The 141,382-nt window shown below is 40.6% G+C and overlaps 13 protein-coding genes across 15 annotated transcripts in view; 8 read left to right on the top strand and 5 right to left on the bottom strand.

The window, feature by feature from the left end:
* Positions 1-2,385, top strand: part of stoml1 (stomatin (EPB72)-like 1) — a 3,177-nt gene extending 792 nt beyond the window's left edge. The window contains exons 2-7 of the mRNA XM_070907779.1: positions 38-144; positions 234-383; positions 1,192-1,395; positions 1,475-1,685; positions 1,776-1,976; positions 2,102-2,385. Coding sequence (XP_070763880.1) covers positions 38-144; positions 234-383; positions 1,192-1,395; positions 1,475-1,685; positions 1,776-1,976; positions 2,102-2,298 — 1,070 coding nt within the window. The 3' untranslated portion in view covers positions 2,299-2,385. The remainder of the gene's footprint in view (positions 1-37; positions 145-233; positions 384-1,191; positions 1,396-1,474; positions 1,686-1,775; positions 1,977-2,101) is intronic.
* A 379-nt stretch (positions 2,386-2,764) lies between these two features.
* cyp11a1.2 (cytochrome P450 family 11 subfamily A member 1, tandem duplicate 2) lies at positions 2,765-5,847 on the top strand. Its single transcript, XM_070906818.1, has 9 exons — positions 2,765-3,051; positions 3,328-3,483; positions 3,622-3,821; positions 3,905-4,108; positions 4,237-4,397; positions 4,486-4,652; positions 4,928-5,006; positions 5,126-5,317; positions 5,412-5,847. Exons 1-9 carry the CDS (start codon positions 2,780-2,782, stop codon positions 5,532-5,534), a joined length of 1,554 nt encoding a protein of 517 aa, XP_070762919.1. The 5' UTR covers positions 2,765-2,779; the 3' UTR covers positions 5,535-5,847.
* Positions 5,848-6,222: 375 nt separating this feature from the next.
* ccdc33 (coiled-coil domain containing 33) lies at positions 6,223-16,875 on the bottom strand. The gene is made up of 10 exons (XM_070907005.1): positions 16,795-16,875; positions 10,587-10,792; positions 10,397-10,460; positions 8,227-8,422; positions 7,392-7,480; positions 7,159-7,290; positions 6,942-7,035; positions 6,697-6,854; positions 6,454-6,519; positions 6,223-6,348 (listed from the first exon to the last, which is right to left on the bottom strand). The coding sequence occupies exons 1-10, from the start codon at positions 16,873-16,875 to the stop codon at positions 6,223-6,225; spliced, it is 1,212 nt and encodes a 403-aa protein (XP_070763106.1).
* A 36,657-nt stretch (positions 16,876-53,532) lies between these two features.
* stra6 (signaling receptor and transporter of retinol STRA6) lies at positions 53,533-66,362 on the top strand. Its single transcript, XM_070907901.1, has 17 exons — positions 53,533-53,603; positions 54,981-55,047; positions 56,087-56,169; positions 57,032-57,165; positions 57,732-57,898; positions 58,828-58,953; positions 59,716-59,786; positions 60,957-61,036; positions 61,127-61,188; positions 61,677-61,839; positions 62,018-62,093; positions 62,499-62,632; positions 63,206-63,323; positions 63,653-63,754; positions 63,863-64,026; positions 64,672-64,809; positions 66,124-66,362. Exons 1-17 carry the CDS (start codon positions 53,533-53,535, stop codon positions 66,360-66,362), a joined length of 1,995 nt encoding a protein of 664 aa, XP_070764002.1.
* A 2,410-nt stretch (positions 66,363-68,772) lies between these two features.
* Positions 68,773-70,911, bottom strand: islr2 (immunoglobulin superfamily containing leucine-rich repeat 2). Its single transcript, XM_070908072.1, has one exon. The coding sequence runs from the start codon at positions 70,909-70,911 to the stop codon at positions 68,773-68,775; it is 2,139 nt and encodes a 712-aa protein (XP_070764173.1).
* A 4,722-nt stretch (positions 70,912-75,633) lies between these two features.
* On the bottom strand, positions 75,634-84,647 carry sema7a (semaphorin 7A (JohnMiltonHagen blood group)). The gene is made up of 14 exons (XM_070907480.1): positions 84,400-84,647; positions 83,930-84,069; positions 83,198-83,239; positions 82,988-83,083; positions 82,603-82,705; positions 82,291-82,401; positions 81,955-82,097; positions 80,406-80,584; positions 79,695-79,803; positions 78,935-79,130; positions 78,617-78,729; positions 78,070-78,215; positions 77,742-77,800; positions 75,634-77,654 (listed from the first exon to the last, which is right to left on the bottom strand). Exons 1-14 carry the CDS (start codon positions 84,518-84,520, stop codon positions 77,224-77,226), a joined length of 1,989 nt encoding a protein of 662 aa, XP_070763581.1. The 5' UTR covers positions 84,521-84,647; the 3' UTR covers positions 75,634-77,223.
* A 2,240-nt stretch (positions 84,648-86,887) lies between these two features.
* Positions 86,888-89,925, top strand: commd4 (COMM domain containing 4). Its single transcript, XM_070907564.1, has 8 exons — positions 86,888-86,945; positions 87,214-87,285; positions 87,389-87,454; positions 87,547-87,586; positions 88,257-88,376; positions 89,089-89,169; positions 89,306-89,482; positions 89,581-89,925. Exons 1-8 carry the CDS (start codon positions 86,943-86,945, stop codon positions 89,619-89,621), a joined length of 600 nt encoding a protein of 199 aa, XP_070763665.1. The 5' UTR covers positions 86,888-86,942; the 3' UTR covers positions 89,622-89,925.
* Positions 89,926-90,273: 348 nt separating this feature from the next.
* Positions 90,274-94,324, top strand: neil1 (nei-like DNA glycosylase 1). Its single transcript, XM_070907247.1, has 10 exons — positions 90,274-90,402; positions 91,173-91,656; positions 91,737-91,856; positions 92,997-93,105; positions 93,200-93,293; positions 93,406-93,527; positions 93,610-93,637; positions 93,744-93,814; positions 93,901-94,108; positions 94,196-94,324. Exons 2-10 carry the CDS (start codon positions 91,202-91,204, stop codon positions 94,240-94,242), a joined length of 1,254 nt encoding a protein of 417 aa, XP_070763348.1. The 5' UTR covers positions 90,274-90,402; positions 91,173-91,201; the 3' UTR covers positions 94,243-94,324.
* man2c1 (mannosidase, alpha, class 2C, member 1) lies at positions 94,322-101,346 on the bottom strand. Its single transcript, XM_070907246.1, has 26 exons — positions 101,219-101,346; positions 100,627-100,752; positions 100,417-100,540; positions 100,243-100,313; positions 99,967-100,144; positions 99,669-99,858; positions 99,144-99,250; positions 98,939-99,049; positions 98,740-98,832; positions 98,499-98,615; positions 98,317-98,412; positions 98,060-98,205; positions 97,631-97,754; positions 97,129-97,250; positions 96,947-97,032; positions 96,712-96,858; positions 96,542-96,621; positions 96,361-96,455; positions 96,169-96,273; positions 95,909-96,065; positions 95,670-95,813; positions 95,389-95,498; positions 95,177-95,256; positions 94,953-95,095; positions 94,763-94,866; positions 94,322-94,666 (listed from the first exon to the last, which is right to left on the bottom strand). The coding sequence occupies exons 1-26, from the start codon at positions 101,317-101,319 to the stop codon at positions 94,555-94,557; spliced, it is 3,069 nt and encodes a 1,022-aa protein (XP_070763347.1). The 5' UTR covers positions 101,320-101,346; the 3' UTR covers positions 94,322-94,554.
* Positions 101,347-103,132: 1,786 nt separating this feature from the next.
* ca12 (carbonic anhydrase XII) lies at positions 103,133-116,234 on the bottom strand. The gene is made up of 11 exons (XM_070907950.1): positions 116,171-116,234; positions 115,768-115,788; positions 112,899-113,078; positions 111,556-111,698; positions 109,089-109,184; positions 108,942-109,005; positions 108,608-108,765; positions 108,300-108,426; positions 105,182-105,205; positions 104,609-104,693; positions 103,133-103,211 (listed from the first exon to the last, which is right to left on the bottom strand). Exons 1-11 carry the CDS (start codon positions 116,232-116,234, stop codon positions 103,133-103,135), a joined length of 1,041 nt encoding a protein of 346 aa, XP_070764051.1.
* A 1,877-nt stretch (positions 116,235-118,111) lies between these two features.
* On the top strand, positions 118,112-120,960 carry LOC139286016 (inter-alpha-trypsin inhibitor). The gene is made up of 6 exons (XM_070906667.1): positions 118,112-118,178; positions 119,258-119,449; positions 120,153-120,329; positions 120,497-120,541; positions 120,691-120,769; positions 120,870-120,960. The coding sequence occupies exons 1-6, from the start codon at positions 118,112-118,114 to the stop codon at positions 120,958-120,960; spliced, it is 651 nt and encodes a 216-aa protein (XP_070762768.1).
* A 2,504-nt stretch (positions 120,961-123,464) lies between these two features.
* On the top strand, positions 123,465-131,709 carry usp3 (ubiquitin specific peptidase 3). Of its 3 annotated transcripts, XM_070907387.1 has the most exons (16): positions 123,465-123,555; positions 123,864-123,924; positions 124,628-124,765; positions 125,087-125,170; positions 125,381-125,466; positions 125,520-125,534; positions 125,786-125,849; positions 127,071-127,184; positions 127,493-127,606; positions 127,821-127,970; positions 128,415-128,521; positions 128,742-128,822; positions 128,925-129,043; positions 129,154-129,267; positions 130,507-130,574; positions 131,229-131,709. In XM_070907387.1, the coding sequence occupies exons 1-16, from the start codon at positions 123,465-123,467 to the stop codon at positions 131,680-131,682; spliced, it is 1,860 nt and encodes a 619-aa protein (XP_070763488.1). In that variant the 3' UTR covers positions 131,683-131,709. The 3 variants fall into 3 exon arrangements, with proteins under 3 accessions (XP_070763488.1, XP_070763489.1, XP_070763487.1); XM_070907388.1 differs by lacking the exon at positions 124,628-124,765; XM_070907386.1 differs by lacking the exon at positions 125,520-125,534 and having other exon boundaries at positions 125,381-125,462; positions 125,770-125,849.
* A 3,574-nt stretch (positions 131,710-135,283) lies between these two features.
* fbxl22 (F-box and leucine-rich repeat protein 22) lies at positions 135,284-140,075 on the top strand. The gene is given in 3 exon segments (XM_070907390.1): positions 135,284-135,367; positions 135,370-135,731; positions 139,727-140,075. Coding segments are annotated over 3 exon segments (795 nt in total).
* Positions 140,076-141,382: the final 1,307 nt, after the last annotated feature.

The raw sequence follows: 141,382 nt of genomic DNA, 5'->3' as shown, positions 1-141,382 counted from the left end.
CATCCCTAGTTCTAGACTTTTGTTTCTTTTCTTTAAGATACCTCCCAAGGATGGGTGTCCTGGATTTGCCACCTGATTGTGATCTTCCTCGTCTACATCTGCACCTTAATAACATTTCCTATAACAGGATGGTTTGTACTGAAAGTAAGCTGCAATTATCTCTCACAAGTTACTCCCTCAGCATGTCTACTCACTTGTTGAGAATAAAAACAACCAAATTATTTTGTCCACAGACGGTGCCTAACTATCAGAGGATAGTAGTCTTTCGTCTGGGTCGAGTTTCTCCCTCAAAGGGCCCTGGTATTGTTCTTGTGCTGCCCCTCATTGACCAGTGGCAGAGAGTGGACCTGCGCACCCGTGCTTTCAACATCCCTCCTTGCCAGGTAAACCACTAGACTCTTCATTAGTTAGCTGTTGGGATGGACAACTTGTTCAAGTCCTGAAACACTGAAAATGGCACCATCACCATCTAAGTCATTTTCAACTTCATCACAAGCACAGAGGCAAGCAGTGTCTTATATCACCTTAAGAAATGTTAACATGTGATTCTTACACTACAAAACGTGAGCTAAAGAATCGTAGTTGCTCATGAAACAAGCTGAGTTCAATCAACATTTCTGTTAGTTGTGTGTGTGATTCACTTTGTCCTGCAGGTGGCACTCTTGGTGCACTATTGCACTAGTGCTATCAGTGTGAAACTAGAGAAACTAAACTGACACTGGGAGAACGCTGAATAGCGTGTGACAGCACGTGTTCATACCTAAAGTTGTAACCTCATGCTACCTGCAATATATTTGAAAATGTTTTCATGCCAACACCAAATGTTTTTTTGTGTGCTGAATGATTTTAGTCTTGTATCATCCCTTTCATATTTACATTGCTTAACCTTTCAGTTTTTGCCCCCATACAATTCATAATTAAATGCAAATGCATATCCGATGGCAAAATGTTGATCTTTAAGCTTAAACATTTATCACAGTTAAGGTGTCAAGCTCAGGTCACTTGTTTCTTAACGGTGCCTAGACTCTCCTTATGAACGGTCAGCAACTGTACATTCAGCCTTACACAGTGAATATTGCTTATTCAATACCAGCTTTAAGAATGAAGAGGAGATGTCTCTAACTTGTGACCAATATTAAATGACCAGTGTGTGATCCAGCACTCATATAATATGTAAATTTGCTACTGTAGGTGAATACTCGGGATGGTGGTGTGTTGTCAGTGGGAGCAGACATCCAGTTCAGGATCTGGAACCCCATCATCTCAGTAGTATCAGTCCAGGACCTGAACGCCTCAACCAGGATGACGGCACAAAATGCTTTGACCCATAGCCTGGCAAAAAAGACTGTCAGGGAGATCCAAACTGAGAGAGTCAAACTGGGAGAATATCTCGGGGTGAGAATACACTGGAGCTACTCTCTGCTGGCTTTTCATTGCATCATTTCAAACTTACATCCTTTCTTGCACTGTACAGATGGACATAAATGAGTTGACACGGCACTGGGGGCTGGAGGTGGACAGGGTAGAGCTTACCCTTGGCTCTCTACTAAAAGCACCAGATGAAGGCCCCTCTGGACCCCTCATCATGCCTCCATCTGTGCCTGGACTGGAAGGCCTCACGGGCCCCATTCAGCAGTTGGCCATGCACTTTCTGGGCCACAGTGGCAGTTCAAAGCCTCAACAAGGTATGGCCCCACACATACACAATTGATTTTGTACGACATGTACCCATTATGATAACGTTATGTAATACATCTGTGGCTTTTACTCCTCAGGGGACAGCATAACTTTTACAGATGAGCTCACCAGTGCCCCTCAGGCGGTCGTGACCACACCAGGGTCTGTTGAAGAGCTGCTCAGTGGAGTCAAGCTCCTGCTCTCTGAAACTTTGGTCCACCAGGTTGGGGCCAGCTTCCAGTTTGACATAAGCTCGGAAGATGGACAACATCACAATTACTATGTGGATTTGAGCCAAGGTGATGGTTCATATATTGCTGTAAATATGACACAATTATAAGAGCATTTTCATTGAGACAAATCCAGCCACTGAATGCAAGTAGTGCTATCTAATCTTTTTTGTGGCTCTTTGTGTGTTCTGTAGGTAGTGGTGCAGCTGGAGCAGGGTCCTTGTGCAGAGAGCCAGATGTGATACTGAGTATGAGTGACAGCGACCTTCTGGCCATGTTCCAGGGCGGGCTATGGCCATTTGCAGCATATACCAGTGGCAGACTTAAAATCCAGGGAGACATTAAGACTGCCATGAAGCTGGAAGAACTCATAAAGCTACTTAAGAAATAGTGTCCATAGTAACGTTTGTATATGTCATTTATTAAATCCTTAATTTTAACTGTAAAGTACATGTTTATCATGTATTCACTGATTACATTTGCCATAAACTGATTTATGTCATGGCCTTGTCTTTCTTCACAAATCAAATCACAAAGCAAATGCTTGTTTACAAAAACAACAAACTGTCTGAAGGTCTTTCGGCCTAATTTTAGTTGGCATAGTCTTAAAAGTTTCTGTCACACTTTGTACAGAAAGATGATAGCAGGGTGCTTGGATACAAGATTAAATATTGAGTAGGTAACGCAGCTCAACATACACGGACATATTGTTCTTTGGTGTATTCTATTAGGCTCTGAACTGGAGAGCCTTGATCAGCACAGCAAGGGGGGGCCGACTATTTAGACCAGCCTCCTTCTTTTGCACCCGATGTCCCTGGGAGAGTCAGAGTAGCTGCTGAAGGTAGAGCAGAGTGAGCATTTTTGTTGTCAGGATGGCCAGGTGGAGTGTGTGGCGCAGCCCTATGATGCTGCCCCTGTCCTGGATAGAAGAGCTGACAACAACAGGTGTGCGCTGCAGCAGCCGTATGTCGGTGGTCAGACAGGCGTACTCGGAGAGCAGCAGCATTGTCAGGCCTTTCAGTGAGATCCCTGGACTGTGGAAGAATGGGGTGGCCAACTTGTACAATTTTTGGAAACTGGACGGCTTCAGAAACCTTCACCACATCATGTTGCAGAACTTCAACACTTTTGGACCCATTTTCAGGTACGTAAGGCAAGGTAGTTTGCATAAATCTTCAATAAAATTATAAGTTAACGCTGCATAACACTGATCGTCTCCTGCTTATCTTAAGTAAATAACAAATAGACCAAACAAATGATGTAGAGTTATGTCACTAGTTTGAAACTATTTTCTGGTCCAAATATTTTTGTTCTTGGAAAAATATCTGTGACTGACAAATCGACAAGGTCATGTTTTCTAAAAACAAGCAGCTGATATGCCTTTTTTACCCCCTTTTTCCTCTGACTTTCTGTATGTCAGAGAAAAAATAGGTTATTATGAAAGTGTAAATATCATCAATCCTGAAGACGCTGCTATCCTGTTCAAAGCAGAGGGCCATTATCCAAAAAGGCTGAAAGTTGAAGCATGGACGTCATACAGAGACTACAGGAATCGCAAATATGGAGTTTTACTAAAGTATGTGCTATTATTATCCCCTTCTACCTGTGTACATTCTGTTTTACCAACATTTTTTACACTTTGATGGAACCATACATTTGATTTATTAAGTGCGATAAGATGAAGTTACCTTGCTTACATCCAATCTTCCCACAGGAATGGAGAAGACTGGAGATCAAACCGTGTGATTCTCAACAAGGAGGTGATTTCCCCGAAGGTACTGGAAAACTTTGTGCCTTTGCTGGATGAAGTTGGCGAAGATTTTGTGGCCAGAGTTCACAAAAAGATAAAGCGAAGTGGCCAGAACAAATGGACCACTGACCTTTCTCAAGAACTCTTTAAATATGCACTAGAGTGTAAGCCTGACTTTTATTTCTATTATATTCAAGTATAAGTAAGTCTTTGTCAGTCTGTCTCATGTTTACTCTGTCCTACACAGCGGTGAGCTCAGTGCTGTACGGGGAGCGTCTGGGTTTGATGCTGGACTACATAGACCCTGAAGCTCAACATTTCATTGACTGCATCACCCTCATGTTCAAGACTACCTCACCCATGCTGTACATACCTCCTGCTCTGTTGAGGCAGACTGGAGCGAAGGTGTGGCGGGACCATGTGGAGGCTTGGGATGGGATCTTCAACCAAGGTAGGTTGGCTTTGATTGGCTTCATGAGGTTGTCAGTGCTGTTATTTGAAAATCACATGTTCTATTTTTATGTTTGTACTGTATGTGGGCTAGTTTCTTATTTCATTTATATTCTTTTGGGGCTTCAGCCGACCGCTGCATCCAGAACATCTACAGGCAGTTACGTCAGGAGACTGGAACTCAAAAGAAATACCCAGGAGTGCTGGCGAGCCTGCTCATGCTGGACAAGCTGTCCATTGAAGACATCAAGGCCAGCATCACTGAGCTAATGGCTGGAGGAGTAGATACGGTAAGAAATAAAATTACAAAACAAATTTATTTTCCAGACTACTTTTCGTCTTTCCTAAGACTCTTCTAATTCTGTTTGTGTGTTTCAGACATCTATAACGCTGCTGTGGACATTGTATGAACTAGCTAGGCACCCCAACCTCCAGGAGGAACTGAGGGCGGAGGTGGCTGCAGCTCGGGCTGAAAGCCAGGGAGACATGCTGGAGATGCTGAAGCGGATTCCATTGGTCAAAGGGGCTTTGAAGGAAACACTGAGGTGAAACCCCCCCCCCCCCAGCTATATAATGCTATTAATGATACTATGGAGATTATACATGGAGATTACACATGCCTTAACTCCTACTGTTTTTTTCTTTCTTCCGACCCATCCTACAAGATGTGTGAAATAAGACAGCTGCCATTTATTATACTCTAATTTATTCATCAGCAAGGCAAATTCCTAATTGTTTAGGAAATAGTTTTCAGATTTGTAGTAAGGCCTACTAGCACTAAGTTAGTCTTTAATATAGACTTTTCATTTTGATCCCTCAGGTTACACCCGGTTGCAGTGAGCTTGCAAAGATACATAGCCGAAGATATCATTATTCAAAACTACCACATCCCAGCTGGGGTAAGTTAAAAATATAAATCGAATCATGTTTTTTTTCTATTTGAGCATTGTTGTAGAAGCTGAGTAGGTGTTTGGCAGTGTCGGAGCACTACTCACCTTTTTTCTGTTTTTGTGTTTAGACTCTGGTCCAGTTAGGACTGTATGCAATGGGCAGAGACCCCAAAGTGTTTTTTCGTCCAGAGCAGTATCAGCCCTCCCGCTGGCTGAGGACAGAGACGCACTACTTCAGGAGCCTGGGCTTTGGCTTCGGCCCCCGTCAGTGTTTAGGACGCAGAATAGCTGAGGCGGAGATGCAAATCTTCCTCATACATGTGAGATATACAGAGAATAAAGAAGAGTTTCACCGTATTATGTGGCTCATTTTCACAGCATATTAACTGCGTGCATTATCTTCTGTCTTTGCAGATGCTTGAGAACTTCAGAGTGGAGAAACAGCGTCATGTGGAAGTGCAGAGTACCTTTGAGCTCATTCTCTTACCAGAAAAGCCTATAATATTGACTTTGAAGCCTTTAAACACTAGTCGGTAACACCAACGTTTGAGAGAGAACTGTGCTGCATGATAAGTCAGGCTCATTTCTACAGCCCTTTATCACAGTTAATTGTAAAGGGCTTCACAAAGCACCACAATGTAAACACCAAATATAATCTACCCATCTTGGATACTGATGGAGAGCAAGAAAAAAACATTAGGAAAGAAAAAAAAGCTAAAAATGTGCATGAACAAATTACCTCAGTATTAACTAGTGAACAGAGTAACTATATATACTGTATATTACTTAGTGAGCAATTTGAGTATTAATGGAAATGTGTAGTCTGTGTGTGTGTACAATATATTGAAAATCCTGGAATGTACAGAACGTTTATTCCATGTGCACAAAATACCTATGTACATAAATCAGTGATGAATAAAACAATACAATTGATTCAAAATGTCTTGAAATATTTAACATATTTTAATATCTAAATAGATTTATTATGGAACATTAAAACAAAGAAAACTGTGTGTGTGTGTTTAGTCTGGGTCAACAGTTCAGTAGTTAGTTTGCAGGTAATTTTACAGGCTTCTGCTTCCTCCGTCTACTTTTCTGATACAATGATTCCGATACAGACCTCTGTAAGAAGCAGAAATCGTTCCATGTCAAATACTACTACTTCTACTATAAAATAATTACACACAGCACAGTATGTGTTATGTTAAATGAAGGCTAACTGCACTCAACTGACCGAAGGAACATTATGAAGGATTGTGGTGGATGTCCGGACAAAGCCATGCTGGTGCTCACTCAGTTTGGTCAACAATTCTCGTTTCTGTCTCCCCCATAATTTAGAGTTCTCCTCCAGCTGCAATACATGCAAACACAGGGAAAGCATCCACTTAACCATGGATGAAAAACGGATCAGTGACCCAATAAGTCTATGAAACATATATATTTTTTGTATTTTCACCTGAGCCTCGAGCGTTTGGATTCTTGCCTCAGCCTTCTCCAGTTTGCTCAGTAAACTCAGTCTCTCCTTGAGTGGCAGTGCGTCTTTTGTCTGAGGGGGACAGGACACACGTAAGTTTGAGATTTCATTAACTGAAAGACAACATTTGGGTGTACAATAATATTCCTCAAGACATATGTAATCTTGACTCTGGGCTGTAGTTTATCCTCAGCCCTTTAATCTGATGAGAGTTTAACATCACACTGTTTGAATCCTGGCTTGAATGTGTAGGAGTACCTGTGCTGACTGCTGTATAGTGACTGGGGCAGGCAGCTGGCGAATCCTGTCCAGCTCTCCTCTGAGACGAGTGTTTTCTGCTGCCAGGGCCGACTCGATCTCTGCTTTTCTCTGGCCAGTCTCACCTGCACCGCATGACGACATGTTCTGGCTACTGCATATGTTTTTGTGAAAATATATTATTGCTCCCCCACCTCAATGAGTCCACCTACCTCTGTCCTTTTTTGCCACCAGCTTTTTGTCACCCCTCTGTTTATTTGTCTCTCTGAGTTTGCTATCTAATGCTTTCTCCATCTTCTCAATGACCTGAAAAATTGGGATGGCACAGATACATTTCGAGCTGTTATTCATAGAAAGAAGTATTCCACATTGTGAAATTAGACATGTCTACCAGTAAGTGTAGAGGGGGCATTTTAGCTGACTGATCACCTTTTCCTGCTGTTTTACTGTGGCCTCCAAAGTTGGCATCTTTGCCAAGCGAGGCTGGTGGCGCTGCAGATCGTCCTGCTGCTGCTGGTGGACTTTCCGAAGTTTTAGTAGCTCCTTCTCACTGTCATTCTTCTGCACAACACACACGAAAGGAAACAGTATAAATATAGAGTAAACAGTAAACTATATATACTGACAGTAATTATTTAAGTTTCATTTGTGTATCTTCTAACCTTGATCAAGTCATTCTGCAGTTGTTGGATCCTGTCCCTTTGCGAGACAGCCTTACTGGTCTCACTGGCCAGTTTGAATTTCAGAGAGGCTTCAAAGAACAGGAGGACAAATCGTACACATCAGCATAAATCTGGGTAATGATACTCAAGTGTCTGTTATTTGTGCAGATTCTTATAGACATAGGAATGTGCTGTTTCTCCAAGATGAGAATTATCGTTTGATCTGTAAAGTATTAAATTTCAACTATAGTTTCAATGACTTGTCAAATTTAGAATGATTAACATGTCAGCTCTGAGGCTTGGATATATGAACAATAATGAACACCCATCAATAAAGCTTTTGAAATGGAATGGATTTTGTGTTAGACGGGACTTAAATCTAGTCCCTTTGCTTAGATGCCAGCAGAGAGACCTTGAGGAGCATCCTGTCACTGAGGGTCACAAACTGCCCTTCTGGAGATAAGGGATGTTCTACCCACTGAGCTTATCAGGGTCCGTGGCCTAAATGAGCTGCCTTATCACAAAACAGCACAGTCTGCTTGGGAATAGACACTCACAAGGATTAGAAAACACACAGGGAGCCACCTTCCACATCACTACTTCATCTGCCAATGAAATGCCCTTAAATTCATAACAACATGGACTGAAGGTTCAACAACTGCTGGCTGGGGAGTAAACTTTCTGACATTTATGAATCCAAACTTTATTCTACATTTGGTCTCAACCTTTGGTGAGCAGAGGAAATGTTTTGGTTGAGGCTCGTTTCAAGAGAGGATGCTAATGAATGGATAATATATGGATGAGTAATTAACCATAGTGCTCTGCTGTGGTTTACCTATACGGTCAGAAATCTCCGCCTTGGTCATGACGTCGATATCTGTGTCGCCCAGCAGATCTCGGCCAAGGTCCTGGTGCAGAGACAGATCAATGCGGAGCTGGCTGTTTTCTGCCTCCAACGTCACCACCTGTGTCCTCAGCGCTATGATGTCTTCTGCCATCTTACTCATGGCTGAACGATAGTTTTCCACCTCCTGATGGAGAGATGTGGACGGTACGTTTCACGGCAGTAGCTTGAAGAGGGATATTTGTTATAGTTTGAGTAATTGAATCCCTTGTATCCCCTTTTAATGCTAAGTTTTATGAGTGCCATCGAGGTTGTTGTAAAGTGCAAAGATGACTAAAAAATATCCCCCCAAATGGAATACCTCAAGGTCACTTGTAATCAAATAGCCAGAAACAGTGACTGCTGTTTTTGAAGAACTAAATATTCCCAGATAACATGGTGGGACAAATTTGATGCCGAGTGGTTCTATGTGATCACCACCACTAGATGTCGCTTCAACCCCATCTCTTAGTAGTCCTTAGGAGTCCTCCAGGATGTAGTCAACAAGACATTTCTGTATACTAAGACAATTTAAAAACATCGCATCAGCAAATACATATTGCATGTATAGTTCGAACAAGGCTCAGTGTCTCAATGAATAATTGATTTCTCTTGGTTTCAGATGAGCACATAACATGAGAAATGGGACATAACTGGAAGCCAAAAGAGAATATTATGCCATAAAGTGTAATGTTCCTGTAATTGATTGTCTAAGGTTTGGGCACACCGATTTCATGACTCCGGCTCCTCAAATCCAAAGGGGAAATAACACCCTATCCTGTGAAGGTCTTTTGTCATGGGAGCTTTAACCGGGGATTTTGGATAAATCCAAGTCATTCATTCACCGAGCAGCCATCCTGTGAAAGCCCATTTGCTGAACCGTAGAGGTAAAACTCATGCCAAATTCATGAGAGTATTTCAGCAAGAGAGAATAAAAAAACAACATTGAATTTTTCAAAATTCTTTAAAAATGATTTCTTGTACATTTTCTCCTTTCTTTTCACATTCGTGTTGCCCTTCTTTCCCTTTGAAAATACACAAAATTCCTCCCTGACTTTAGCTTCCTGGAAAGCAATCAGAGCTGCTCTCCAGGAATCACATTGCTGCAGAGCTCTGTTATCAAGACATGTCTCTGTAAGGCGTGTGTGTGTTGTCTAGCAGCTTGTATATGCTCATTGTTCTCTGCTCTGTCACATTCTCCTCTATCACATAGAACAGACAGAACTGAATGGAGACTGAGAGCAGGGTCCAGCTGCATGTATGAGGGGGGGCGACGATTAGGGGATTCCAATCTCGGATGGTGTGGTTGTGACTCCCGTGGGACACGAGGGTGAAATTGAGCACCTAATTGAAAGGGCAGGGACGAGGTGACAATCATGACTGTAGATGAGATGGTGTCTCTGCTGGGGGGCCCACAGGCATGATGGGAAGGACGGCTCCCCATGATGAGTCTGGAAAGTCCTATCATGTGTCAAAAACAAAAGGGGAGTCCGTCTCTGCCTGTGAATCCTGCAGGTTCCCTCCCCTCTCTATGATCTGAAGACATTAAAGTGGCCTTGCTGTCAGACATACTGTCACTTCAGGACAATTGTATCACATACAGAAGGCAGCTGGATTGAATTGTGTGGATGTGATATTTAATTAGGTTTTTCCAAGCCATAACGTATGCACTGTCACTATGAAATTGTGCAATTAACGCCCAGATCTCTACCTTTCTATCATAGAATTGGTCCAAATCTACATGAATTAGGACGAAATCTACATGGATGAATATGAGTAATTTCTGCCCGTCCGCAGATCTAAGCGGTGAATTAAAATAAATAAATCAAATTATGAAGAAAACCTCACAGCTACGGGAGAAAAATGTCAAGATATGCATAAATAACACTTTGGGACCCTAGAACAAGTTTCAACCTCATCAACTCGATCCTCCTTGAGTGCAATCAGTCTGAGAAATGTTAATCTGTTCTGCTTTCTGCTATTTTGTCACCCAACTGTGTGTGACTGCTTCAGCATTACTGTCCCATCTCACCAGCCTTCCCATGTCACTGTTCACTAACTCATCGTGACAGTGGGGATTGCTTCACTGAGAAGAGTTTAGGTATTGATCATGTCTAATCACCTTAGTTTGGAGGTCGCTGATCTCTGTCATGTGGGGATCACCCTCAAAGTCATGCAGAGGGGGTCTAAGGCATATACAAAAAAAGAACTAGTAATAATTAGTGAAATGTATCCATAAATTACTAAAATATTATTCATTCAATGATCGCCACAATAAATCCATTCTCCTCGCACGTAATTGTCTGTTTTACCGTTTATGTGGATGATGTACTTGATAGGTATGGTTTATGTTGGGTTTGTTGGCCTGTGTAGCCTCTGGCCTCTCAGCTGGTCTCTCCTGCTCTTGTTGGGCTGCTCTGTGGAGCTCAGTCTTCGCTCCCTTGAAAAGGTAGCGGCCATGTGGTAGGATCTGTGCCAGGGCATTATGGGATGGAAGGTCATATCCATCCTTCTGAAGCTGAAGAGGAAATAATCCCAAATCAGTCTATTGGATTTATTTTACTGGAGTTTTTTTAACAGCTTCTTCATAAGGGATCTAACAGGGAGATCAACCAATGTGTATCTAATTAACCCCAAGCATAACTAACATCATATCATCAAATCTGCAGTTCCAGTTTGTGACAAAGGGAAGGGTTATCAACCTCCTACATATTCCACTTTTCAATTATTGTTATTATTATCATCACACATACAGCACTGGGGTCTGTGGGGCCTCAAACCACAAGGACGTGAAGCCAATTTCAACAACACACAAGGCTTAAATACACAACAGAAACCACAAGCAAGAAGCATTAACTTAGCAAATGTTGGCTAGACGTAAAATGCTGAACAGCCTTCAATAACAATGTGGGAGGACTAAATGACATCTGCAATGGGAACCTTAAATTTACCGGTCGTGTTTTTACAGAAGACGAAAGCTTTTAAACATTGCAGCTATGACCCCTCAATGCTCACTGTACTTGTGTGTGGCCTGTTCTACCTCTTCATCTCTTGAATATAAAGGCTGTTACATCACTATGCATACAGTACCCACTCTGTGACAGGAGAGCTCTTAGTCAATAGCCCTAAAGTCCTTCAGGTATGAGCCTTGCATATACAATGTACACTGTGAATGATCCTGGTTGCCAGGTAGCACAAATTCAAAGAAATTACATGAAATAGAGTCATTATCTATTATCTTCCCACAGGCTCTCCCTCCGACACAAATACCTCCACACTGTCAGAGCCTACCTTTATAGCTGCAGGGTTGCTGAGTGATTTTGTCTTTTTCGAGGCCTTCATCCAAAAGAAAATGTCCTAAACAGAGGAGTGAACACGTAACTGAAGGTGGATGTGAGAGTTGAAGCTCTGTCATCAAGTCAGAACAATCAACCTGTAACCACAACACAAACCTCAGCAACTCTCTGGCCTGAGAGGGGGTGCTGTTATGTACAAAATACTTTAGCATCACGTTTCAACTCCAACAGAGCTCAAAGCAAAACAATGGTACACAATCTATTTGCATCTGTCATTTCTAAATCCTTCTTTTGCAGTAGTGGAAAGAACCTTACTACATTTGCTCAATTACTGTACTTCAGTACAATTTTGAGGTACTTGCACTTACAGCAATTCCATTTTATGCTACTTAGTACTTCTACTCTACTACATTTTGGAGGCAAATATTTTTACAGCTTTAGTCACTAGGTACTTTGCACATTCAAATGCATGTAATATATGAAAGTACAGTTCTTGTCTTTCACTTTAACAATATAAGTCAGTCTCTCCAAAGAAAAACAGGCTGCAAGTTCCTTTGTCCACATTGCTATGGAAGGTATGTAAATATTTTACAAATTAGCAACAATTGCTCCAAAGTAACAACTAATAGTAAAAATACAAATAATCTTCTGGGTAAGTTTCCAGCTTTTTGGGGGCCATATGCAAATTGTTGTTAGGGGCCCCTATTTTGTGAACTATTTTGCTCACAAGACTTATTTCCCCCATCCATTGCAGCATCTTAATAACATTACACAACAATAATAACGTTTATAGATAGGGGGCCGTATGCAACCACATATAGCAAGAAACGGCCCTGATTCCAAGTACACAAAGAGAGAGAGAGAAATTGCTTAACCGATTATACATTCAACAGTCCCCATGAACAATATATTAAGCTACCAATCAGTATATGAAGTAGCTGTTAGCCTCACCTTTACCAGCTACCAAATCTTAAGCATGGAAGGAAGCTATGAGCCGGGGAGTAGGGACCAACTTTGAATGTTGTGTTTACAAACCACAACCAACAAATCCTACTCATTCTGCCTTTAAATAAAAGATCTGAATACTTCTCCCAGTATTGCGCTGTTTATATTAGCATCATGATAACAAAATCAAACCTTGTGTTTAAGCCTGGAAGCAGCATGTACCAATCAATGGAATCAAAGGGAGGTTCCTGCTCAGTAAATACCAGCCCCCATGTGAATTCTGTCTTAACCTGGATAAGCAGATTGATGGGGACTGACTAATGATTTCTAAGTGACGTGCTGTGCAGCACCTGTGGCTCCCTCTGAGCATTTATTCCCAGCTTCACTCAACTCACTGAGAGTCTGATGTCAAATCCCTAACACTTTCCAAAAGAAATATTTCATTTTAGCAAAACAAGTTGAATTTAAACTGTAAAATGATTAAAAACAAAACAATTAGGGTGGGTTTTTAGGAAAAACAAAACGAAATACAAACAAACAAACAAACAAAAAACTCATGTATCTCCACATTTTCAGAAAAAGTGAAAGATTACGTGTAAACACATTACCTGAAATATGCATCGTCACAAAGAGCCACTATGAATGACACATGTAACTGGATCGTTGTGTGTGTGCACTTCTATTGTGCATGAAAAATAAAAGTTTAACTTGCCTAAAGTGTGTATGTGCACATGCTTATATGCAAATGTAGGTGGAACCTTCAATACAATGGATCAATAACTCTCCTGCTTGGGTAGCTCATTAGCAGTGAAGGCTGGGATAGACAATCATTGATGGCACAAGATCTGATTGAGACTAAATGATAAAAGTGGGGGAGGAAGAGTCATCAATGATCTAAAAGACTGTCTGACACTCACTTTACAATCTCCATATATATTTGATCTGCATCTTGTGGAAACAATGTGAAAAGATGTTCTGTTGAATACAGAGGTAAACAGTGAACTTCTTCAACTTGACAGTAATACCATGCATTAAGCAAACTGCCTTTTAAATCTGTTTTTAGCAGGCAATGAATTGTGTTGGACATGAATGATTGTAGCAGCTGGGTGCAATGAAACGACTCTGAGAAAAATAATAATATGCTAAGCGACTATTTTGTTTGGACACATTTATGTTCAAACGTGGACAAATTTCTATTTAATTTAATACTACAGTAACAACCATGTGCATGAAAATCTCAGTTACAGCTTCCCATATTAAAATCCTACTCTGTTCAGCTTTTAGATAAATATTTTCATAACAGACTTTAATTCATGATAAATAATTCACTGGATGCTTGCAGCTATGTGCTCTGCTAGAAGACATAATCTCTTCTAATCCAACAAGGGACAACCTGTACAAGTGAAAACACTTCCCGCAGAGTCTAATATCACATTATCATGTACAAGATGGCCCAACAAATTTACAAAATCCTCAGAACAAAATCATTCATATTCACATGTTGTGCTTTGCAGTCGCTGCTCGTGTTCAGAATGCCTCTGACCCTATTACATATCATCTGTGGAGAGCTGGGGAGGGGAATGGGATGTGTGCTGTGAGTCCCTATGGGGGGGGGGGGGGGGGGTGACACAGTGTCGATCTGTGGTCTGGGCTTTCTGTAACATCAGAATTCAGCACACAGCCTGCAAAATGCAGCAAATGGGCTCCTCATTTGAGTGACAGCTCTGAGTCTGCTGCCACACAGAGCTTCAATTAGCCTGCCAGAGCAAGGCAGCTCCCAGGAGCTTTCTCTACATCCACATATTCTACCTTTTCCTGTCCACCACCTTTTTATTTTTTCTCTTAAATCCTTCATCTGACCCAGACTTCACTCTTTTTTTCCCCACTTTTCCCACATTTGACCTCAGCATCCTTCCCGTCCTTCTTTCCCATAAGAGCACCATCCTGCTCAACCCTCCCATGCCGCCATCCACATGTGACAAGCCGAGCGGAAATACCTGTAGTGTGCTAATGGACACAGAGGTAAAAGGGGTGTTGAAGGACTGAAGGCAATCGAAGCAGAAAGGAAGGGGAAAGCTGAGAAAAGAGGATGTAGTGGTTTACACAGCTGGACTCTCGTCACCGCAGGAATTCAGGGCTGTTCAGTTCCTCTGTTACGCTTGTGCTGCTGCAGTGGAGATCTTAATCAAGAAATAATGGGATTAGAAGAAAAAAGCAATAGTTACATTGTTCTACTGATGCATTTCTCATTTCATCTCACTTTGTAGTACTACAAGTATTCTACAGTTTTGATCACTGGAGATGTGAATAGATGGTTTTAACATGATATGCTGGGAACATTTCTAAAAGCCTGCTCATTAATATTGATATGTAGTAGAGGTAATGGACATGTTACAGTTTTGTGTTTTTTAATGTATGTACCTATTGTGGAGTTTGTGTTTTGTACAGTCTCCTGTGTATTTGTTGTTGAGTTTAATGTATTTTAAAGCCCATCTGGGGATGGGCATTGCAAATTTGCTCAGGCTATAAATGCTGCGGTGTGTGGCATGTTACATACTTGTCCCTATACAAATAAGCCAATACATAAGATAATAACTATAACTTGTACATATTTCATAGTTATTAAGATATATAAAGAATTGTCATACTAACCTGACCAGCTGATTCAGCCACAAAGCCGCAATAACTTATCTGCATTTAGGCTCTACATTCAGTACCATTAAATCATGCATAATTGAATTTCAAGTAATTGTTGTTTCAACCAGCTGTGACTAAAGTGTGTTTTGTGGCACCAAAAAATGTAATTACAGGGCTCCCCTGAGAAAATGACATTTTGCCCTGTCAGCAAAATAAAATCACATCTGCAGTGAGCCGATATGTGGGTATAAAGGTTTTTTAAAAATGGCAATAGAGAGAGAGAGCGACACAGAGGAGGAGAGGAGGGATGGAGGCAGAGAGGTGTGTGTCAAGGGCAACATGCAGCTTTGACTCAAGGACGTGTGAGGCTGACAGCCAATGCCACTCCTTATGAGGTCCAATGTGAGACCAAAGCCAAGGATTATCAGTAAATCAACGTCTGTCAATTACGGTTATGCTGCCATGAAACCACAGTGCTCCATAAACAAACAGGGCACACAAGTAAACGCAGGCTTGGCCTCAGGGATAATGAATAGTGTGGGTGAATGAGTGCACACAGCTCAGTAACAACAGTGGGGTGGTGGACATAAAGCTAAAATATGACCTCCAGATTTTAACACACCACACACACATGACAATAGTAGTTTTGAGTGTTACTGAATTGTTTGAACTAGATCATGTTTTTGACACCAACTGGTAATTTTTACTTCTTAATTTGCATGATGAAGAGCTTCCCTTAATTCTAACCACAAGCAAACAGGAGCTCAGGTAACACCTGATACAATATGTGAATTCAACTGACGTCTGCTCCTGGCTGGTAGCAGCCCGAAGGATTTCAAGAGACTTAATATAAAGGCAATAAGTATAATACACGGCCTACTGTAACCTCAGTCAGTCAAAGAATTATCACTCCTGGAGGCTTCAGAGTGAAATAAAGAGCAGGGGTCTCTTATCTATAACTTTCCAATGAAAGCCATAATTGCAGCATGTTATAATCTTGGATTCCTAAAAGAAGAAGACGAAAGGCTTCTTAGAGGCTTTAAGGAGTAGGATTCAAAATCCTACTTGAGTAAAAGTACATAAGCTAAATTTACATCAAATGATTGTTAATACTGATGCATCAACATTTCACTGTTGTATCTGGTTGAGGTGGAGTTAGTTTGAACTATTCTATTACTATGTTGTTAGGTACTTTAGTCTTATGGTTCCCAACCTCAGGGTCGGGCCCCTCCAAAATGTCACAAGATAAATCTGAGAGTTCGTGAGATGATTAATGGAGGAGTAAAGAAAAAAAAAGATTTGATACACAAATTTGGATTAATTTTTTTAACTTTTTTATGAAATATTTAATACCTTTACTTCTTTGGGGCTCAAACAGTTAAAAGGTTGTGAACCAGTGTTGTAATGTTAAACAATTCATTGTATTTTATAATGATATTTATGTGAATATATATATATAATATATATTTATATGAATATTTATGGGTTTTTTTAATGTAAAATTTTCATCTGGAAAGTAACTAGTTAAGGCAGCTGTCAAATAAATGTAGTGGATTTCCCTGATCCTAATCAAACATGTAGAGGAAGTATGACTGAGCCTCCAGGGACACTAAAGCAATCTAAACCCACCCTACAGCCTTGCCAACAGCAGGGTGGTATCCATGTCGCAGTCAGCCGCAGCACAGCGAGTATCAGCGTCTGCTTTTCCCCGCTGGCTAGACATGACCTTTCCAAAATGCTATACAACTGAAGTATAATGACTTACACACCAGTTGACATTTACAGAAGCCAGCTTGCTGTTGAATAGTTCAGAGAAACATCAAAACGCTGTTGTTTGTACCCAAAGGGACCCCCGAGAGTGAAAGTATGGAGATATGTATGAAACTTAACATAGTGTAACAACAGTTTCTGAAACAAACTATCACAACAAACATTTCAGTAGGTTTTGCAAAAAATTATTCACTGGAAAACTCTGGCATCTAGTTGCCAGGTAAAAACAAACACATTCAAATGAATTAAACATCTTATCTTAAAATTAAAAGCATGCCACATCGTGTCTGAGGCTGTGAAAAGGGCATGAAGATTGATGAGGGAGTCGAAGGCGTGCCTGTTGTATAATACATCATTCCTATTTTGGCAGGACTGTCAGTTGGATTGAATTTACATCAGGGGGCAGACAAGTGACGCAATAATGTCAACACCCAGCACACACCTTTTCCCGAAAACATGGGTCTGAGGTCACACAAGTCAAATGATGTGATTACGAAGCTTAGAGAGACCACCCCACATCCCGTCAGGAGACGGATATCACTTTGTGTCTGAAAGCCAATGGCCTGCATCTTGATTATCCCAGTATGGGGGGACAGGTCAGTAGAAAAACTGCCAGTAAAGAAAGGGTCAATGGACCCAAATGATGACCACATAAATTGTTCCCATTCCAGTGTGTACATTACTGTGGAGAAGGTGGCCATTTAGAGTGCTGTTTGGTAAGCATGCATCAGTCATAGCTTCTTTGCAACCTTGGAAAAGACCATTTATCATGTGTAGAAAGGAATTAATGGCATTAGCCAGGGGTCCATCAGAGGGTTAAAGACTTACATTAGCTTCATATTGACTGAGGCGAGCAAAGGTTTGGGGGGCTGACGGGACATTGTGCATTCTAGGCACATCATTTATATTTTTAAAATCAGATAAGAACTCAGAATAGAGAAGTTAACCCTTCAGTCCTCTTTTTGTGCAGGACAATGCTCTGCTATTTAATGACCGGGCTGGGCTATTCAGCAGGGTTTCACGATGGCCAGCCTTGTAAAGATGAACAGATGATGGGCCATTAGCTGGAGCTGAGCTGATACAAGACACGCTAGACAATAGCCGACACTGCTGGAGCACAGCTTCATTGTGAAGCAGCAGCAGCAGAACACATGTATTCAGAGGTGATTGTGAGGCTACACATTTAGCTGAGGTGGGAATAACAGAATTTGTTCTACACGGTCTGCTCAATCTGCGGAGTACAGATACAGGCCCCTGCATGGCACTTCAAACAGAGCAGCCCAGCTCAACCTGCACACCAGACAGGAGCCAAGGAGCTCCCTGCATCCCCACTCCGTCCTTATCAGAGAAAAACAGGAGAACGATTTAAACAACTGAGGAATTAGCAGTAAATAAGCCAGCTAAGAGCTGTCTTAATGACTCCGCTGTCTGTTAACTGTAGGATCATGGAGTGCTTGACGCAGGGTTTGGTCAACACAGTTCCTGGGAAACGCCTGTGAGGTAAGTCAAACTGGAAATGTATGTACTCTTTCTTATATTTTGGTTCCACATTAGAAACACAAATGTTTCAATAGGGTGTTCACTCCATGTGGTAATAATAAACATGTGCTTGGGGCTCTTCCATATAACAGCCGTCACAACCTTGGCTTATGATGACCCTCAGTTCTCAAGGTCTCTAAAGCTCTCAGCTCTTGTATTTAGGCTCAGACTGAACCGCCCACATTTATGACCCCCCCCTCCCACACATGCCCGGTTTGCTCCATAGCCTTTCTTTCTGCTTTTGTCTATCAAGGCCAGCTTGTATCACAGCTGACTTACGTATACCGGGCAGCGCCCATTGCCTGTTGGCCTTGTTGATTACATTATCTACAGAATGTCTTCAATTTCTGGGACGAATCAAATAATGGAAGAAAAAAAAGCTGCATTCCAGCACAGACTCAACACTGAGATGGGAAATCAAAACAGCATGGCAGAAAGGCATTTATGAGGAAAGAGAGGAGCCACACAGTCAAGGCTGGAGTCATAATAATAAGAAGAATATATTCCACAAATGAAAAGCTCAGTTAAAGCAGCTAAAATAGCCAGCTTCGACCCAAATTAGTTACATATTGGTGTTTTGACACTGTGTTCTCAACTGGAAAACATCATTTCTCACTGGACAATGTATTTGTAAACAAAACCAGATGATCACAATCCGCACCTCACAGTGACCAATACAAAGCCACTAGATGTCACTGTGGCCCCATCTCATCTCCCGTCAGCTGATCGACTGCCACTAACCTCTGTGTGTGAGAAGTGCTGAGAGACTGCCTCTGTAAGGGGATGCTCACTCTGCTGTGTCTAAACTGCACAGCTGCAGCGCATGGAAAGTGTCTGTAAAGCTATTGCTATTCAGGACCAGTTCCACGATTCCCGTCCCTCTGTCTGCAATACTCTCAAATCACAACAGTGCCCGGCGGCAGGGGGCTCGGAAATTACTGTACGACGCTGCAGCTCTGCTGGAGTAGGACTGCATACATTATGTTGCATCTGAACCTGGGGTCCTGCCTGTAGGGAGTACCACAGCCCTGCCAATAAAAAATACATAAAGGATTTTCACACATGCTTACTGTTATTATTGAAATAATTGCAGTGGTGATGATGCTTGGAGATGATTTTGATAATCAAACGCATGACAATTCTGGCTGATATCATGTGCAAGGTTCATTTTAGATGATAGATGATTAGAAGCAGAGAACAAAGAAACTTTATAGAAATACTCCTTATCCTATTCCTCTCTTTCCCCCTTTCCTCCTTTTACATTCACATCTACGCCTTTCAGTCACACATCACAAAAAGGCAAAGTTGAAAGTGGAAGTATTAATGCACGGCAGATCCACCTGACTGCTGCTATCAAGCTTCTGTTTGTTCTGACTGATGGGGGGAAAGTAATCAGATTCTTTTCAGGGCAGCCATTGCACAAAATCAATACTATATAAGGAGGCCTGATGAATTTGAAATTTGTACTCAGAGTGGATATTGATCAGTCTCAGTCAAAAGACTTTTGAAAGCCAATGTAGATTTACAGTCGATATGTAGTTTAAAACACATAACTCTACAATTATATGTATAACATGAAGAAAGAGAATGCATGTGGGTAACATCAACATTAATCTAGTTATTCTAAAATAACTTAAATTGATCATAGTGTTAAGTTGTATGTAATAAGCAGAGGTGCTACATAACTTTCATGTTCTTAAGATACAATTTAGAAAACACATAGCATTGATACTCTACTGGCAGGACTTACAGTGAGCTGGGCTGGGCGTGGTGCTCTTGCCTAGGAGGGACAATATGAGTGAAGGACCCCTCCTCCTGGTTTGCCTCGAGCAGGAAAGATGGGGCAGTAACTGGGAGACTGCATGGAGCAATTAAATAGAGATTCTGGATGTTTAATACCATGACACAGTCAATGCATTATGCCCCATTAGAGCTATCACCATTTTCAATACTGATATTATAGAAATAAAAAAATCAAATGTGATTAAGAAATAACAATTCCATATTAGTTGCAGGGGTTATGTAACCTTGATACGCTTGAAATGAAAGAGTCATAGTGCCTGACTTAACATGGCGGTCTAGCAGACGGAGCCTGTATCATGTGTGATTGAAACTATCTCTGTTCAGTCTTCCTGTGGCTCATCAAAATGAGAGCTGTGTGCTGGAAGGTATTCTCCAGACTCCTATCTAATATCATTAGGAGCGGATATACATCGCCTGGACTAATCCAGCTGTTCCCCACAATTACATTTTAGCCTCTCAGACATATCTGACCCAAGTTCATTGCAATAGTGCTTTCCGGGCACGATTTAATGATTGAATTACTGACTGGAAAGGGAGTCCAGTAAAAAATATTTATATGCCTTATTTTACAAATGGTCTTATTTTAATTAAAGAAAGACCTTTGTTTCGTAAAAGGATGGTCCAAATTTAGGATGATAACAGTGCCTATGTCTGCCAGCATAATACACAGGGAATTACCTATCATGTAATTATAGTCATATTAGTAACAGCTCAAAGATTGCTTCACATCTTCAATAGTTTTTCATAGCTCTACCTACTACACAAGGTATAGTGCTGTAAACGAGTTCACATTTATAGAATAGTGGTACTATTTTTCCTATGTTTAGCTGGTAAAATATCTGTACCTGTAAAAATAACATTCAAACCAACATAGAAAATACTATTATCATGTACTATATAAGATGTCCTTTACAGGGAGTCTGATCAAAGTTTACTAAAAAAACAGGAGCACAAGAGACATGTTTATATAAATAAACATACAAAATGACATTTATAGAAAATCAGCTCAGCCAGCAGGATGAGGATGCATACGTCTCAGAGACAGACTCCAGCCAGACTCTGCTCTGTATCTTGCAATTTGAATGTTGGCTCTCAAATGGATCCTTCATTAACCTGGCATCTGGAGGCCATCTAATAAGCAGACTTTTCCTTGAAGCACAACTCCAATCTGTCCCTCTGAAATGAGGGGTGCTGAACTGCGATGAGCACCAAGGACATGTAGTCTGAATCTGGGCGTGTTTGAGGAAGAAGAGCGGCAGTCACTGAGGAAATATAAGGCACTAAGCTATGCATAGTCACACAGTCCTGCCTTTGTCTTCTTAACATTTGTTTGTTCTGCTTGTCTGAGCCACCTGCCCACTGACACATGAATTATACTGCGGGATGTTACTCCATATTCTATCAAACACAGATTAAATGGGCTATTGAACCATTCGATCTTTCTGGTTGGGCCAGCTACCTCTATCCAAAGCTGGACTAGTAATTTATGGTGTTGTAGAGTCTAACACACCAATCTTCTGCCATGGCACAGGAGTGCAGTGAGAACGGCTGCAGAGATAGCGACTGTCAGAGTGCTGCATTGATGATGCGCCACTCCATCCAGCAGCAGGCAACTAGTTGCAGCGAAGCCCCCTGGCACTGTCCATGGTGCTGAAGAGAACAAAAGCATCAAAGCCGGAGCTCTCCTCCTCGCTCCTCTCGTACGGGGAGGGGCCGAGCTGTGAAGGGGGAGGCACCATGTGTACTTGATTCAATTAAGCAGTCTGTGAGGCCTCCCCTGGGAGGAGGCTGCAAAGAAGGGGGCTGCAGGCCTGTCTAACAAAGACGTTCAACCCAACCCTTTGCCCCTACTGAATCCACCTCATTAGTCAGCCTAGTAAGTGTTGATCATCTCAAACAGTGTCCTCACCACACAACAGTATGAGGAGGAACAGATCTTCCTCTGACTCTCTGTCAGGCAAGGCAACATGTCAGATAAAAAAAAAGTATGCTTGTAAGGATTTTCATTGCACTGGTGAGTATTTGCACTGCAGAGACTTACTGACTGAAGAGGAGAAAAACCCCTATTTTGTGCATTTTGTGTTTCCCATGTGTATTTGCTTACTGTATGTGTATACCAGTAGTTAAAATTACTTTTCTGTAAAAGTAATTATATGCTTCTGTCTGTCCATAGTAGTTGAGCCACTGCAGCACAAACTGAAATTGACATATGAGAATTAAATCAGCGGCAGAAATATCTCTGTCAGTCCAAGCTGTATGTGAGCATCAATAGAAACCATATCTCTTGGCAAACATCTGTCGTATCCACTATCTGACTCACACCGCTGAAAGTCCTGCATGTTTCAAAGTTTCCTCTGTATCACAGAGAATAAGCAGAGCATTTAGCTCTTTTGAATGTCAGACAGATAAATACGATCCAGCGACATTAGTATTCATTTTCCGTTCTGCTGGTCCTTTGAAACACAGCAGATGTCTGTGTTTCTGCATTTGCACGCTGTCAGCGTTGCTTAGAAGCAACGGCGGAAAAAGAGGAAAAAAATGGAAACATCTGGTTGGTCCGCTTTAATCAGTGCCACGCCATATCTGTCAACACCAAACTGTTTAAAAATGTTTTCAAGATCATTATACAGACGTGACATGGCAAGCTGAAAAAACATTGATGGTATAGGAGTAGGTAATACAGGCCAGATATGAGGCTGAAAGTGTGCAGATAGGACCACAGTGTGATATATGGTGTTTGATCCCTCGGGAGACTTTTGGTTTTCATGGCTATATTAGCCACCATGCAATAAATCTAACTCAAGCTATTTTCTTTTAATCCCATTGTTTTGATTTGCACAAGTTACTACCAGAGTGCTCTTGTCATCACAGGTAAACAAAAATCAAATCTAGGCACTGGCCTGCTCAGTCACAGCCACCCCAACTGCTCATGTGCACTCATATCCACATACAGGCCTGCCAACCTGCAGTCTGACAGTCACACCTGCTGTGCTCTGGGACCACTTGGCTGTTTTAGCAATCATTGCCATCATAGGAACCGGAGATAATTACACAGCTTCCACCCACCAGGCTGGCCTGCTTTGCTAAAACCGTATTGCTCCAGTGCAGCAATAACACTTGTCTAAATGAATGCATGGCACTTTACTGCACGACTGACAGCGCCCATTTATTCTGCCGTCCAACTGGAAAGAAAAAACAAATTAATTTGGCACTTAAGGCCCCCACCCCTGTGAATAATGTATCACTGTTCCCTCAAACCTCAACCCCCACCCCCAAATCACCACCATTATTCAACCCTTTTTATAATTCCCAGTTTTAGGTAACACAACTGTTAAAGAGTCTTCCATCAAAGCCTTTTACATTTATACAGAAAGATAAATTACGTATATTTGATTTAGTCTGTTCTCATCAGCATCACCATATATCTTGAATAATTATTACATTTGTCTAAAACAAGCACACAGTGGAAAATGTCCATCTATCAAACAAAAAAAATGAGCAAATGCTACTGCCACCGTGGACACTAACTAATTGATCTACACATTTTTTAAATCTAGCTGAGTGCACTCTGTATCAGGTTCATGGTGCATTTGTTTGCTAGCAGTCACAGTCTCTTTTTGTTCCCTTTACAACGTCAAGTTTATGGTCTGGGCGTCAGAATAACAGCTCTCTAACAATTATCACTTGTTCACCCAGATCCCAGTAACACCTCTCCTCCTCCCCTAGGGGAGGACAGACGTTGGGCTTTACACTCTCTTGTGCCCCATTATATTTATGCAAATTAGGCTAAAATCAGGGGAAATCAGGGGGCATCCTTTCCTGTTAGTGCTAATTAGCTATGAATGCTATATTGTATACATTATGCATGAAGTCCCCCTCTACGCAGCTATACATTGTGACCTTGAGCACAAGGCCAAGTTTGGATTGCAACACCAAAAACTCTATTTTCTACAGGAACTGAGCCAAATAGTGACAAATTCTGAACAGATCCGCAGTCACTCGCAATTTAAGTTGAAGTGACAGGGGAATACCTCTTTGAGAATTATTGTCCAGGAACATAATACTTACGAGCATAACACTCAAGAGAGCCAGGCTGCAAAGAGATCTATTAATATCATATGGCTACAGCTTGCCAATGAATCAGGCCTCATAAAAGGAGCCAAACAGCAGGAGAGAGACAGACTGGGCACATAGGTGGTGAGACACATCACATCCAAGATTGCCGCTCTGCTCGGATCCCATAAAAGGGGCTGCATTAAGATAAAAATGTTGAAAAGCAATTATTAAAGCGCAATAAAGTATGTTTAGTACCCTCTCCAGGCAAGTGGCGCACATATTTTTTTAGTAACTGAGCTAAGAAGTGAGGCCTGTGGCCCCACGACTATCTGGGGGGCTTTGTGTGAAAGACATTAAATGAAAATTGCCTTATGACAAAGGAGACATGAATATGTGCTTTGTTATAGTTGAATCTTTGAGAAAGCAAATCTTCAATCTTTTTTCTATAATTGGATAGTGAATAAGCTTAAAGGCATTGTGGTTTCTAACATACAAGCATCTACTGAAAACAGGCATAAAATGAGCCCCTGAATTAGCCAATATGGAGTATAAAATCAAAAGTATACATGCAGGAAAATAGTGGGTATAAAATCCACTGTAACTCAGTGACCAACTTTTGAAGATGATACAAATCTTTATCATAGAGGTAAGAACTATGTGGTTTACTGGTGGTGACAGGACTAAAGTGCTGACAGCAGAGTGCTGAAGTGTCTGTAGAGAAAATCAACAATGTATATACAGTTTACCTATAGCAATAAAGGAAAACAGTCTAACAAAAAACACAAAGAATGGCTGTTGTCATGACAATACATTTCAATCTTGTTTTAACATATCCTGTACCATCTAGATAATGAAATAAAGCAAAAAGTATTACAAAGTGAAGCATAAGCAATCAAGACTCACCCTTAGGGGGAGATTCTCCACCCCAAACCACCCCCCTGCATTGTTTCTGACATCAGCTTCCTGTAGAGCTCCTGGTGGAGGAGCCATGTGGATCAATGAGTTATCTGCATACATACAAACATACAGACAACACTGTAGAAACACTTCATCCTGCTGGAAGGATTTGGGGCACATTAAAAACTGTGTAAACATTACAGATTTAGCAACAGTTTCTCCCTGTACATGTTTGACTTTAGTCCCCATGTTACCAGTGCTTATGGAGAAGTACTCCAACATCAGAGCAGCAGCTCCAGTAAACATGGTAGCACATCCTCGTTCCAGAAACCAAAAGCTGTGCTTCCACACAGGCTGCGTCTCGAGGGAAACAACATGGGAGACCTGCAGCAAACACAGAGGAGGATCACAGCAACGCACAACAAAGGACTCAATGTGGCTTCAGGAAATTATCTGCATTCATCAAAAATTAAAACATACTCTGAAGCCATCTTTAGTCGAATGTAAATCTATATTAAGCACAGCATGTCCCTGGGTTAATAATGAGTCTCTGGGCGGGAATGGGAGGACATGACGATCAACAGTTGGCACAGCGAGGCTGATCCCAGCAGGCAGTGCTGTTGTGGCATAGCTGGGGTGAGAGCGTGCCCAGCACCTGGCTGGTGCCCTGAGGGGAGCTGGCAGATGGTATTGACGCTGGGGTGTGCATCCTCATATACTGAGTACGACTACGCCTTAGAGAGAGAGGGAACGCAAAGGAGAAGGGCACCTGCAGGTGAGAAAAGGAAGCGCTGCCAAACAGAGGAGGGGTCGGGCAATGGGACTCCAATGGACTGGGCTGGAGGGGGGCTAGAAGGGTCACAATATGCCACAGGCAGACAGATGTTTCAGCTCATTAGGGCTTATATAGCCAAACAGCTGAATTATTTATTTCTGCAATGCATCTTTCTGTAACCTGTCTCTAACCCTTTTGCAGTATTTTCTGGCTCCATGCAACTATTTATAGGTGGGGCACATGCTGAACATACACTCCAGACCGCTTTGGTGCATCTATATGTTCTGCCAGGCTGAGCACTGTTTAGAAACACACAGAGATTGCCAAGAGTGTCATTTACACACCGCCTGATGAGTGCTTATCCATAGGGACCTTTAAGCTTCAAATGTCATTGGCTGAGGCTCCTTTGAGCGCACACAAAGGTCACCAGTGACACTGGCTCCAGATCTCCTTATTGATTCCCAATCTACCACCATTATTCCTGGCAATTACAGACGGAACTGAAATTCTAATCATGGAAATACATTCAGTGTGAGGACGTATGTGGAATTGTAATGTAGTGCAAATACATGTATAATTCAATCTAAGGTCAGGGATTCCTCTGTGTGTTGAGCCTTTTCCCACTGGTGCATCAACACATGTTGCAATTTACTCATAATATTAATACTTTTAATGTTGATATTAAACATCTACTGTCAATATAATTGAAGTTCAACTCAAGACAAAATGGTGATAAACACATATCACGTCACAAAAAGAGACATAGGTGATAGAAGTAATGTGGCAAATATCATAATGGCTACAATCTTTTATTGTTTCTGTGACAAAAAATGTTATTGTATGATTTGTCACCCACTGGAGCACCAGGAAGCACACACCTGATGAAAAAAGGTTGAGCACAAAGTAGCTCTGACAGCTAACAAGCTAAGCACAATCATAGATGAAAGCAGAGGTAAACTGCCATTAATTATAGTATAAATTTCAAAATACTTTGACACCACAATGTAATTAAATGTATATTGGCATCAGACTAGCTTTCCTCTAACAGTCATGTATACCATACATATTTGTTATTTAGAACTGAAGACATTTTCATATTTTAAACAGGCAAAAAAGAAAAACAAACAAAACAGAGCTATGTGGCTGTATGGAGAGGGTGAGTGTGTATGAAGTGGCCTGTTGCCTGCCTGAGCACAGATGGTGGCAGAGCAGGATGTACCGACCTGTACATTTGCCCACATGCGCGTGCACACATACACACTCACACACACATACATACAGAGTAATCACATATGCATGGATGCATATGTAAATACTGCCCTCATACATGCACACCCACACATAAGGTGCTGATCAGCCAAGAACTCATTCTATGGCACAGGAAGTGACTGTGGATAGACAGACTGGTCATTTAAGAAGGTGTCACACTTGTTTTACAAAGATCAGGAGTCAAAACCCAACATACTCTTAATTCTGTAACCAAAACAGATTCTTTTCTTTTTTAACGGTAACACAAGACATCCAGACATGTCGATCAAAGGCTGACTGCGGTTCACAGAGACATCCAAGGCCAAGCAGGATAATTAGTGCACTGGAACAATCAATACTCCTCGCGTGGGGGTTGGATGCAGAGGAAAAAGCAATCTAAGGAACATTTGGAAGAGAACTGCTAGGGAAAGCAAAATCCAAACATGTGGCGTTCATTACAAAGTGAGAGATTTACATCAGTGGGACCACTCACTGTATGTAATGAGTACATACCGAGTGCAGGATGTCCAGCTTTTTGGATCCATATTAAAACCACTAATATTCATTATTTATATTCTAAACAGAGAGGTACACAACATATTGATTACTAACAGAAGCTATTGCAATATCCTCAGTGAGCATACAGACAAGTGGTAAAGACTGGAGACAAATGGCAAGGCACAAGAAGACGGATAGATAGGTAGACGAATGAAGGCGAGGGTTCAGCCAATCGATCGGCAGAGGAAGATTAGAGGTCCCTCGGGGGGAGTAGGTCCTTTTTAGCACCGTGTGAGGAGAGAGGGATGACATGTTTCCCTTTTGAGCTGCTGAGTATGTGAGGGTGGTTTATGCCATCATGACCAGGATGGAAAGATGCATGAGAGGAGAGTGTGTGACCACGGCGCTCTGTGGTGTGACAGACGGTGATAGCGAGCGACAAACAGAGCTCTCTGAGAGAGGAGAGGAAGACATACTGGTTCTCCAGACTCCAGCTCCCCGCCATGACTCTGGGATGTCGGCCATGTACTGCCCATCCTCGCTCAGTTACAGCCATCAAGAGAAACACAGAGCTTTTGATTTGATCTGGAGGCTTTTTGATACATCGTCCCGTCGTCTTTCTGGAAGTACTTCAAGAGGAAACCCAATTAAAGTGGGCCAAAAAGAACACGACAAGCATACCTGAAGTCAGCCCAGTGCAGTGAGGCATGGAGGGTGGAAGCAGGAGGGTGGAAAATATATTGTGGTCGCAGCCAATCCTGCTGCTTGTGGGGTGGAAAGCATCATGACATCCTTTAAAACAAATGACACATAAAAAACATTTTAATTACAACGTTATTACATTATTATTACTATTCAAAAATATTCTAATACCACAAAATATAACACAGCTGTGACTACATGTATAAATCATCATCTGCCATTTACATTAAATTGAGTGAGAAACATGGCTTCCGTGGAAATATGGAATTGCTCCCCGATTTCCAGAGTAATAAGAATTTGTAATGGCTACCCCCACTCACAAAAAGCATAAATGAAAACATGATGTGGGTGTCGACCGCCATCCCTGCTACAGATTAAGGTTCTGACACTCTGCTAGAAAATCCATCCGAGCGAACAAAATAAATAAAACATTGACTTGCACCATTTGCACCTTGGCTTTAACAGCTTTACTATTATTAGAATATCGGTAGGTGCAGTAGAGACAGAGACTGAAAAGTGTGTCCAGACAGGCCAGACTGCATAACCCAGTCTGAAAATGATATTGTGATGCCAGAGGCTCTGTACAAAACTCTCCACTCACACGTCATTCACTATTATTATCATCAGACATAAGAAAAGTGAGAACAGATTTATTAATGTGAAATAATAATAAATATCTAGTACAGAATATTGTAAAGGAAATCCATCAATAGAAATCTTTCTTTTTTAGATGTCTCTGTTTGAAGGAGAGTATGACCTGTAGTTAGACATTTAAGGAAATTATTTGCTTTTGCGCTGAGAGTAAGATGGGAAGATTGATACCACCGTCATATCTGTGCACTTAATATAAAGCTACAGCTAGCAGCTGTATGTAAAGCTAAATTAGCATAAAGACTGGAAGAAGCTAGCCTGGCTTTGTCCAAAGGTAATAAATCCACCTACCAGCACCTCTGAAGCTCACTTATTAATGTTAATGTTACGCTTCCGTTTGTTGATTACGTATGAAAAAAAAAGAGTAAAAAACGTAAAAGTGGTGGTTTTATGAGGTGTTATGTGACCGACTATTTCATGGCTGGGAGCAGTGACTTTCATGAGGTTGCCAGGAAACCAACCTCCAGCAAGTCACTGTTCCCAGCCAAGATTAAGTTTGTCACATACTTTTCCAGTCTTTATGCTAAGCTAAGCCAACCGGCTGCTGGCTGTAGCTTCATATTTAGCGTACAGACATGAGCGTGTGTCAATCCTCTCATCTCACTTTTTGTAAAAATGTGAATACTGGTATTTCCCAAGATGTCAAATTTTTCTAAAAAAAACTAAAGGTGGACCTTGGTGACCGAGGTCTAATCAGTAATGGTGGCTCCTTTCCACATAAACATGCCCACATTTTCTTCACACATTCAAGCTTTTTAGCCTGCAATGCACAGGACAGTTGTCCATTGTCTCTCATAATTGATGTCTGAGCCCTGAGGTGCATTAGTGCATTACAGGATGTGCCCATGCTGGCGTGCATTTGCCCTCTCCTCTCTGTAAGAAGCACCCGGCCTCGCCCACCAGCTGCACAATGCAGCAAGAGCATATTGATTATACTGCTCATGGAGGCAGAATAAAAGCTGGGGGGATATTTTTTCTGACTGACCTGTTTGAGTGATAGTTAGGGACAATATCAGTCACAGTGGGCAGAGGACATACTGTGCAGGGTTCTTCACTGAGCTTTTCCATAGCCTGCAGGAGCGCCTTAAAGCAAGACTGATTTATTGAGCAGGAGAGAAAAGAGAGGGAGATAGAGAGCATGCACACCACAAATCCCTCACAATGACCAATCTGCAAACATGGCACATCTCTACTGGTCACTTTAAGTTATGCAGTATCACATGCAGGCATTTAAACTCATGGTATTCAATACCACCTGGTGGGCAGAAGATCTATGGAAAAATTCAGTTAATATCAAATTCTCACTTTGCTTGATTAAGTTAGAATCTTTTTCATCTCGCTGGCTCAGAGCTGTGAAAAAGGAAAATTGAGATTGGGTATCTTATCAGATATTCCATGATCTAATTGAAGCAAAATGATTTGTCAACTTTATAATTGCTTGAATCCAGAGCCCGTAAAGCCCTCCTCACGTCTCACTGGATATTCAGCACCGCTGAAGGATTTAATCCATTTATCAGCTAAATTGCAGGAAATGTGGGGTTGACTGTAAATATATAAACTAGCTCATGTGGGATGGGGAAAAGTACGCTAACCCAGTGAAGGAGATGTGACGCTGACTTTCTTGATCACAAGAGACCTCAGCTGGAACAGAGTGGTAAAAGGAAGGAAACAGGCACAATGTGGCACTTGGGCACAGCAATATTACTGCCACAGAGGGGCAGTAGTCCATTAAGCTATAATCCAATACTGTAGTAAGCAATCTCCTCAGCAGCAGCCTTCACTGCATAATTCACCTGGCAAGAAACAGTGTTGATGGTCGGTAGGGCAAGCATCTGTCGTTGGGGAATTAAAAAAAACCAGAACCACAGGACTTCACAAACAGTGATTATGGCTCAGAGCTCTCAAGAGGGTCCTCCATTATCTACGCTGCACAAATCAATGTTTATGACCATCATAAAAAAACTGCAAACTAGAAAGCCCCCAAAGCCCGATTCATCCATAAAGTCTGTTCTTTACACACCGTATTCAGCTGGCTTCAAGCTGATTTAACCTGAAACCAGTCCTCTAGTCCTTCATCTCCCTGCTGCAACTGAAACTGCAGCTTAGTCCCAAGAACCATAAACAATGAGGCTCTAACATTGTTTACCACAGTGATACTGACCTTGATTTAGCAATGTATAATAAGCATCACTAAGATATTCACAACTGCTGTTTAGAGCAAGTGCTGTTCATCTGTATTATCATGTTTCTAGAATGTATTCCAGAAATAAAATAATTTTGATATCTAACATTTTAACAGGTGATCTCAATGCTTTGTTTCTTTCTGTAATACACTTTTAAGGTTGTTGAACAAACTGAATGCATGAAATCTCCCACTTCTAAATTTGTAGATTAGGCCTAGATCTTATAAAATCATTATTGAGTTTAAAATGTTTAATACAAATACAGTGGTTGGATATTTGAAGAAAAGGCAACAGAGAATGTAATGGGATACGCATAGTAACACAGGAAAGGGTAAAGAAAGCATGGATTATTCATGTCTATTCCCACAGTGCAAACAGCTCCTTTTTGATGGATTGTGCCCGGGGCGCTCCTCCCTGCTCAATACCAACAGTCCCAGGCAGCGCAGCCTCATGCTGCTTCGCGCAACTGGGATGATGAGCTCCCCCAGAATCACAGACAGGGCCAGCGGCTCTCATCTCCCCTCTATAGTCAGACATAATGATGGTGTGTGGTCTGAGGTGAACCTAAATTTAAACTAGAGTATCAGGAGGAGGGTAGTAGAGCAGAGAGGTAGCAGGAGACAAGTGCTGTTGGCGTTTGACTGAGCTTATTTTAGTTTTCACTGAAGCAGAGGAAGTAACACGGATGGAGCGTAAGGGTCTGTCATACCAATCAAATGACAGGTGGGGGTGCAGCGAGGTGGTGAAAGCAAAAACATTGTCACCCTCTGTACAGTGCTGTAACATGTACTGAACAAAATTCTCTGCACCAGTTTGTTATCCAGGAAGAGACTTTGGAGTGTCTTTGTGTGGATGCGTGAGCTCACCTGGACTGGCTCCAAATGGTAGCGGTGGAAGGGCTGCAGGGATGTTAACGCAGGAAGGTAGTGATGCTCTGACTGTCAGCCACGAAAACTACCATCACTGCAGATAGACAGTTAAATTCAAGATTTTATTGATGCTATCTCTGATTTGTGGCACATTTTTTGTTACCTGTCTGTTTGTAACTCGTCGTTTTTGACACGCCAAATTAGGCTTTCTTGGTTAAATAAAATGTTAAATAAAATAGAGAACATGAAAAAAAATTTAATAATAGTTTCCAGAAATACAACAATTCAGGGACTAAAACTACAGAATTGAACACTTGCAGTGGTAAGTGAAGACATGTACAGATAACTGGGTTTAAAAGAAGCTCCTCTGACTCCTGCATTAAATGATGTGCTCAGTCTGCAGCGCTGAAATAGGTTTCCCTCAACATGAGCTCTGAACTGAGGGTGAACCTGAGCTTTTTTTCCCACTTCTATTTAAAAAGAGGCCTATCTGTAGACAGCAGGAGCCTTTGCCAAATTTCTCTTGGCAAAGGAGTTAAAAAGACGTTGAACATAAATAAATCCAACACGATGTGGGTCAAATCTCAATAACAAATGCTGCCTGAAGCCATCAACAGCCCAGACAGCAAGTGATAGTGTAGACTGACTGGCCCACTGATGAGAAACTGAGTAATCCTGAGATTTCACACTTTCAACACATTCCATGTCATCTCCTAGCATTCAGCAGGTGAAGATGGACAGCAAATGAACCCCTCTAATGGTCGTCTAACCAAAATACCGTAGCAACAGTTAGAATCCTTCATGCCGCAGGACCTGATCGTTAACCCGTGACTTTGCTGTCCTCCAATGGGCTCGCTTCGCCGCAAAGGGGAGGAGGCAGCCGTAGGCAAATAAAGCAGGGACTCGAACAAAGGGAGGAGGCTTCAGAAACATTGCGTTGCCTCTTTTGGACCATCAATATTCCCTCCACATCCACTGCTATCACTCCACACACTCATTGAGAGCCCTATTTAGCCCTGTGTGTAATTATTCTGTCACTTAACAGGCAGACACCATGCTCCATGCATGAGCAGACCCATGCTCGACAATTATCATCAACACTGAAGTCTTTTCCTGGACTGGTGAGCAGATCAGCGCAAAGCAATTTTACACACATTTTTCTGCCAATGTTTCCTATAAGCCACAGAGGGAAATATGCTGCATTAACATTCAGAGGGTGGCCAGTCAAGTGCAACAGTTTCTCAGAAGTATAAATCCCGTTTTTCACCTCCAAATGAATGTTCTTCCTCAGTGGCAGAAAGACTTCAGAGACACATATCAATACAGTTTTCCTCTCTTGATGTTGGGAGTTCAGTCAGTACTTGAAAGGTTCGCTGTATTGGTGAATGCATTGATGGGATTTCAAGAAGCAATCCACATATCCTAAATACTCTGAAGACAAATTTGCATCATCACACCTTAACAGAACTCTGTATTCCACTTTAAGCTGGTTAGTTTGGGTGAAAATGAAAAATAACCACAAAAATACATCTAAAGCATCTGAGCATGGGCTAGCATAATGTGAATTAGCTGGCCAAAACTCTACAAAAACAGATTCATGATTTTACAGTTGAGTGCCTGCACACCAGCCATGATGTCAATCTACCGTGATATCACGTATCAGTTATAGATTCAGTCATATCTTCTCTATTTCGATATGTTTGTCCTGTGCTGGTAACTCAGCATTAACAACATGCAGGGATGCTAACAATGCTATGCTTCTATGCATCTTTGACCATAAATACTGAAAGACATCTCCTTCCTGTTTCGTCTCTACCCCATTCAATTTCAGGATTTAAAGACCAATCTATTATTGAGCATCAGGTCGAGTAGGATTGCCTGAAAGTATTTGTGGCTTTTAATAGGCTACTAATTCAAATTCAAAAGGGGTTTGCTAAATATCATCCAAACGAAATGAGCCACAGCAAGTTGGTCAAACTTGACCCAGACAGATCATGCTCTGTGTTCTTAGCTCTTAGTGCTGTAATGTACAATCTGAAGCCGAGCCCACACAACATTACCCAACAACTTCATCCTATTTGGTGGTGTTGTACTCTTTGGCTGCTCACCCTCCCTGTAGGCCTGCAGCTCCCGGAGCTCAATGGAGAGCCTCTCCTCCTGGGAGGGAGCTGTGTGTGGGCTGGTGGGTGCAACGGGTCACCTCCTGACTCCCCCGCCCACAGGACTCATCCACTCCACTCTGCCTGCAAATGCAGAGAAGCAAACATATGCAACATGTTGAGGAGATAACACTCATAGGAATGTCTTTGTTCTGATAAAGCAGTCAGTTTTTCTGACGAACTCTTTCCCTAAACTATGTTACACAACTGAGGTTCATGTTGTCATGGTGTTTTCTGAAGTGTGTTTTGTACTTCAAGGCCACCATACAATACAGTATAGGTTGGTATACATTAAGACAATGGGAAACTGTTGATGTTTAAAATATCATTAAATTATCATTATCTGTTGTGATATGCACAATAAATATGCCACTAACTTGCTACCTAACAAATAATCCATTACACAAATCAAAACTGTGTGCACACATGCTGCAGAGTCTGACCAGCTTTTTTACATTCCAGAGGAGGCAGCGAGTAAAGTGGTGCTTTCCACTGAAATAACACTGTTGTCTTTCGCAAGAAGTTATAAAACACACACACACACGGTCCAGCTCAAAATGCCTCGCTAATCACATGAACAGCCCTCCATCCTCCCAAACCTTTGAACAGGCTAATCAAATATGCTCCCTCTCCCTTCAGAGGCCTAATCCCTCTTAGCGAGGACGTAAGAAACGTGCCACCTGCTTCCAGTCATACAGCTCGAGGCCTGACTGCCCTTGTGACACCACGCTGCCCTTAATCTCATGAACAAATGCATAGCTACATCTCGATGCCACTGCTGGACCTGGACTCAGCACAGCATACATACATACATATCTCCACCATCGCTCACCAAACTTGCAATCCTTTGAATTGGCTTGCAGGCTGGGATCAATGGACTTTGACCTACAATATCGATTAGAAATTACAAACCACGAGCAATTTGGGCAATCATATCTACATTTAAACGGGGGTTTTTTTTGCTTGCTGTAATCATTCCTCCTGTTCATACAGGCCATTAAGAGATCTCCTTCTGATGCACTTCCAAAGTGAGTGATGTGAGACTGACAACTGACTGCCACAGTGAGGATGAAGCTTTTTCTAAATGCAACATCTGTTCTAGCCCAAACTGGCAAGGTTAACCATGTATGGCCAACTGGGATTACTGCACATCAGCTGGCAACTGCAGTAAGTTAATTTACATTAACTACATTCTCATATTTTGGTTTCAATAAAATTTCAAATGTATCAAATTTGACCATGGCGTCAAATATGTTCAAGAGACATCTCAAGACAAAACGCCCCTCGTTAACCAGCAGAGATGTGCATGATGTCATGTGTGTATTTCTTATCCTTGGAAAACCTGGAACATAAGCTAATTTTTACTTTTGAACAGAATGAAAGAAATGGACTTAACCAACTAGCATACTTCACTGTTATTGATTGTTTAGTTTAAGTTCAATATCTATCTGCAAAAAAAAAAAGTCACTATAAAAGGGTGCTGTGGTTTAAAAAAAGGGAATCACTGACTTAGAGGTCGTTCACAGAATCAGAAATTATGTCACAAATCTTCTGAAGTCTGGTATATGAACCTTTTAGGAGAATGCATGTGAAGATGTGCCGAGTTTCTCAGAATTTCCTCTAAGCTCGTGTCACTGCTCTCAGTTGAGAGGATGGCGTATATGTGAAATGTATGAGAATAAATGTTGTATGAAGCATCAAACTACACTGAATTGTACTTGACGTGTTAAATTCTCTTCAGTATCAAAAAGCTGCGTACATGAAAACACAATTTGACAGTAAATGAGCTCAAATCAATCTTGCATTGTGTTAAAAGGAGCACAGTGCTGTCTTCTTCCACAAACTGCCTACACAATGTTTTCAGGATCAAATCAGACCTGGCTAGGATCTGAGTGTACTGAGAAAGTAGAGCAGTAGTGTTCAGATGGATCTTCGTATTAAAGTTGCCTTTAATTTGCTTTTGCAGTTGCCCATTCAGGATAACATGGGTTGTTTAAACAAGAATGGAGATGTCAAACTGCATTAGCATCCAGACAGACTGTGCACCCAGAGGATTCAGCAGTGCCGGGAAAATCAGTCATTAAATTTGCAGGCGCTCTGAAGGGCTCCACCGTCTGCTTACAGGATGAGGGACGGCGTTTTATGGTTACAGGATGCATTTACCACAGCACATGGTTCATATTTCTGATTCACCCCACAGATAAGAAGTCGCCTGTAAAATATGACACAAAGGCCCGGGATGGTTTTGGTGAAGTTTAGCTGTACAAAGATGAGCAATGTATTTTCATTTTGAAAGAGGTAGTGTGCCATCTTTGAACAGTGAGGTCTTGTAAGTGCCCATTCAATATTTACAGAATACTAACAAGACACCAGCTACCAAAACGGTCTGTGCTAAAAATACACATTTGCCTGTAGTTCATGCTTAGTCCTTCCTTATGTATTTGTTTTAATAAGGGGTCTTCACATTATTTTACTGTATAGGCTTTAAGAACTGTTTATATGTGCATGAAATGTGCATTTCAAAATAAAAGCTGCAGTTGGCACTCATGAGTGCCATTATTATTGTTATTATTATTATTATTATTATTATTATCAGGCCATTCTTGACAAAAATGTATTAATAGAAAATCAATGAACTGCTGGGTGAAAGCTGTTGTATTTAATTGAATTAGATTGTACACGTGTACCTTATAAAGTGGCCAGGGAGTGAAACAACTAATTTTAAAGTGTTTTAAAAACATTACACGTTTGCTTCTTCTTTGTGCAATGTACTCATAGAAAAAGCTGTTCGGTGTTCATCCCATAAACACTATGAAAAACATGACAGACAAACAAATTGCAACTTTCAATGTATGAATCCATTCATGTTTGTTGTTGTGGCAGCCATTATTTGAGGCATACAGTATTCATAATTGTTGCGTGGCCATTATCTTTTTGATTGCTGTCGTGATATTTGCCACTCTGCCGGCAGGTTTTTCCAGCTGTGGCAGCTAAACATCGACTTTGTTTACAGCTCTTTGTTCATCTATTGTAAACAAAGGATTTGTGTTGTTTCTCATTTCAAGTGCCCTTCCCCCGTCTACCTTTTGTCTCTGAAAGCCCTGGTTTGTTGTTAGAAGCCTTCAATTGGAGCCTGGCTGGCCTGCCCCCCTCTCCTGCCTCAAAGCCGGTTGCAGATGAAAAATTTATGACTGTATGCCTTGAAAACCTCACATTCCATTTGAAGTGCTGCTGTTCCTCTGATGCTGCCCCCACTGATGGCGACTGCGTCTGCCGCCTTCTTTTGACCAGCGCTTCTCCTCACAGTGGGAGTGCAAATCAGGGAGAGAGGGTGGGACGGTGTCCATGGCTTTACACTCCTTCACTGGTATTCACTAATCAAGGACAGATTTTTCTTGGCTGTGTGCAATAATAAGACATTGATTAGCTGCTTTTAAAAGCCACTGACTGTAAATGCGCCCCCACACAGTTCTCTCACAGTACAGCAATGTGTCTGCATTATTTTCATGCCTTTTGTCTTATTTTTGGATAATATAATTTATCGAGGATTACCCTCCTTTGCCACAGGCTCAGTTAAACATGCTCATTGGGAGTAAAGTGCCAGCATATCCCTGGAGGATCCTCTTTATATTGGTATTTTACTAAAGTTGCATCTATATCACTCAATAATACATTATTTTAAAGGCCAATCATTAAAGAATGGCTATTTTAATATGAATAATGTTCCAGCATTTCTATGGAAGCCTGACCATTAATAAACGCATGATTTGAACTACAGACTCACTTTGTTTGGTTAAATCTTGTGGGAAAAGTGGTATTTTTTGTGCACTTTCCCAAAGAAACATCATAAATAAATACAAAAAAAATCAAAAAGTAAAAAGAGAATCAACCTAAACATTCCAAGACCCATTAATGATTTTATAAGAACAGTCTCATATTTTTAAAATGCAAGAAACCGCTGAAGTTTCACAAAACTGCTGAAAAACAAAATTGAACTCAGGGTCACAGGAAGACGAGCAACATCCTGACAGGACTTTTGACAGGATGTTGTCAGACAGATCGTTGATCATGTTGTTCATCAGTGTTGTGTAATCTTCAATATATGCGTATAACGCTTCAGATACGGTGCTCACACTATTTCAAATAGCTGTGAAGAATGTCTTTCATTTAGCGGGAGATGATTTAATCACCATAGTGACAATGACAACCCCTGTTCCAGGGCCAAACATGTGGGCGTCGTTTCCCAACACCTCTCCATCCCTAGTAACCTGAAGCAGATGTTTTCACACTTCCCTTTGGATGGATGTGAAATGTGCAAATAGAAGATACAATAAAAACAATACACTTAGTACAATACACACCACATATACTGATTTTTTTCATTCACAAATATTAGCAAAACGACAGATTGTCCTGTCCTGACAGTGCACAAAGGCAGTTTCAAAATTGGTAAAATCTTCAAAATAGTAGAAATAAGGAACTCCTCAGCAGGATGAGAAGAAAATGAGCCACATGGTGACATATACAGTGCAGAGAAAATGTCAATAATTTAGATTTGACTTAACACAAGAAGAAGAGAAGAAGAAGAGAAATTCTTGTGTTCAAAGACCTTGGCAAAGCCTGCTCTCATGCAAGTCACACTGGTTCCTAAGCAACAGGTAATTTCACAACACACACTGCTGTACGTGCAGCAGCAGCTTTTCATAGCGGGGATTCAAGCCAATCTAAAGTCACATCAGATGGCAACCTTGAGCCACTCAATACTGTTCAAACCTCTGTTGAAAGCTGGGGGTTGATGGCACACTTGTCACTGGAATAATTAGTTCAGGACAATGAAGCACAATGAAGCAGCATTCATCTTCAGCACCAAGGTCTTCTCCAGCGCCACATGAGTCAACATTCCCCTGCACAACCTGCGGTTTCCAGGCACAGGCTCAGGTTACCGAGTTTAAATGGTTAAAAAAAAACAAAAAAAAAACCCATCACAAGTTGCTTCCAAGAAGAGATTTTAGAGTTATCAAAATATTCAGGCAAAACCTTGAATGATTTGAATGATTCAGCAAGACTGTGTGATATCATGCTGCGTGTGGAGACTAAGATGTCAAAGTTAGTTGGAGGTGATGTTAAAAAAAAAAAAAGGTTTTCGCTGTAGTAAAGCCTTGATAGCCAACTGGAGTCACAGTGATGAAACTAAGTAATTGTAATCATTATTACATTATTGTAATTTATTCTTTTTTTTATTTTTATCAGTTACCAACAGTAACTATCCATTTAATTTGGGATTATGTCAAAGGATACTGGTGAGTAGACTTTCTGTGTAGCTTATTCCTCTGTGCCATAGACCTCCAAAAACTATTAAAATACCTTAGTGTGCCACACTGTTGCTGTTCCTTCTTTAATATGAATTCAGCACTTTAGTGTATTTTCAGTTAATCGCACATGCACAGCCCTGCTGCTGTAAATACTTAATAAAAATAGTAGTCCCCAACAAATGCAATATTTACTCCTGTTTGAGTAACATTTGCCAGAAGCTATAGCGAATTGTTTTAAGATATTACTAACAAAGCAATATATTTGTGATACACTTTGACAAGCTCATTTGTCTTCAGTAGGGACAAATGTCCACATGTGAAGTGTCCCTGGGCAAGACACTGAACCCTAAGTTGCTCCCGATGGTGGCCAGCAGTCTTCATGGCAACTCTGTCACAATCTGTGTGTGAATGGGTGAATGAGACCAATCTATAAAGCGCTTTGGGCACTGTTAAGGTTTAAAAGCGCTTAAGTTTATTTACCATTTACTAAAACATTGTAGGTTTTCATCTTTTTATAATATTTGTTGACAATAACAAAAAAATACAGAATATGGGCAGCCTTGACCCTTCGGGGTTTTCTTACTAATAATTGTCGTTGTAGGCAGATAGTGTGTCATATTTCTAAGTATTTTATCTGCTGAACTCACTGATAATCTTGAAAATCTATTTCTTGCAATGGACTGACCTTGACAAAGGGCAGTTTTTGACACACAAACAAGCCAATCAATACATACCAAGAATCTCAATTTAGACCTTTTTCATGACAAACATAAAACATATGTGTAACTAATTACATTAATGAGGGCTCCATTCTATACCAAAGCAGTACTACTGTCACACTTACATGGAATGCAGCCGTCATTAATGTTACCTGTGATAATGTTACACTGTTTGAGTAAAAGGTGAAATCTTGAGGGGAAAGTAACATGTATATATAAAGTAAAGCATTTAATACAATTTTATGGAAACACGTCTTACGGTATGCAGCATTTAGTATTCAGTCATCTAAAGCAGCAACACTAAAGATGTATTTATTCATACACTATTTTCTGCCTGTCAGTAAAGTATGTAGCTGTTATTAGATGGTGGGAGGAGAAATGCTGTCCTTACCCATACCTCAGAGTCTGAACATGATAAATTCAACCATGTCTTCATTTCGGTTTTGGGTTCAACAAAAAAAAAAAAGAAGCTCTGTGCTGCTGCTGATGGACAACAACACACCACTCGCTCAGTCTCACGGGACTCCAGGCTAGTCAATAATTCAGAGCAGGGTGAGAAATTTTATAAGGCGGCAGAAAGATAGTGGACAGTAAAAAAATAAAATAAATAAAAAGCAGGGAGGAAGAGCAAAGAGTAGATATGGGCGAGTATGAAGGCTAACTCCTGTTTGCCTGTTTCTGACCCAGAGCAATAACATGTCAGCAGAGGATTTCAGGGATTCTAGCTGTCAATCAACTGGACACTCAGTATAGGTCAATATGAAGTACAGGAAAAGAACCACTTTTCCTCCATTTTCTGTGGCTAGTGTTTTGTCAGAGAAATACATGTGATACGAGATAATATGTGAGGGAATCTGTTTGCTACAGGAGACACAAGTGCAGACAATAGACGATGGAGCATTGATCGGCGTCAGCAGCGTAAATGCAAATCACTGCAGAGAATATTTGCATGAGTCGGAGTTAGCAGCTTAATAACAGCATGAGTGATGATGTGAGATATTAAACTGGTCAGTAGCATGTGTACAGCTGACACCCGGCCTGACAAATGACAGAGATAATGATCTACAAAAGCAAATTCTACACAGGGTACAGAAAAATGATTTTGTACCCAACAGATGATTTGCCTTATAATTATTACAGGCAGTAAAAGAACATTTATTGAACACAGGTGAAAACAAGAAACCCGGCCAATAAATCACTCTACTGTTGCTGTTACCTTGTTTTTTATGTTTGAATTCAAAGCTTACATGTAACAAGAAAGACTCTATGAGGCAGATTATGTTTTCAGTCTCAATGTCCCAGCAGTCAGTGGAAACACACATGGTACACACATTTCATGACACGGTCCAATAACTTACAAAGTCACAAACCTGATACCACAGAATAGATGTTATATCAATGTTAGAACAAAGCGGCGTCTCTATGGCAGACAAGGTTTTTCTACTTTAAAGCAAACAGCCAAAGGCATGTGACGTCTAAATGTTACTGCCTTATGAATAAAAGGAGGTGTCTTGTGGTGCTGCACAGCTCTGTTCTTCAGAGGCAGAAATTCGCAGCAGGTATACGACGGATCTTTTGTCAGGATCAGGGTACACTTTGAAAAGTAATGACGCTCTGTAGAGTTTCCTTATGTATTGTGCATATCAAATGCAGGGTGAAATTCAAGGACTATTTCTCCATCTCTCAAATAGTGCAAATACACAATATACCACAGAATATAAAATGAATATAATAATAATGAATGACAATCTGACATAATCAATGATTATTGTTTTGGTCAAATTTCACGCAAATTACCTTTTAACTGCACCTGCACAGCACACAAAATTAACTCATTTTTAAAAGGAAATTAGGCACAATAAATCTATCCACTGTTATAATTAGCTACAATAACAACACTTCTGAACTGACTGTACCTATGGGGTCTGTTAAGCAAACTGGCCCTGGAGTGCCACTATCCTTCCCCCATATGCACACCACCTCCCATCTACTCACTGGGGCACACACATGCAAATGACAATCTGCTGCAGTACTAATTAAGGTCTAGGTCACGTGAAAGAGAGCTGTGTGACTCCTTGAGCTGGAAGAGGCGTTTTTTATGATCCAATCACACTGAGAGCAGCCTATTGAGGAAGGTAAAGCCTGTGATGTTATGAAAGGTGTGTCAGAAATCATCTTTGAAGCAGCATTTCAGAACCTTGCAATAAAAAAAAGTGAAAAATGAGAAGCAACATGATGTATTCTGCCCTGCCCATACCATGCCCACAGGGGTTTCCTTACTGGCTTATCTTCAAACCTCTCCGGGAAACATGACTCAGTTCTCCACAGCAGTCATCCGGGAATCAATACCATGATGTCACTGTGACAGCAGGTGGATATCAAAACCAATACTGATAATACATCAGGGAAACCATAATCACAAATGCAGTAACATAATACTGGGCAGATGATCCCAAAACATGTATAAAAACACTATTGCTAAATTATTCTTTCTTCTATGTGGATAATTCAACAAAATAACATCACATTTATTGCAGAAAACAGCACACACACAGTACAAACACAGTAGCAGGAGGTGACACAAATGTTGCTTTGACAATCAGCTCCTGTCTTTAAGAATCACCACTCTCTTTCATCATCTGATCCTGAATCTGAAACACATCAGCTCAGATTATTTGAAAGTCATTTCATTACTGTTTCAAGTCTAACACTTCAATCAAGTACTACAGCAAACACTCCAGTTTAAGACAGTGTATTTTATAAATGACACAAGCGTTTTTCTTGTGTCAGACTGTGTTTATCAAAACCTTATTTATGGCTGCTAGCATTCCTCCTTCAGTGTCGGATGAATACATGTCTCTTTGTTCAGGCAGTGACATGTGGAGAGCAGCCTTTTGCTAATGGAGTCTGGCGTGAGTGATCTTTGCAGGAGACCTTCGCGGTGTGACGGCTCTACAGTTTCAACAGGATTTACCGCCAGCTTCAGAGAGCACCCAGATTTCCCAGTCATCTGGCCATTTGTGCTGAACTGACTTTTACAAATTGTCATGCTGACCACCTCCCCGTCTTCACAGCAATCACTGCAAACCATTAACAGTGACAGGAGTGATTGGATGGGTTTCAGAAACTCCAAACAAAACTCCTCATCATGCAAATAAATGTATAACACACACCAATGTGCCTTTATAACTGATCAAAGGATGTTATAAACATACTGCAAGTAGAAATATTTTCTGCTGTTATATCAAACTGTAATAAAGGCATCAACATGTGTAACATTCCCTTATCTCTTTTCTGTCATAATTTGTCTGATTTGTTCAGAAGTAACAGGGTCTTTATCTCAGACAACAACAGCTTCAGGAACACATTTTATGACTGCGGGTCAAAATCCGCTGACAGGGGACCACGTAGAAACTAATACCAAAGATGATAAGAAATCATCTTTCCTCTGCTACAATTGTTTCTGCTTTTATGCCCAGCAAAAGCAATGATGTGATCCTTAATACTGATCCAGTCCAGCTCTAACTCCGTCGTCTCAAACAGAATAATTGCTGGTCTACCCCTGACTTAGTTTCACTCATGCTGTAAAACAAAAGCTCTGATGTTGAGCAGACACATATAATATTAACATCAGAAATACTATTGTACTATGATATCTATGTTCTGAAAATTGTGGGGACCTGTGCAGAAAATTAGGTAAGATTCAGTTAATAAACATTTCTCTGACATAGTTGAACACAAATAACTGACTATAAGCTTAAAATAGGATATATTGCAAACTAGAGTATTTTATTGCATTATATTATACACAGGTTTAATAATATGGTCAGTCCCCTGTAATTTCAATCTGCTTGCCATGTCAATGCAAATTCATGCGATCCTTTATAATTACGACATTAAAAAAAACTAAAAACGGAGACTCGCAAGAATGTAAATCAGTGAGTTCCACCTGTGTGGCCGGTGAGTGGGTGTTCATACAGTCGCCATTATAAAGCTTCCTAATGTAGCCTTAGAAATATCCCAACATTACAGACACGTTCTCTCTCTGTCTTTGGTGCATAGCAGGATATTCCCCACAGCTGTTGATAACCGAGACAAGCTCTTGATTCAGCCTCATTCCAGCAGAGACGTGTGAAAGTCAAGCATCTCTGAACACACAGTGAGACACGTCTGCAGCTTCAGACTATGAATACATTATTCATCAGAAAAAAATCTAACGCTTGCAGACCGGGAGGCATCCTGTCTTATGAAAACTGGTCAAACTCAGACCCTGTGGCACAAATGATGCTCTGCTGAAAGGCATGCAAAATAACCAGACACTGGATTTACAGACCTCATGGAAGCTTAAGGTTTGATTCTAGCAAACTTTCAATACTTTTTTTTAGCATTTTTTAATCTGATATTACATTAAACGTTTCTGCTTTTTAACATAGCTGTGATCAAAGCAACCAGGATACTGAAATAAAGGTTGGGTGGTTTCCATTTTATACTGCACACATGAAGTCAGACACAGGTAAAAGCTCTACTGTATTTTGTATGTTAAAAATTTCCTAAAAACAAAAACATGCTATACATCTCTAAAAAGAAACACTACACATATTATACAAAATCTTGTGCACTCAGAGAATCAAACCAAAAAAAACTAATCAGTATTTCTCTGCCCTCAATTAGCTCTTTTGGGACAACTTGGCAAATCTCTCATTTTGATAACAATCATGTTAGGCATGCTGGGGTGAAATTTCATTTCATAATTAAAAACTCTGAGATGTGAGAAATGCAAATCCCCCATCAGTCTGAGACAGGACATGTTGCTCTGACAGGGGGGGAAATCCATATTCATAGCACATTTTCTGGGATAAATTGTGTTTGTGTGTGAGTAGATCTTTTTTGGGGAAAATGATGATATTGTCTTTCATTTTTTGACTTTTGATTTAAAAGTCTAGTGAATTGGCCTTTTGCTCACACCTAATGAAATACCATTCTTGAACAGCAAAGAACAAAGTAAAAACAAAGCAAAATGTGCTCCTGATTCTTAGTGTAAAGGTCATGAAAACATATCAATATGATGGAACTCTCTACCTTCCAGTTTTACAGGTAATAAAGATAAGACTGCAACATCCGAAATTCAACAACAAACCGATAATCCACCGCGCACACATGACCCACATCGGCAAAGCTTTTAAATGTATGCCCACACAGACAGACCACCCGAACACACATGCACACACACAATGACAAAACAGAGGCCATGGCAAGGACATCATCTATCACGCTGACACGTACAACACCTCAACTAAAACAGACACCAACACACACACCATCTCAAAGAGCAATAAATACTTCAGTATAACAGAGAGAATCCTTCCTCCGTTTGCTTTACAAACTCTGTGTTTCACCCTCTTTATCTCACTGGGTCAGCTCACTACAACACAACATGCAGTAATTTACACCAAGCTAACAGTTCATTAGATGCACCGGTACAATCTAATTTGTAATTTACTTGTATTATATTATAAAAAGATAATATTTTGTCAACCCCTGTTTATGCACTTAAAGGGGACATTATCTTGTAAAGGTATACCTAATAAACTGGTAAGTCGGTTTAAGTGGATATATACACGGCTATGAACGTATTTCTTCAGTAAAACATCAAGTGTCATTTAAGACAAACAGATCATGAAAATCAAATCAAATTCTCGAGTGTGTGCGGCATGTTTGCCAAGGTGTTCTCCAAACGGTTGTATAAAGTGGATTATTACACAGCAACTCAGACGCAACCCTGCCTCCCCACCATAAATTCCAGGCGCTTGTCAAGCAATCGCAGCAGGAACGTGACAGACTGGGCGCTGCACACCGGCATGTCTGCGGCAAAGTGATCATGACCACTTTAATAACTATCAGGAAGATTTGTACTTGTCACAGGATCCTTAGATATAACATCCCATTCTCAGTGCTCATAAGCAGGGAAATAAATCTTTCACTCCCGGCCTACCACAACAACCGCGATATATCAGAACAGAAACGACCTGTAGGACAGAAATTGATTTCTTTTTTTTTCTAGTGGCCGTTTCGGTCCAATCAACCTCAGGTGTCAAAATGCAATAGAGAAGCTCATCTACCATAAAAGCAGATTATTAAAATCCATTATAGGGCCAGAAAGTGTTCTGGATCAGCTTTCAGATCTAATCACTCTAATCACATGTTAAAGTCATACTGAAATAAAAACACATTTTTGCTAAGAAATCAATGTGTACATGCTTGGTGTTTATTTTGACGCGTGTACTTATTTTGCCAAAATTGTGATTACCAAAAAGAAGACATTTTATGCCATGATAGCTCCACGTGTATTGTTGTTAACCAGCGGGTGGGAATTTTTGGTTTCAACTGACTCCGCTTTCTGAGAGAAAGCTAGTTAGCTTAGCTTGCTAGCTTCCAACTTTCTGAGTGGAATCGAAAACACAGCACACCGGGACCTCCCAAATATTCACTGTAGGCTGGATGCCTTATATCAATGTTTGTAAGCTATACATCTACACAGCTATGACGTGTCCGCACCACAGAAGTTGGCTGAATGTCTCCTAGCAACACTGGTTACACACTGATTTTTGTGTGTAATTGTGCAGTTAGCTGAATATACCACGTCAACCAGACTGCATACAACAATGTGAACAGTGCATATGGACTCCTCATATTTAGCTAGGGCTGCGTGCCCAAGTGTAAATAATTAATTAAACATTACAATGTAAATCCAGGCTGTTTTGAACCAAGCCGAATGTGAGGCACCTGGCTGTAGAGTGGGAGGGGACGTGTGGGAATATGCTAACACTGACTGAATTTTTCTGAAATTTACAATTGGCCGACCCAATTCAACTTCATTACAGCTGTCAACAGAGATAAGCAGTTCTTTCATGTCCGCTCAAATGTACATGTTTTTCCACCTCGAACACACGCAAATCCAATTACGTTCTAATTGAGTGTTACAAGGCTCATTGATTATGACAGAGGCAGTGCAGCAGACTGAGCCGAAGAAAAATATCCCCAGTAATTACCCCCCTGCACCCAGGAGGCCTTCGGGAGGCATGATTTAATATTGAGGCAATATTTCTCAATACAATTCAATTTGAATTGACTTTGCCAACAATGAAATGTTAATATTAAAATATAATAAAGAATAACCAATTCGGAATTTCAAGGCAGATACAATTTGATTTGTTTTCTTCATCTGAGGAATCTTAACTCAAAACAAGACAGGGTTGAAAAATCTCAAAAGGATTGTGTTAACTTCAATTCAATGACTAATTCAATTTTAATTAAAATAAAGTCTATGGCAGAATCCAATGTATTCTCTGTATGAGGACAGCTGTGATAGCAGCAGATTGCAAGTTTTTCAAGAGAGAAACTGGAGTCAGCTAGTTAATAATTATGATGGAGCGCTTTTCTACTTTGCTTCCTCAAGAGTTATTTTGGGTCAGTGTTCAAGTTCAACAAAATAGACTGAATTACTGGGAAACGGCAGTCAGATGAGGACAAACTTGCTCTTATGGAAAGGTCATGAGAAGGTCATCTTTGCCTGGCGTGCAGAGGAACAAGTCTGGACTCTTAGGATGCATTTAAAGCTTGCACTTGAGATTTCCACTTCAGTGTCAATGACAGGAAGCTAGATAAGAAAAGAATAACAAACAGTTCTTGAATTAACTGTTGAAAAACTAATGGCCACGCATTTGCCAGCCGTGTGAGCCCTGAAGGTAAAATCCTAAAATACAAAGTATGTTGTTCCTATGAACATGAACACCTCTCTTTAAAAAGGCCAGAATCCTCTTTCTGAGGTCAATAAAGACAATCTCTATCTTTGCACTGCCCTCACTAATGAGTCAGTGAGTCTTGTGGCTAAAAGCATGACATTTTGTAATCATAAGTGCTGCCGTTAAATGTGGGGCTGGATTTGAGGGGATGAGATATACATGTATGTCTCTGGTGTTGTTGTAACCCCAAAATTGGTGTACGTACTTAGATAGAGCCAAATTCATCTCCCTTAGGAGTGCTCTCCTCCACCAAAGAAGGAGTTAATGATGTTATTCACAAAAGGGTCTGACTTCATGACGGGATGTAGTGAACACCAGCTGAACGTCGCAGCAGGGATATAATGTGTCCCTGTGTTGATAGAAATCCTCTCCCTGACCAACAAAGTATGGCAAAGAATTCCTCACCAGCTTTGACCCAAGCCTCTTGATCTGAACACCATCAAAGAATCCTGAAATAACAACTGTGCCACATTGACACTCCTCTGTAGGCTTTAAGTAGAGTAAAGACTAACCAGTTTCTTTTAGAGTAGGTAAACCTGGTCTGCACCAGACGTCTCCATCACCAGGTTGCACAGTGAGTCCTTGTTAGTTGTACTTCATAGTCAACACCTCAGCCTCCTTCCCTTCCACCTCGATGGGACTCCCCTGCATTGTGGCAGAATATCCAGTAACTGTTTATGTTGATGCAACTACGGCCGGAACAATGCCCTCTGTGGCCTGAAATGTCAACAGGCTAAAACCCAGCAGGTTGTCAGAAAGGTCATTGAGCATACATAACATTAAGAAACAGCTATAACACAAAACCAGACTTGTGTTAAAAACCTAAAATATGAATTTCATCCACAAAGGCACACCCAAATGACAAAGGCTTCAGCTTGGTTTTCCTGTAATTTCATTGATGAATATATTGCAAAATGTTAATGTTGACTTGAACTTGACCACATTAGTCACCTCTATATGTTTCACAACAACTTTTTTTCTCAGTTTGCATGCAGCAGCACTTTTATGATGTTCTCGCCACAACAAGATAGAGTCCGGTCAAAGTCCCCTACCAGACGCTGCTCAGATGTGAGGCGTCCAGCAAAAAGAAAAGTTGCTCTTGAGATTGTTGTTTTGTTTATGTGATTATTGAATTTCTCCAAAGGTGGGCGTGTGGTGGAAAGTGATGAAAACTCAAGTCATTTAAAGTTCTCCAGACCAAGAGACAGACAACACAAGACTAACTCAAGGTAAGGTGCAACACTCAAACTACAGTGCATGTTGTAGGCTAGGCTGCATTATGTGCATGTTTTGTGGAAATGAAAGTGCCAGATATGGCCTATTTCTAATGTATGCATTTTAACCCTTCCTGCTTTGACATTCATAGACCTTCCACGCCTACCTGACGCTGCAGCACACCTGCAGGCGGTCGGTAAGTAGCCTCCTTCATCTCAGAGTTTATGAAACTGATTAGCAAGTGTAGCTGAGATTAAGTACAGGCACAATAAAACAATCTTCCGCAGTGAAACTTGCCCGTCATTCCCAAATGTTTCCCATGAGAATGTAAGTGGCCGGATGGTCCAGTGCACGTGGGACAGAGAGGCACAGGTGACTACGTTACCTGCTGCAGCGCTCAGGTTGAAAGTCTCTTTGTTGTCAGAAGATCAAGCTCAATTTCAAAGGCATGAAATTTGTCCATGATGTGTCTGTGTGAAACCGAATCCAGAGGGGCCTGGGCTGGCTGCAGCTGCCCCTCACAGAACACGAGACAAGCGCGCCCATCTGAGGGAAGTAGGACAACAATGATGTGCCTGCTTCGTTTCTGTAATGTCGTTTAAAACGGTGCAAAAATAAAAATGCAGTGTCGTTTAATTCGATCACCCAGCGGATCAATGTCCACGTTTGACGCAGAAAATGAATTGCAGTTTAACGGTTACAGTGGACCCTTCTGAGTCCCTGAGTGATGATATGGATATGAAAGTCAGCATCGTCCCTTAATGGATAGTGTTTTAGCAGCACTAATGGTCATGGAGCCAAAATCAGGATGAGCCAAGAACCTTTTAATGGTACTTTATATTCATGCATTGTTTTATGTCGTCATATCTTCAAGCACTGGAGGTGTTTGTTAACTGAGTCTCTTTCACATTTGATTAGGTTGTGGATGCTTGACTTGTCACCGCTGATGATGAATTTGGATTAGTACATCAGTAATTCAGTTAGGTTTGTTTTTACAATGCTCATGCTTGATATATTTCCTACCAAAGGGCTTTTGGGCCGACTTCCTAAACCTGATACAAGTGAACTGTCTGGCTCAATCCAACTGCCTCTCTGTGATGTAATTATAACTGTTCAAAGCATTCTTTGTTCAGTGACCCCTTTATTTGCTGGGCTGCTTTTTCTTCGGGAGCACATTTGAGTTGGTGGCTTACTATGCTTGAGAAACCATGTTTTCTCAGGAGTGTTAGGAGGGAAATTTGTTGCTTTTTAAAGAAGTGTGACTGTAATCCTGGCATAATGAGCCTACGCTGACATGGAGGCAGTGTTGCAAAACTGACTTAGTCTCAGCCAGCTGCAGTTGAATGCAGGAATGCAGACGTGTTGCACAAGATATACAGTATATACAACCTTTTGTGTATATAATGATGCACATAGACATAGAAATGTGAGGTGCCTACTTTTACTTTATTAACTTGTTGCAGAAAGAAAATAATTGCAGCTAGGGTGTTGGCGCGACCCTTGACCTCAGCCTGTCTCTGTAGCACTCACATGCTTGTGCTTTACTTGTGTTGGAGGCTCTTTGTGATGGTTTTGCCTCTCTTTATACGGTTGTTGCTTTCATTAATTCTCTTGAATTCAATAGGGGGCCCAAATCAGCATTTCTATCAGAGATCTCTGTCTGTTGAGATCTCCTGACTCTTTTCAGCAAAATTAAGAAACAATAGTAGAGATCATGGTAGAGAGACAAAGAGGAGAAGCGGGATATAAAAAGGAGAAAAACATATTTGGTAATCAAATCTGTGATGTAGCGGAAATGAACCCAAAAATCTGGTGTGATGGGCAAGTGTTTTGTTTGTGAGCCACCTGTGCTGCCAGACTGACAGGATTTAATATGTAACAGAGATTTGTCATGACTCAGGAGTCAAGATCCAACCTGGTGTGATGAGATGAGCCAGGTCCCACTGTCATATAAAATATAAGACATGTAAGCAAACTCATATAATGTTCTTTAGTTTTACAACCAACACTTATTGTGGTTGTTTATCAATCTGTACATTTTTTTTCTATTAATCAATCAAACGGTCTATAAAATGCAATTTCTTAGAGCTCAGGGTGACATCTTCAAATGTCTTATTTTGTCCAAAACAGTGGTGCAAAACACAAAAAAGCAAAACATGAGTGGTCTGTATCTAAACTTGTTTATCCACAAACAGTGAAAATATATTTTACTTTGGTGCTTGTTTTGTTTTTATTGTGACAGCTGCAACTTAAACTAAAATTGTGGTTGTAAATTGAATTTATTCTCTAAGGCAAATTTCTGCTTTTCTGAAGTCTCCTCTCCTGTGTAAGTCCACACAATGGAGTGGAGTTGTCCACGTTTATTGTTGGATATTATTTGTGCCTCATGTGCTAAAGACACCATTGTTATGAAAAAAAAAAAGCTTGGATGAAATTCCACTCCTCGGGGCAGTGTGACTGCACCTATTGTTAAATCCATATCATTCACATGTCATGTACTCATATCATGTTGAAAACATAGATTTACGCCTCTCTCATTGTATTTGTATGATCTTTATCAGTAGTTGACAGGATGACCATTTGAAAATAGAGTGTTGCAGGGATGACATATTTTTGTAGGCCAACCCAGAAGTTAGCATCGCCCTGGTTCCCTCGACAAAAAGCCAATGGGACTTTGGATTATTGTATGATACTTACACATTTTGTTCAGCAAGATAATCTTCACAAATGAACACCACTTTTATGTTTTCTGAAGCGTAAATGGAATTGCCAAAAGTAAAACGCTAATGTTAGGCTATAAACAAACTACACCACGGTCACATTACTTCGATGTCACCACCACTAAGTTAAACTTTTAAGAGAATACAGATAGATATAGAGTAGAAACACAACGAGGCTGTAAAGGCGGACTAGTGAGTAGATGACTTTCCGTGTTCGGCAACCACTGTAGTCTCATTTAGCCATTTGTTAGCAACTACCTTTTTTAAGACAAGTAAAAGCTTCAAAATTCACAAGGGGGGTATCTACTGACGTGTTTTATGTTGTAGAACAAAACGTGTTAACCTCTTAAGCTTGTGTTAACCACAGACTTTTATTTCAGGCATCTAACCAAAAACCCATTCAAACACAAACACACTGAATTCGAGACAAGGGAACCAGAAATGTAAAAATGCTAACTAATTTCAGGGGTTTTAGGACTCATTCCTTCAGCACTCTATTACCCATGGTCACGTTTCAGAAAAAAACCCATTTTAAACAGCATATTGAAATGACTTGATACCAGTGTAGCAAATTAAAGATGCAACAAAACTATTCCCACATGATTATGCCCATGGACATCTTTATCTTAATGTATCTGCTGAAGACAAAGTTCTGGGTTGAATGAACCCTTCATTGATCCTTATCAAGATGAAGGTGCAGAGTTCTGCAGTGAGGTGAGGTGTAGTCTGACTGGCTGTCCTGAAAACATGCATATTTCTTCCACCATGCTCTATTTGGTTCCATGTTGTTGTACTGGTGATTTACCTGGATTTAATTTCGGTAACCTTTCACAAATGTAATTGAACCATGACTGAAGGGAACGACATGAGAATTTCCCTGTTATCAACCTGGAACTCCCCTCTGATAGGAAAGGCTCATCGCTCCCTTCTACCCACACAGTCCTTGCTGGAGTTTTATAACTCCGCACACCTGACCGCTTCAACCACTGGCAACAGGTCCCACAACACAATCCCAAAAGTAGATGTAATCCCAGTAAACCGCAGGTGGCCTTCCAGATTGGCTGCCCAGATCTCCACATTTTCCCTCCTTTCACACACTTCCCCCCTCTCACTCCCTCCCCAGGCTCCCAGTGTGGTGGTAACCCTCAGCTGAAATAGGGCCTTTGCAGGGTGGAGGCAGCACGCTGCAGCCAGGACCTGTCACATTACTCTCAGCTCCACTGTGGGACGAGGGCACCTGAATACAGGCTGTGAGGAGGGAGGGTAACAGAGTGAGAGTGAGACTAGACCAAACAGGGAAACAAGGACGCCTCTGCAGCAGCAACAGAGTCCAACTTGGGACTTGGGAGACACTTTTTCCTCTTGAGTCAAGGGGATCGCAGCTGTGTGTCGCTAGAGGTTGTGGCTAGAAGTACTCCAGCTCCTTCGTACTTTCGATCCGTCTGGAAAAAGAGACAGCACAATGGATAAGGATGCTCTGCTGGACTATGAGTACCCGGACCTGGATCCTCTGCCATCCAAAATTGAAGCAGAGTAAGTACATTTGTATCATCTTTCTGAACACTTAAGATTAGTTCTCACCCACTTACTTTAGTTTTGTATACTTTTATTGTTTGTCTAAAAATCACCACCATGAAAAATTTGTCGGTCCATTGTTTAATGTGTAAAGCAGCGCTCATTGAGATATTAGGTGACATTTGGCACCCTTCTACAGCGCCAGTGTCAGTGTGTGGTCTTGTTCAGTTCACTTGTCATATTACAGTAAAGACTGTCTCATTTTCATGCCCCGAGAACACAGGTTGTTTGGAAAGCTGGTAGGTTTTACCCGTGGAACTTTATTAGTAAAAATAGTATGAACAAAACATGCATGCTCCCTAAAATAAGTCAATGTTTAAAAGTTTTACTAATTTTTTTTTTTTCAACCACAAAAAGTGAAGCTGTAGTACATGGTACCTTGCAAAGTTGAGATCCAAAACTGATACTGACAGTCTTATAGCATCAGTCTTTGCTCCTGGCCCATCCCACAGTGCAACAGGGCACATGCAGTATTTCCAGTTAGTTCTTTTTGGGATGTGTCTTGTCTAAATTGATTTTCCATGTAAAAATGCACAATACAGTTTAATGTATAAACTGGCACAGTGTGATTCATTGAAAAAAATATTGATATTTGATAATGCCCTCAGATAAACAATATGACAGAAATACGATGGAACAAGTGTCATTTATCACCAGCCACCATGTTTAGCTAATATACCGTCTGGCTGTCGTGTAAATTAATAGACTGTGTTGAGTTGTGGTCTGAAAAGCTCTTGTGTGGCCACTAGTGTAGCTCACTATCAGTTTTAGCTGGCTGATTTGTAAACTCTAAAATGTCCTGCTGCACCTCCTATTCAGCCAGCTCTGACTCTGGAAATGTGAATTCTGACATTGCCTTCTATTTAAAAGAAAGGTCTTCTCCTTTTTAGAGTTACAAATTCACTCATTGTTTGGACAGGTAATAAAAATGTCAAAAACATCCATTCTGGAAGCTGCCGTCTCTGTGTTCACAGACTATACAGTATGTGTAGTATTTTCCTAAATAAGTCTCCCGACCTGGCCTTCTCTGAATATCAGAGTTGTAATTACTACCCCATGACCAGGCATTCCTGCTCTTCCAGTGAGCAGGAACGTGAACATAGGCGTTTGTTGTTTTCCTGTGTCACGCTGATACCAATCCGTTTAAATGCAAATCTCTGCTGCGGTATTTCAGCGACAAAGTTTCCAGCCACAAATGGTCCTGACGTGTGACGTGTGACGTGTGAAAGGTTTAGTGAGGTGTATAGGCCCGTTCTGTGCCTCAAATCCTTGAGACTTAAGTAAAAGTTTGATTGTTTTACTCATGTGTGAATGTTTTTGTTCCTTTTTTTTTAGAATAATCCCTCCATGTGACCCCACTGCTGACGACAGGCTCTACCATATATGCATCACTGCGATATCCGTAAGTCTGCTCTCCTGTTCTGTCACCATTCTGTCATTCACTGCCATCCATTCACTGGGTGTATGATATCACACCTTACTGACAGACATAATGCATGTTTTACGATGTGCCATATGCGAGTCAGCACGGTCTTAATGTTTTCATTCCTCACTGTTTGTTTGTCTATTAGTTAGCAGGATATCTTGAAAAGTTGAGAACAGGTTTTAATTAAATTTGGTGGAACAGTGGGCCATGGTCCAAGGAAGAAATTATAGGGTTTTGATGCAGATCCAGATCCAGGTGTGGATCTGGGGGACAGAAAGGATTCACATTACGAAGTAGTGAAAGAGGGTTTTTGTACCTTTTTGCTTCTCATTAAATACCTAATTTACTTGAACATTTAAAAAAAAAAAAAAACCATGTTGATGATAATAATCGTTATAGTACTATAGTAATAATGGTAGCCCTTATCAATATGTCTTTTTCATGGAGATCCTGTCCTAGAAATTAGGACTTTTATATATCTAACTTAGATACCGATGCCGCCTTGTCGGTGTTGTTTGCTTTCCAAATTATTTCCAGTTACATCACAGAAATCAAGTAATACAAATACAAACTGAATGTTTAATAGTTGAGTGCAGAAGGTTGGTAACCATATTGGTAAATTACCATTTCGCTAACTATTGCACATAATATTGCTATGTTTACATAATGATGTTACTTGGTATTCACTTTCTCGTCTTTTGATGTCGGTCTTAATGGTGGTCTTAGTAGTTGGTCTGGACTGCTCCAATTTAGAGCAAGTCTTCCCAGCCTTGTGTTTCCTAAATGTGTCACAGGTCACGACAGGTCATTGAACTCTCACTGGTCAGTGATCCTGACTGATGACAATTCATTCAGAGCACATCCATAGGGAGCACTAATGAGACACAGTGGTTTGGCCTTTTGTGGCATCAACTCATTTTTAGTTTGAAGCAGGGTGAGGCCTGAACCCATGGGGAATCCACAGCTGCATGCTAACTCTGCGGATGAGGCTAACTGACGTGTCCTCTCCTCCTAGCTTGTTGTCATGCTGATCCTAGCAATCTTAGCCAGGCGCACGAAGGTGGGCGACAGACAGAAAGGACTCCCAGGTTTACTCAGGTGAGGCTGTATTTTATCTCTTTTATTGAATGACATGCCTTGATAGGACGATACTATTAGCTTTGCACGGTCTAGCCCATTGAATTGCATATAGATACATACATCAATATAGATACAATACATCACTATTGACCATTTCCAAAGCATACAGCAGATTTATAGATTGATTTCTTATTTATTTGGCAGTTATTGGCTTCCATTCATTTCAGTATGATCCAGATGCAAACACTGGTTGAGATTCAAAAATTTAAAAAATCCGATCAGTATTCAGCATAATAGATGAATATTGCAGGGAGCCATTGCATTTACATGCTCAGTTGTCCGAACATCAATAATATAGAAACAATGATGTTGAGATAAAGATCATGTCAATGTGGTAGTTTGGCATTTTATGAAGGATGTCTGGTGATTGTGCCTACCTGCAACTTAATTATAATACTACTAATTTAATCTTTTGACTGGCTGATGTACCCATGAGCAATTAACCCCCAAATCTGCTCCAGTGGAGCTGCTCAGAGGCCAACAGATAAAACTGTGGTCATCCAGGGTAACTTCTAGGTGTGAATGTGCGTAATTGTGCAGTGAACCTTCCCTGGATTAATAGAGGTTGAACACTGTGATGGGTTTTCCTATCTCAAGCAAGCCTCATAGTTTATTTTCATACTATACTGACATGAATGGAGGCCACGGGCACACAAAAATGTCTGATACATTAAGTCAGAAGTAATTAGTTTGTAGTTTGTGGGCTAAAACTTTAAAAAAAACGCTTTTTGAAGTGTGTCACTTCTGCTCAATAACCGTTTCATCCAGATGTGAAGCAGGTAGCATGCGGGCTCTAAATACCTGCTGCTTGATTTCACAGTCCGGTCAACTTCCTGGACCATACACAGCACAAGGGCCTGGCAGTGGCTGTGTTTGGAGTGCTCTTGTGCAAACTGTGGGGCCTGATCATATCCCCAAACCCCCTCCCCTTCACAGCAGACACAGAGAATAAACGTGAGGTTCTTCCTGCACTAGCATCAGCTGCATTCACTTTTATTTTTACACAGATTGTAAATCTTCTATAGCCACTTTTTAATGTTTATCTTAGTACTTAAAATGTGTCACTGCTCCTCTGTTGAACAAGTTCTGTTAGGTGATTAGACAGCATCAAATGGATAAATGTGTCTCCATAAACATTATTTTTGTTAAATATCTGTATTATGTAATTGGATTGTTTTATTTCCACGTGTCTCTGTTATTTCCGACTTAGGAGTTTGATGGTAAGCTTTGTGAGAAGCCTTTTTTTTCTGCAATGAAATTACATAAGAATTGACTGTAAGGAGTCAGTTCCCTGCTACTTTACACAATCCCCAAACATTACTAGGTTCAGCACAGTAGGTAATATGGTGGCAATTAAATCACTCATATTTTCTACATATGTTTGGGGGAAAGTTGTTAAGTGTAGAAATGAAACAGAATTAGTTGTTGAAGTTACAATCTTGTGTCACATGGTTCAGTGAATGACAACATATGTTCCTTTTGATGCTCTGGGTCTTCACACTCGTTTGTTGTATTTGCAGAGAACTGGGTGATTCTGGGAGTCTTCTACTACCCCGCACTATACTACCCTCTCCTGGCATGCGGTACTTTACATAATAAAGTTGGCTATGTACTTGGTAGCCTCTTGTCATGGACGCACTTTGGAGTTCTGGTCTGGCAGAAAATTGACTGCCCCAAAACACCTCTGGTAAGCAAAGATGACTGCCAGTACCACTATGAGTTCCAGTGCATCTATAACTGCTTTTATGAGACAGCAATAGATTTATATTGTCTAGATTGTCACTGGATTAATTGATACTTTCTTTGTAGTGTGTCATCTGTCTGAGTTTTAAGGATTATTTCAAAGACAAAGCTGATTTGTTCTGGTCTGGAAACCCATTGGTTACTGAACAAAGCTGGTCTGTAGTGTATATAAGAGAAGTGATTTGAAAAGATGAATATCAGGCCAGATTGATTCATGGACACATGCTTGGAGCTTTAAAACTTAGACAACCCCAGATTTTGTGCCATATCCACATTGTTTGAGTTTTCTGTGCAATGAATGGCTACAACTCAAAACAATTAGTTCCACTGTCTATTGGTCTTAATCAAGAGGCTCTGTCACGGTTAATCAGTTTAGTGTGTGTTTGTGTGTGTGAGAGAGACATCCAGGCTTTGAATGGTTTGTCTGTTTTTTGTTTTTTTTTAATAGTGGTGATGCATGTCTTTTTATTCCACCGTGGCACACACCAAATGCAGCAGGGAGCATTTGAGCTGATCTGCAAGACTGAGCTTAATCGCATAAAGACAATAGAATACATTTACTAAATATTATATTTAGGATAGTACTTCTTTGTGAACGCTATTAAGTGCCAGTCTTTGGTGTATAACTTAAAGCAGAAAGATTTCCACTGTGTTAGCATTTTCTCTGGCACTAAATCGTAATGATTTGGTTAATAGAGGTCTCCGATCCCACTTGGCCCATACGCAGATTCCCACCACAACACACACAAAGCCATTTGTGTCAACATTTTGTGTCAATACAATGTGGTTTTAACATGTATTCCTAGTGTGTCACTTCAAACCTCCCAAAACAAGTTGCTAGGTGATTTAAAGTCTTGTTTTATTCTTTTGCAGATACACAAACACTACTCCCTTTTCTCCAGTCTGCCCCAGATAGCTTGCTTGGCATTCCTTAGTTTCCAGTATCCCCTTTTCCTATTCAAGGGCTTAAAGGGCACTGAGAAGAACAATGCTACAGAGGTAAGTTTTGATCTGAGTGCAGTTCCTTTGGCATGTCTGCTTCAGGGTGGATGTACAGTCCTTATAGCATACATTTTTTGGCCTGCTTACATAACAAACTGGATACAAGTGTTTATGTTGATTAGTAGCCTACGTTCACGTAAGCCTGAACTATTAAAAAAGAAAAATCTCACTAAGACGCACATTTCTTCTGAATCTGTGCACATGAGGAACCTTTATAAGCTGCCTGCTAATCAAGGGGCTTATCGTGCTCTTACAGTCTAGGCTGAGGGGAAAATGTGAAGTCCAACGCAGCGTGCCAGTTGCCTAATCATTTTAAGTAGATTTGACGTAATTGGTTTACGTTATGGTCTTGATCAGATTATGAAAAGGTTGCCTTGTTTTTTTCACTGAGGAGACACAATGCTGTGTTTATTTGATGCTAATCTCAGCATGGGTGTCACAAAGCTGGGGGGAGGTTTGACACCACCCCCCCCCCCCCCCCCCCCCCCTTCTCTGCTGCACCCCACAGGAACGCACCTGACACCATAAATCTGCACAGATGCAGAAACTTACCTTAAGGAGGCTTAGTTTGTGAGCAATGCTTTTCCAACATGTTAATAATTACAACATAAATTACAAAATTAAACCGTACCTAAGAATATGAAGGCCCAACTGAAGCATTTCCAAAAAAAACAATTCAGCCTTGCCACACTGTCTTAGCCTATTTACTATCTACGGTTATCATTTGGTTCTTTACATGGTTGTTCATTTTTCTATAAGGATCTCAGCAGCAGCTACTACAAAGACTATGTGAAGAAAATGCTCAAGAAGAAGAAGCCCACCAAAATCAGGTGAAAATTGTAGACCGTTATCAGTAACACACCTGATCTGCTGCATGGTTATATGTTTGTCTTTTGACATCTGTTTTTCTTTTAAACACAGCTGAAGGGGGAGCTCTTTACCCCAAGTCTTGGATTTACCTAATTTGTTTTGATGGATGTTATAATGTTATAAGGAATCTTTTGGGGTATTTTAAGTATTTATTATAGACAGTAGAGAGATGGCAGGAAATGAGGGAGAGAGAGATACAATGAAGTCGAATCAGGGATGTCGGCGTTCACGGTCAGTGTCCGAACCCTGAGCTACGAAGGGCTCCGCTGGAGATTTTACTTTTTAGCTTTGAGTCCTAACTTACAGGAAGAGGCTGTTTGTAAAATCACATCCATGAGTGTGGGAGTTTGCCAGCCTGGTAAACATCCACTGATGCTGATAGATATATTCAAACATGTTGCACCCTTGATGTATATCAGAAAATTATGCCAGATTTGGTTAGTTTAAGATAAGATAAGATAATATAATCTTTTATTAATCCCTCAGACATGAGTTTAAGCCACTCTGTATACTCAGCTTTATAAAATCTGTTACTGCCGGCCCAAACTCTGCTTTAGTAAACCCTGGTGGCATGAGAGATTTATCCCCCAACAGACTCGGGTAGAAGTTGTTTCAGCCACTCTTACAGTTTTTAGCACCTATTTCCAAAACAGCAATACCAAAGAACATGTAGAAATGTGCCCTCGTCTTTGTTATATTTCCAACATTTATCGCCTTGGGTTGAGCCCATTCTAAACAGTTTGGGGTGTGAGATAATACTATAACGGATGAACTTACTTCTTGCATCTCTTGTTGCTTGAACTTTTATCTGAGGAAACAGATTGCTGCCCTGTTGAAGTGTCCTTGACACTGAATCCTGATTAAAGAGAAGCCCCCTCAGTGAGTTTTTTTTAAAGAATTTAGAGAGGCTGTTATCATGCTCAATGAGCACCAGGAAATAATGCATTATTTATTTTTCCATTTGTAGAGAATGTTGACTCTACCTGCATAGCAACACATTTTTTTTCATTTGATGTGTTCAAGGATAAAAGCAAAACTGGCTCATTCAGTCACAAATGTTTCCTAATCTCATGAAGTGTGGTGCAAAATGCAGCTTTTAAATGTGTACCTCTGTTTACCTTTCCCCTCAGTGCATCGAGCACAGAGACGCCAAAGCTCCCTCAAAGGATAATGGATGCTGTGAAGTCATACATTTATACACCAGAGGAAGGTAAATATGTCATCTTGGTCTTGTGTTATGTTTGCCTTCAGGTGTTATCTGTTTGTTTTTAATTTTTGTGACCCTTTTTTTTTTTTCCAGCTTTCCGCTTTCCACTGAAATTGGCTATATCTGGTGTAGTGTCGTTTATAACCCTGTATCAGGTAACTACCATATCTACTATTAGACTTTATAATCCAAAATAAAATCATAACATAATACGTAAGGACAAAGTGATCATCGCTTACTGAACGTAATGTGTCTACCTCTGCTTTAGATAAAACTTTAAATGCACAGTCCAGTGTCGATACTTACCAACTACCAGGTGATTAAAAATAGTAGATATGTGACAGCATCTCTTAAATCTTTATTGACTAGACCTGTAACATAACGTAATCGTAACCCTGACCTCGGCTTTTAACTTCAGTCTAGACTCATAATATCAACAGATTACATGTTACCTTATTGTTTCACCAGGAACTTAGTAGACTTTAAGTGCTACACACGATATTCACTGGATAGTAAGTTGATTATCAGTGGTGGATGATCCAAATACAGCGCAGGTCAGTTTTAATTTCCACATCTGTAAAAGCCATTGCATTATCCAGTAACTGATAGATGTTGTGTTTTCTTTTTTTTCTTTTTTTTTTAGGTGGGTCTTCTGCTGATCTCTTTAGTGGTGCCATCTCTCCAGACTGCCCGTTCTGGAGTCGATGAAAACATTGCCAACGTTTTAGCTGGCTTCAAGATCATGCTGTCTCCAGACAAACATGAAGTGGTCAGAATAGTGGTTTATTACATGTGGTGCGTGGAAGGTGAGTGAAACCGGAAAGCAGAAGCAGCCATTTAGTGATGTGATAGATGTAGAATGTAGATGTATTTATTTAGTTAAATGACACGTGGCTGCATTGTTTTAAATCTACAGAAAGTAATATAACATGAAATCCCTCCCACAGTAAACAACCTGAATGTCATGTGCTCTTTTCCCTGCAGTGTGCTACATCTCAGCGATGACCCTGTCTGGCTTGGTCAACCTGGCTATGCTCATGCGCTCCATGGTTCTGCATCGGTAGGTGTGAGAAAAGACGGTTAGTGTCATAACCGTCTTTTTCTTATTTTCCTATTCTCGAGAACGTGCTTCGCATCCTGGTTCCTTCATTATGATGTGATGGTTCACAGAGGAGTTATTTTAGCATAATAGAGTACTAATCATCCAGACAGACAGAATAGCATTCACTCTGCGTTAACTGCTGCTGGAATTGAAAATGGCCATTAAGATAAGAAATGAAATACTGTGCCATTACCATAAATTACGTCGTATTAAAAGAAATGGATTTCTGTGTCCAGCATTGAATTTGGTTGTATCCCATGCTATTACCTCTTCAATTTACTATGTAATTTGTACATTTACCGATGAATCAGTTTATGTATTGTATAGTGCTGCATTGTCTTAATTGTGTTTTTGCTTCTGTAGGTCAAATCTGAAGGGGCTGTACAGAGGAGATATCTATAATGTTTACAACTGCCAGAGAAGTATCAGGGCTTCCCGGCCGGCACTGGTCTGCTGGATGGGATACACCAGCTTCACAGCAGCTCACATCTGCATCGGTACAGCTACATATTGAATACCAGAGGATTTTTTTTTTTTTTCAAACCATATTTCCAGTATGCTTAACTTGTTTGGATCTCTTTTGTTTTCCTTTTTGTTTTATTACTTTAGTAATGCTACTAAATCTTAGATTGTGTGTATCATATGGTGTGTTTGTACATCAGAAAGTGGCAAAACGTAGGCCAAGTAGCCTCGGCCAGCCGTTCCATTTTAACATTTCCTGCCATATTATCATTATTATAGTTCTCTGTCTGTTCACACTCCTTTAATGTTTCTGAATTCATACATCAATATTATAAAGAGTACAGTCTAGACCTGCTCTCTATGAAAAGTGCCCTGAGATAACTTCTGTTATTTGGCGCTATATAAATAAAATTGAATTGAATAAATGTTTATAGCAACAGATAAACTCAGCTAGAGTAACAATCTGGTTCATGAAAGGAGAATTCTCAAGTTCGGTTTCCAAAAGAAAAATGACCCCTCCCTTCACTGTGGGTGTGCAGTGTAGATCTGTTGGATGCCGTACAGGTTGTAAGCTGCGAGGCCCTGAAGCTCTGATCTCTCCCCTGCAGGCATGATCGTCCAGACCATGGTGTTCTTCCTCTGCCTTCTGATCGCTGTCTTCCTCATTATCATGCCAGTCCTGCACAGGCAGAATCTGATCCTCTTTCAGATGCTGTGGAGCATGTGGTGAGCGTCTCTCACTCATTAAACTTCTCTGTCAGCGGACTTCATGACTGAGGCATAATTCCCTGCTGTATCATTGCTGTTGTCATGCGAAAACCGTATAACTTCAGTTTTAGTTGATTTTCATGTTTTGACTTTAAAACCAACTTTTAAAAACACTCAGAGATGCATGTTGGCCTATGTAGAATTGATGCTTTCTTAGTGCCTGAAAACTTGACACCTTTTAGGCTTCAGGTGCTATATTGTTGTGTCCGTTACCAAATGGTTTTTGTGCCTTCTGTCTTTCTTGAATCACCACAGGAGACTTTTGATTGTTGATTTTGTCCTTTCAGGCCCTTCTGGCTGATGATTCTCTTGGCTGTGTTGATTCAACACATCACCGGCAGGTTTTGCTTCATCAAAAAAACAGCAGGCACACGAGACCTAGACAACAGGTGGATTTATTATATTTGAACTGTCTCCTGTGTCTCATTTATGTGTTTTACTGTTGGATAATTGCAGCATATTCCTGTGTGTTTGATGCATTGCCTCCTATCTTACAGGGGTAATCTGTTCCTGCTGACGTACCTGCTGTTTCCAGTTAATGTTCTGATCGGGGTGCTACTGGCACTGTGGCGCATGATCATCACAGCCCTGTTCAACATTGTCCACATGGGACGCATGGATATCAGTCTTCTTAACCGCAGCGTGGAGGCATTTGACCCAGGTGAGCCCAATATTCTGTACTCCGTACAGATCAACAGCCATAATGTCACTGTCTGGTTTGCTGGCCAGGCCAAAGCATCAGGTCACGTTCAATGGCTGTATTCAAAATATATTTTCATATAATAGCTTGTACGTTGGCTAAATTAGCTCTGCAAGGCATTGCTAGGGAATTCAGTGCTCAATTATATTTTACATTTCCTTTTTAGTCTCAGACACACAATGTTAACATATTCATTGGTATTAACATCATGCTTTTACCTTTGTAGATGCCACTGTGTTTTTTTTTTCACTCTCACTGTGGAGGCTTAAAGAGAAGCAATTTTCTGTGAGCAAATGCACTTTTACTGATCCCACTTAGAGGCCAGAAATGCGTATCCTATCCACTTTACCCCGCCAGCAGCTCAGTGCAGCTCCTATGATATCTGTATTCTGTGCCATGCACGGGACTGTAATTGCACACCGATCTCTGAAATGGCAGCAGATTTAAGACATCTGCTGTCAGGAAAAGCAGGTGGTTAAGAAAAAAAAAAGTGTGATTGTATGTCCATTATGTGTGATTGCCTCAAAGCCAACATGGGGTGTAGTCCTATGTGTTTATTGCTTTTGCCCAGTCAGAGTGACCCCCCCCCCCCCTGTCTGTCTGCAGCCTACCGCTGCTATGCTCATTATCTGAAGATTGAGGTGAGCCAGTCTCACCCTGTGATGAAGGCCTTCTGCGGGATGCTGCTGCAGTCTATGGGCCAGGAGAGCAATGCCGCTCAGAGGTCACGGGATGCTGAAGAGGGTCTGTAGCACAAAACTTGCATCATAGTCTACACACTCTACTCATTTCCCAAGTGCTAATGATTCAGCTCGGGTGCACAATGATTTGGCACTGTGGCTTCAGCGTGTTCATACAATTAAAGGATAAGGCTTGTGTGTAGTTTTTAGCAAACGTTTCTCAAACAAAAGTAAATTGTGCATTGGATGGGAACTATTTTCAATCTCAGATACATACACGTTTTGTGCTCTAGTGGGTAGAATAATATAGACTACAGTGCCCATGTTTATGGTAATGAAAGAATATGTCACCAGTGTGACTCATTGATGTTGTTTTTAATAGTTTTTGGACAACAATGGAGGTCTGTGGCAGGGAGGAATAAACTATATCAGGCTTTGGCTACACAGGCAATACTTGTAGGATCAGTCCGTCATCTTTTCATGACAATAACAAAACTATAGACTATCGCCAGCCTTATCCTTTAAAGATGAACATTAAAGTCAGTGTGATTTCTTTAATTTCTCCAGGGAGGTTTAGAATTCAGTAGCGGGTCACTGTAACACATAATCAGATCATAACACTGTCTTGCATGCGCAGAAGAAATGAAAGCTTAGCAGTTCTGATTTAATATGTTGAGAGCAAATTGAGTCTCACTGTGGAATAATTTACAGTCCTGCTGCTGGTCTCAATCAAATCTGTCATAAACTAATCAGCTGTCCTTCTGGCGTGCCCACACTCGCCTGAGCCCTCAGACTCTGTCACCAACAGACAATGTGGTCCAATACTGTACGTCGCCTTTGTACATATTATTTAACTAATACCAATGAAACCAGTGTGTCATTTATATACAAGTTGAGTGATAGTAGCCTACAAGTGTGGTGACAATAGGACATACATCATAGTGAGAAATAAGCAGCAAAATGCATCAGGCTTGTTGTGGAATCTGTCTGGTATCTAGTTGCAGCTGAGTCCAGTTACGAACGTTGCTTGTTTGCATCTAGAGAACAATGCATTATCAGGAATAACCTATTGTATTACAACGATTAGTTCTTGAGTAGCTGATTACACAGATGAGCTATGCTAATTGCCTATTTCATATTCATGCAGCCCAAGGGGCTCAAGCTTTCAGTGTGTTAATGGTAAGCCCAATATGCTCCTACCATGCTCAGAGGATTAGAATATGATTGCTTTCTATTATTACTCTTTCTGTAGTATGTAGCTGGTCCTTGGTGGCCTTCAGAAGAGTCTTGTCCCATTAAAATAAAAAAAAAAGGTTATATATTCTTGTATGACTTGTGTATATATGACATACCATTGGTGCTATCATGATGTCCTCAGGGATCCAGCTGGTCCAGCAGGAGAAGAAACAGCACAAAGTGTCCATTGCCAAGAGGGCCCGCAGGCACTGGCAGCTCCTCTACACCCTGGTCAACAACCCCTCCCTGGTGGGCACCAGGAAGCACTTCCAGCGTCAGACCACAGAGAGCTTTCTGAATGGAAGCCTCAACCGCAGCGCCAAGGAGGGGAGCAAAAAGGAGGCAGCAACCAAGGATGCAGAGGCCGCTGCCAGCAACTGAACATGAATGTGACCCTGATTGAGGACTGGCTGCAAAGTCTCTTTTGGTTTGGGGAATATTCTGCAGTCATATTATTTGTCCACACCTACTGTAGATGTGTCTGCATTTGGTGAAAATAAGTGCACTTGTAGTTCAGTGCCACATGTAGAGATATTCACTAAGCCTTTCCTGTCTGGAGATTGTGTGTCCACTTCGTGCTCTTCGTGTTCCCCTGGTGGTTTATATGTGAGGGCCACAGTCTCCTGTCTGATGGGAAGGCTTGTGTGGCACTGACCTCCCATCTAAACACACTCATTATGTGTAATTTTCAACACGTTTTATGTGCTTATTTTGGGATAGCACTCGTTTGCTTTATGCTTCAACCTGTAGGTTAATCACATAATGTTTTCCAATATGTTGTTATTATCATATAGTGCCGATAATGCAAATGTGTAGTTGCCCAAACTAAACACATGGATGTGCAATCCACTGAAGCATCCTTTTAAAGAGGGTATTAATATTAATATGTAGAGCATTTCACTATTTATGAATTTACAGAATGAGCTGTTTTCATAGACTGGGTAATACATTTCTTTTTTTCAATTGTACACCTTTTGTGTAATTGACCTGTGGAATAGGAATGAAATGGTTTGTGTTTTCTGTTTTATTTGTAGATCTTTCACTTGCTGCTACCAGCGTTTTCTTATTACATCGTTCGTCTCTGCATTTACATTTAAAATGCTGACTTTTATGTGAAAATACAAACACTCGAATTTTCCTTCTGATTACTGTGAAAATAAAACTGAAACAAACGTTTTCTTCTTTTTTCAATGATTTGTGTTATTAAGGAATATTTCATTCTAGGTTAATTTTGGATATATATATATATAATTTCTAGCCTATACGTGCATAGTGTGATGCTGTTGTGACCAGGACCAAAATGAAAATGAAGACAAAGGGAGGCTTTGTGTTGATCAGCGTTTTCAAACGCAACAGTTTTTTTTTTCTTTGGCTTCTGCATAAACACAGTTGCCCAAAATCCCGGAGCCAGTCTATTTTTCTTGTCTTTTGTTAGACATAAATATGACAAAGACATCGAAACAAGCTCCCATAATAAAAAGGCATCAAAAGATTAAAAACACATTCAGCATAATAAAATGAAATAAAGTAACCAGGAGCTGCATTTCTGAAAGCCCACCTGAATCGATTTCAATCTTAAACTGGTGGAATCAAATTGAATTTTTATGTCTGAAATATAGATGCATTTTGAAAATATATGTAGGCCTCTTTTTTTTTTTTTTTACCTGAAACACCTAAAATCCGCAAGGTCAAAGACAAATCCAGAAAATAGTCTGTATAGTGTCATGTTTTATTAATTCCACTTACATAAAATTATATCAAAAGATCTTGAAAGGTCACGGCTTTTTCGTTTCGTTTTACAACAGTTCACAAAAACTCACTATATATATATATATGCATCAAATTACCAGACAGTGAAGCCGCCGGACACTCACGCGCCCGTTTGATGAGGCTTCATAGAAACTTACCGTCGTAAAAAAGATAATAATTTCAATTCACATGGCTTTACATCACAGGTCGACAGTAACACCTAAAGTCCTCTAGACTACACTAATAAAAACCACACAAGGAAATACGTGTGACATGCCATGGACACGGTCATTGTAAAAAGCGAGAGGAGAGCAAGCACCCGTCGATAAAGAGGTTAAAGTCGCACATTTTTTTTTAAAGCTTTACATTACGTCAAACAACATTTTGTTGGTAGATAACGTGGGGTTTCCCGTCACGCACAGCACATTTGAAAAGTGAGATTTCCCTTCTTTTTTGTTTTTGGACTCGCAGGACAGCGGCAGCAGCACCGAAACCAAATATCTGCCTCTTTTTTAGACGAGGCTCGTCCACGTCGTTACACAGACGCACACAGTTTAGAAAGAGCACATTGGTCCCTGATGTCCGTTTATTTAAAATGATTTTACAAACATGGCACCTTTTGAAGTATTTTTTTTTTTTTTTGCTCTCCAATTTTTAACATCATTTTATTTTTGCCTTCAATCACGCGCCTCTCCGTTTGCACAATCTGCGCACCGCGTCCGTCCTGCAGAGAGGGAACATTTAGCTGCTTTCCGGTCAGTGTTGAGGTTTGATAAACTGTAGAAAGCTGTGCTTGCACTGTAAACGTGTGTTGCTTGTTTTAACCTTACAGTAGACTACAAATGTCACATGAATCACTTCACAATCTCAAGTGATTGACGGAGTACTTTCTGAGGTAAAAAAATTAAAAGATCCACCTTTTTTTCTTTTTTAAATCAGAAGCCGTTTTTTTTTCACGTGTAGTAATGGTGGGTGAGTTACCTGCTTGAATGTAGGCTACTTGAAAGTAAAATATTTTACAATATACTCGCGGGCGTGGAGCTCAGCGGCTGGGCTGCTTGTAGTTGCCGTTGATCTCCTCCGAGATGTTGACAGCTTCTGCTCCCAGCGGTAATCTGTCACTGTACTCCGAGCCCATTTCAAACTCCTCCTGGTTGGTTTTGGATGAGGATCCGGGGATGGACTCTGTCACCACGCTCCCCTCGGCCTCTCCGTCTCCATCCTCCCCCTCGACTTCTCCTCCCCCCTCGCCTAACTCGCTGGGGTTGAAGGTTTTCTCGGACTCCACAAAAGACGCCCTGGGATCAAAATCCCCAGCCATTTGTTTCTCCATCTGATCCGGATTCTGAGCCCTCATGATCAGCTTGTAGGTCTTCCCTTGGTACTTGTATAGCAAATGGCAGCAGGTGGCCCCCAGTAAGGGAACAGTGGCCAGACCCAGCAGGAAAATGCTGACAACCACGATAATAAGCAGGGAGGGAATCTTCTTCCTAGTTGTGAAGACTACTTGGACCTGGCAGTCCTGCCCCCCATAGGTGAGACAAAGTGTGTAATTGGTGCCAGGCTGTAAACCATGGAAGCGGTAGGCATTAACCCCCTCCTCTATGTTGGACCACTGAACCATGGAGTGTCCATTACCTGTATTTACACAGAGGTAGAGCATGTCCAGGGTGGCTTTACTGGACGAGGACTGGAACAGACCCAGGGGCTCTTTATTCACTGTTTCCTGGTTTTCAGTTTGACTGAGGTGGAGGTTGGACTTGCTGCTGGGAAGCTGCAGCGGATTCAGCTGCACTTTGGCCTCCGTCTCTGACACTTCTAATGCGATAACACCAAAATCAAAAGTGTACTGCTTCAGGTCGTCCAAGCTCAGGTTGAAGGCATGGTTGGAGATGTATTCGCTGCTTTCTCTCACGCCGCACTTGCTCGCAAAGGTGGGGTCCTTCGAGGCGCCACCGACCTGCTCGGTGCCGTCACTTTTGTCTGACGAACCTTCAGAGTGGCCCTTTGTCTTTTCTTCAGACTTGCTCCAGTTGATCACATTGTTTTTGGAGATCTTGGGCTCTGCAGGCTTTTTATCAGAGGGGCGGATCTTGTCCACTGTAGTATCGAGCTTTGAGTCGCTGGCATGTTTTTGGGTGGCTGCCATAGCCACTTTAACACCGCTCTCCACCTTACCCAAATCATTCACTGCAGAGCAGCTGTAATTTCCATCTTCCTTTTTACTCATACGAGGGATGATTAGAGTGCCGTTTCTAAAGATGAGGAATCGATTGTTGGTTGTTTTATCATTAATTGGCACGTCATTTATCTCTCCATTAGAGGGCAAAGGGAACAGATAGTTCTGATTGCCTGCAGTCACCTCCCAGCTGACCTGTGGTGTGGGGCTCCCTTTTGTCTCACAATTTAAGATGACCATGAAGCCCTCGTAGATCTCTGTGTTCTCGATGTTGGGCTCGTAGGTAATCGTGACGGTAGGGGCCTTACAGTCCAGTTTGGGAATCGATGTAACCATGGTACCCTTCAGGTGTTCAGGGGCCTCACATAAAATTGATTTTGTCTCGGGGACAGAAATCTTAGTCATTTCGATCCAGTCCCTCAGCCACTCTAGGTTGCAGGAGCATGTGAAGGGGTTGTTAAAAATCTGAAGGTGGGACATGGAGGAGAGAGCACTGAAGGTGCCCTCCACAATGGTGGTGAACTTGTTGTTGTTGATGCGCAGCGACCTCAGGTCTTTGAGAGTGGAAAAGGCATCCTTTGGGAGGTTCACCATCTCATTGTTGTTCATCTTCAGAAGCTGCAGGGCTGTAAGGTTGTGCAGATCCTCCCATGGAAAGTTCACTATTTTGTTGTAGCTGATGTCCAGGTTGCGGAGCTGGATGAGGGGGGCCAAGGTGTCCGTCTCTATGGTAACTATCTCATTGTGGGCCAGCCAGAGCGAGGTGACCTGTGTGATACTGAGGAAGCTTTTGCTTTTCAGTAATTTGATCTTATTGGCAGACAGGCTCACGGTGGTAACATTGGAGGGGAGACCCACAGGTACCACCAGCAGGTCTTTGTAAGCACAGTCAGCAAACTGGTGGGCAAATTTATCCTGGCAGCTGCAGAACTCTGGACAGCACTGCACAATGCCAATCACAGCAGTCCACAAGGCAAGGAGCTGCAGGAGCCGTCTCGCCATTTTCTGCACCTGCAAGTATCAATTAGCAGACATTAGCCAAAGGTAACATTTTTACAAGAGTCACATAACATCCATTATGTCCATTACACCAGCGGAAATGCACTGTGGAAGCTTTTACATCTCATATAAACTCAAATGTGTTTTTTTTACTGAGTAGCTTAAGCATTTTAAAGGGGCATCAAAGCTCTTTAACACAACTCAAGATTGCATTACAAACTCATAAAAACAAAGAAACGGATGACAAAAACAACACAAGGTGAATCCCACAACTGGTGCTGCTGCTTTCAATCATACAGTCTGATTGAAAGCATCACATGCAAAGTTTCCTTTTGTGTCGCATGGCACCAATGCACTGCGCAAAAACACTTTCATCAGGGAGTTTTTGACATCCGTGTACTTTATAAAAGCATATATCATGTGCACATATTCTGTGTGTCATTTGCAGCAATTTCAGGGTCAGTTGGTCTTTCCTGCTCTGAGCGCGTCCCCACAATCCGGACACACAGACGTTGTCTATATTGAAACCTCTGATTTCTGCAGTTAATCAAAAACATTTTACTTTCAGAGTTAAACTGCAGTGTTTGCATGATCAGTTCACATAGTGGTATCTATTTTTGCACTCATGAGCAATGCCCTTGTGATTCATCACAACTGACCTACAGGGCGATGGTTTCCACCTTAGCTTTGATATGGATTCTGCTCAAAGTCCGTATTTGTTCTTGTTTTTGCCTTTTTCATTTTTACAGTAACTGCCTCATTAACTACTAAATGGTCTTACCTGTCCAATGTCAACTTCAATTCCCGCGTCTTAGCCTATCAATCACTCCCGGAGTTTACAATCCTCTGAAACAAGTTTAATGGTCGGAAAAACTCGAGTCCTCATGTGTTGTGGATCCTTTCACATGACTTTTGCAAGCATCGACAGCGTTGATGAAGGGCGGCGGAGGGAACATTTTTTCCCGGTGAGTCGCTGTTGCAGCCCGACGGCGCTTTTTTCCGAGTGTGGGATCCACTGCGCGTTCCCGCCGCCGCGGAGCGAGAAAAGGAGCCGTGAGCGCGCAGCCTCTCCCATCTCTCTCCTTCACTATTAAAGATACAGAAGCTCCGGGTCCTCCGCCCTCAAAGAAAATTCATAATTTAGGATCCGATGTTTAATTAATCACCCAGACCCAAGCCTATAATCTTTGACCTCGTTCGCTTTGGCTGCAGCCTATTGTCTTTCATTAATGGACTCAGCCGAAATGTTCCAAACGCACTGACATATTTTACTTTGGTTGTGCGGCGAGCACCATAATACAGACACTATTTCCATTTTAAGAATTGACACTTAAAAAGACAAACAAACAAAGAGACTGACAAGAGGAGTCCGATGAGAGCCAAGACCTTGAGCCACATCAGATAAAGATCATTTGATGGCATTTCATTGCAACGACGTTATGTGGCGCCTGATTTGATTTGTAAGCTTTAGTAAATATGTTATAACCTGAAGCTAATAGAAACCTGGTGTGAATGCCGCCTTAAGGTAAATCACAAATTAGTTATTCTTAGTCTCAGTCGCGCTCACAGAGGGTACAGGCTACTATTTGTAACAAATCCGCTGGTTTGTTTTAAATGTATGTGATCGCCTATGACCTTAAGTCTACTGTTTTTAAATAAACATTATTATTAGTCATTATAGTTCCTTAAATGTTTGAGTCATACTGACTCGTCTTAGAATCTGAGGAGACTTGTTTCCTGCTCAAATACTGCCACCGTCTGGATCGTCTGATGTACTGCAGTATGAACTCTCTCTGTGGCTGTTCAAACAACAGACCACTTAACAGTTCATAATAATATCCACTATAATTTAGTAAGAAAAAAGTTAATGACTCTGCCTTTAGACATGGTTTTGGTCTTTCATTTTCATATAGTTGATATTTGACTGGTATGTGTGTGTTTAAGACCTTGGGAATGAGGACATTTTGGCCTTTCTTCTTCTTTTGGGCTGGACAAGCAAGTTTGTGCTTGCTGAGTTAAAATATCTTTCCTTATTGCTTCCAATGTAGGTGACGGTGGACAACATCCACAGTCCTCATTCTGTGTGAAAATGTATTCCAATGTTTATCTGAAGCTAACGTGAAGCTTCAACTGTCTGAGTTAAACAAATCAAGTGAGTATCTTCCAAAGTTACAGTTTTTTAATTCAGATTTCCCTCTTTGTGTTACTATCCCACCACCCGCATGGACACACTGTCTAAAGGAACACAAACTTGTTAAGAAGGCTTGCAGATAAATTCCAGGCACAGCAGCCCCCCTCAAGTATCCTTCAGTTCATTGGACAGGATGTATATGAGTGTGTAAAGGGTATGCTTGGGTAAAAGTTGTCTTTCCGGCTGCTTTATATTTTGATGAGTGGGTGTTCAGTGTTTTAATATGTGCAATTTAACTGCTATTTATCAAAGTTAAAACATGTGAGTTTTCATTGTAACTGGGCATTGATATATATATATTTTCAGTCATGTTTGTTTCTTAGTGTGAGAATCTGATATAGTTGTCGAATAAAGTTGATACTTTATTATAAGCAATAAGCAGCTTTCTTAATTCATAGTTTGGCTGCCCACTTTATTCCTTTTGAGATTAATCAGTATATCTGATGTTGTATTTAAATGTACAAATGAGCGGTGGCCATCAAGCTGTTCAACTCCTCCCTCCGAGTGTCAGAGACTCAGAATAAACAGACTGGAAATCTGGACCTGCCTCTACATATACTACCTCACTATTACTTATCTTAAATGTCAGTGCAATACATATATAGTCACACACAATAGTGCAATACATACATATATATATATATATATATAGACATACATATACATTGCTGTTGTATATATTTTTTACTTAAACATTGTAAATGTGTATATTTTTATTTTCTATTTCTTATTTTTATATTTTGTACATACTTTTATTTCTAAATTTATGCTGCTCTCTACTCTTGAATGGGAGCACCAGTACTGTACAATTTCCCCCCGGGGATCAATAAAGTATTTCTGATTTTGTATCGACACCCAGTGGAAAAATGTCATAGTGCTTTCATTGTGTATTGTGTGTTATATTGCAGTTCATTAATGTGATATTTCTGTTAGTCTCTGATATTCAAGACAGACTTGAATAAATGTGAAGCCATCCTTGAAGACTTGGTTTAAGGCTTAAGGTTAGACTGGAGTTTAGGGTAGGGTATGTGGAGGTTTGGTTGTTAAGGTTGAAGTTGTGCATGTGTGACAACAGCGACCTCTGCTGTCAAAAAACTGTAATTACAGACAGAATCTGTATAAATATTGTTCTGAAAACAAACCTGTGCTTAAATCAAAGAGAAACTCATAGAAATATTAAACATATTTTGGATAAGGTTAATTTTCTGTTATGTTGTACAGTGGAAAATGTATCACTATTCATGTCAAGTACAGCTTGTTTTTAATCTACAGGTGGTCCAAGGACTCTGGGGATCAAGGCCTACTTGCACTCAAATCAAGAGACATGAGAAGTTCCCGGTAACCATATCACAGTTTAGACTGCAGTGTGGTGCCATCCAGACGAGCTGCAGAGATGGGGATCAAATTGCTGCTTAAAGTAGACCTACAGTAAATCACGTCAGTGATGCTCAGTTATACAGTATGAAGCCAAATATTAGGTTGCCACAACACCATTTGACATGTTTGTTGTTATCCTACAGCTCAAACAGAAGGGTCTGAATTTAATGACGACTCAAGCAATGACTCGTGTTGACACCAAACACACATTATGTTAACCACAGATCCACGAAAACATATTTTACATCTCCACTTGAACTACGAGGAACCCTCTCATCAGCCAACACTCTACAGGCCAGGTCGGCACTTAACCCCAGGAGGAACTTAGCTGTCAGCTCCGGCTTAAGCCAGAGACTCCAAGATCTTCATTAAAGAGAGCTGACGGTAAGACACGTGTACAGTAGGTGAGTAATCTGTGGCCGCCTCTTTCTCAACTGTCAAACCGTCTGTGTTGTAACCTCAGAAGAAAACAACTGACAACATTTGTGGTATTTCCCTTCATATACATGTTGCGTCACTGCTGTGTTGAAAGACAATATTTTCCTAAATTGAGGATGACGAGCAATCCACACAGCCCAACCCCAAGAGAGCAAACATGCCACCACGCCAGTGCTCTGTCATTTCCTTTCCCCCTGTTCACGATGTTCTCACTTTTATCTTTGTGTCAGCCGGCAGAGTTCAGAAGTATTCAATATCAGAAAATGGAAATCAAATTTCACTGAGCATGACGTGTAATGTGGATGTCAATCTTGGATCTAAGATGAAAGAAATATAAACAACAGGATGATGATTCTCATGGAGCTTCTAAACCACAATTACTTAATCTGAAAGAAAATCTGATGAGAATCTAGAGTGGCTGTAGAGTGATGGCAAAAGAGACACACAGGGTGGTTGTGTGGTCATTTCTTCTCCTTGAGTAAACAAGATGTACTGTTCGGTCATCATCAGCAGGGTTGAGACTTTATATCCAGGAATAAGACAGATTAAGATCCTTAGTTGTTGTCTTATCACTGATCAGACTGCACGTGATTTACTGGGTGCCACGTCTGGTAAAGGCATGACCTACTAAGGACAAATAAATGACTTTCATGAAACTACTTGTGGGTAAGACAGGTATGACTACGACTCCTTCTAAAAATCTGTCATGGATTTTCACCTCCATTCTTTTTTTTAATTTTATTTCAATTATCAGGAAATCAATAATATCCAATAATAATATATTCTTCAGGTAGCATTTTCAAGCAATCACGATGCAAAAATATACGATTTTTGAAATGATTTGGACACATATTGCTTGAATGCATAAACTCTCCAGTATGAAAAATTACATATAAGTTAAGGTTGTACCAAAATACAATTTACACTATATTTACACTTACAATATATTTAGCTTAGTAGTTTTTAGACATTTTAAAGAGGCATTTCTTGTTTGAAGCAAGACTATACATAACAATTGAAGGAAGAAATATCAATCTTCCTTTTACATATGAAATGTTTAACTCATAAGCACTAAAACACACTACTGCTTAACTCAGTACACTCAGGATTTTCTGCCACCACCTTACTATATGAGCTTTTGGTTGCTAAATATTAGCTAATGTTAGCAAACTTTATCCACTTGGTCTTTACTTTAGCGTTTAGCTCTATAATGGACATTACTAAGCCAGTTCTCTTATTTAATACAAATAACGGTCTAGAAAAATAGTTCATATAAAACTTCCATTGCAGAAGGGTGCACACTGTATAGATGCAGTCAGAACTATCCCCTCCAATAACCATCTGAGATCTATTCAATGTGGGGCTAACATATCCATTGCTCACACTGCAGCTAATATTGTGCAGTGTTTCAGTGTGTAACTGTAAAATTCTAAATTTATATTTTCTTTGGTAAAAAAAATGGTTGCATAAACTAAACAAGGTGCTTATTATTTTCAAAGTTAGACATTATCTGTTCTGCAGCAAAACACTTTTTTCCAAACACCTCTCTGACCACTGACTGTTATAATGGTGGGAGAGCAACAGGAAACAAAACAAGGAAAATCAGTGAGGGTCCCTGGCTGCCTCCACCCTTCCCTAAACACAAATAAACACAGTGAACTGGGGCGGGGCACAGAGGAAATTTACACAGGAACTTTACATTTTCCTCACTTCTAATGGACTAAAGAGCCAAGAGCTGCATGCCCTACTGCTGCACCACTGCAGCTACACCACACCTACTGACTATGTACTGTACGGTCTGTGACCAGAAGCTTTTGCACTCGTGATCACAACATTTTAATGGCGTGCGTTGGCATCTTCCATTGTCTTAAAAGGAAGAGAAGTACCCACTCAGTGAAACATTGCAGGATGCTGAAGTCAATGGCTGATCCAACCAAACACCATTAGGGCTCTTCAAATCATTCAAGCTGTGCTCCTCTGCTGACCGGTTGTGCCATTATCTTCCTCCATCTCACAGACCTCTTCCTGTTCTGGCTTCTCTTTTAAAAGATAAACTTGGCTACAGCATGTTCCTGTAGACAGAAAACCTAACTTTTCTGCCAAACACAGATATGTGACCACTCGCACAAATAAGGTTTGAGGTTCACGGTGTCAGTGTTCCTGCTTGAGCTGCAGCAAGTTGCATTGGTGTTGGGTCGGATTTTCTGCGTCCTGGTCCGATCAGCAAAAGGCAAGGACAAAGGGTCTGAGAATTTTCAGACACATTTTCAAAGAGAAAGGACAGTAGGGTTTAATCATTTGTGCACACCTTATCTGAAAATCCCCCACAGTGCTACAGCCAGTCCAAGGGTGCTCCATCCTATCTGCGGCACAACAGCTGATGCATCATTAAATTTGTAAGGGGTATTGCTTCTCTCAGTGTCTTCCTTTGTATCTGGGATAATTTGCTCTTTAAGCAGATACTTTTTCACCACTTTAGTGTAGTCTTTCTCTTTGGAAACACACTCGTAGCTGCCATAGTCCTCTTGTTCCATGGCAGAGATGAGGTGCAGGCAGTTAGACTGCATTTGCAGACAAGGGCTCCTCTTGCTTTCATGCTCCCAGGTGTAGACAGCGTGGTAAGAGTCTATAGGACAGGACAGATAGAAAGGGACACCCAGGGGGACAGAGTGAACAGTTCTCAAATTCCCTGGTGATGGTGAAACTGTCTCCCGTTTGGTCCTGTTTACTTGCTTTTGTTCTAAAAGAATAAAAAGATAAAATAAGATAAGATGATTTGAGCCCTTAGCAAGTTTGTAGTATGAACAACAGTCTCATCATTAGTTACCTTTTGCTAATGTAGAGCACATGCTTATTTGCCCATCCATGACATCTTGAATGCCCCCACTGTGAACAAAAACAAACACGTTTTTTGAGAGAGATGAGCGAATTTGACGTTGCCCTGGTGATCCGTTTTATGTTAGAAAAAGTTTGAGTTCCTAAAAATGATTTGTCATCTTTGCATCAACATTTATTCCCATCTTTGTCAGAAAGGCGATATTCCAAGGAACATGCAGAGATCAGCTATTTCAATATATGTTGTGATATGAAAAGGCTTTGTGCAGTGTGTTATAAGTCAACTAAAGTCTCTTGGTATGAACGCTGTCCACACTTACAGGACAGTCGGAGTGCATCCAAACTTGGTCCAGGCACAGTACGGGTCCCGGGCCAGAACACAATCTGAGCAGGAGTGGTTGTAGTCCTGACACCTCTGGAGGTTCACAGTAGAAATTTTATCTAAAAAACCCACCACTAGCGTTTTCTGAGCAAAGGGAGACAGACACATAATTATTATTAGATCTTTTGGTCCCCGAGTGCAAGCTGTAAACATATTATCACCTTATAAAGTTGTTATGTTGAACATGCTAGCAAATAATTGGCTATTTACACACCCGGCAGAGACAAAGCAACATTAGAACTGGGAGTCATGTTTCTGGCTCCCTGAAGTATGTAAGTCCCATATCCACATCCCATTAATCCAGTTAATAGGGAGCTATTGATTGGTCCAGCTTTGAAATATAAAATTGTGAGAAATCAAACTTCTCTAATGTAAAAAACAAAGCTTTCACCTACTGTAAAGGGCAGGGGTTGACAAAAACACTACTGACAACACTGCAGTGCACAATGCATGGCATTTTCAATGGCATTTTAAATGAGCTGTACCTTTTTGGAGTCAAGCTTCATTGATTGTATGGCTGAACAGCTGTCGAGTTGGGTTTCAGAGATGATGAAAGGTTGTGACCCAGCCTCTAAGACTTTATGGATCTTCCCAGAATCTGTTGGAACAGCACACCAACAGCATTTTGAAACACAGTTATTTTGGGAGGGATACAGTAGGGATACTATTTTTAGCCCATTGTTCCCTTTTTGGGATAACAGACATTGACTGATTACAAGCCAGATCAACAGGAAAACACACAAGGCACAATTTGCAAAACAAAGTACTGCAGACTCTCCATATGGTGAACAAACTAAACATACCTGTAGCCAGAAGCAGAATGTTATACATGCGCTGGTCTGCCGCCTTGACTCGGTCCACAGTTATCTTGGTGTAGTTGTTGCTGCTTATATAAAATGGAGCTGCATAATGCATGGAGTGAACCCAGTCTGTCATTTCCGGGTAATCCTTCACCATATTGACAGTGGCCAGTGGCAGGCTCTTGCTGTTTCTTACACACTGAAAAATACATGGATACAAAGTTTGTTGTTTTTTTGTTTTTTTTTTAAAGTAGGCTGCAGGAAGTGGTAACATAAACTGAATGTTTGTAGGACACAAACTGCAGGCATCTGAAGTTGTATAAAAACAAATCTATAAGCTGAATAGTTGGAAGGCAGAAGGTTTTCTTTACAAGACATAGCAACAAGACCATGTCCTTAAAAAGGAAATGCAATAATTAGCCACTGGATCAGTAAACTGCTTACAGCAACGAGAGGATATTCTGCAAGTGGGCCTCTTAAGTTCCTCAACTACAGGGTTGAACTCAAATAGAGATGGAAACACTGAACCAAACTTGATGGGGATAAGTAACACAGGCACACATTTTCCATGTTTCCACCCATTTATGTAACATGCCTGTTTTCTTTTTTTTAAACCTACTCAGGGACATGTGATTTCCAATAGACTAGCCACAATAATACATGTGAGTGAAGTCAAAATGCAAAAACTAAAAACTAAAAATAAAACCCTCAGAGGAAGTATTGTGTCTCTGCACAGCAGCATAGCAACAAAACAAGTCCTTACTGTTCCTGGCCTTGGTTTGGGAATGTCTTTGTCGTAGCCCTTGAAAGTTGAATTCTCAAATATTCCTTCAATCATTCCTATTGAATAGATGCACACTGCTGTGGAGTTCCTAGAGGAGAAATAAGTGAAGTGAAGTTAGCATAAAAAGGAGTTTTTATCTGGATATTAGTTATTGCCTTGACCATGGTAGTGGTTATGATTTTGTCCCGTTGCCTCATTCTGTTTGTCTGCAGAATATCTTAAAAGTAATGGTTGGCCAAAAAGGGTGCGGTACCCACAAAATGATGCATACCAGATTCATGCAACCCCATCCATCAAACTTAGTGTATCTGACAGAACAAAAGGCAAACCCTCAATTATACTTACAAATAAATATTATTATTATTATTATTATTATTATTATTATTAAATTTCCACTTCAGACATAACAGCCCTGCCAACTTTACAGAGGCTTGGTTGAATGGTAGAAGGGCAGCTCCCTTGGCTGCACAGCTTGATCCATACTAAAGGCTCTGAGTCAGGATATCTCTGAAGTCACTGATTTGATTTTGACCTATTCTGCAACATACTGTGTAGGTCAAAACCTACAGGCCAGGGTTAGTTTTGTCTCCATGGGCGAAAAACATTTAAAAATGCTGAGGTTCCCTTCTGTGTGACCCTGTCAGCATGTTGCTTAGTTGCTGATAATAAAAGGAAGAGAAAGTGTCTAACCAGCTGCTTGTAAAAATCGCATAGACTCTGGTGTCCTGCCAGTCTTCAGCGTGCATCACATAAATGTCCTGGAGATGGTTGAAATAAAGTGATTCTTTTGGAAACCCGCAGACAAGCCGGGCCTTGAGGAAAGATGTCCACATGTTCTGGAAGAATCTTTTTGATCCGCCTTCATCTACCTGCAAAATGATACCAATAAATTACACCGGTACGACACTCTTTCACTTTCCTTGCAAACTGAAATTCATAAACTAAGGGTTATTTGATAGTGTCATTACATGGACCATGATATCTGGAACAAAACACCTGACCGCTTGTAGGGCAAGTCTCGTTCTGTACAGATGTCAAAACAAGGGCGTTGAAAAGACTGCATTTCACCATAATAATAGTATGCCATATTAGTTAATCGAGGAGGAAGAAGCCTGATTCGTTGGTACAAGTGGTGGAAATGAGACCCCGCTGCAGTATAAGGTGGCACTACTACATTAATCTGGTTAATCACATAATTATATGTATGCCTTTGTCAAAGCCTGGCATTGTATTCACATATCTGCAGGTTATCACTCTGGCCACTAAATTTCCATCTCCCTTTTGTGTGGGTAAATAATACATTTCCATGATGACAGCCTGAGCCCTCAGTGTAAGCAAATAAAACATGCCACACTCTACTAAAACACTGTAAATAGTGGCTGACCTTAACCATTGTTCCTGGAAGAAACAAAGATTAAAGTCAACATCAAAGAAAACTGGTTTCGATTTGACAGATGGTGGCGTTTCATCTCCTTTGTTTGGCAAATTCAGGAGGGGTTACTGTGGGAGACACAGCAGACACTCTCATACTCAACAATAAACTCTGCTGAGGTATTGTACAATTCACCTTCCGTTTATTCTAATAGAAACTAGAAGAAGAAAGCAATTGTGTGCAAAAACATCACGTAAAATGTATTAATTAATAATTCAAATTATAAATCTAATGAAAGCGTGAAGTATAGACTTTGTTCTGTTGGGTTGATCTGTTTCCATTCATGTGTAAAGTCGTAGTTTCAAAGTTCATTCTTTACCTTGGAAACAACAGTTGTCAAAATAGTCTCACCTCAAGGTCCATTTAGTAGGTCTTCCAGTGCTTTCAATCATATTACATGACCTTCACCAGCTGAAGGAAAATTTTAACTTTACTTTATTTTATATCAGATCATATTCAAATTGTGTGGTGTAGCCCACCCTTGGGCTGAACCGAGTGAGTCATACTCACACCGTCATCCTTTCACGAGCTAAAATTAGTATATAAAGCAATATTGCCTTTTGTTTCATTTCTCAAGAATAAAACAGTTTGCTTTTTAAAAGGAATACCTTCAAAACAACCAACAGTTTTCATATAATCTATCTACTGGAGTCAATAAAAGAGCAATCTACCTTCCATGTTACTTTAAGAAGAATTGGATGGCTGATAGCTCGATTACTGAACCTGAGCTGAAGAGGTATGAGGAAGTGAATGTAGCAGTCTAATAAGATGAGAGCTTCGCCGAGTCTACTTTAGTGTCCAGCATACCTTACAAACTCTGGCAACCCTAGATATCCAGGGGTCAGCCTCCGGGTTGTGATCAGTGTTCTTTTCACGGAAAAAGATGTAAATTTTCTCATTGACATGGTCTTCCTTCTGCTTCACCCAGGACACAGAGATGAACGTGGGCTCTGTGAGAGGAGGACATGTTTACCAAACTGTTTCCCTGTTTACAGTACAGTGCGGTACAAAAGATAATCAAACTGCACTGAGAGGTGGACAGAACATTATGAGCTGAGGGTTGAACAGTTTCAGGACACACTTCCCTGATTCAGATTAAAGTATACTAAATATATAACATTATGAATTCAATCATTTGCCCACCTGAGACCCAGTTGTGATACATCCAGACATTGGTTCTGCTGCCAGCTTTCCTTCTGAATTGTAATGAACTTCCTTCAGTATCCAAAGGTGCTGCTGAATATAGATCCCCCTCTAAAAATAGCAAAGACACATAACATGAACATACAAAAAGATGCTCAATTATTGAGTGTATTTCTGTGAAAATACACTGGCTTGCCAGCTCTGCTATCACACGTGACTTGGTACAGTTACATAAGTCTACGGACCTGAGTCACATTCTTAAACTGTCAAAAACATAGTCTTTGCTTGTGCACACAGCTGTATTTAACATACCTACTGTAAGAGATACGGAGTTATGTGTGTACACAAACGGGGAGATGCCCGTCCCCTCGTAACTCTCCACTATCTTATGAGACTGATTGTTCACTGAAGAAAACTGCAGAACAACAGAATATTGTGATAGTTAGTTCCAGACAACTGTGATGGAAAGATTACAAAACATGCAACACCAGTAACCCAAAACACCTACTGAAATTACAGACAGGATGCTACTTAAAGTTTAATCAGAACCACAGCTGCTCCGTCACATAGCTCTATGCTTTAATCAGCTTCACCCTGCTGCTGCCGGTAAAAATTAACTGGCCACAAAAACTACAGTATGTCACACAGATGTGACATTAAGTGCAACACGTATACAGTGATGTATGCGAACACTCACGAGCTTCCAGCACTGCGGTTTGAGTCCATTTGTTCCACAGACAAACAGGCTGTCCTCAAACTTCTCAATGACAGTGATAACATTTTCACAGGGGTCCTGCAACACAGAGGCAGTCATTGCCAAGTCATCGCACAGATCTGATTCTATATTTCATTAAAAACTTGAGCAGTTGTTTCTGATCACATAAATCATCATTCTCAAATTACTAACCTCTTGGCACTGTTGTTGCCCCAGTGTTTTCAGAGGAAACTTCTGCAGGGGACATAAATTGGTAGGCAAATTAACAGTTCGTTTTCACTTGAGGATAGTTTGTAATAATTAATAATAGCTAATAATTTTAAACAATCCTTATCACTTACTAGCCAATAAAGAGTGTTGCACATAAAGCTCTGCCCAAAAACCTGTTGTTTTTGGCAATTGCATAATGTTTGAAATAGCTGGATGACAGATAAAAATGTGAAACCCATCTTTTTTTCTCTCTCTCAGGTTTACTTTCTTAGGCAACACCTAATTCACCCAAGATAATGTCTTCTACTCAGATAGCCACAGACACACACTCACACTCATATCCATTAGTGAAATGAATATTTTCTGGATTTTTATATTATAGAAACTTTAGTACGTCTTCAAGGTCTGTTTGTGACATGTGGTCCCCACCAGCAGTTAATGAGCAGCTCCTCCTGACTTGAAGCTGCATATCAGCTTGCTTTGAAAGGCAATATCTGTCTGTGGGCGCTGCCAGACAGGCTCATTGTTTAACTGTGACAGCCATCTGTTACAGTGCAGCTGCACAAACGTCACTGTCATCCTCATGAGCCACGCATAAATCAAGACGGGAGCCCATCAATAAACCATTAAGACAACTTGATGAAGAGTATACAGGCAAGTGAAACAACAAAACAAAAACAGTGGTTCAAAAGCTACTAGTTCAGAAACACCCACCTCTATGATATGGTAGTCATCCACATCAAGCTGTAACACAAAATCAGTCCCTCCAACATACATCTCCTCAGAGTCTTCATGATAGAAGAACACAGTGTGATTCTGATAGATTTGATATTTAAATCCACCACCGATTGCACCTGAAGGAAAGAAGAAGAAGGGTCACATTATCATATTTTAAACCAGGAATGATGTTTGTGAAAGGTCAGGCTGAACCATGTCAATGGCCGCATTGTGCACTAACTTCGTAGGTTTCAGATCTACTCAGTGTGATGCAGTCATTCCCTTTGGAGTGTAAAGTTGGGTCATCTATCCTGAACTAGATCTCAGCGGGCTTAAAAGGGATTTGAACACAGGATTAACTCTGTAACTGATTTTTCCCAAACATCTACACTGATTTTAGACATTGGTTTTACACGAATGAATCTGAAACATTGCAGAATCACTAAGAAGTGTCCAGTGAACGTTACCTTTGCTCAGAACTCTTGGAGAATCTTTAGATCCGAGAAACGGTGAGTCCTTCCAACCAACACTAAGGACTAGTTGAAAATCCCCAGCGAGCCAAATGTAAATTAAAGCAAGTCGCCTCATTTTGCGCCTTACGCACTTCTGTTATTTCTGTACGTCCTCAAACCTCCGCTCTCTCTCCCCCCGCAGAATGCAATTTATCAACCAAGTCCGCCTTGGCACACCTCCCCTCCCCTTTCCTCCCTCTAAGGACGTGTAAATAGAAATGATTCGCGTGTTAGCTCTCTCCCACTTTTCCCTTGTTCATTTTTTGAATCGTTCATTTGTCTTCTGCGTACGTGGTGTCTTCGCGAGACCTGAGAAAGCAGCAGGCAGGTGCATCGTCACCAGCAGCCTCTCATCAGCGGATTGACACCGCTCTGTGTGCTTCCCCGGTCAGCCAATAAGAGACAGGAATTCAGCGTGCAGTCTCTGGGGGTGGGCGGAGTGATTACCCCTGCAGGATGTCTTTATTGTTATTTGATTACCAGTGTCATTAAATTACGATAAGGCGAAGTTAACAACAAAATCTAGATGCAGAAAATAGGACTAATAGGCAGGTATAGGCTACATGGAGGGAGAAACTACAGTAACAAACATAAATGAAAATCATGTGACATTTAAATGCAAAGTAATAAACCATAAGAAAAAAGTTAAAACTTTTTTGATAGGGCTCGTTAATATGAGTGAAATGATAGCAGTAGTATATATGTGCCACAGTTTTCACATGCACGAGCTCATGCGCATGCGTGTGAAAAATAAAAACATGTCTGAACGCCTCAGAAGAAACTTGTCTTTAGTGAAACGATTGCATGAAGCGTCTCCTTCTCAGAGGAAAACCATCATAAAATCTGCCTCCACAGACTAAAAGGCAAGGTACCTTTAAGCTTTAAGCACATCACAGTATCAAAAGTTAAAGAAAAAGAAGGCAGGGATTAAATAAAATTAAATAAAAAGATTTCTTCTACACCTCCCGAGTATAGCTGTGCCCTTTACATCAAGCCTCGTGGCCTCAAGACAATAATAGAAGATATGGAGTTTTCCCAGAAAATGTTTCTTGTGCCTCAACAGCAACTTGATCACTTAAGAAGAAGACAGCCTGCACATGTGTCTATCCGAGAGGCCGTGGGAAATGAGCTGAGCTAAAGATATTTTGGAGCAGAAAACAGAAGGTGTACACGAAAAGGTTAAAAAATATTTTGGTTTTCTTCATAATGCTCAACAAAAAGCCTTCTTTGGAGATCTTCGTAGTGCTTGTAGGCCATGTGAATAAGGTATCGATACGTTCTCTCCCAATCACTCCGCCTGACTAAAAACCTGGTAAATCATGAACTCCATTCTTCAGCTGTGAGGGGGGAGAGTTTATCTTCATCTGGAGTACCCCTCCGTGCATCATGAATAAGAGTGTTGTCCAGACACTGTCTGAAAAGGATTAAGGATCGATAGGTCTCTCTGATCATCCCATTGGCCTTTCGAGTAACTTACCTCTTTACAAACTTTGCTTCTGAAATGATCCCAGTCTTTGGCAAAAAAAAAAACCGGATGTGAGGTGTCGATCCTTGAAGAAACATTTCATCTGCTTCTCCTGTCCCACGGTCAAACAAGTAGCTCGAAACCCTGAATCCCACTCATACATCGAAGCCCATGCTTTTTGATCCAGAAAACGAGCTACATGTTTAGGAGCCCTTTTCTTTTTAGGAGCCATAAGTAACTGAGCATCAGCAATATTGATACTTCGTTTTGGAGTCAAAACTCCCGTATGATCAGAATCAGAATCAGAAATACTTTATTGATCCCCGGGGGAAAACAGGAGCGACTGTAACAGGCGGCATGTACGGTATTTATTATTTACACTACTGTATTTTACACTACCTGTATTTTCCGTGATGATGTATATAAAAATAAATGCTTGCACATTTGATGAAGGTGACAAAATACAGAGATTATCATGAGCATTGTTATTACACCAAATGAGAAATCGTGTTGTTTACTAACAAGTTTTATATGTTATATAGGATATGCATGTAAAAATCGCTATACATTCCTTTTGTTGGTAGTACGTAAGTAAGTAATTCACAGTCAGAGACATGGATGTTACCTGATGTTACTTACTTTGGGGCTCTAGTAGAGGTGTACAGTACTGTCTACATCAGTCACAGATAGAGCATATGGAAATCTATTGTAGTTAACCATGTTTTACAGCTTGCTTGAATCTCCAAACGCAAGTAATGTTTAATTTTCTGTGGTGGACTTCTGAAACAAAGCATCAGTTAACAAAGTGTTAAAACAATGCAAAGTATATGAACTAGGGCCAAACAGAACATTAGGGTTAATAAAGATAAGTTGTCAACGATGCCACGCAACATCAGCACCATCCATTGTGTCTGCAGAGAAGCGCCTCTTTCCCCCGCCTCCTCTCCTCTTTCCCATCGTCCAATCAGATGTAAGAACGCAGGACTTCCTGTTTCAGTTCTTTCCTGTGTAACTGTTTAGCTGACTGACAGCCATGGTAAACACGTCTAATAATCGCTTTATTTAACACAAGTTTGTTTATTTAGGAGCCAGTTTATCTATAGGACATTTTAGTCGCATGATTTGTTAATGTCTTAGGCAATTATTTACCTCAACACTGTCGACGTTTAGTCCGGCTTTCAGGTAGCTAGCAGGCTAAGCTAGTTAGTAGCTTTTAATGCAAATGCTAGCGTTACAGTGTTAAAGGACTGGCTTACCGTTACAGTACAGTAAACAACATTTATGTGATGTCTTGTCTGTTGTAGCGGTTCCGTTTCTGTGGAGATTTGGACTGCCCTGATTGGGTACTTGCCGAAATTAGCACATTAGCGAAGATTGTGAGTAGTTAAAGGTCCAACACTTAATCAATAAAGCAATGTTATGTTTTTTAAAGTCAGTTTCATACTAATACGCGTGTCTCCTGCCTCCCTAATAAAACAGTCGAGTGTCAAAATGAAACTCCTCTGTGCTCAAGTGCTGAAGGACTTGCTTGGGGACGGCATTGATGTAAGCGTTTTGACATAATTATATAATCACTTACTTCTTGTTATATACACAATTCACGCACACTGATCACAGCTGTCTTCTCTTATTTTTAGTATGACAAGGTTGCAAAGCTTACTGCAGATGCAAAGTTTGGTAAGTCTCCCTCATACTGATACTCAGCAGTGGAAGAAATATTCAGATCTTTTACCAAAGTTAAAGTAGCAACACCACAGTATAACAATACAATTACAAAGAAAGAATATAGAGGGAAAATATTTCTTAAGTTCAGAAGTGTTAGCAGAAAAAGTATCAAAAGTAAAAGTATTGTTTATGCAGAAAGAATGATTATTATTAATAATGCTTTTTTTGTGTAGGCAGCATTTTGCTGTTGTGGTTGGTCCAGCAAAATTTACTTTAAGTAAGGTAGTTAAATCTTCAACGGTGCATCTTGTTTTATAAGCTCATCATATGCTTTGTGTGTAAAATCTTAATCTGCATAGTGACTATGGCTGTCGAATAAATGCAGTGGAGTAAAAAGTACTGCAGAATATTTGCCTCTGAAATGTAGTGACGTAGAAGGGAGCTTAAAAACTCAAAATACCTCAAAATTGTTCCTCTTACCTCAAAGTAGAGTACTTCAGTAGCTGTACTCTGTTGTACTGTTATATCTTTGTTTATCTATGCTATACTGTTATATTCCACGACTACTGGTACTGCATTTAAATCTAAGTCACATACTTTACACACAAGCCTGTAACACTGTAATACTTACATTGCATTTTTTGTTATATGTCATGCATTCATGGCATCATCCATCTTGCAGAGAGCGGAGACATCAAAGCTAGTGTGGCAGTGCTCAGCTTCATTTTCTCCAGTGCAGCAAAGCATGATGTGGACAGTGAATCTCTGTCCAGTGAGCTGCAGCAGCTTGGTCTGCCTAAAGGTTAGTTCCCCGTGTTTAATATGAAAATGATGATAATGTTGCATAATTTGTAGTCACACATGCACAGACCTCTTTCCATACTTCAATGTGTGCCAAGACTAAGGACATACTGGTTGTTAAAGCAGAATAAAGGTGGGAAAACATCATCTGAATAATTTCTTTAACTACTTGTAATATTTCAGGGCAATGTCTGTATTAACTATGTGTATGAGCACCATCAGGTAAAAGAAATTGCCTCACTTCCAGAAACATGCAGCTCCCAAATCACCGCCTGTTGTGTTATTATTGGAGCTTTCTGCATGGTATCATTGTCTATTGTGTAACTTAAGTATGAAAAAACAATGTACTCTGTTGGAACTTGAAGGGCATACGGCATGTGCACAATGTACAACATGGACGATGTACATCCGGCCCACATTGTTGGGGTGGGCCGGGTGGTGCATTGTGACTTTGGTGCATTAATAGTATAAAACTGGCGCAGTTGACTCTCTGCCAGCTTAAGGCTGTATTCTCTTTTTCAATGTTGTGAAGACATCCATTTTATTTGATAGATGTTAAATACTTTTCAGTGACTTTGTGGCTATTCCTTTTTTCTCTTATTGATCTGTTCATGTCTTTTGCTAATAGTGTGTTGAAAGACTTATATGTGATTATGCACTTAATATTGGCTTGACTCATGTGATTAATTACACACATGCATCCATTATTTTAGAACACACAACAGGGCTCTGCAAATCTTATGAAGACAAGCACTCTGCACTTCAAGACAAACTGAGAGAGACAAGCCTGAGGCGTAAGTATTTCTGTCTATTATGCCCTTTACTAAAGGAAGGCAAATGTAACTTGATGATGAGAGCTGTCTTCTGTGAGGTTGCTGACTCAGCAGCGACCGACAGTTGCCATCAATTTGTTTCCGTAATGAATTTCAGTGGGGAAGTTGGAGTCTGTGTCCTGGCGCATCGACTACACTCTGAGCTCCAGTGAGATGAGGGAGGTGAATGAACCAGTGATTCAGCTTAAACTGCAGGTGCAAGGAGCTGAGTCAGGCTCCACAGAGACGACTGTTGTTTCCGTTTCTGCCGACAAGTTCAGAGTTTTGCTTGCAGGTTAGTTTTGCATCTCTGCATTTTTTCTCATAGTTCTTCCTTTTCAAATTATTATTTTTTTTGTTGTAATAATTATTTTCCTCTGTGTGTTTCTACAGAGCTCAAACAAGCCCAGGCTATGATGAATGCATTACAGTGAAGAGTGGACAATTATGTCAATGATGTCTGATCAAAGGACATAGATAGGCTGCCAAAAGTGCCATACATTTTTTGTATGAATTTAGGAATTTCAAAGGTTGTGTGAATGACTGAGTCCATATTGGGATTGACTGACATTTAGTTGTATTTTCTACCACATTAGTAATAATTGGTGTAAATGTTTCCAGACTGGGTGATTTGTCACTGAAGCAAGAATAATGAATGGACTATTTTTGTAAAATATTGTATATTCATTCATGTCTTTTTGATTTGAATTATGTTGATCATTTGTGTTTTACCGTCATATGCTCATAAATAACAAAATAAAATGTGAAACACGGAGATACTTGTATCCTTGCCGGTTTCCGCCATGCCTACATATCCCAACATGCATTGGGATGGACTGTTTGCTCACGTTGTTTTTCCACAGCACGTTTGCTAGAAAAGTTCCGTTACACTTTTTCGCTTTTTTCAACGAATTATTAGAAAACATGACAAAAACATCCACTTAAATGAGAAACACGTAAGAAATACCACATTATAAATAACCAGCGTGGAAAGCCTGGAGATCTCGCGATATTTTCGGACGAATAAATTATCGTTATACAACATGTTTAGTAACAAGCATGTTGTGAAAGCCCTTCGGTCAATGCCATGCCTGCTCATTGTAGCAGCTCTGTTGAGAGTGGAGGAACCCGACAAAATCCGAAGTCTATGTAATTGCAGTTTAATTACTTTAAAGTGACTGTTTTATCAACGGCGAGGTCTATTTCCTGGTTTGGGTAAGTTGCCCCTTCACCCCCTCGCAACTCAATGAAAACGCCAACTTTTACTCAGCTGTTTACGTACCGTGTTTTCTTTGTTACGACCTGTGCAATGCAGAAACATAATGGTTAATCCAGAGTTACATCATTAACATGGTGGTGGCTGTAGATGTGTCATATTGTGTATTCTGTTGCAGAATGTGTATAATGTTAAATCTAAGCATTGACGTGGACCATGTTGTGTCGTGTAAGACTGTAATGTAATGCTTATGGTCTGAGTGTGTGTTGTGTGGTCGATGTGCATGCTTTGGTGTGCGTCTCTGTCTGTGGTCTGTGGTGGTGCTTTATGTTTCCAGGAATTCTGAGGTCATTCAACACCCCCCCATCACTCTTTGGAAAAATAACATAAACCAAAGTCTTTTTCTTCATGGTTTGTTTTTGTCTATAATTCATCTAGTTAACTGTTCAAATGTACAGAGAGTGTAACTCATTATTTCTCAACATCAAGGCCTAAACGTTGTTTCAAAGCTCCCTCCACACTCAGGAATACAAACCCGGGGGAGAAAAGTTGAAGCCTGCATTCATATTATCTTGCCACCCTTAAACATATTGAGTGTTTAAATACTGGAATAAGCTTATATAATACCCCCGTTTTTAATTGTAGGATGTAAACTCTCTCCATGTTGCTAAAAACAGAGACCCACGTCCTCATTGTGCTCAAAGGTAGCTACAGCCAGGGATGATATATTGTGATGTAATCTTTGCTCGGACACTTTATTCTCTTGCAGTTGCAGCACAGCGTCCTTGTTCCATCAAAATGCCCGAGGGACCAGAGCTCCACCTGGCCAGCCTTTATGTGAACAAAATGTGTAATGGAGTGGTGTTTACTGGACCGGTCAGAAAATCTGAGGTCAGCAAGAGTCCTGATGTGCCCTTCACCTGTGAGGCCTATTGCATCGCAGCCACTTCCAGAGGGAAGGAAGTGAAGCTCACACTGACGCCCATGAAGAGTGACGACCCAAAACATAGAGTGAGGGCAGGACAGGCAGACCAGCCCATGGACGTAGTCTTTCGCTTCGGGATGTCGGGTTATTTCCGCTTCACCACTGAGGATGAGCTGCCCAAACACGCCCATCTGCGTTTTTATTCCAAAGAGAAGCCCTGCAGAGTGCTGAGCTTTGTAGATGCACGTAGGTTTGGCAGCTGGCAGTCCAATGGGGCGTGGCAGCCTAGCAGAGGGCCCTGCATCATGTTCGAGTACCAAAAGTTCAGGTTAGTAATGCTGAGAGAGTCACCTGAGCCACCTGCTCAACCACATCATCACTGTCACTGACCAGGTAATCATTTTGCAGGGAGAACGTTGTGACGCACCTGTCCGACCGCGCCTTTGATAGGCCCATCTGTGAGGCTCTGCTCAATCAGAAGTACTTCAACGGTATCGGGAACTACCTGAGGGCTGAAATCCTTTTCAGGTGATAAACACGCACAACCCTCAGACCTATTCAGATTGCACATTATACAGCTATGCAGCAGGGATTCACTGATACTGACGAGTATCAGCCATGACATGACCATCCGCTTCAAATTTAAGGCTGTAACTAACACTTTTACACATTTTAATTATGGATTTATCTGCTGCTTTTTTTATTGTTTAGTTTATAAAATGTCATAAAATATAGATCAACATTCTAAAACCCAGAAATATTCAGTTCAGAAAAGCAGCAAATCCTCACAATCCTCACAAAGCGGGAGCCAGTGAATATTTGGCATTTCTGTTTGAAAAAAGACAATTGATTATCAAAATGGTTGCCAATTAATGTTACTGTTGAACAACTAATCATTTCAGCTGTGATTTAGTTTCTTCAATGTCATTATAAAATCTGAAGTTTCCTCAGTTTTCAGTGCCAGAGCAATCCTTGGCCTCATGTAACCTTTCATAAAAATGGCCCCAAGGAGTTCCACGTGGTGACGTACACAGATGTCAAGTTTAGGGCAAAAGAAAGTGCTGGTCTCAGATTGGTACTTTTTATCAGAATCAGTATTGGAAGAGAAAAAGTTGTGTCAGTGCATACAGATACTTTTTCAGTGCGTACAGATATTTCTGTAGATGTTCTCTTATATCTAGTTTGCATCTGTAGTACCTTGCCAGATGTAACCAGTTGTTACAAAGAACAAAAAATTAAAGAAAACAGTCACATACAGCATGAAGCCAGGTAATGACGGACCTTGATTAACAGTAGGTCTATGTACTTTAAGAAAAGTTTAAACAAAAACAACAGTTACAAGAAGGCTAGCAGCTTTGTGTTAGTGCTGGGAAGACTAGAAAAAACATTTCTGATATCTCTGTAAAGTTATTTTCCTGTGAGGATCTGATTATAAAGAAAAACATCGACGACGTGTTTTACATTGTTGAAAATTGTGACCAAAACACAGTACCAGCTCTCATGAGTTTCAAGGTCGGTTTCCCTCAGATATAAAATGAATGGCTTTCTTTCACTTCTTGGTTTCTTGCTGCCTGTGGGGAGGCGTAATGATTCAGACACGCTTTGAAAACAAAAGAGCCTTCTTGTTTTACAAAAGAATGGGTCTAAAGTAGTGTTTCTTTTTTTTAGGTTGAACATCCCACCCTTTGTGCCTGCCCGGAGTGTACTGGAAATCCTTGAGTCAGAAGATTTATGTGAGAATGACAAGCCTGTGAAAAATGAGATTAAAGACTTGAAGGTGAATGAACCCAAACAGATGAACACATCATCAGACACTCAACCCTAACCGCTTTGTATTTTCTAACAGTGCCTTTCTTTCTTCTGGTTACAAGACCTCAGACATGGCTAAACAGAAGACGGAGAAAGGGGAGACAGGCGACCTGCTCAGACTGTGTCATACGGTACCTCTGGAGGTGGTGAGCATGGGTGGGTCATCATGTATTTATGGTCTGCTCCACTCTGAAACTCAAACTTTCATTTTGAGTGAAAGGCTCAGAGAGAATACAATTCCTGTTTTTTGTCACATGTTGTGACTTAGGTGGAAAGGGCTACGATCCCGAGAAGGCAGACTACTCAGACTTTGAGGCCTGGCTGCAGTGTTACTACGTGGATGGAATGAAATCTATCCGGGACCACAATGGCAGAACTATGTGGTTCAAAGTGAGTTAAAGGAAAATCCTTTTAATCTCTGAAACAGGAATTGCTATATCACTGATACCAATACTCACTGTTCTAATTTCAGGGAGAACCGGGCCCCATGGCGCCTAAAGGTACGTAATACTTTGAATACATGAAACTGAGGACTTAAGCTGAAATGTGTCTGAGAATAGTCAATGCATCTGACTAAACAGGTGTCCGATCTTTCTCACACAATAGATTCAAAGTCACCCAAGGCAAAAAAGAGAGCAAAGAAAGAAGATGACCATGATTACACAGACAAGAAAAAGGTATAAACTTTTTTTCTTTTTTTTTGTTGCTTGACAAATGATGAACTCCAAAGAAGTCAGTCTTAACACCAGTTTGATTTCATTAGGCAGCCAGGAGTCGATCTGGAAGCACAACAAAGAAAAAGGTGGCTGAACGAAAAACCGTGAGCCAAACGCCAAAAAAAGAAAAGAATGCACATCCAAAGGAAGCCGGATCCAAGAGAAGAAAGACCCAGGAAGTAAACACACCTCAGCATGAAAAGAAATCAAGTGCACGTAGGAGGAAGAGCAGCAGTGCAGAGCCAACGACGGCCGGTGAGCTCACAATAGTCTCTCAAAGTTTTTTTTCTACTGGGCGGAGTATTGAAAAAGTATTAATCTCATGGTCATCCTTTGTTGCAGGTCCACAGAGGCGGAGTGGGAGAGTGACCAGACAGAACAGCAAATAAAAACAAAAAAGGGACAAACCACTCTGTGGGACTGTTTTATGTTTTTATACTATTAAATATTTTTTTAATAAAACCTGTTTCTACAAAAGTTCTACAACTGTTTATTGATTTGATGCAAAATAATCACATTATATTTGGCAAATAGTCATCACTGAGTAGCTCAAAAAGATGCCCATCTTTTAATAAACTGTCAATAGAGCAGCACTGGATGATACATTTTATAGCATTTAACTAGTTTCTACCCTTAAGATCAAAGTGTTTGTATTCATTTTATTTGTGACTGCCCTGAAGCTCGGTATAATGCCATATACATCACAAGATGAGCAGAAGTGACACAATTTGAAAGGGGTTGAACTTCAGAGTGATCCCCTCTGACGTAATGTGTGCTGGCTGGGTGGGGTCTTGTGTCTCCAAGAGATCACAACTGAAAGAGGGAGGGAAAAAAAAGTTTTGTTCTAAGACAATACAACATAAAACAATACCAGACAGTAGTAAACACTTTAAAAATAGAAATACTCACTGCCAGGCTTCCCTGACTGGAAGGGCAGTGCGGAGAGTTGCAGTCACGCTGCTCCTGTGTGACTCATAAAGTCGGACTACAAGTGCCCCCTTCCTGTCCTCAGCCTATTTAGGTTAAATAGAGCAAACAGTCGTTAACAGTCTGAGCGGATAAAGCCAAGTTAGGTAAAGCACAGCATTTAATGGGATACCTGTTTAATGGTCTCAAGGATGACTGCTGCACTGCTGATGGAAAAGGCACTCCAGGGCACAGTGTCAGGAGTGCACTGGATTGACCTCAAAGGGAAGTTCAGGTTGTACGCGCACTGGATGACAGAGGCATCTTGGAAGGCTCCTTTATCACAACACAAAAAATAAACGATGAGTTTAAAAGTTTAATGAGAACAAGTTATTTTCAAAAACAATGAAATCCTACCTGTGTGTGGCATGATTGCGTAGGTGAACTGATGAGTCCCCATGTCAGCATTAACATCTGGGGCCTTTGGTGCTCTCAGTCTAAGACAAAGACATCTGCTGTTAGATGCAAGGATTCTTTAAATTTGGTGAAATTGAATTGCACTGTTTGTGTTACTGTATTGAATTGCACTGTTTGTGTTACTGTTGCATGTGCACAGTGGGAAACCTCACAGGGACAGCGTCATAGTGTTCCTGTGGACTGAATAGCCGTATTTGCAGTCATTCAGCAGTGCAACTCCAAAATTGTGCTCCGACAAATCGGCCCATTTGTGACCCCAAACCTGAAAATGAAACCACAATGAGAATCAGCAAAGACAATACGAAGCATTTCAACAGCATCACTGACATCTTTTGTCCTACAGTTTAGGTGTGCAGGGGCCAAAACAGGACACTTGGTGTTGTGGAGATCAGCTGAACATCTTACTTGTACAGTTGATTCCACAGTGTTGTACCTCAAATCTGGCCCAGTCCCATGAAGTGTTCCTGTGTGTGGGTCTCTGCAGATGGCCAAACTGGATCTCATATGTAGCATTGGGACTGTGTACTCGCACGGGGAATTCCACCTTAAGAAACTTGTGCGACTCTGCCCACTTCACCTGAAATTGGAGAATGCAACATTAGGATATTTCTTTGGTACTGAAGAATACAGTTGGAGCAGATTTCTCTGGCTAACATAAATGCTACAGAGTACCTCCGTGTTGAACTTGATGTAAGGACACATGGCGTCCATGACAATCTCCTGTGTGATAGTGCTCTTGTCACTGATCCTGAGGGTGAAGCTGACACTGCCCCGGAGCCCATCAGAGGACACCACATGAACAGGCTGCACCACCTGCAGCACCGGCTTCCTATAGGGTCAATTCTGTAGTTAGGTCTTTCATATTGATATCTACAACAACTGCAAATACAGTGACGTGTATCAAGGTTACTGGTAAAAGTAGTGACGGTCACCTTGTCTGCAGATGGTAGTCCATTACATCCCAAGCATCCCAGTACAGAGGGACATCATCAAACATGACAAACTGGTTCCCATGACAGCTGTCAGAGATGGCTTCTCTGAAACCAGCAGAGTGGTGAGACAGATGTTAATTAATTCATGTTAATGCTACAGTTGAAAATACACAGGTACATACAATACAGTACCTGTTTGCATTGATCAAATACAGTGACGCCAAAGTGCCATCTTTGTTTACGACAGTCCGTAAAATCCCGTTCTCCATGAGGACAGTGCCGTCGGCCTGTGATGTTGCACAACGTCTCAGTTAGCCAAATTAAATTACAACATAGCTAAATTAATCAGAGGTTCTCTATATAGAGTCCATACTTGGACAGTGACAGAGACCGGAGCCACAGGTTTTGTGTCCTTGGCAGGAGACAAACCGATGCTGGGAACTCTCACCAGAGCTGCAGAACAACAACAGATACCACAGAGCATCAGATATGCAGTTGTAGTTTGGAAGGCAACAACATAAATACTGTGAATATCTAACATACCCAGACCAGGTTTACCAGCACCATCTTGAATCTGGATGACTTCATGGCGCTCCCATGGCAGAGAGTTGAACACACCAGCGGAGTTGCCCTTTGACCCCAGGGCTCCACAGGCGTCATGCAGTAGTGTAGCACCATCACTACGGATATCTAAAACACAGGATGATGTACTTTTTATTTTGGAAAACAACGTAACTATATGGCTCTGATATGAATGGAAAGCTACTGAACACGGTACCTTCATAATACCGGAGTGCATCCTCCACAACCATCTCTATACAGCTGCCGGGAATCACGTCATGGAACTGGTTTAGAAGAAGCAGCCTGTAATGGAAGAATCAAAGAAACCATTTTCATTCTGTAACAACAGGGACCTTTTATTTATTCATGCTCATCATCAAACATTAATAGTGTCTGGACCTCCAGAGCTCCTGCAGTTTTGTCACAGGATACTGAAAGGCCCCGTCCCGACACAGCGCCAAGCTGCTGGCTATCTCAATGTCATGAAGCAGCGTCTCACACTGGCGGTTCCCTCGTTTAATCTGGAAAGAACAAAGCAAGCACGAAAAGAAGTGCACTTTATCAAAGAGTAAAAAACATTTTTAATCATTTTAACACCTTTATAGTTCGTAGTATTTTTATCCGACTTTTCCTGCACAAGTATGACGCTTTTCCTCTCATTTGTGCTTATTTTGTGGTGTGTGGGACTGTATTATTTTGCAAGGTGTTAGTGGTAATTATGCCTACACCCTGCATATATGCTTATAGTTTTCTTATGCCTACTATTCTTGTTCTTTGTCTTTTCTAACCTGTGTGTGCACTTGGATTTTCTTCCTTTTTTTCAGAGAAATCCTACTAGGTTTGTTAAGGCAAAGTTTAATTTCCTTTTATAATGAGGGCTCTGAAAAGATTTTTATTCTACCTGTGCCTGTGTGGTGTAGGTGCCGTTGTGCAGCTCCAGGAAGAGCTCTCCAGTCCAAGTACAAAGCAGAGCTGAGTCAGCCCGAAGCCGAGAGAAAAGCTCGTCAGGACTGGACGTGTGGACCCTGAGGAATACACAAGAATTGGAGAAGGAAGTGACCAACGACGTCTCTGGTTCCACCTTTATTATTCATTCTGACTAAAACATTATATTGTATTGTCTAGTATTGTAAAACCACACCACAATGACATCAGTAGACTCATATCCTTTTAACAAGCTTGGAGTCCACTGCCTACATGCTGGAACACCCTTTTGAAAACGTCATTAATCCAACATTGCAGGAAAAGTGAATATAAAACTCATGACTAATTTTTTCATGGGAAGCTTATCCACCGCAGTTTGGACTGAAAGTGTGGGACAGGAACTGACTTGGGAAGTCCATCTGTGTCCTGAACCCGGTGTAGCCTGTCTAGCATCAGCTGTGTGGGTCCACCTCCTCCGTCCCCAAAACCGTACAACACTGCACTGTGGTTGGCTCTGCCCTTGTCTTTGTTATTCTTCACAGTTTTCACCAGCTGTGGGCAGAGAAAACCCAGACGAATGTAAGCTTGGCTTGAGGATTGAAAATACTCTCTTCACAGACTCAACATTCACCAAGTTGTGTGTACTGTAAACCAAAAACTCACATCTTCAACCTTGCCCTTCATTTCATAGGAATTTCCTGGAGGGAAGTGAGTTAAAACCTTGGAGCCATCAAGACCTTCCCAGAAAAACGTGTTGTGCTTCGGGAAAGAGAAAGCAACACTGAAAATCAAAACTTTTCAACCCATTTGTTTTTTTAAACCTAGTGCCTAGGTACCCTACTTACAGGGAAGGTGTTGACCAGGTTCCAGCTGAGCTTCTGTGTCAAGAAATTGGAAATGCCACAGCCCTGCATTATTTGAGGAAGTTGGGCAGAGTAGCCAAATGTATCTGGAAGCCAGAACTAAAGAGAACAGAGAAAAGATCCTTAAATTATGTATTTGTGATGAAAAAGTGGCCACAAATGTAGCAGACATTATATACAGAGGTCAACTCAGGTCATGTAGACATTTCTTATGAATCCCTACCTCATTGCAATGGATCCCAAACTCGTGCTTGAAGAAGCGCTGGCCTTCCAGAAACTGACGAACCATGGACTCACCTGAAGGCAGATTGCCATCCTGACAGGCAAACATGGAATTAGTACATCTTAACTCAGGATAAAAGGGCTTAATGGCAGCAGCATCAATAATATGATTAAATTCATAAGACACATGAATGGTTTACCATTTCCACCCACGTTCCTCCCACTGGAATGAACTGGCCTTTCTTGATGTAATGCTGAATCTGGGAGAAGAGTCCTGGATACCAGCTCTTTACCCACTGGAACTGCTGGGCCTGGACAAAAAGCAAGAAGGTCAAAACTGAAGAGGACTGCTCAGATATGCCGAACTTTCACGACGCATACAAAACTGTATTAGCTGGAATTTACCTGAGAGCAAGTAAAAACAAACTCTGGGTTCTTCTCCATTAAACGGATCACTGTCACCCAGCTTCGGCCACATTTGCGGATGGTCTCTTCGTAGGGCCACAGCCAGGCTGCAGTCACAAATTTTAACTGATTTGAAAAAAAATGGCAAAACTGCTAGATTTTATGTGCAATTTCTATTAGTTTTCTACTTCAAAAATAGGACAGAGCATCCTTTTTTTGGTATTGTTTTCCAACTACGGCTGATATGATACCTGAGTTTCAGTACAGATACCAAAACAATTTCCATACTTCTCCTACGATAAACACTAGCAGCCAGAGAAGATTGTTGCCTACATAAAATAGCCAAACTGGCAAAATTATGATTTAAATCATTAAATATCTAATTAATGAATACATGATCAAGACTACAAATCTGAACAAGCATTCGACACCAGCTGTTTTTCACAGACAAATTTTGTTTAGAAACAAAAAAAGTGTTGCGGATCGACTCCCTGCACCGTTCAAAGATAGACATTAAACTGAGACCTGAGTCTATGTGGCAGTGACCCATCGCATGAACAATGTGCTGGCTCTGTCCGTTCCGCTGGCTGAAGAAGTTGTGAGCCAGACTGTGTGCTTTGGAGAAGGAGCTGGGATCGGAGGGATCACACAGGTTCACCATCTCATTGACAATGAAGAGTGCCTGGTAGCCTCGCTGCTCTCCCTCTCCGAGTTCCTGTGAAGGAAGAGAAAAGAAACAGCAGAAGTTTATGTTCATCCCTTTCATTAAACTTCAACTAAAGTAAAGCAATGTACCAACATGTACCATATTGTGTGACTGTACCTTTACGATGTCAATCAGCATCTCAAAGTCAGTCAGCAGCTCCCGTACATCCCGGTTAAATACCACCAGCTCAGCCTTCTGTAGAGAAAACTTCCTGTTCGGATCTGGGGCTGCAATCATGGACCCTTGACCAGCTCCAAAAAGCCCATTACAGGCCACCTCTACATAAAGGGTGACGCTAAAGAACAAGAGAGAATATGCACATTTGAATTGAGAGCTCAGTAAACTGTTGTTGGTCACAGAAGCAGCAATGAGCTCATGATTCAGTTAACTGACCTGTGCGGCTCTTCATCTTTTAGACAATCAGAGAGGATGTAACTCGTCTTTTCACCCTCTTTAGTCAGGCCCTACAAATCCACATTACATATCCCAATGAAATCTAGGCATGTGTTTAACAGAATTTTGGCTCTTTAATCTAGTCTGACTTAAATAAAACTGCTGCGACATTACCTGAACTGGCTGTTCATCTCTCCAAACCATGGCTTCTCCATCACTTTCCCACAGAAGATGAACTTCTTTCCCTCTCCAGGACTCTGGGATTTTCAGGGTCACTTTAAACCAGCAAGTCCACCACCTTCAACAAGCATCAAGCTTGGGTTATTGCCAAGATGTGAGTGAATAACAGATCTGAGGGTGATAAAATCAGACAATATTACTTACGTTGGTCCAAAGGTATCCCCCACTTTATGAGGTGCAAAGTTCTGCTTGGACGCTTCCGTGAATGAGATCCGTTTTGAGGACAAGAAGGAGGTGAGGGACTCCAGCGGGCACGAGTGTCCATAGAGTCTGCAGAGAATAATCATTCAATAAGTCAAGTCAAACTTCTTCATATGGACCAAAATCACAATCTGCCTCAAACGGCTTTGCCTAAATTCAGACAAGGAAAAACCCAAAAGACCCATTCACACTGTGATGCTCTGCATGTCTGGTCGATGTGCAGTCTGCAAGTACACACACATTAACTACACTATAGTGTGGACAGTGTAGCTGTATATAAGGTAATCTATTTTACAACAGAGTGGACCTTAATGCAAGTTTCCCATTTAGTTTGCATTAACTTACTACTGGGTATCATAAATACATGTTATTTACACTATCTTGCAGAATGGTAATGATCTACAAAGACACACTGTGAGCAACATAATGTGCGTTACGGATAACAAAGGCAGAGACAGCAGCATGTTTGGTCCACTGTACTTCACTGTTCAGTTCAGCTCAGTCAGTCAGTGCAGCTGTATGAAAGGAGCCTTACCGTCCTCTCAGATTGCAGTCTCTGAAATAAATATCAGAGATGAACTTCTCTGCTCTCTCGAGGAGAGTGCGCCTGTTCTTCAGCACAGGCTGACGATACATCCCGAGACAGACACACAAACAAACAAACACCTACAGATTGTCTCAACGACGAGCACGCGAACCACGGAAGACGATCCGGAAGTAAAACGTCTTGTTATTGTACTTGAAGTTAGCAGCCACTAGGTGGCAGTCCTGTTCAACAACTGGCAAAAATGTTTTTTTCACTCCCAGGGGTCACGAAGGGCAGGTGAACTGTGCAAAGTGTCACCAGTGGATATATTTTTGCTTTTAACAGGTAAAATCGGTGAAATCATGTAAAATAGACCTAATTATTTTCATTTGGGTTTTGTGAATATGTATTCAAGGTCAAAATAGATCGAAATATGACTGTAGGTCACTGACAGCGCTGCTTCATGTAAACTGCTAGATTTGGGACTTGAGATTATGAAATGTAATGAAAATGACATTTTCCTTAAAAACACATGAATATTTTTTATTCTGATACAGCAGCTATTCAGTTATTTACATTTATTATGCACAAAATAACTGAAAAACACTTTGGCACAAATAAAATCTACAAAACAAAAATAATTTAACACACGGAGTGGCACTTTTTTTAATATGGCAATAGGATATCAACAGTGTAATGAGGCAACAAGCAGCAATGAACAGGCAAAATAATCTTCCGCTGAAGGATGGGTAAAGGTTACAGAAGATGGTGTGCATTGTCATAACACTTAATCGTAGAGAAACAGTCATCCTGTGCTTCTCTTCACCAAGTCATTTCCTCATTTTACCAGATATACTCAGTTGAATCAGTACCTAAAGTATCTAAAGTCTGGTCCTACAGTAAAACTGTCACATTCTATGTCATAAGCATGCAAATATTGTACACTGAACATACATTCAGGAACATCTAAAATGATCTGAAAGGAGTGTGTGGATATAATAAAGGCAGAAGAGATGATAAAATGGCCAAGGGAAACCCTGTGAGGAGGACATGATGATGCAATAACTCTCCAGTGGCCCTGTGGTTAACTGTACAGGCTTCAGTCTGACTGAGAGGCTCTCAGGAGTGCTGGGGAGTTAGTCTTGTGATCAGACTGGCGGGCAGGGGTTAGGGGTCAGCCCACGAGCAGCCTGAAAACACAAAAGCCTTTTTTTTCCTTCTACATTATTCACAGGGAAGGAGCTGTGTGTTTCTGTGTTTGTACAGAGCTAAGCGCCCTTTTATTATAAAATCCATAGAGCAGCTCTAAGTACAGGGTTGGTGGAAATGTGGTATAGCCCATCCCTCTCAGGCCACCCTACCATCAGGGATGTCTGTCGACTCCTATCCCCCTATTGTTTGGACTGTGGTTGGGCTTTCTACAATGCCAGGACAGCCTAAAGGAAACGGGTGCCACGGTCGGACTTGACCTGATATTCTCACCAGTTCAGCTCTGGTCCTACTGTGTTTGCCTGGAAGCTTCTGTGTGGAGCCCTCCTTAAGAAACTCACCACATCACATCAGATAAATAAAGGGGGATTAGAGAGGACAGCTGTTCCTCTTGCTCTAGGGAAGTAGTCATACAGCATGAAAAACACCCTTTTAAATGTCCAGCATGCAGGCCTACCATGTTCTGCCTGCCACAACACAGCAAAGGAAGTCCAGACTGTGGCTTGAGAAAAAAATAGTGCTTCCCAAAACCCCACAGCTGCATGCAAACTTTAACATGTGATCTATGTAAAACTTTCATGCTCGCACAAATGTCCAAACTGATCCATAGGACGATTTTTACAAATACAGAATGAGTGATGCAGAAGGACAACGGCCTCATTGTCGTGTTGAAATTTCATCGAGTTCCTTTGAGGTGACATCCCGAACAATGAGCTATACTCTTGAGCCGTACTCGTCGCTCTCTCCAGTGTTGTATCCAACACCTTTGCTTTTGTCCTGTTCAGCAGCAGCTCTAAGGAATGAAAGAACCATAATGCTTTCAGAATTTGATTATATCTCTAATTACATGCAATTTGCAGTCTTAAATGAAGCGCTGTCCCTTAAGCTGTAGATTTCATGGCCATCAAGTATCTCTTGCTGAGGTTTGTTTTAACAAGATTGTTATTTAGTCCCATGATGTATGAGCAAGATGTTGTAGGGCTTTATCCACATTTTCCACGACAGTTTCCCTTCACTCAGGAGGCTAGCCATGTATAAACAGAGATTTTTTTGGTGTAAGGAAACGTACAATAATTACTTTGGAAGCTGGAAGAACGAGAATGAGAACATTTGAGGATAAGAGGAACATTTGACACTGTTTAATGCAGAAAGTCTGCCACCAGCCCATCTGTGATGAGACTGTCACTGAGCCTTACACCTCCAAAAGCGGATTGTACATCATTAGCATGAAGAAATGAAAGAGGAGAAGTGATAACCGCTGATGAGTAGACAGCTTCAAAGCACATTTTATCACTGGAGTGCCTCTTATTTACATATTATATCTCGATGACATTTTCCTTTTCCTCATATGTATTTTTGAAAGCAGAAGGATTTATTGAAATGAGTGATTTATGATGTCTCTTCATTCTCGTAGCTGTATTTATGTGTGAGATTTGGTCATTTCATCATTAAAATCCCTACAAAAAATCAAATGTTTGAAATCGCTCTAAAATATTACATTACTATTTTCAGTTTCTGTCCCCACGTAGAGAGAAAGTCTGTCTTACATCTAAAATGTTGTAATTTTCTAAACTTTCTGCTTTCAGCCATTGCAGTTTTACATAATATATCTATTTCCCCCTGAATGTAGAAGTTATTATGGTTATAACACACCAAAGGTTCCTCTATGGATTCAGTTCCTCACATACTAAAACCTTAAGAGATTAGCAGGTGTATCATCTTACTTGTTTAGTTGCTGTAAAAATCAAACATTGTCATTCATATAATGTTTGCCGCTTTAACTATACGAGTTAGTTGTAACTATTACACTTTCTTCCAAAGCTAGTGTTCTTAAATTTAAAAAGGTAGCTCTCAAATGTATTCTCAACTATGTACCACAAAAAATCACTGCAAATGCAAACCCAAGAAAATATTCTCCAGGGTACAACTCCTCTTTTATAGAAAACCACAATTATACAAAATGGGCTCATAATTTATGCGACCTCAGTCTGCCGAGGGTGACTAAGAGCAGCACAAGTGGGTGTACATTCCCAAAAATCCAAACTAATGAGGACACAACCCCTATAAAGTCTTTGATCCTTTAAAAAAAAATAACTCTGACCCTGGTTGTTTGGGTCAAGTACGGTCAACCATTCTCTTGAAATACAACATAATTCTGGTCTTGTTTCGTTATTTTTGACCATTGCTTACCTTTTTTGCCTTAATAGGCAACACACTAAAGAAACAATGAGAACAAGTCCCAGTGCAGAGCCCACCAGTATGGGAACCAGTAAACCTGCAGAGCATGAAGCAACATAAGCAGAATGGATTATGTGATAATTAAGGTATTGCACTCTTTTTCTCCACGTTTTCCTTTGGTATGTGGGACAGTATCTGTGCTTGTGTGTGTAGTTTAAAGATTTCAAAGTGGAAATAAATTATTGAAAATTAAAACAATCAAACAATTAAAGCATTCACTTGTTTTAGTAGTATTAGAAAGATTTGTTATGTTGTTATTCTACACTAATGTATCACATGACAGTTTGGTCATCAATAAGCTTAAAATTTGAAGCCATGATTTTTAAATTAATTATTCTTTTCCTTTATAAACCAGTTATCTGAGTTAAAATCAGACTCTCTGTCTTGAAAGGTCATTTTAGCTCTTATGTGGCTTATCTGTTCAAACCTCACATGAGATGTTAGTGGCCTACAAAGGGAGGATCGAAGCTTATGACACTGAAGACGACATACATCAAGAAGGAAAAATATACAAAAGCAACATACCAGTGTTTATCCAAGATAGGTCAGCTGAGGCACAGTGAAAAAGAGAGAAAAGAAGAGATGAAATTCATAGAGGAACAGACACCTCAGATATGGTGCCATCCGAGGAAAAAAAGTGTTAAAGTGTTTCATGACAGATAAAACAAAGAAAACAAATCATGAATTTAATGTCTTTTATGTAAGACTTTTGTTGACACAAGCTGACAGTATAGACTCACTCACGTTTAGGCATGATGCAGAAAAGTTTTATCCTCATTTGATCTCAACATTCTGCTCTTGGCCAATCTACCCTGTCTGTTGTAATATGATATCAGTAAAATCATCTGAGTCATCTAGCCAATGCTAAGTCATTCCTGGATTGGTAATGTTGTCTAGTACACACAATTTTGTGACAATTTTTTTTTGACAATTTTGAATTTCCATATAAGCAGAATTAAGTATTATGGTATAACCCAAAATGTGATGTCCACGCATGTGGATGCCAGGTCTTAGGAGGTTAAACACTTTTAAGTCTTTAATGAATACAATAGTAGCACAAATCATGTCGCATATTAAATTAATGTAAGTCACTGCAAGTGATAGTGGGGGCTTTACATAAATAAAAAAAGTTTAGGGCATTTATGGCATATGGAGATTTTCAACCAAGAGTCATTCCCAACATTTTGATTCACACATGCTTGCTTTACTCCTTAGTTGAGTTTTTTCTTCAAAACCATTAAAGCTCCACCAGGGTCCTGTACAGCATAAGTAAAAGAAACAACACAGTGTATTTCCCCCATTTCCTCCTGGCTACACAGACAGAATGTAAACTGTGTACATCAGTTGTTAACAGCAAATACAACCGCTTCTCTGAGTTCTACCTCTCGCACAGCTCAGAATGGTATTGTCTTTACACATATTATTATTATGTTTAAATGAAACAGTCTATTTCAAGGCAGTTTCGCACCGTTTTGTTCAGTGTATGCTGACAGCCCCATGTGTTCCTGAAAAAGACTACACGTATAATAATAATAATAACAACAGTTATGCAAGTTTATAGTGAAAGGTGCAAATGCAGTAGGGAAAAAATTTGCCATATGCGCTTTGTGTAAAATGCTTTTATTGAAAATAGTTCCCTATGTACACTAACTGTTTCCTTACGTATTGTAAAAAAAAATGTAACAGAAGAACAAATTGTAACAGAAGACAGAGGTTTTAAGCTCTTGCAAATGCTTTTGGTTTAGCTGCATCTCTACATTGTGCAATACAGTAATTACTAGCATAGCTCCACAATTCCCATACTATAGAACTGAACTTGGCGTACAGTATAACCCTATAAATATTCTTTGACATACATTTTATGTACTACGTGTGGCTTGATGCATATGGATTTCCATGCATGAAATACGTGCTTTGTAGTAGTATGTTTTAAAGCATTGTATTGTAAGGCGTGCAGACAGACCTAAAGCCCATTGTGAAAAAGTAAATGTTTCTCATTTATGTATTTTATGACAAAAAAGCTACATATTGAGTTTGGTTTAATGTTTCAGAATCTGCTTACAGTACTGAGAACAGTCACTGGTGAAGACTGGTTGTGCATAGGCATGTGTTTGCAAAAACAATAACGACTGTAAATTATCTCATACTACAGTGTTTTTCTGATAGAAATCGTAGTATAATTATGTGCACACAGTGGAAAGAATAATTTAATATTAAATACATTTGTGAGAAAGTTTGGTCATACGAATGCAAAGCGTGGCTTAAGTCTTTCATTATGGGACATACAACTGATGTGACATAATGTGAGTCTCAACTATGTCAGGAATCCCTCTAGTCTTCCCACTCCATTGGCAAAAGCCAAGGATGTGGATAAGCCTGGGTGTGTGGATTCCTGGGAACAGTAGCAGGAGGGGGACCGCGATACTTTGTCACTGGCACACTTTGCTTGATTGTTGGTGAAGTCTTCGGATTCATCAGGGCTTTTGTCAGAGAGTAATCTAACTCAGAAGCCTCGTCTGTTGGCCGTCCACGGAGAATATTTCTGATAGTGGGCAGGGCTAAGTCTGACTTACAGTCCAGGTAGCTCTTGAGGTTGAGCTCAGGGAAAACTGCATCTCTGAGAGCCTGACCCAGCTGGATCTCAGTGTGGGACTGTTTGAGTTGCTGGTAAACCTTTTGCTCTAGCGAAGTGAAGCACAGTGCGGCATCAGCCAGCCCTAATTTCCCCACAGAGTGGTCGGTCTGGCTCTTCTTCCACAGGGATGGTTTCAGTGTTTGCTGTTTGGATTTGGCCAGAGTCTCTCTCTGCTCTTCCTTGAGGTCTTTCTTCTTACCAGCATGGAGCTTCTCTGAGCCACTTGGTAGGAGCTGATAGAGCCCTTCATCAGCCAGGTCCGCTAGGTCGCCAACCAGCAGCTGCTTAACGATTTGCTTCCTCGTGAGCGGAGATGTGACTGTAAGAATACCCTGCAGTCCTCTGCCTGCATCAGACACACAGCCAATCATAGCTTGTTAAACATCCCAGCCTGTGGGATATTCGTTGGCACGACACAGGCCTTCGCGCCCAGCATGCAACAGCCCTGCCTGTAGTGATAAACTAAAAGCACAAGCCATCGCCTGCTAAATGCTGCTCATGAAAGCTAATAGCAGAAGATTCCACACTGCCATGTCAAAACACATGTGCCATTAGAAAAGCATAGCACTGAGAGGGAAGCTTTGAAAATGAGGAAAACATGCACATTCATACCACACTATATGGACTTAAATACCATACAGTGTGGTCAACCAGCCAACCACATAAATGTAAGCCTTTAAAGACAAATTTAAGGGCTGCAGACTCTCAGTATGTCAGAGGGATGGTCATTTGTTGTGTCCTAAAAGATGGCCTACTTCCCAACAAGCTCATCAAAGTCAATCAGCTTTAAAGATGGTTAAGAAAGACATCAACGCGAAAGCTCAACCACAAGCAGGTGATAGCTTACAAGTGTGACATCTCTGTGCTTTGCAGAAGAAAACATGTCCATACATCATTCAAACCTGTCCTTTGGGCATTTTTAAAGCAGCGCAGTGGCCATGTCATTTATGTGACCTTTGCACTCATGCTCCAACAATAAAGCAAGCTTATTTTGAAGACCATACTTACCCTCCTTAAAAGATACCAACACAACTCGGCTGTCAGCGGGCTGTGGTTTCCTGAAGTTGCCATTCAGAGGCACAGGGGCTGAGTCCTGGGCATGGGTGGAGTAGAGGGACGTTGCCAGGGCCAGAAACTAAGAAGACACAACAAAAACAAAAGCATGTTACGCAAAGAGATTTTTCCACACCAATTAAGGTTAAATAAAAGCTGCAGACCATATTAAAATGTCTGAAAAATCTATTTAACGTCAGTTTAACGTTGGCTTATTTATCCTAATATCAAATCTGCTTAAAAATTGAATGCTGACGGAGCACCTGTTTGCGAGATATTGTTACATGATTCCTGAACAATGTCCACAGGACACTGGGATAGCACGGAGGAGTTGTCAGTGACCCGTCGTAGCGATAATACTCATCCAAACGTGCTGGCAGCAGTGCTCTGATGTTGAAACCAGGAACCTGCACTTTTTGATCTGCAAGTTAAAATAAAAACAGAAGTAATTTGTAACTGCTGAAACAAGTTTTGACCCCAAACACGGAAAACAATTTACCAATGCTCTTATTGAAACAGTGTATGTTAAATGACCAAGGTAGCAGACATTGTTCACCACTCATACTTATATTCAGAATATAATCACTTAAGACTCACCCCTGTATTTGATACCATTGATGAACTTCAGAAACTGTTCAAAGGCCGGATTGAACTCTCCAATCTGTATGACAAACATATTTAGATGGTTCTGTTGCTCCACAGAAACCCCACCCATCCCACCCCAGAGAGTCCACAACGTCTCACCTCAATCAGGACGCCCAGCACAGCCAGGCCATCAGATTTGTCTATAGCCGTGGACATACTGGGATACTTGTCTGAATTATAGTGTACTACATGCATCTGTGAGAGAAAAGAGAAAGAAGTCAACACCCTGAGGAACAAACAAAACAAAAATAGCATGTAGTTGCAAGTAGTCAAAACCTTGAGATGATTGGTTGTCAAATCAAAGTAAGCAGTAACGTAGACGTCAGATATGTTGGAGAGAGTGTGGATCATTATTTGGAAACGTCAGAAACAATTTGGAAAATAATTTGTAAAGTGCTATAACAGATATTAGGATATAAGGACCCTATGAGGTGTGAGGTACTTTATCTCTGAAGAAAGTATAAAGGGAAGCGACACATATTTTAATAGCAAGTATTAAAGAAAACAGAGGAAATAGTAAATAGGAAATAAATGTGTATGCATTTTCCAAACACTTTCTTTTGATACTGTTTTTTCCAATCTTGTAAATCTCTTGCCAATAAAGATAGAAAATAGAATGACTTGTCTTACTACATTTTCTTTGTAGTAGTGCAGTAGTTTCAGGGAGCATGCAGAAGAGATTGTTATACCATCTCACCTCGTTAGATTTCTTTTAGGTTTTCTTTCTTTAAAAGCAAATTTGCTGCTAACTGTTGTCACTAATGGTTATATGTGTTCTATTCGATTTGTGAGATTTGTTATAGTAGGTAGTCTATTAAAGCACATAAATAACAGACTGTCACTTGTTTTGGCAGTGATGTTGTGTTGTGTATTCGGTGCAACACAAAGGCATCTTAGTCATTCTGGCCAAACATGACGCAATTGTATTTACCGGCTTTGTTCTGTCTTGGGAATTAAGGTGGGCATTTGCACTATTTCTGGGAAATGTTCAATTTCCCATCATTCCATCCCTCCGAAACAACATGTCATCAAGAAACTGTGGTTCTGGAGTCTGGACAGACTTGAAAAGATGCATGTTCTCAACGTGTCCACTCAGAGAGTCAGGTCAAACCACAGCACCTTATATGTGGCCGTGCTGCAGCTGGGGCATGGTCACATAAAAGCACACAGGTTGTAACCATTTCAGCCTCTACCCACTGTAATTCAAATGATACCAAATTATATTAAGAAAAAAAGTATCCTATTTTGGTTTATATCATAAAAGAGACTCTTACTTTAAAACTGTCTGCTTTACTTGAAGCACGAAAGTAAATAGAGCAAACTAGTGTGTGAAAACTGCTTACAGGGCTTGACACGTTAAATAGCACAGACAGCCACTCCTTACCAGAGGTGGTTGAAAACCAAAGCATATAATAGTCTGGTACTCTAATCCCCTGAAACCCTGCAGAAATAAGACACGCTGTCATACTGTACATATTGAGGTTGGCTGAAATTATGTCTTTGCCTTTAAGTGTGTGCAACTAAGTCATAAAATATGATAATGTGATAGATAAAGGGATGATTTATGTTGAAAAAACAACTATGACCTTAACTGTCCTCTCTTTATAATCTCAGCAGTTGAGAGTTTAAAGACTCACAAATTGTTTATTGTTAAAAACGTCTCAGTCTCGCCTCTAATGTGTTTTATACAAGCGTTCTATTGTACTTTATAGTCAATTACACAATAAAAGTGGAAGATGCCCAATAAGCTTTTTCTGAAACGGTCTGACTGGCGAGTAGATGTCAACTGAATGTCTGCCACAGTGTCAAGAAACTTGAATAGTAATATGCAGATGCTGAGTTTTTGAGTGTTTCTTCAGCTTGAGCAGCTTCTATATAGGCTTTGAAGGGAGTCAGTGGCTCTGATCCCTCTGACGGTCAAATAGTATTAAATCATTTGTCTGGTGCCAGAGATGCTGTCGCCTGATGCTGCGGGTGAGTGAAAGACTTATTTAAATGAATGGACTTTCATGAAGAATTCATTAACCTCTTACTGAAATACTTTGATCTTTTATTTAGGCAAAAGTAGCAATACTGCAGTATAAAAATACTTAATTAGTAATTAAGTATTATTAGAAAAATTTACTTTAGTTATTAAAAGTAAAAGCACTTTGTACTTTGCAGTACTGCAAAATGGCACCATTCAGATTGTTATATGTATCATACCATATATATGTTATAGATATATTATTACTTATGCATTAACTTGTAAGCAGCATTTTAATTTTATGAAGGTGGAGCTGATTCTAACAACTTTATATACTGTTGGGTGGTGTATTCTACAACAGTGCATCATATTCTATAAACTGTAGCTATTAACTATAACTGTCTGATACATATTGTAGAGTAAAAAGTACAACATTCATATAAAAGTATAAAGTAGCAAAAAATCAAAATACTCAAGTAAAATACATGTACCTCGAGATCGTACTTAGGTACAGTACTAAAGTAAATGTACCTAAATACTTTCCACCACTGTCTTTTACATCAATAGTGTGTAGTAAGAAGTGCTGCTTCCTTTGTTTACCTCTGCTGCATACTGTTTACTGTTCACTGTGTGTTCAGAGCCTGCAGGTCTGCTGGAGGAGCCCCAGTGGAAATGGAGTTGAGCTGCAGTGTAACGATGAGGCAGGCTGGAGATGTACATCTTAGAGGGCAGTGATATTTGTACTGCGGATCAAGAGACATGAAACCCCATCACACATAAGAGAGCAGGGTAGGGGTTACTTCGGTTAACATCAGCGGCTCAAGAAACATCAACTTTAACTTGATCCAAACTGAGGAAGTCAGCGTGGCTCGCTCTGTGTCCTTTTTTTGCAAAAGCCGTGCAGCTACGTTGAAGATACTTCATGGAGTGGAGGGCGCTTTCCACATGTCTGTCAGTGCATGACGAATGTTTACAAGTGAAAAACCTCTGTCAGCTTATTTCAGACACACGTCACACTGATGTTGTAATGCCACTCAGCTTGTGGCATTGAGGCCCATCAGGCATGCACACATAAGCATTTGTCTGGTCTTTGCATTCTGTCAGTGGCTCATAGTTTACTTACATCAATATTACAGCACACTGAATCATCACCGACACAGGGCAGACATTACTTGCATGTTTGGCACTACAGAGTTTGTTACTGACATTGTGTAAGTAACATGTAAGACACAAGCGACACCGGCTCAGCAGCATGCTGTTTAGTGCCACAGTTAACCTCACTTTTCTCCGACTGAAACAGATTCTTATCTTCAAACGAGGCAGAATGATTCAACAAACTATAATTTTCATCTGCCTAAGTCATCAAAATATTTTATTCTGTGGCACACAGGCATGGTTGTATATTTTCTGATTGCTATATTTAGCAATCAAATTCAAGACTGTGTTGTAAATAGATATCGGACATTAACTTGAAGCTGGTTTCTTTTGTTAAGATGCATCAGACCCAGTAGAGGCAGAGCAGATGACTAATCTTGGCTCATATTTTCCCAGACTAAACGTGGAGCTCTTTCTTTCGGTGAAAGGACAGCTAAGATAATAAGAGAGTGATTATGGAAAATTGCTGTGGCAGATGTAGAAAGATCCACGTATCATTTTCTTTAGGATGCCCCAGAAATTAGGTCTCTACAGCAAGAACAGACTCCTCCACGTTCATGTGGAACCATTTCTAATGAATGACTAAAGCGTCACTTATATATCAAGAATTTCTAGATCTCAAGACAAACAAAACGTAGTGTGTACTTTATCTGTTTTTAAATATTTGCTTATTTGATCCATAATTTCATTACCTGTGATGAAATGAGTTTAAAATACACATTAACTTGTACGTTCTGTAGGCTACCTTAATGTGTATTTTGTCGATAACAATGATGATTTATACTCACCAGAGTGTCCATTATTTCCAAGAGTAAGCTGCTCATAGGGCGACAAGTTGTAGTTTTGAACCTCAATTGGACGTAAAGTTGGGTCGAACCTCAGCAGCTCTGGTTTGACGTCTATTGGAGACTGGAAAGCTCCCCCACAATATGGATAATGCTTGGACCAGTGGTGCTGTCCCTCTGGCCCTGCAACAGTGTCAATGTAAATTATTACCAATAAAACCCCTTTGGGAGATATCTGCACCTTAATGTAGCCCAAATTAACTTTGTTAATATGCTGTGCTGTGGCACTACACATATTCTGAGTCAGCCAAATAGTGTATTTCACCTCAGATCGCTAGAAGGGATACATTGCATGTCTTTTCATATGTTAAACTGTTCCATTTTAAAGGGCAAGAGAGCAAAGCGTGCCCCAGTGTGAAGTTGAATAGGGGATGGCTACAAAGATGGCCAGGGTGTGTCCATTTTTATCTGTAATCAAAGTGGAGTATTATTTTCTGTGCACAAGGCAGCATGGGAGAGGCCCGTGGCTTCGCTCTTGGCCCTTTCTAAAGCAGCGAGAGTGAGAACCACGCAGTTGTTTGCGGGGGGAGAGCCAGTGAGAACGCTGTCTCTCTCCAAATGAGAGGTTTCTATAAAGCACAGGACACTGAAAATGGCCACATTTGCAGATCAAGTCATGCAGTTTACAGAGTGAACTCAGCTGCATGAGGGTGTCTCTCAATAAGAGGCACACTGATATAATACAAGAGGGAGAAAATATTAATAAGAAATGTTGCAGAAGAAAATCAGGAAGCTCTTGATTGCTGATATTTTCATTCAGTGTGTCAAAAGTGTCAGGATCCATACTGAGCTTTTCAAACATGATGCTCGGTATATGGTGAATGGACCCTATCAAATCCATGAAGGGCCCTGAATGCGCCAATGCTCTCATCATTTCTGCATACTTGCCACTAATTCATTCATTCATCTGCCCAGAATTAATCTAAAGATCCACCATTCACCACATGCCAGATGACTGTGGTTAAATATGAATGATGCAGCATGAAGCCTGCCCCCACCCAGACTGTCAGTTCCCAGACAAATGTGGATTGATTGTACAAGACATGCCAAAAGGCATCCAGTGAAGCTGTGAAATCACTGAATACTTGTTTGAAGCAAAACTCAAAGTTCATTCTAGGCAAACCCTCCTCATAAGAAAAAAGAAAGTTACTCTTATGGCTATAATTACTCAGTGTCCACTTCATTTGCTGTTTTAATTAGACCCAGTCTGCCCTTTAATAATGGCCTTCAGTGGCCTTTGGTGGCCCCTTGGCAGTCCTTGGTAGAACATACATCACTGTGGGTAATTTCTAAAAGCATGGGGCCTTTCCTATGTAAAATAAATGTTAAAAAAGAAGATTTATATAAGATTTTCTGTAAAGTAAACTGTCATCATCACCATCATTTATTACTCCCGTGTTAAGGTTCACTGTTTTGTCCTCTGCCAGAGGGTGGAGTGTTGAGGTGGAGATGAATCCTATGACTCAGCTGTGGCCCCGTCAACAGAAAGTGCTACCAGCCCTCCAGACTTTTGACTGCCATGACAAGGCCTCTTGAAGGTTTGACTGTAACTGAGGATGAAATCCACCACGCTGCACTTCAGAGGAGGCCAGAGGGTTTTCTTCTTTTTTTTCTTCTTTTTTTTCTAATATTACATTACATTTCTTCTGTGGTCACCACAAACCTTTCTACTTTGACTCCTAGTTAATTTGTTATCATTAAAATAGCACAGGTTCTGATTGTTAAGTTCTGATTAAGTGTAATGCACTGTATGCATTTTTGGAAGTGTTTACATGTACACATGTACATGACTTTGGCCAGGTACAGCACAGAGTGAATCCCCATTTATTTTGTTAAGGTATTAGCTGTACTGACACATGAATTAGAAATGATCCCAATCTAATTTTCGTTTGTTTGTTTAGGTGTTGTTTTTCAAATTTCCACACGAACAGCTGTGTGACCAGGATCCACAAAGGGCCATTTGCTCCCATTAATGCCAAGCCAATGCTATAATTAAAAACAGAGTGGATCAGCCTCTCTCAGAGGTCAGAATTAAGCAAGTATAACTTCCTCTAACTATAATTATTTGACCATAAATGACAGTGCAGAGACGTGGCCTTTTTCTTGTTCATCCCCGATGTGCCTGTGTGAAAGAATTTGCACACTATGAAGTTATCTTAAAAAGAGGAACTGGGTTTGACCAATAATTTTAGTAGTCAAAACTGTGTTTAATATTTGTTAATTTGTTTAATAATTGTTAAGAAAAACCATATTACACTGAATTTCTTCACCTGCCTACTTGTTAGTTTTAACATTTAGTCCCTGAATGCAACAGACTTTTGAGAAGCAGTGACACAATGACAAGAGGTCATGCTCTGAGCACAGTTTATGTAAGAGATAGTCATGGTTCACAAAGTCCCTGACCATAGTCCTTAAGGCATGAGACACAGGCAGTCAGCCACTTATGAAATGTTGCAATTGCAGAGTCTGTAATGAACTCTGAATGAATTACATGAGGTGACAGGGGGGCGGACGGTTGTCTTTGGAGGTCAAAGAGGGTTTTTTTTCCCTCTTGATCACAAAGCACTGCATCCAATACTGTTATCACCAAACAAGACTCTGAATCAGTTATTGCTTATCAGAGAGTTGCATCAGATTGAATTCTAACACTCAGTTGGTTAAAGCTGGTTTAAGGGCAGAACACCACTGCGAGTGATCGAGACATAAAAGTGCGCATTGACTGGGATTGCAAATGCATCAAAGGAGAAAATTGAAAAAAGAAATATATCTACCCCTTTTATGATCTACTGTTGACATCAGACATCAGACTTACCGGTGTACGTCCATTTGGCACCTGAAACACACAGAAAAAATAGTTTGGTCCCACTGTACATTAAAATATATTACAATAATCTGACACACATGATGCAGCATTATACTCATTTTACAAATATTATTTGGAACAGCCATTCAATGTGTCAGTGTCAGAGACAAGTGGCATCATTTCATATCACACTCATTCCTCAGAGAGAGCATGAGCAGGTGGATGGAGACACCTGCCATGAAGCATCCTCTCTGCTCAAGACCCTGCAAGTGCTAAATGGCCCAAATATCCTGCTGTAGAGAAGACATTTTTCTTCTTCTTCTTCTTCTTCTTCTTAACACAAATCTCAAAGTGCATCCAAAGTAAATTTCCATCTTAACAGGCTACTTTTTTCACTCATCAAAGATCTTACCGTGCAGCACAGCGAGGAAAGTCAGCTGTAGTAGAACGATGGGTGTGAAGCTCAGGAAGTGCATCTTGATCCCCTCAGCCTTCCCTCAGTGTGGTAGCCTGATGTCAAGCCGGTGCAGAGCAGGAGCTTGGAGCGCCAGTGCGCCAGCCTTCAAACCGGCTTTTATATCCATGTTGTCAGCTTCATTGTAGCTCGCACTGACGTCAGAGCAACAACAAAACCAGCCTCCAGAGTCAGCTGGTCACCGGACAGTGACAGCTCCGCGGCGGCGACCGCATCCAAGCGAAGTCACTCATTTAGGTCTCGAGCTGCCGGCGGGCTGAAGGATGCGGGGAATGCTGAGCGGCATGCACGTGCCCCCCGGTGTTGCACAGAAATCTGCAACCGTGCAGTCATTGACGCTGGAGGTTCAAAAGGCAGATGGGTTGAGCAAATATTGACAGGTGAGGTGTGAGGGCTCTACGAGAAGGAACCTGCGCACTACTGGCAACCTGTTGGTGCCTCACTCTCAAAGCGTGTAACCCTATTGAAATACAATGGGGTCTCCATTTTTGCTGTCATAAAACAATATGATATTCATGAAGTGCACCCAGAGACTCTGGAGACAACACTGTAGCCTAAAATACATGTTAAATGGGGTTTCCCTTTGCCCACCTTTCTGCAAATTGATGTTTAATTGCTCTGGTGCCCACTGTCCAGGCATCATGAGGTACAAGGCAAAGAATAAAAAAACAGTGTAGCCTACACCTCATATATAAATAGTTCAAAATAATTACGTTCCTGACATATTCAGTCCTTTAATGTATTTTAAAGCCAACCTCCACTCAAAAATGTTCCAATTTTTACTTCACTTGATCATCACTGTGCATAATATAGAGTGCAGAGTATAGTTCACTACAAAACCGTGTTTGCCTTTAATCTCAATTCAAGAAGTGTGGTTTAATATGCAATTTACACAGTGTGATGTGGAGACTTGACACCTCCAGTGTTCCTACACTGAGTAGGAGACATATTGTGTCCAGCGGTTTAACTTTAAAAACAAAAAATATTCATATTTTTCAACAAGGGAAAAGGACATATACAACATACTGGACACAAATTATTATTCCATGCAGAGTTATATGAATATCTATCTATCTATCTATCTATCAACCAATCTATCTATCTATCTTACTTCATACTCTTTGAAGACATGACATCATTTCAAATTGTTTATGAAATATGTTTTTTTCTTTTACCTTGGTTCATGACGAGGATCCTCCCACACTAAAGATGAAAGTCTTCCACTGTGAGAATGGAAAGCTGACGTGAGTATGACAAAATAAGAGGATAGAGTAACTCCCTGAGGTAACTCTATGACAGGGGGATTTCAACTCACTAAAAATGCTCTCTAATCAAGCCTTCTGCAAAAGGTTGCATTTGCAGTCATTCAAGTTGCTTCAGTTAATCTCTGTTTTGATGCATAAGGTCTCAACATGCTCCATAAAATGACTAAAGTAACTACAGTGTAACTGCTCATCAATATGCTGACCTATGCCTCAGTCTGTATGTTGCTGATGTGTAGCAGGAATTGAGCAGCCCCTGAATGAGGCTTGGAAAACTCTGCACTTGGTGGCATTAAATATATAGACCCACTGACACAAAAATATGGAGATGTTTCAAACATAACACCCAATCATAGCAATACTATCACACGCTACTGCATTTTGATTGCAGTATATATGGAGCTGGTTAAACCCTAATGTAAAAAAATGGCAACCTCTTACCTATAAAGGTGATAAAAAGAGGAAGATGTCTATCCCTGCTGTTAACTTTAGTTTCAATTGGAGGTGTCACCATTAGGGAAATGTCGGTCCAAAGGTCTGTGATGACAACCCACTCCCACTGTAGTTTACAACCCTCACTCACTCCAGGCAAGACAGCACAAAGGCAAGCAGCAAGATGAAGCACCTGTTGTTTTTGGGGATTGCTTTTGCTGCATTCCACATCAGCCATTCGAATACTCCAGGTACATCAAACTGTTTTCCTCTTCAATTTCAGTTAATTTAAAACCGTACGATCAGTTTATAGACCCGAGGTTTACTTTTCGGAATAGGCCAGGCTAATAGCACATGGGCTAATCTTTGGTGAATAATGACAAATTGATGCTTTTTTAAAAACATAATTGCAAAAATATTGTGTTTTACATATATTGTGTATGATCGTCAATGTTTTTCACTTAAACGTAACGTTTTGGTTTCACTGAAACTGAATCAAGAAGATAAAGCTTCCCCTTTAGGCCTTTCAGAGCAACTGTAGACTGAATCATATACAGTATAAGAGTGACGCCTGCATATTTCAGTGTGATAAAGGGAGAAATAAATCATTCAGCTTGATCAGAAATCAATAGACTTGATGGAAAAAACTTGTTTCAGCTCATTATACAAGTCTAGACTGCATCTCTCAGCAGGATATAATTGTATTTTAATGTTCATGTTGTTACTTGCAACTGAAGCCAACAATGATTGTCATTAACTGTGGCCAAAAAAAGAAAAGATGGTATTTACTCTCCTGCAAATGTTATTTACAGACTGCTAACAATTGTGCTAAGCTGACTGGACATCTCCTTCCTCTATAATTCCAATCTTTTAAACACTGAGATCATTCCTGTCTGAGCATGATGAACTGAAACTATGTCAACCTGTAACTTAATCTCACATCACAACTGTGCAAATGTTTTTTGAGCATCCAGGAATAGCCAGTTAGTTAGTTAGTTTACCTTCAAAAATCAAGTGCATTTTGGGTGAAAAGTGTGGCCTTAAAAGAACCGTTTGAAACCACTTCCCTATGAAGGGCGGGAGGACTGAAAAAGTACCATACGTTACACTTTTTATTGCTGTCATAAAAAGAGGGAGTGGGTCTCTGGTGATGAGGTTAGTTAAACATTAGTTATGTTCATGATTTCTATTGAAACACCTATTGTACACTAACCATCGTACTCCGTAGCCAATAGTACTTCTGACTGAACTACTGTATATTGCGTTAAAACCAGAGCATCACCGTTTGCAAATAAAACGTATCTAACAGTGTATTCTTATCATCCAACAGAGTTCTGTCAATTTCCCCATAATGAAGGTGACGGTCCAAGCTTCACCTTTGCTCTGTATTATAATGCCGAAAGAGATCAGTGCAATCCTTTCATATACAAAGGCCAAGGAGGAAATGCCAACCGTTTTGTAAATGAAAGGGAGTGCATGAGAAACTGTTCCGCCAGAGCACAGGATGTCTACCCCATGGATGGTAAGATGATTTTATACACTAATAGTGAAAGGATTCATCTTCATTCACCTCTAACTCTGTTTTAAATATGCAAAATGTGTAATGCAACTTCAAAGACTGCCTAATAGTAGATGAGCCCAGTCTGAAAAAAAAAACTGTCCTTCCTGGCTGTTTTCTGAGGACTTTGGAACATGAACTGGCTAATGAGGTAGAGCTTTATGGCCTAAAGGTGCATGAAAGGAAACACTACATCATCATCAAGCCCACTCGATCGCAACTGAGAGAGAGACAGAGAGAGGCCTTCTTGAGATCTACCTCAAGCTGATTTTAGGCAGGATTCCTGCACATGTCTGAAGAGGAGCATGTTTATTATATGACCGCAAAATCTACACGTTATCAACGCCAATGCTATTTTGTGTGTCAACTTAATAGACCCAAATAAAGCAGAGTTTGACTTTTTCATACAGTTTTTTTTCACACGGAATTACTTTGTCTCTCCAGAGGCTGCAGGACAGACATGTGTCAGCATTAAGTATCAGCAATACGCCACCAAGTGGTGAAAGAGCAGGACTACTCATGACAGATGAAAGTGTGAATGAATACACTTGTGGCTCTTATAAATCATCTAATACTCTGCTGTATCAATAGCTGAGCAGTTTGTACATAATCACATCAGAGTTTTTACTAATAGTATTATTAATAAACTGATGTTTTCTCTTCACAGTCTCCCAAGCTTGCCACTTTAAAAAGGCCCAAGGTGAATGTGGTGGTCAGTTTTTGAGATACTACTATGATTCTGTCCACGACAAATGCAAGAAGTTCCTTTGGTCTGGATGCATCGGAAACGGAAACAGATTTTTCGACTTTGACAGCTGCAACGCCACCTGTGCTGGAATCCACGGTGAGCTCAAATCTCTCTCTCCTGTACCCAGTTTTCTGATAATTATATATGTTAAAAGATCAATACGCCAATGCATGTTTTAAAACGAATGAGTCAGTAATGATACTATCACAAATATGGTACTATGTGTTTTTTAACATGCTGATATTATTTGTTTTGGTTCTAAGATGATGGTGATGAAGAGGAGGAGGAGGAGCCAGACACTCCTATTGGTCTGTAGACACACAATATACTTTGAATTCTTTCTTATTTTAAATGTGATAATGTAAGCAGAACAGATCCCTGTTTTAGTTTGACTGGTTGATTTTAATCTATTTACATGAATCCTACTCATCTGTTTCACTGTTGTCCTCTTTAACAGCAATCATCTGTGGAGTTCTGCTTGCTGTCATTATTGCCGCAATCCTCATAACTGTGATCGTCTTGACAGTTCAATCAAAGTAAGACAAATTAAATAAAGAATGATTGTGAAGTACAACTTAAAAGCAGTAGCATTACAGTTGTGCTTTAAATATCTTAATATTTATTGTGCTTCTTTAGGAAAAAGGGCTCAGAGAAGAAGGCACCGGGGAAAAGTAGCGACATCCAGTCAGGCTCACCTCTTCAGGACCAGGGGATTGAAATGTCATAGAAAATCATTTCACCGCGTTAGCAACACCAGCTTGGTTTTGTATTATAACTCCACCAGTCTTGATATCGAACATATCAACTGATTATAACATTCGAGTTCAACTTAGATTTTTTTTACTGACATACGTAATAGCCATGACATTTTTTTTGTTTCACCTCTTCAACATATGTAGTGATGTTTCTTAAGGTTTTTTTTCCCCTAGGAGCTTTATGCTATACTTTCATTCAGCAATCAAAAACACAACTCTGATTAGTCTAAGTGAAATAAAAAGAAACCAGAGCTGAAACAATTAGACAACTAATAGTCGGTAGACAGAAAATTCATCAGCAACCATTCTGATAATTGATTAATAGTTGCCAAGTTTCCTTATTTCCAGCTTTTTAAATTGTAAAGATGTCCTGCTTTTCTTTGTGTTATGTGATGGTAAACTGAATATATTTGGGTTTTGGACTGTTGGTCGGACAAAACAAGCAATTTGGGATCCAGGAAATTGTGATAGACATTTGGTCTATAGATATATAATACAGAAAACTATTGGGATTGATTGTTAATTGCAGCCCTAAAAGAAACACACCCATCACTCAAATACTTTGGAAAGATCTCCATTTGAACAGAGTCAGTGTTTTAGACAAACATTCAGGCATAAACAGGAGCCAAGCTGCACCAAGTTGAGATACTCATCTGTTTACACCTACCTGAAAGGCTTTTAACAATGTAGTCTCATAATCATTTCAGTGTTTCCAAAATACAACTGCATCATCACCTGGCTTGACAATTTGCTGAAAACTGTCTGAAGTCATGTGCCAATTCAAAACCCAACACATATATTTAGGGCCCACTAGTGATGCCCACTGAACACTCTCTGTTATTATGTTTCCCTGCTCAGCATTTGTGAATCTTTTGTTTCGTTTTAGGCTGTAAAGATCTCAACATAAAAGTGTCAAAAACAAACTTTCACATTTTCTCACATTTATCTTAAAATATATGTCTGTAATACCATTAAAGGCGCATGCTCATGGTGCTTTTTATTTGGGATATGAAATTATCCATGACAAAGCAGTTTTCAGGATGATCAGTAGATTGCCTTATTTTATGGGAAATGTTCTGGTGTATTTCCACTTTTTTATTATTCGCTGTAGGTGGTGTAAATATTCATGAAACACTTTGATTATCATCTAGGCTAATGTGTTTTAGTGTTGAAAATATTCTCAAACATTGTTAAAAATACACTGCAAAGTCTTCTTTTCAATTAGGTGGTTTGATTAGTTGAATAGGATATGCTGTTGGCATTCATCTTGACGTTAAATTTCCCACCATTGTCGATAAAATATAAAATGTATGTCGCAACCCATCAAGCCATGTATGAAGACTGTTAATGGAAGGTAATGGAAAATGTATTTTAAATCTGTCCCCATTTGTGAATCTTGATAGTAACAAACCATATTCATTTCATTATTCATTGTTGTATTTTCATTCATTGTATTTTCTACACATATGGCTGATAAAGGTTTATTGTAATCTAAATGGATTGACTAATTTATCAACATGCTCGTTTAAATCCGTACAATGGATATAGTCATTTTGGTGGTGGTAGACCTATGAGCTAGTTGATGAATTTATCTCTGTTAAACATTAAAAGGGAATTGTGATCTTTCGGAGGTGAATGAAATGATTGTGCTTTACCATCTAAACTGATGGTGGTTTCAGAGTTCCAGAAAGCTTGCTTAAGCACTTATCGTTGATTTTATTATAATGTAGCCTATATTTACGGCAAAACAATTTCACAGTTAAAACTCGTTAAACTCATTTAGACAATTTCATTTGTTACCGCCTGTAGGCCTACATGCAATCCGGAAGCGAGGCAGTAGCTTGATACTACGCCTGCGTACCACGGTGACACTTATAAAACAACTTAAGTCTCACAACTTGGCTTAATTAGGTTAAATATCAGCGCTTCCAAATAGCAATAGGTATAAACACAAAAGAGAAGACTGCCGAGCCAAATTTGAGGTACCAACAGTACCTCTAAGCGGCCCGGGGAAGGTAAGCGAAGAAGGAAGTAGTCCGATGTTACTCCCAGAAGCTTCTTCATCTTTGTTTTGTAGTTGGCAAACAGCCGAGCCGGCAGACACTACGTCACTTCCTTAAGTTATTTCCATTTGTTTGTGGCAAACGCCAGCAGTTATCTAGTTAGTACCTCATACACCAAAGATAACGTTAAGTTACTATTTTAACTTACAGTATGTCAGGGTGGAAACAGCACTGCCTTTATTTTCTGTAAACTGCTGTACCCTGAAATTATGCAAGAAATACCGTAGCTACCAAACGTGTTAGCGTTAGCAAAGACAGGAAAACGTGCGTTCGTGAACAGAAGTAGTTGGTCCGCTAACGTTAGCTAGCTTGTTGAGGTTAATTGGCTAACTATTGTTAGCTGCCTTGTTCCTGGTACCGTTGATGTTGTAGTGTTGGCTATAGTTAGCTGACTTACTCACAATTGTAAACTGATGGAGTGCCCTCATCTGAACTCAAACGTGAGCTGTCCTGTCGATTCCTCCAGGTTCCCTAACGGGACTCCGTTCTCCTGGTGTTGCAACGGTAAGAGAGGTGTTTATCATCCTTTCATTTAGCTGTAACGTTACAAAAATGGATGTTAATGGAAACACACATTACTGCACGGTATTTTGAATCACAGCCTCTGCTGGCACTGATACTGCCACATTTATGTAAGCTAGATAGATGATGTAGCTACCAGTCAACAGTTATAACAAGGGCAGATCACAAGATATACTGCATGTCCCTGTGACACATGAAGGAATGACCCATTCAAAAGCAAATCACAGAAATACACTGCCTCATTAAACTGTACACTTCTCAATTAAGACAGGTTCGTCTTTTATCTCCAGTTTGCAGGTCTAATAAAAGTCCATGGATTTGCCTTACCTGTCTGATGGTCCATTGTGGAAGGTACGTTGATGTCTGTTGTTCTGTTCAGACTTGCAAACATACCACACTAATAGCTTAAGTAGTACTCTAGTGTGTCTCAATCCTTTTACTTTTGGGGACTATTTTGACTTTGGGACAGACAAGTCAATTATACAACCATGTAGCTAAGGGCTGTAATACGGAAATGAATCTACAGAAGTCAGAGGTCACTGAAATGGCTGTGTATAAATATGGCCCTCAAAACCTGAGGTTAACAAAATACATGTTAAGTATTTGGGTATAGCATTCTTCCAGAGCTGTGATTGTATTAGGACGGGTCTGGCTAGCCCCAATTTCTGCTTCTTGTGTATTATGCTTTCATTCAAGTCACAGAGCTATTTTGTCGACTGCCCCATAAAAACGACAACAATAATCACACTGTGTATGTTTTAAACAATGTGAAGTGACATTTAAAATAGACTAATACAAATATAATTTAAATGTAATTCATGTCCTTTAAATCCAGCAAGCAGATATCTAATTTCCAGTCACCATCTTTGTTTTGGACATGGGAATGTAGTCATAAATGGGTTAAATATCATTTTTATTGTGCAGCAGACATATGTTTTTACCCAGTAGCTGCTCTCTGGATCAAAACTGCAATATCTATTTTGAGGGCAGATTCTTTGATAATATTTGTGAACATAATTGTTGTGTGTTTATAAAGTATTCTCTTTCTATATAGATATGTCAACGGACATGCAAAGAAACACTTTGAAGAGAGCCAAGTTGTTGGCATTAGTCAAAAGAAGGGTGAGAAACAGGAGAAAGAGAAATGCCATCATTCTGTCTGCATGGATTGCAGCAACTACAGTGTATTTTGGTGAGTGTCCTTTATGTCTGCAATCTGTGACTCACTGTGAGGTCCTGTAAAAGTACTTACTCTTAAAAGCTTTGAACAGTCAAATGATTGTTATGGTGTGGTAATAGCAACCAAAATGTTTCTTTATATCATCATTTATTGAAGCTAATCAATTATAAGCAAAATGCAGTGATCCAAAATTTCTAAACTATATTCAGTTAGTACATGATGAAAGTCACTCCTGCCACAATTACATTTGTGGTTAAATGTTGCATGCTACCACAGTGAAAGATAAAGCGATATATTTGATACCTTGTGTCTTGACTAATGTGAATTTTATAGTTACAGATGTGATGACTTTGTTGTCAATGACACCAAACTCGGGCAGGTGCAGAAGGTGAGGGAACACCTTCAGGGTTTAGAAAAGTAAGTACAAATCTCAAGAATAATGTCTTTTAAATGTTGTTTTTGTCTCATTGTTTTACTCAATCATCATTACACTTCCCAAAAGTCAAGTTAAGATACATCTGCCCAAAAAAATCTGCCTAATCAGGAAGATACATTTAAAAGAGGGTTCACAATATGCTCAATAAACACACTATCAGTGTCCAGATAAAATGTTTTCCCCTCTTACAGCTCAGCACTGATGGGAGACAGACAGAGGAAAAGAAAACTTCTGGAAAGCCCAGCTCCAGACAACAAACTGTTAAAAGACAATGTAAGTGCCTGAAAATATTCGGATTGTTCTCTTTTGGAAGAAGAAGCAAAGTTGCAGCCACTACACAATTGTGTCCTAGCACAAAAGATTGTACTTCCACTCAAACATTGCTCAAATTTTCCTTCTTCAAGTCCGTATTCACACAGTGGGGCAGGGCTCCAATTAAATGAGTCACACCAGCCTTTATAGAGCTCTACACAAAGTTACTATCACAATATCTTTAAATGTTAGCTTGCTTTTTCCTAAGGTATTTTTACAAATATATAATATATATACACTTCTATGTATATACACTTGTCTCTGTCAGGATGGGGCGGCTTTAGGTGCTACAGGCCTGCGGAACTTGGGCAACACATGCTTCATGAATGCCATTCTGCAGTCCCTCAGGTAAGGCTCTGCACTGAAGACGAGGTATGTGGGTGGTAAACTGGGTTTGCAGCATGGTTCAGTAACTCTGCCCCTGCAGACCCAGGGCCCCACGACCAGTCATCCTTTATTAATACAGTCTGGGGCACAGTCAGGGGAGTTACACAAGCTGCTTGGAAACAAGACACAGTCAAAGGCCAGATTTCCCAGCTAACACATATTTTGTCTGGTTCCTAAGGGATTATACTGGTGTGTTTTCACAGTTACTTTACATCATATTAGTGCTGACCATTTACCAAAGAAAGCCATTTTAAATAAATGTAAACTGCTTTCCATTCATTTCAGTGTGATGTTAAAATCAATTTGCAGAAACTTGAAATGTTCTTTATGAAGCCAATTCATCGCTGTGAATTCTGATATATATGATGATATATAGTTGTTTCATTTATATGATCTTTACATGGCAACCTAGGCTTCCCCCTTAAAGTCAATAAATATTGCAAATCATTAGTACTGAACTGTAGTGTCACTGCGTCATTGTCCACATAAAAGTGCAGCTTAAAAGTTTAGGCACGCTAGTATTTCATGTGTCAACAATTGCCATGTCAAATCACCAATCTGTGCAGAGACTCAGTAATGAAACACATTAGTATACTTTAATTTAGGCTACAATTGATGGAGAGATCCAGAATGTGTAGCCAAACAGACATCTAGAGAGTAGGACAGGTGCACAAGCTCGTCAGATACACAGTGCTTTGTGATGCGATGTCTATTTGTTGGTGAGAGGCTATAATGTCCAAGATTTGAGGAGGCAGCTGAAACAGCCAACAGCTGTGTGTCAGAAAATCAAATCCAGAGGACAGTATTCATAACAACAATGACAAAACTTGGCTAGCTTCTGGCATTTAAATGGTTGTTGTTTGTCCTCCAACCGCATTACCACTAACAAAGTACCAGTAAGTGAACAGTAACTAATGTCTGCCTGGAAAAACTGGCATGAATGTGTCAATCAGTATCATCAGTAATGTAACTTTGACGTGATCTCTCTGCAATTTAAATGCAAAAACATCTTTATGATCATTCTAGAAACTTGCGGCAACTTAGGCTAATGTCATCTTTATAGTATTTTCTTTAATGTAGTCTGTTCCTTTCTAACACAAAGTGCTTAGACCACTTACAATGGTTATGGGTGTTTCTGCCTGTGACACTTTTTGCTTATCACAACACGTGTTTCTTTCACAGCAACATCGAGCAGTTCAGCTGTTATTTCAAGGAGTTGCCTGCAGTGGCTTTACGCAGTGGTAAGACGGCAGGAAGAAGGATGTACCACACCCGCAGCCAAGGGGACAACAGTGTGTAAGGTCCTCTTCTGGAGGAGGGAGGATTTATGGGCTGAGTGCATTGATCTAAGAATTAGTTTCAGCAAGTGTAAAATTGACAATTGTTACTTGTGAATGATCATTGAAGAAAGCTTTTCTTATGAGGTCCCTAACCGCAGTAATTACCTTAATTCTGCTGCAGAGCAAGACTAGAATTGTATTGAAAGTATTGATTAGTCTTGGTGTCTTTTGTAAAGTCTTTTGTAAGTTTCTTGACCCAGAGGAGGTTAGACAGGCTTTAGATGTATGTGCAGCATGGTAACAGGGTTGCTTTATGTTGAACAGGTCTTTGGTGGAGGAGTTCAGGAAAACCCTTTGTTCCCTGTGGCAAGGAAGCCAGACCGCCTTCAGCCCAGACTCCTTATTTTATGCTATATGGAAAATCATGCCAAGTTTCAGGTATATACACGGAATCTTCCAGAATTAAGCTCCTGGTGCTGAGCCAGTGAACAGTTTCCTTTTCAGCTCTGTTTTCTGTCAATGTGCTTAAGTGTAGCATATTGTAGTCAAGATATCGTCAAAGATGCAACAGGCATCACAGACTGGAACTGTCTGTTGTGAGTTATTACAGTGATGTCAGTAATGTCATTCAAAGCTGTGTTTGTGTGTCCAGGGGCTATCAGCAGCAGGATGCCCATGAGTTCATGCGTTACCTGCTGGACCACCTCCACAGGGAGCTTCAGTACAGTCGCAACGGGGCGTCTCACCCAGTTTCACCTCAGGATGGGGTCAGGCTCTCCACCGCAGAGGGAAAATGCTGCATGTAAGCCCATCTTATTTTGTGCCAGTTAGTGTGTGTGTTTTTGTGTTTCTGCTGTTTTCCAGTTGATTTTATATTGACAAAGACACTGAAAGCAGTCTAGTTTTAAGTTTGTACTCTTGGCTTTTTAGAAGTGATCACATCCAGTGATTAGTTACTTTTTACTTTGGTAGATTTTTATAAAATGCTTACTAGTCAGTAAAACAAACATTCACTGGTCCTGGCTTATGTTTTGATTGAATACCAGAAGATTTTAATATGAATTGACTAAAACTGCTTTGTTTGCCTTTTGATTCTTAACTAATATTTCTTATTTTTATATTTTGTACATACTTTTAGTTCTAAATTATGCTACATTTCCACTCTTGAATGGGAGCACCGGTACTGTACAATTTCCCCCCGGGGATCAATAAAGTATTTCTGATTTCTGATTCTGATTCTGAACAGAAACGGGACTGCCAGTGTTGTCACATCCATTTTTGGTGGCATACTCCAGAATGAAGTCAACTGCCTGATATGTGGAACAGAATCTCAGAAGTTTGATCCATTTCTTGGTGAGACAGCAATAACTTTCGTTGGTGAATGACCACATACAGAAAGCTCAGTATTTTTTTTCTTTTTCAGTTATTTTATGATCTAGCAAAGTAATTTCCCTGCAGACTTTCTTCCTGTCATTAGCGTTACACTCTATTACAAACCATTACTTGGGGGTATATAATTAAAGCAGCCTGATGTATGCCATAAGATAATTTGTTTTCTTTTTTTTTCATTCAGATCTGTCTTTGGACATTCCCAGCCAGTTCAGACAAAAGAGAAGTAAGGACCAGGAGCCAGGGCCAACATGCACTTTACGTGGTAAGTTTCCCACTGTTCTAGGTAATGACTCGTTAGACATTTTCTAATTGTGTACTGCTGAGATTAATGACAGCATTTTATATTGGTTTGGATTTATTTTAGACTGCTTACGTAGCTTCACTGACCTGGAAGAACTTGATGAAACAGAGCTGTACTATTGCCACGTGTGTAAAAAGCGGCAGAAATCCACTAAGAAGTTCTGGATCCAGAAGCTGCCAAAGGTAGGAGACAGAAATTATCAATTATTTTATTACAATTTACTAATTTGACTGTTTATTCTATGAAAGTAAAGTAGTTTAGGTATAATTGGAGGTTTTATTTCTTCTTTTAGGTTTTGTGTCTGCATCTAAAAAGGTTCCACTGGACAGCCTTTTTGAGAAACAAGGTGGATACCTATGTGGAATTTCCACTGAAAGGCCTGGACATGAGGGGCTACTTACTTGAGGTGAGTTCAAAGCACAGTAAGAAACATAATGAGTCAGAGGTCAGCTGTGCTTAGTTCATTTCAAGCCTCTCTGAAAATTCAATCTTCAGTTTGTGGACTATACTGGCTGTACCCATATCACAGCTTGTAACGCAAGCTTGTATTAATAAGCCACCCCTGCTTTTCTCTGTGACCGCTGTTATGGAATATTCCAAGAGAAAAACAAGTGGTCGAAGTGGACATTTTATTGGTATTACCTCAGTCATACTTGTACCAAACATCATAATACCACAAAAACGTATACTTGTGCCAAATTTAATGAAGGGGTATGGCTTGGTAAAAAAAAAAAGGCACTTGTCACACCATAAAAAGATCTTAAGCAAAATTCTCGTCAACTGACTTGGTAAAGCACGTGAAATATGACGTACTTTAACAGCTGCTGTAACAGAGCAGCCGCAGACAACATGAAGAACAGACCACTTGAAATGTAGATATAGAAGCTTTTTATATTTAAACATTTCAATACCTCCATTTCCAAACTGGGGATTTAGTCAAAGTGAATATTCCAGTTAGACAGCTGTTGATGGATTTAAATCCACAGAGAAAAACCATGTTTGCTAGTTGACAACCAGAGAGATCACTGCTGGCCTCTGCTGGCCGACCAGAGACACACTATCTGGAAAATGATGGGAATCATCTTAAAATTGCATAGTGCACACACACTAATAGAGCTGAAACAATTAATCAATTAGTTGATCGACATCAAATTTGGTACTTGATTCAGTGTTTAAGCCGTTTATTTATCAAACATGCCAAAAATTCAGCCTTCAAATGTGTGGATTTGCTTTGCTTTCTTGGTTTTCTATGGTAATAAACTGATTATCTTTGGGTTTTGGACTGTTGGTCGAACAATAAAAGATATTGTGAAACATTTTTTTGAGGAAAATAATGGACAGATTAATCAGTAATGAAAATGATGGTTAGACTTCGATGGTCCTTGTATAAAATACCTGTGAGTCTCCTATCATGCTGACTCTGTAACCACCAAGGTTTTTTAGAATTTATGATCTTCATGTCAAACTTTTTTTTTTTAACCTTTTATGTGTCTGCTTGTCTGAAAGAGACCTCTGGCTTGCATATATGTCCAGATGCTAAGTGGTCTGTCTCCTTTTGAGTTGTAAATCTTGTTGTGGCTGGAATTGAGATCCCAAAAAGGAAATTCTTATCTTGATTTTTTTAAATTTATTTTTTTATTTGCAGCCAGAGAATTCATTACCAGAAAGCTGCCTGTATGACCTTGTTGCTGTTGTAGTGCATCACGGATCTGGGTGAGTAGATGAGGTGTCCCAGTTTAAACACACAAATGGTGAAAGCGAAATGTACTTGATTGATGTGTTCATGTTTTATCTGTTTAATTATAATTTTCTGTTTTAACAAGCACACACAGCATCTAAAGTGCTGCAGCATCTTGCATATATCTTGTTTGGGGTAAATGGGTGTTTTTTTTTTCTGACAGATGATCATGTGTTCATATGTATGCAAGATGTGCTTTTGTCACCATGGTAGCACAATTAACACCTGGATCCCTACTTAAAAAAAAAAAGAAGGAAAAATCAACACTCAATCATAAATCTATACATTATCATCTGCTGACCAGCTCTACCTACAGCAGTCTGCTGTCAGTCACCCAGTTGCTGTATAAACAATTTAGATCCAATTTGGTTCAAAAGCCTTGTGGGCAGCTGCGGTTTAAAAATTCATGTAGCTACTAAATGCTGAAAGGCATTAAGCTCGAGAGTCCTTGAAAATGTGTTTAGAAATGCAAGAAGAACTGCTGCTGTTTTACCTTTGGCCTCTAAGTGGCGATGTTGCACTGCTGCTGTGTTGTCAAGCTGCATGTGTGTCTCTCACTTCAGCAGCAGTAAATGAAGTCTTGTAAGAAGCCAGACAGCAGAACGTGATATATGTGTCTGTGTTCACAGGGTTGGATCAGGGCATTATACGGCATATGGCAGCCACGAGGGCCGCTGGTACCACTTCAACGACAGCACAGTGACTCTGACCAATGAGGACGCAGTGAGGAAGGCCAAGGCCTACATCCTCTTCTACGTGGAGAGGACTGGACAGGTGGCCTCGGACAAGACTGCCACGAACAGCACAGCCACAAACAAGCCAGCTGTGGGCACAGCAGCCATGGACAGTGTTTCTTCAGAAGTAGTTGCTCAGGACCAGGTTGCAGCAGACACGGTTGCCACAGACATGGTTTTGATGGAAGTGGCAGCCGCAGATAATGCTGCATTGGAAAATGTGGGTGAAGACATGGCTGAACTGCATAACGCTGATGCAGCTTCAATGGAGGCTGCCACAGATAGGGATACCTCAGACAAGGCTGCAACAGAGGAAGGCAGCCAAGCTACACAAGCTGTTGCACAATGATTCTGTCAGAGCAGCTCCTCACTCCACCTCGATCACATTTCTCACAGTGCTTGATTTAAATAGTTTATTTTCACGTTTAACGTATGTGCAACTGTTTTGTTTTTTTATGACCTGCATGACGGCATCATGTATAATTTGCCGCTTGAGTTTTGTTTAGTATGCCTTTTTGCATTTATTTCCTTGATGTTGTATTCCTCAATGGAGGTAGACTTCCCTGTATGTGATAGATTCCAAAGGTGATTGTTTAAAATGAAGTAAAGCTGTAGCCTTGGGAAACCTCAGTTGGTCCAATGTTTAGTCTAGACTGGTGAGATTGATTGTGTCAAGACACTGTCATTGTAACAATATTTGGAGTTTTTATTGTTTTTAAAGTTTCTAATTTTTGTAATTTCCACCTCTTGAGAACCTCGTAGTTCTGTTTTCCAGTTATTAGAGGAGATTTTAGGATATAGAACGCACCGCATTTATTGACTGACAATTAGCTGCTCATTCAGGCTTTAGAAAGTTGTTTTAACTTCTTGACCGGAACCAATGTGAAAGAAATTATCATTCTAAAATCGTTTTGTTCGTATGTGAGTATAATTTAATGTTTTATGTTGATCTGAAATGGACATAAAAACCTGATGAAATGCTCTTTTAAAACATGTATCGGGCAAAGTGAACATGACAAAATACAATGGAGAATCTTTTTTCAAATGTTTGATGGGGTTTATTTTAGGTCTTTCACCCTTTTCTGAACCCATTCCTCTTTGTAGCGACCCAGCAAATCCATTACCACAGCTGGACAACATGTAGCAGTTTAACTTAGACAGGAAGACATGGTTACTTAATTCTACTGTTACCCTTTTAAGCACTTCATCTTTTTGTCCACTTGGTGCTAATGTCTTCTTTTAAATTGCACAAGCCAATATTAATTTAACTATAATGCTAGGCCTGTTATTATTCAATTACCAAAGTCTGAATGAAAAAGGCCTAGCATCATGTCACCACACTGGCTCATAAAGACAGATTTACAATCCAAGAGTTTATTTGTGATTCACCTTTGAATTCTGCCGTAGGATTCAAAGTTATGCGCTGGTCTTTCTCATATCTTTTTTAATTTTTTTTTTTATTTTGTAAGCTGGACACGTGCACACCAGAAGGTACATTGTGTTTATATGTCCAATGTAATTGTCCCACCACACTTATTGTGGATTGTAACAGAAAACAGCCTTTGATAAGTACAACCTCAGAGGAGAGAGAGCTAATTTTTAGCAAGCCTTTTTTGTGTGTGTTGTTTTTCTCTTCCCTCTAGTGAACATCACCGCCCCCACACACACATACACACACACACACTCACACATAAGAGCTCCCCTCAGGACACGTGCCAGCCAGTCAGCCTTCTCGCTCAGGCAGGAACAAGCACTCCTGTATGATGAGTAACAGCTGCTATTCCTCGCCTGCTCACAGGTGGCTGTAGGATCACTACTCTGTCCCCATTAATGACACGAGTGTCTTTTTTTTTTATTTCCCCTCCCCCCTCCCTTTTCTCTTTTTTGTTGGAAGCTATAGACCACAGCTGCTAATAATAAGCTCACATTGCATTTGTGTTTGTTTGGTAAAGGACATCATGACAGTGCAGCCTCATCGGCCTCCCAACAGTGGCATTTCCCAATGTCCTGCGTTTTTTTCCCCCCAGAGATTTGTGATAACAAGTAGAACAGGACATAACTGCCAGTGAAGTGATGGCATAGATATAATGGTATTTTGCCATCTCAGTATGTCCTCTGCGCTCCAGTTGAGCAATTTCTAACACACACTGAGTCATAGTTCACTGTGTTCTTTTAGGCAAAGTCCTACGTAACAGCTTGTGACTTTCACTCACATGAGGGGTTAGCCAGGTTTAGGTTATGAAATGATTAGGCTCTGTAATTATCTTGAATATGATTCAGGCGAGTTCTACGGTTGTGTTGTAAGGCCTTCATTTAATCCAGTACAGCTTTCTTCTACAAGTAATACTACCTTTGAAAATTATGTCAAAAATTTAAGCTAATTCAACTTACTGTAATTTGTGTTTGTGATGGTGTTGTAGTGAATTGCTTTAATATTTTAAATTGATCCTAATATTTTTCTTCCTCCTTATATGAAGTGGACAAAATGTTACTACCCTCCATTTGTTGAACCACCTCTATCTTTAAAGAAACATCTTAGAATGTAAGAGATCCCCTCTAGACACGTTTTAAAACATTTAAAAATACCCTGCTTCAATTCATAATTTGTCTTTTTTTGTGGTTTTCCCACAAAAAAAAGTTGAATTACCTGTTGTGGTTAGAGATTCTTAAAATTACATCCACCCCTTCTGCTTAGAAAAGTAATGAATGTGAAAACAGCCTTCTAGTGTGAAACTGCACATAAATCACTGCACAGTGAAGGTCGAACATCCAAGTGAGGAAACAATAATACAAAACACATTTTTGAGTGAACGACTACAGCTGAACACAGACAAGACTGAGGTATTCATAGATTGAGACAGAAAATGTATTCACATGTCTCTACAGTCTACCAAGTCAGGAACCTTGGCATAATTTTGGAGACTAATCTAAATTTTGAAAATATATCAAAACTTCTCAAATATCTCAAACCGACTCTCAGAAACTGGTTCATGCATTCATCTCCAGCAGGTTAGACTGCTGTAATGCTCTATTTGCAGGATTATCCACATAATAAGTCGGATGGCTCCAGCTCAAATGCAGCAACCAGAGTTCTTACACGTACACGGAAATTTGAACATATTGCTCCAGTTCTGAAATCACTTCATTGGATCCCAGTACAACACATAATCACCTCCAAAATCCGGCTAATAGTCTATAAAGCACTTAATGGTTTGGCTCCTCAGTACATTTCTGACCTTCTCACCGAATATAACCCGATCAGGCCTCTTAGGTCATCAGGAGGAGGTCTTCAAGCTGTACCCAGTTTTAGATCAAGGTCCCGTGAGGGTGCCTTCAGTTACTGTGGTCCTGCTCTCTGCAACAAGCTGCCTGCTGACTGTGTCCACATTCAAAAGCAAACTCAAAACTTTCCTATTCTCCCAGGCTTATGGTTAATTATTGTGTTTGTGTGTGTGTGTGTGTGTGTGTGTGTACTGCTATGTGATAGGACAGAGGTTTCTATTTGATAGTGTTGCTGTGTGGTATGTTTGATGTATGTTGAGTGTATGCTTCAATGATTCAGTTTCTGCATTTTACACTATTACTGTATATTTTTATTTTTTCTCTAAAGCACATTGAGTCTACTTGTGATGAAATATGCCCATTAAGTCTCAACAACAACTGAACATTTTAATTAGGGAGGTATTTACTGCAGGGCTGTTGTATTGCAGTACATTCTGGAGGTGTTTCTCTTTTTTGTGTCACTCTGTATCTGTATGTGAGATCTAGGCCAGGGCAGTGTAAACATCTGGCTCTGTGCTTGCTGCCTGTTGAGAGCCATGACAGATGGAAAGGGAGCGTATGGCTCAAACACTTCCATCTTTGACCGTACCGGCAGTTGTCTTCCCAAAATAGCCTGCACTCCACGGCCTTATATGTGCAGGCCTCCAGCGTGTGCCTGAGGAGGCATCATGTATCTAGGCCACACAATACGAGCTGCAGGCTCATTGTTGCTGCTTGCCAGCAGGCCTATCACCACCACAGGGACGAGGCCTCTCTTTCTGTCTTGGGACGGCTCGCCATGCATCTCACCCAGCTCAATCGCGAATGTCTCCTCCACCTTTTCTCCTTCCTGGACAAGGACAACCGGAGGAGTTTGTCCCTCACCTGCCATCAGCTTCGTGAGGTCTTCCTGGACCCCTGCCTCTGGAATCTGCTCCACTTCAGTTCCCCGTGTGAGCTGAGGAGGGACAACTTTGTGCTGGGAGCCTCTTTGCGCTACTTAACTGTTTGCTGGTACTCCAGCAGGGTTCTGCAAGTGTGCAACATTGAGGACTGGTTGAAGAGCTCGTTTCAGAGGGACATCTGCAGTAAACATGAAAGCCTGGTCAGCACTTTCCTGGCCCATGTCCGCCACATGTGAGTGTTTGTGTGTGGTTCTCCCCTGCTTTGTCGTGTAATTTGGAGTGACAGCTGCAGAAAGATTTTTTCTAATGGATGATGAAATGGACCAACACAGGGTGTACAAAACAATACTAGTACTTTACAGCATATTGTAATATAATCTAAAGCTGTTGCTTTCGGCTTGTGACCCCTTAAACAAAACGAACTCATGTTTATGGGTTGTGAATAACAACCTCAGTCCTCAAGAAGTAAAATTTAACTGTAATTCACAAGAAAACAGTTAAAAAAAGCGAAACTTTGGTTAATAGAAATATGTTTTTTCTGCTTTACTCTATAGTCTAGTTCTCTTGTGACCCCTCAGATTTATCTTGTGACCCATCATGGGGGTCCTGACCCCTATGTTGACAACAGTACAACCATGCTCAATTAAAACCAAACATGAGTAGCTTCTTGTCATTGGGTCCATCCCTGTAGCTGCTTTTCACAAGATGTTGCTAAAATGTTTTATGGGCGCCTGAGGTTTCGCAGTTTTTTGTTACACATGCACATCCAAACCTTTTTGTCTTAAAGATATATTAGTTTTGGTCAGATGATGATTGAGGATGATCACATAATTTCCGTGTTTTTTGGGTCATTCACACTTACCATGGGGAACAAAATTGTTTTCCTTTAGAGGCACATGTCTTACTGAAACTGCCATGTTTAGCTGTAGGCAGCGGGGAACAAAATCATTAGAAACACATGTATCCGGAGCTGGCTTTAGAGACAGAAAAAAATGACACATCTGTGGGACAGAAGACTGATTCTATTAACTAACATAACTGTGGTCAGATATCAAATTATAATTATTAAATGATGTGACAGTTGGATTTGATAGTTCGCTGAAACAAAGCTCTATTGGCTTTTGGCCTTATGATCCTGGCTGGCTGCATGCAGGAATCAGCCTGGAGAGGCGTAATGAGGTCCCTGGATAATTTCTTCAAGGCAGCCAGTAATAACCGTTGATGTGAGGGAGCCTGGCCACCGCAGCTGGTCCTGGACGAGAGGAGGGAAGAGGGGCAGGCTCATTGGCTCGGTAAGGATTTCCTGTATTGTGAAATTTGAGACGCAAGACATGAGAGCTTGTGAGACCAGTCAAAACTAGAACTACCTACTTTGTCTGGTTCCTGTGTCTCAACGCCCTTAAGGCTACACTCATTGCATACTGATAAACCCTCCCAAATTGTCGAAGGGAGAGGAAAGCAAGTGCACGTGACAAAGTGGGAGGGGACGCGGGGAAGCTGTGGGGGTGATAAAGAGTGATTTGGCCGCAGACCCTCCCAGTCAGCTGCAGACTGGAGATTTACGCAGGCAGGTGGAGCCTACAATTGGCTCTTTGTTGCTGTCAGAGGAATGAACATGTGCGTCTGTCTCTGCCTGCCTCTTCCTGGATAAGACTCCACGCAAACTCTGACGCCAAGCTCATGTCTGTCTTTTCTTTTCTTTTTTTTTAATCTTCATGGAAAAAACTATAAAACACAGCATGTCTTTGGGCCTCTTATAGTGTAGTTTCCAGTGTAATGCTCCTCTAATGCCAGATTAAATCAATGATCAGTGAGTTTTTTGATTTTGATTATCTTGAGGTCAGAGCATTAGAATTATACAACATGAATTAACATGCTCGACATGGCATGCAGTGTGGGTTGCACAGTGGGTGGCAGAAGGAGCTTTGGCATGAGGCTTTTATGGTTAAATATTTCTGAGTAGTTTCATTCCAAAAAATGTACACGCACCATTTGAACAAATTGATGCTTTCTCTCCCAAAAATGAGTGCAAGCACGTCTTGGGTTTCTATTTAAGTTATAAGTTAAGACAGCTGCTTTTGAAAATATTCACTACTAAATTTAGATAGTTTTAAGATGTCCAAAATCTGTTTTGCATGTTTGAGACAAACCCTTCCACAGACCAACGCAGCTGAATGTTAAATGTACGTCTTAGTTCCTTTTAGAGTTCACAGGATAATTTGACCAGGCAAAATAACCGTTAGGAAACCAAACAGATCATTAGAGAGATGATTACAGGTTAGCGGTGTGGTGTTCTGCTTGTGCTCAGCTCAGACCAGACTGCCCTCCATGCTTTTTGCTTTAATGTGAACTACATCATGTCTCAAACCCAAATGGAAAGACTGCAGACATTTTTGTGGCAAACAGTACAGATAGATAGATAGATAGATAGATAGATAGATAGATAGATAGGTATGACAAGTATGGTGAATAAGTGCAGCAATAACAGCACACCATGTTATTCTTGTGTTGTAAATGCCACATTGTGATTTGTTTTATGTCGTCTCAAATTCCAAAGAGCTGAGACTGAACGAGACACAGTCGACATCAGTGGAATAAACCTGCTGCGGGGCAAAAACATTAGTGTCTTGCCAAACAATAAACAAGCGAACACAAACGAAAAACAGGCCATATGAGAAATTCCTGCTACATACTATAGCTGTTTGGTTTTGTAATCAAAATGTAATTTCTATTTTTTTTTTTACTATTTTGGAAAGAAAAAGAATGTTTCAGATTTTAATGTTAAAGCCTTAATAGTTTTAAATATTTTGTGTTTCAATCGGCAGTAGTTGATGGAAAACTATTTTGCAAATGAAGAATTGTCCACAGACAGGACAAACACAGAAAGCCACCAACAGAGTGAGTTTACCACCACAAGAGGTGCTGTGAGCCAGTTAACTGATGTGCCTCAAATTAAACATTACTAAATATGTGTGTTTGGGCATTTGTGTGTGAGGGAGTAAGAAAATAATTTTTAACGAGGACAATGGTTATATGCTTTGGTAGAAAAAACAACAACACACACACACACACACAAAATATATGCACAGAGAGAGGGGAGGTGCGAAGACAGTGGTGGCTCGTGTAACAAAGGATGATGTAGTTTTTATTCCTGTCATGTTTACTTTCATTCACTTCCTTCATGTACTGCACCTTCTATACTGAGACACACTGACTGTAGTCATAAGATACTACTGAAGCTCTAAATGCCACCGGCTTTGAGCTCTTGTTATTCCATCGCCCCACCTCCTCCTCTTTTTCTTTTTTTTTTTGGTTAATGTCAATACCGTGCAATCACATCTGCTGATAAAGCCCCACATTGGCCCCATGCAACAATTCGACGGGGCACGTGGATTGACTGCCTTATCCCATGTTCAGAGGTTACTGGGACAGTACCCTCAATACTTGCAGGCAAGTGGAATATGTTTGGCTCACATGTGGTGGTAAGTGGTAAGATTATGTAAGTCTTTATGTAATCTGCATCAGTGAACGTGAATGACATCCTCGATCCGTTGCCATCGGAGTGTCTGTCTGCCAGCTCTGTACTGCCGGCCTGCCAGTAGGTTGCAGTGCACTCCTGATACTGTGGAGACATGCAGGGTGGAGACATGCAGAAAACACATGCATCTCACAGCAACAATTCACACTCATTTTTAGAAGTCATTCCTGCAAAATTAAGCATGAGAAAATGCAATTTTTTGTCATGCTATAATTCATCAAACATCCTGTAATTGTTCGGTGCAACAGCACCATACTCCATTTATTCACAAAAGCTTTTTAGAGGACGGAAACGCATATTCCCAGTGGGGCAGTGTGTAAAGAAAAGATAGCTTGGTCTAGGTATTAAGCGGCTCTATCGAACAGATCATGTTGCTGCCCCTCAGTGGTGTTGTTTACATCTCATTCACATCTCTCGGCTCAGATCAGGCCCCCCATCTGTATGCTCTCCTCTGTTATCTGATTCTATACAAAAGACCTGAAGTGTATTATATATAGAAAACAGGCACACACGCCAAACACTATTGCTTACTCAAGACTAGTCCTTCTGTAAACACACTAATCCCTCCCAACTATACAATATGTCCTAAGGCTTGATGAGTAAAGATGACACAGAACAGGTCTTGTACTGGTTGCACTCCAACACGTGTCATTGGTTATTGATGTTACTGACTGCTGTCTTTTCCACAGGTGTCCCAACCTGCTCTCGCTAACCCTGTCTGGCTGTGGACACATCACTGACCAGGATGTGATCTACACGCTGCAGAGCTGCAGGAAGCTGCGCCGCCTTCACCTGGAGAACTGCGTCCGCATCACCGACTGTAGCCTGGAGGGCGTGGCAGCTCATGGAGACAGTCTGGAAGAGGTAAAGGTGGACTTCTGCAGGAACATCACTCAGGCTGGGCTGCAGACTGTCAGAGAGAAGAGGCCGGGCATCCAGCTGAGTGCAGAGAGGAGCGCTGACATGATCCCAGACAGCAAGCCTGAGGAGAGGGTGCCACTCAGGAGGACACTGCAGAAAGTCCTGCTGTTCTCCTGATGGAAATGCTCTCACATCCTTTCACATGGACCACAAGGAAGAGCATTTCTGTAACGTTTGGACTTCTCATTTAAGGACTTGACTGTGATGTTTTTTGATTTGTATCTGTATTCAGCAGAAGTGTTTTTGCACACTTTTTTATACCTTTTTATACAACACATGTTATAAGCCTTCCTTAGTCTCTACTCCAAGTTATCCTAACCAGGCAGAATTCCAGAAACACTCACCATAAAGTCTTATAGTCTATATACAGGTGGCCTTATCAGTAGGTCTTAATCAACAAACCCTGAAATGGTGCAATTATATGATTCTATCCTTATAGGAATAGTTATGTTGGGAAATTCACTCTTGCCCAGAGTTAGATGAGATGATCAATACCACAGCCAACAGCCAGTTAGCTTAGCTTAGCACAAAGACTGGAAACAGGGGGAAACAGCTAGCCTGGCTCTGTCTGAAGATAACAAAATCCGCCAAAAATGTTTTTCACTTCAGTTTTTGAACAGATTAAACAAACAAGATATAACGTTTTAATGTGTGAGCTTTAGAGGTGCTGGTAGGTGGATTTTGTTGCCTTTGGTCAGAGCCAGGCTAGCTGTTTCCCTCTGTTTTCAGTTTGTATGCTAAGCTATGCTAAGCTACATATTGGCCGCGCAGACGTAAGAGTGGTATCGATCTTCTCATCTAGCACCCGACAAGAAAGCAAAGAAGTGTATCTCCCAAAATGTCAAACTGTTCATTTAATAGCATTCAATAGTGCACACACACCTCCCCCAGAGGAGCTATGCACACCTGCACAGTGCAAAAGAACAAAAGGCGCGTGGTTTGCACTGTGGGATCTGTCTCTGTTATGGTAAGACATGTCAGAGCTGGGAGGAAGGGTTCTCTGAGGGCGAAGTGGCCCTGTGCCTGAGCTGTGATTGGAATCATGTTATATAAAGACTGCGAGACATATGAAAGTAGGTTGGTTAGGGGAGTGTGTCTGTCTGCGAATGCCATGTGACAAATGCTCCCAGTCCTATTACTGCATCTCTGAAGAATGACCATATATTTTCACACAAGGTCGACATAATGAAGAACAAGCTTATTTTCAATCCTACCAGGACGTGTGCTTTCCAGATATTGTCCGTATACTGGATGAATTTTCACATTCTTTTTCCACAAGACTGATTTTTTTTTTATACTGACTGTTTTTTTACTTTGTGTGTGCGTGTGTGTTTGTGAGAGAGTTTTTTGTCTATGTGTTTTTTTAAAACCTGTTTATCAAATGTGTCAAAGACAATTTTCCATTGCTTTGTGAAGTTTTTCCA

Source organism: Enoplosus armatus, chromosome 6 (assembly GCF_043641665.1).
Source record: "Enoplosus armatus isolate fEnoArm2 chromosome 6, fEnoArm2.hap1, whole genome shotgun sequence".
NCBI classification, from domain to species: domain Eukaryota; kingdom Metazoa; phylum Chordata; class Actinopteri; order Centrarchiformes; family Enoplosidae; genus Enoplosus; species Enoplosus armatus.
This window is presented reverse-complemented; position numbering and strand designations above follow the sequence as displayed.

Bases quoted from the DNA above. Each gene is read 5' to 3' on its own strand.
- cyp11a1.2 (XM_070906818.1), top strand. From the start codon at position 2,780: ATGGCCAGGTGGAGTGTGTGGCGCAGCCCTATGATGCTGCCCCTGTCC. The intron at 4,398-4,485 runs GTAAGAAATAAA...TGTGTGTTTCAG, and splicing joins TGGCTGGAGGAGTAGATACG to ACATCTATAACGCTGCTGTG. The intron at 5,318-5,411 runs GTGAGATATACA...CTGTCTTTGCAG, and splicing joins TGCAAATCTTCCTCATACAT to ATGCTTGAGAACTTCAGAGT.
- ccdc33 (XM_070907005.1), bottom strand. From the start codon at position 16,875: ATGTCTAGCCAGCGGGGAAAAGCAGACGCTGATACTCGCTGTGCTGCG. The intron at 10,793-16,794 runs GCAAGGCTGTAG...TTTCCTCTTCAG, and splicing joins TGGATACCACCCTGCTGTTG to CTTCAGAAGGATGGATATGA. The intron at 10,461-10,586 runs GTAAAACAGACA...TATATGCCTTAG, and splicing joins GTACATCATCCACATAAACG to ACCCCCTCTGCATGACTTTG.
- stra6 (XM_070907901.1), top strand. From the start codon at position 53,533: ATGGATAAGGATGCTCTGCTGGACTATGAGTACCCGGACCTGGATCCT. The intron at 55,048-56,086 runs GTAAGTCTGCTC...CTCTCCTCCTAG, and splicing joins TATGCATCACTGCGATATCC to CTTGTTGTCATGCTGATCCT. The intron at 63,755-63,862 runs GTGGATTTATTA...CCTATCTTACAG, and splicing joins ACACGAGACCTAGACAACAG to GGGTAATCTGTTCCTGCTGA.
- islr2 (XM_070908072.1), bottom strand. From the start codon at position 70,911: ATGGCGAGACGGCTCCTGCAGCTCCTTGCCTTGTGGACTGCTGTGATT.
- sema7a (XM_070907480.1), bottom strand. From the start codon at position 84,520: ATGAGGCGACTTGCTTTAATTTACATTTGGCTCGCTGGGGATTTTCAA. The intron at 83,084-83,197 runs GTTAGTAATTTG...TCTGTGTTGCAG, and splicing joins GGCAACAACAGTGCCAAGAG to GACCCCTGTGAAAATGTTAT. The intron at 78,730-78,934 runs GTATGTTTAGTT...CTGTTCCAACAG, and splicing joins CATTCTGCTTCTGGCTACAG to ATTCTGGGAAGATCCATAAA.
- commd4 (XM_070907564.1), top strand. The intron at 87,286-87,388 runs GTGAGTAGTTAA...CTAATAAAACAG, and splicing joins TTAGCACATTAGCGAAGATT to TCGAGTGTCAAAATGAAACT. The intron at 87,455-87,546 runs GTAAGCGTTTTG...TCTTATTTTTAG, and splicing joins TGCTTGGGGACGGCATTGAT to TATGACAAGGTTGCAAAGCT.
- neil1 (XM_070907247.1), top strand. From the start codon at position 91,202: ATGCCCGAGGGACCAGAGCTCCACCTGGCCAGCCTTTATGTGAACAAA. The intron at 93,106-93,199 runs GTGAATGAACCC...TCTGGTTACAAG, and splicing joins ATGAGATTAAAGACTTGAAG to ACCTCAGACATGGCTAAACA. The intron at 93,528-93,609 runs GTGAGTTAAAGG...TTCTAATTTCAG, and splicing joins GCAGAACTATGTGGTTCAAA to GGAGAACCGGGCCCCATGGC.
- man2c1 (XM_070907246.1), bottom strand. From the start codon at position 101,319: ATGTATCGTCAGCCTGTGCTGAAGAACAGGCGCACTCTCCTCGAGAGA. The intron at 98,413-98,498 runs GTAAGTAGGGTA...TCTTTCCCGAAG, and splicing joins ACCTGGTCAACACCTTCCCT to CACAACACGTTTTTCTGGGA. The intron at 96,622-96,711 runs GTATGTTAGATA...GTTGTTCTGCAG, and splicing joins TGCTGGTAAACCTGGTCTGG to CTCTGGTGAGAGTTCCCAGC.
- ca12 (XM_070907950.1), bottom strand. From the start codon at position 116,234: ATGCACTTCCTGAGCTTCACACCCATCGTTCTACTACAGCTGACTTTC. The intron at 109,185-111,555 runs GTAAACAAAGGA...TTTCTCTCACAG, and splicing joins GTAAACAGTATGCAGCAGAG to ATGCATGTAGTACACTATAA. The intron at 108,766-108,941 runs GTGAGTCTTAAG...TTTAACTTGCAG, and splicing joins CAATGGTATCAAATACAGGG to ATCAAAAAGTGCAGGTTCCT.
- LOC139286016 (XM_070906667.1), top strand. From the start codon at position 118,112: ATGAAGCACCTGTTGTTTTTGGGGATTGCTTTTGCTGCATTCCACATC. The intron at 118,179-119,257 runs GTACATCAAACT...ATCATCCAACAG, and splicing joins CAGCCATTCGAATACTCCAG to AGTTCTGTCAATTTCCCCAT. The intron at 120,770-120,869 runs GTAAGACAAATT...GTGCTTCTTTAG, and splicing joins GTCTTGACAGTTCAATCAAA to GAAAAAGGGCTCAGAGAAGA.
- usp3 (XM_070907387.1), top strand. From the start codon at position 123,465: ATGGAGTGCCCTCATCTGAACTCAAACGTGAGCTGTCCTGTCGATTCC. The intron at 127,185-127,492 runs GTAAGGTCCTCT...TATGTTGAACAG, and splicing joins AGCCAAGGGGACAACAGTGT to GTCTTTGGTGGAGGAGTTCA. The intron at 127,607-127,820 runs GTATATACACGG...TTGTGTGTCCAG, and splicing joins AAAATCATGCCAAGTTTCAG to GGGCTATCAGCAGCAGGATG.